This window comes from Pipistrellus hanaki, assembly GCF_964339955.1.
Source record: "Pipistrellus hanaki genome assembly, chromosome: 14".
In the NCBI taxonomy this organism is placed as follows: Eukaryota; Metazoa; Chordata; class Mammalia; order Chiroptera; family Vespertilionidae; genus Pipistrellus; species Pipistrellus hanaki.
Window position 1 is genome coordinate 6,366,026 of NC_140516.1, and position 142,779 is coordinate 6,508,804.

The 142,779-nt window shown below is 52.8% G+C and overlaps 2 protein-coding genes across 4 annotated transcripts in view; both read right to left on the reverse strand.

Moving 5' to 3' along the window:
• The window catches only part of CSGALNACT2 (chondroitin sulfate N-acetylgalactosaminyltransferase 2), a 33,140-nt gene extending 14,185 nt beyond the window's left edge, over positions 1-18,955 (reverse strand). Inside the window, exons 1-3 of one of the 3 annotated variants that reach the window (XR_014796840.1) lie at positions 18,806-18,937; positions 2,810-3,744; positions 276-492 (exon numbers count right to left, since the gene is read on the reverse strand). Coding sequence is in view for 2 of the 3 variants with exons in the window: in XM_084904773.1 (XP_084760899.1) it covers positions 276-492; positions 2,810-3,470 (878 nt within the window). In the remaining variant the exon portion in view is untranslated. Of the gene's footprint in view, positions 1-275; positions 493-2,809; positions 3,745-18,216; positions 18,766-18,805 lie in introns of those variants that run through there. The other 2 variants (XM_084904773.1, XM_084904774.1) reach the window with 2 other exon arrangements.
• Positions 18,956-33,447: 14,492 nt separating this feature from the next.
• RET (ret proto-oncogene) lies at positions 33,448-85,799 on the reverse strand. The gene is given in 21 exon segments (XM_084903930.1): positions 33,448-35,425; positions 35,428-35,541; positions 36,797-36,944; positions 38,277-38,376; positions 39,490-39,627; positions 40,797-40,867; positions 44,575-44,697; positions 44,777-44,991; positions 45,921-46,028; positions 48,043-48,190; positions 50,462-50,718; positions 51,734-51,853; positions 52,394-52,504; positions 53,275-53,400; positions 54,077-54,335; positions 55,658-55,857; positions 57,503-57,698; positions 58,811-59,052; positions 61,371-61,658; positions 63,155-63,418; positions 85,598-85,799. Coding segments are annotated over 21 exon segments (3,333 nt in total). The 5' UTR covers positions 85,665-85,799; the 3' UTR covers positions 33,448-35,387.
• Between the last annotated feature and the right edge of the window lie 56,980 nt (positions 85,800-142,779).

Consider the following 142,779-nt stretch of genomic DNA (forward strand, 5'->3'; position numbering starts at 1 on the left):
TTTGCCCTAAAAAGAATTCACACACATTTATAAGGGTCATCAAATTTAGTTTCTCATAGTTGTCATCCTCAATTTACTTCACAGTTCAAATTCTCAAAAACACAATAAGCTAATCATGTTTAAAAAAAAAAAAAGAATATAAAAAAGTAAAGTTTCCTAAAGCCTATAAAATTATCCTGTAATTCTAAGTAATCATACTCAGTGAAGATAAATAAGTAAAGTGTAATTTTTTTTCAGGCACATTAAGCCAAAAATCATTAAGCCCTGAGAGTTACCTGAAGTTCTGCATAAACTGCACAAATGCTTCAGTTCTTTCAGCAAGTGGCACAATTATGTTAATAATTGATCTAGTAATGTCAATCATTTCACTCTTCACTTTCATGAGAGGTCCAAAAGGGCGGAAGAGGGTCACATGTCTATATTCCATAAGGTCTGCTTTCTTAAAAAAGAGTTCATACTGTGTGCCCTTATCTCTCTCGGTGCGGTAATAACCTAAAGGAAAGAGTAAGGGACAAAGATGTCTCCATGTCAAAGTTTATACATTCAATGTGAATACTGATTTTACTCGAAGATCAAAAGTATGAAACCAGATCTGTAGGGTTTTTATCTGATTGTGAAAATATTTATCCCACTATTTATCCCCACTATTTATATACATAAATAGCTGTGGGGATAACTATATGCCTAATATGCAAAGTGTCCCCTCAGGAGTTCGACTGACCAGGAGTTCAATTGATCGCTATGACGTGCGTTGACCACCAACCAGGGGTGGCGTGTAACCCCTGGTTGCCAGCAGCCGGGGAAGGGAGGCCCTGGCCAGCAGCTGGCAGCCACTAGGGACCCTACCCGTGCATGAACTTTGTGCACTGGACCTCTAGTTTCTTTATAAAAGGAGATGTTAAAAAATGTTCATGGCTCTGTATATTATTATTCAATCTATAACATAGGCTTTATATGACAATTATTCCTTTTTACATATGATTTTTTAAATAGTAAAGCCTATTGACCATCTGATGAAAAGAAGGAAATTATTTCTAGCAATATTAAATTCTAGTCCTGAGAGTTCAAATTTCTATTGCTTGGTTCAACTCAACAAAAATAAATTGAATGCCTTTGTGTCAATCACTGGTGGTATAAAGAGGGCTACATGATCCCAGTTTTGAGTAAAGGTCAATTTAGTGACGGAGTCAGAAAAATAAAGAAGTAATAATATAGTGATACACACATGTACACACACACACACACACACACACACACACACACCCCGAATAAAGTCAGACAAAGAAAACATTAGTATAGATTTAAACATGGTGACTTGAGATGCCTTTGGGAGAAAAACATGGAAGTCTACCGGGCTGATTTTTAAGTGTGACACTGAGGAGAAAGGTTAGACCTACAGATGTGTGAGTCAGTGTCTGGGAATAAAACGGAGGTAGACTGTTCCCACTCTTCCTGAGAATTACAGTCAAGCAGGAACCACAAATCAGGAAATGAGCAATACCATAAGACAAGAACTATGAGAGGAGACACAGGCAGAGGTTACAAGCGCACACAGGAAGCACTGTTATCTTAGACTCGCAGGTTGGAGATGACTTCCCAGAAGTGTCTTCTAAGCTTAAGTCTGGAAAGAGGAATAGGAATTGCTCAGTTGTCAGTAATTATTTTTTGGTGAGGGAGTATCACAGTGGAGGAAAAACGAGGGACAAAATATACTCCACACAGAGAAAAATCTTGTAAGTGACAGAATCCAAGGAAAGTTATAAGCAGAATAGAAAACTGGCACTGGTTCCTTTCTTTTCAGGGAAATGTGAAGACATTTTACACGTTACGTAGTTATCTTTCTCAGCAGCTTTCAATTCTGCTATAAACTACAAGCATAGAGTGAAAAGACAAAACACTGAACTTGCAGAAAAACTGGAAGAATTCTGAGAGAAGCAACCCACTGAAAATGGCAGGAAGTGACAGTAGAAAAAAGAGGTGGCAACAGGGAGAAGACAGTTGAAATTCCAGAAAAGTATAATGCTCTCTCTGATGGCCTCCAAAGGTCTCAAGGCCATACATTACAGTATAGCAAGTGACATCCATGCTGACTCAGGGTCAAAATCACTACACTGTTTAGTCAAGCAAAGAGAAAGATTTATATCTAAAATGGTTTTAAGCCTGTAATTAAATATCCAGCACAGAATATTAAGATGGAGATGAGCGGGAATCTGTAATTATTCCTATTTATATCAATCAACAAATATCTCAAATTCATAGCAGTGTTCCTCAACTTTTGAGTCATGTCCCATCTTGATATATAAAAGTCCCATGCCCTTTCTGTAGTTTGTATCAGGAAAATACTTTTCCAAATGCCAAACATGCATTTTAAATCCATGTATGCCTCCTCAATGTTCTCACAAATTAAGAGAATAACCCACTAATCTACAAAATTAGTTTTTTTCATTACTTTATCAAATGGTTTTTGAATCTTGAGTCTTAGTTCATACATTGTTAAAAAAATATAAGGAATGAACAAAATCAGATAAGAGAGGAATGCAAATACATTCACACGTTAATACAGAAACAGCCCTAAGAGTTTTCAGCTTGGGTAGGAGTGTTCTGTATAAGCTTAGATTTATTCTATTTCTGGTTCTTATTCTCTACTTTATTACAATCATATGATAACTTTTTTCAAAAAGCCACTTCAAACTTTTGGTGGAATGCAGTGAGTAAACACTTAAATGTTTTAATAGAATGGAAAATTACTGATTTACCAGCATACAATAATAGCATTTTGTCATACTAACATAACTACTTTTCACATTACCTTCTATGAAGTCATTCTCATTAAATATCAGTTTCTCTCCAAGGGGACCATCCTCATCTTCCTGTTCATCATCTTCATCAGGATTATTAATGACCTCCAAGCCAGCTTCAATAACTTCCACCAATTCATCCCTCTTGTCTTTTCTAACTGGCTTTTCCTCAGGATGGCGAGTGAGACCCATTTCCAATTGGTATACTTTCATTAAGGTAAAACTTTCAAAGGGAATGACCCCATACTCACTAGGTAGTTTGGCTCCTATGCTAACTTCAGCTTTGTCAATCTGGGAATGAAGAAACTCTAACAGATCACTAGGTGCTTGTTCTTTGTGGCCTTGATAGCCTATGCCATTAGCCCCTCCATTCTTTCTTTCTTGTAATGATCTCATCTTCTCACTCATTTCTTGTAATTCTTGTTTTAGTTGGGCAATTTGGCGTTTCAGACTGGTTGCCCTGGTTTGATAATGTTCTTCTTGCTCCTGTAGTAGGGCTTGATAATACTCTTTACCATAATTTTCTCCAATGACCCCGGGAAGAGATGCATTTCCATCAGTCTGTGGGGCACATTCCAGAAGATACAAAAACAGTACCAAACTGCAGAGTAAAGCAAGACCCAACAGCAACCAGTGGGTCCGGGTCTGAAGAATGGATCCTCGTCTAGGCATTCTTATTAATGTGGACTTGCCCAATGAGATAAGTTCTTTGAGTGTTCATAACTTTAGTAAAAGGTTATCAAAAAATTCAAAACAAAATCAGGATTCCATAAAAGGTACCAAATGAATTCTTCTGTAGCTTAAAAAATTTCTTCCTTCAGCACTCAAGCCTACTTGTAGAAACGAGAAGTTATGCATACTTCCTATATTGTTACCGCAATATCCAGAATGAAGAAATCTGATCTACAGAATCAGATAAAATTCCATTATATGGGTGGTGACCTTTCTGAAAGAAACAGATCAGAATCAATCAGAATTTTGTTTCCTTAAGTATATCAATTGTTGGCAGTCTCAGTAAATTTATGTGACAACTATATGTTGAACACCATGAGAGGTATTAATACAATTTAGAATATTAATAAATTGTAAAAGAAATTATTAAGAAAAATATTTTATAAAACATAAAAATTAGACATGTAATACTCCTAACCAGAGTAATGAATTAAAGAAACATTAAAATTATGTTTAGCATAGTTTGTGTTAATAGATTCTACTTTTCTCTATTTGGACACTAGAGGCCTGGTGCACAAAATTCGTGCACAGAGAGTGGTGGTGGTGGTGATGTCCCTTAGTCCGGCCTGCACCCTCTCACAATCTGGGACCCCTCAGAGGATTAGGTGCAATCTGGGACAGCTGGCTCCTAATCGCTCCCCTGCCTGCCTGCCTGATCACCCCTATCAGCTCACCTGCCTGCCTGATCACCCCTAACTGACTCTGCCTTGGCTCCGGCTGCCACAGCCTCTTCTGGGAGGACATCCGGAAGGTCGTTCAGCTGTCCAGTCTAATTAGCATATAACACTTTTATTATAATAGATTATATTGCATGTAGCTCTATATTAACATAATATTTCAATCAACACACACATTCCCCATCTATTACATATCACAATTTGGGTACTGAGTTTCCAGAAATTGTTTTTTTGCTATATTAATAATGGCTTGCTAGGGAGACTTAGGTTCTTTTGGTTTATTCAATTCAAAAATTTTACTTCATTAATTTTTTTATTCAAATCAGTCAATCTAAGAGCCTTAAAATTAAGTGGAGGGAAAATTTCAAAAGATCAACAGACATCTGAAAAACACATTAAAAAACATTTTTACATCCAAAATCCTCCAGTAGATTATTTGAGCATTAGATCACAAATTCTTTCAGAGTAACAGATTTCCTACACTCCTGGAAAGGCTCAGAGTCTATATAAAGAAAAAACACGAACATTTTAATGTTTGTTTGTGTTGTGTTTTTTTTTGCAGGGAAAAAAAACCCTTTTATAAATTTACAAAATTACATGGTACCATTCATACCACAACCAGCTGTGTGAACTCTCCCATGTTTCTCTCTGAACAAAGGATTCTTAACTCTAGAAGTAGATATGTTAAACAGGGGAGGCCTCTGCCCCAGAGAGAACTTCCATTCTAATGAAGTGTTTGTCAAGAAGGATATGTAACAGTACAGTAGGCTTTTAAGTGATGTTCTCTACTAGTGCAGCAGGACCTATGGAAGAAGATCACCAGGAACATGAGTCCTAGTCACTTTCTTACTGATTAGGAAAGCCTGGATGCTTTCTGTGAAAAATGCTGTATTGTGTGTTTTTTGTGGAACATCCTACCAATAAAGAGGGAATATGCTAATTGACTGCTGCACTCTTACAAATATGGCGGCACCCACAGCCAACAAGGAGGGAATATGCTAATTGAATGCCATGCCCTCAAAGATGGCGGTGCCCACAGCTACAAGATGGTGGTGCCTAGTCTCCCCAGTGGGCCCGGCAGTGCTGTGTGCCTGCCTCTGGAATCCCCCAGTCCACTCAGTCCCCCAGCCACTCAAGGCCGGCCCGAGGCATAGGCAAGCTTTGGATGGTGGCTTCCCAGCTGCCCAGGGCCAGCCCAAGGCTCAGGCAAGCCTCAGATGTCAGCTGCCCAGCAAACGTCTGAGGCACAGGCAAGCCTCAGATGGTGGCTGCACAGCTGCTCAGGACCAGCCTGAGATGCAGGCAAGCTTTGGATGGCAGCTGCCCAGCCACCCAGGGCCACCTGAGGGCTGTGCTGCTGGCAGTGGCAGCAGCAGAGGTATGATGGGGGCATCACCTTCGCCTGATCGTCAGGTCACCTTCTGCCCTTGAGGGCTCCCAGACTGTGAGAAGGGGCAGGCTGGGCTGAGGGACTCACTTCCAGAGCATGAATTTTCATGCACCAGGCCTCTAGTCTTATATAATAAAAGGCTAATATGCAAACGGACTGAATGGCAGAACGACTAATTGCTATGATGTGCACTGACCCCCAGGGGGCAGACACTCAAAGCAGGAGCTGTCCCCTGATAGTCAGTGTGCTCCCACAGGGGGAGAACCACTCAGCCAGAAGCTGGGCTCATGGCTGGCAAGAACAACAGCAGTGGCGGGAGTCTCTCCCACCTCCGCAGCAGCGCTAAGGATGTCCGACTGATGGAAGGCTCCCAGACTGCAAGAGGGTGCAGGCTGGGCTGAGGGCCCCTCCCCCCCCCACCCCCCCGCACACACACACACACACAAGTGCATGATTTCCTGCACCAGGCCTCTAGTATATGTATAAAATGTAGGATAGATTCAAACTTCTTATGGTTAATAGACCACAAACAATGGGTATCCTTAGCCATTTATTGCTTTTGTTAACCAAATGATAATGAAGTAACTTGGAAAATTTAATTCACCACTGAAATAGCAGTATATGTCACATATAGTTTTGTGTTACAATTATATATATTGTATATGTCGAATATTTATAAGATTTCCACATAAAATGTATTTATAAGTGGGCTGAGCTTTACCATGACAGCATCTACTTTACAGATAAATTTTGTTAAATTGTAAATGATGTAGAAAATAGATAGAAAAAATTTTGGTATTAAGAAATTATCTAGGGAGCATATGAGATCTTACTCCCTGGCATATGCCATCAGTTTGGCTCAAATACACTCTTACAAAAATCCTCTACTGGTTTAGACATTTCTTACATTGGTGTTTACTTGGCAAAGTGTGACAGGATTCTGAAGAAGCCCACCCAGGACCATCCTGTGGCCCTGGACCAGTACTAGGTAAAGCAAGGGCTCATTGTACCCCACAGACTCTCCCCTTTGTATCAAGTGAACTTGGGTGAATTCTGGGCCTCCTTGCTTTAAGTAGCAGGCTATGGCTTTATTGAATTGTTTTTAGAAAATCCTTGAGGTGGATAATGATTGATAACTTGGGGAGAGGGGAGAAAAAGTGGGTTGCTGCTTTTACTAGTAATTTCAGCTTTTTGATTGGATTGCTTACTGAGAGTCTGAACAAAATCTCTGCCAATTAAATGAGAGACTGAGCTCTCTTTAGCTCTGAGAAAGAAAAGACACTTGCTCCCCAACCCAATACCAGTTGCTTCAGACCTCCGAATCCAGAGAGGCAGAGAAGGTGCCAGTGAGGTAGTGCAGCCAGTCCCAGAGGAGCCCTGGCAGGACAGAGAGCCTTGAAATGGGTTCACCCTGAAAGAGTGGGATCTGAGAGAGGGGCTCTGTCTTGGAAAGCATCGCTATTCTTGCTGCATTTCATAAACACTTGCTGGCCCTTGTTTGAGTATTCTTAGGTGACGAAGAATCTTTGTGGGGTTTCCAGAGAAAAAAATTTATCTAGGGTATAAAGCAGTCCTATAAAGATATCCACTGCAATTATCTCATCTGGAGACATGCATGTAAGGGTCAGTTTTCCCTAGAATTTGTTCACAGTCTACAAATCTCAAAATTAACTTGGGAAATCATGCCACCCAGGTCAACAAGGCCCATCATGTCAGCCTCCCATTTATAACTAAGATGGCCAAAATGAGGATCATCTGATACTTCTAAATGATTTTCTGCATGTACAGTTAGGAATAGCTGGCTATAAAATTAGGCAGAATGAATAAGAATCATATTTAATTGGTCTCTTGAATCTTCAAAAGGAGGATATAAATAAACAGATCACCTATGATGTTGTTTAGGTGATAAAACAATTTTTTGTGATATTAAAAATGGCTTACAGCCGATCAATGATCCTCTCTCATCATTGCTGTTTCAATCTTTCTTTCCCTCTCTCCTTCTTCTCTGAAATCAATAAAAATGTATTTTACTCAATCAATCAATCAATCAATGGCTGTCCTTATTTTAAAAGGAGAAGGTCATTTGGAATTTGACTTGTCAAGGATTGATATGAATGGTAAATGCTTCCTAAACAGAATTTAGATCCAACTGTTCTCTCTTTGTGTCTGTCTATATGTGTCTACATATATGTATGTTCTAAATGTGAGATCATTTTCTACCTCTGGATGGTATTGTTAAAATTAATTTAAAGCCAACCACTTCCGAGAATTGGGTATTCTAAAATTCTCAGAAACATAGAAACTAACTCAAATGCTTTTCAAGTATATATGACCTAAGGTTAATCCTTAGTAAATAAAAACTTGCTTAAGTTTACTGCTTCAAATAAAACAATGTCTTTATTTTGCCTGGGTTTTACAAAAATAAGTCATTGTTAATAACTGATTTTTATGTCTATGAAAAATGTTTTCAGAGATTTATAAAATGTCCAGTTAAAGAATGCTTTCCATTAGAAATTGATGTTTTCATTAGAAATTGAGGTTTTAAGGGTTAAAAGTCTCAATATAGACAGAAATAACTTGCAGTGTTCCAGAAGGGCCCCTGAAATATATCAAAAGACTTGTCTTTTATATTAAATTGCAAGGGAAAGTCAGAGGGAAAAATATGAAGAGTTAGGGCTATGGAAAACCCAACACAGCTGCTTGGTTTTTCCCTGCTCCCTGGCTCCCCATTTTCCAGTTTTTGCATTCCTTCATGCATCACAAGCACTTAAGCTGAACTTCCCATCTCTGATACTCATTTCCACTTACCATGGTCATCAAAGCCCTCTAGGGTGAGAAACTGCTGACAACAGAAGTAGACAGCTATCCCAAGACATCGACAAACCTGTATACCTAAGGACTGATACTGAACTAAGAATCCATTTTGTTTGACTGTCATAATAAGTTATTTGTTCTTTGGGTTTTTCTACATAGTTCAACTGTTTATGATTACTGAACATGTATAAGATAACTGTTAACACTCTTTTCATGACTTATGTAATTGTTATATTAGATGTCAAATACAGAAAAATGAGACAGCAGGCAAAACTTGGATCATGATCGTCATAAGACAGAAATGATCCAGAGTATTTTTTTTCTAATGAAGACCATAAGACCTGTCTTCCGTTTACCTGCCCTTTCCTTTTTTGGGGAAAATTTGGCCTCAGTTCAGATCATATGGTTCTAGTATTGCCCCATCCCCAGTGGTTCATAAGTCAATACTGAGACTTCCTAGGAGTGAGCCTTCCTAGCACTATGAAAACACATTAGCTGACCAAAAAGTCAGCTATCAATGCATTCATCATGTTTATTTATTACCAAAAGGGGAAACTGTGAATGAAAAAAAAGAGGGGTTCTATAGAAAGTAACCTTACAGTGACCTGATCATAAATTTCTACCTGGGCAGCTTATAGTGGGTTAGTCATGCCCCAGGCTTGGAACTTCTTTAGTGAAAGGTTTTAAGCCAGCCCTGTCCATTGCTCTTGTGCATCTAGGTTAACACATCTTTGAAATACCAGAAGAAGTAATACCCTTTTAAGAATCTTGTTAACTAACCTATCACTCAATCCCCACCTTGCTCTCTCCAATCTTTGGTTAAGTCCTCTCTTTAATTTCTCAAGTGCATAAAAGAAACTGCAGCTCTAGCTGGTTTGGCTGAGTGAATAGAGGATGGACTGAAGGGTCCTAGGTTTGATTCCTTGGTTAAAGGGTCCATCCCAGGCCCTGGTCCAGAGCAGATAGGAGGCAACTAATGGATCTGTCTCTCTCACTTCAATGTTTCAATCTTGCTGTCTCTCCCCATCCCTTCCACTATTTATAATCAAACAAACAAAAAATAAGGATGCAAAGCTATTATTAGTTCTATGACCTGACCATGCCTTAAAACCCTAATTCTTAGCATAAGACATCACTCAAATTTCATTAATTAAAAAATAAAATTCTATGGTATCTCTTTTTAATATTTATAAGTTATTACTAGTCCATTTATTATGGAAAAGACTAAAACTAAAAATATGGAAACAATCTTATATAAATTAATAAAGTTGTATAACTTAAGTATATTATACTCAAACTGTTTTGAAGTGAAACTTGGTAACAGAACTAATGTAAACTAAGTACATCTACCTTTTTTCAATATGATACCTCCTAGATTTTTTTCTTTATATAGACAATGTATTTTAAACTGTGAGATATAACCCATTAATGGGTCATACCAAAGGCTTATTTTTTTCATTGAAACAGAACAGGAAATATCAGTATATATTACACATAGCAGTAAGTTTTGTGTTGTAATTATACATATATATGAACTCTACAGAATGTATTTATACATTTTGCTGTTATGTCTTGATTGCCATCATTCTATGCAATGTGTTGGTATCATAAGGTTCACTCATAGCACAGATTTAATCCCAAGCAAACTTCTAAGCATAAACTGCAGATAGTTAAGTGTTCTGAGGAGAGAATAGGATATACTGTGGAGATAAAAAAAAAAAAAAAGCTATTAAAGATATGGAATACAAAATCAAAAGATCCCAGAGTTGCAAAAATCCTTAGAAGCCATCAATTCTTACTCTCTAAAACAGACTAAACAGACTTTCTCTTATAGCCCAGATGGAGTAACAGGGACCAGATTTACTCTCACACTTGAAATAACCAAAAAACAAACAAACAAACAAACTTCCAAATATGAAACAGTGGTTTTAAGATACTGAATACTGGGAATAAAAGAGAGTGATTCCTGGAGAAACAAGAAACAATTGCCCAACTTGCTGCCTTAGTCTCCAGGCACAGGCAGCAAAACCTAAACAAAGCCAAACAGACTCCGTAAGTTGATGAGATGGAGCTGACAGTCTGCGCAGACCAAGGCAATTAGGTCCAAAGGATATAATCTGAGAGGTGAGATCTGCACAGAGAGAGAACTCCAGAGATCTGAAGAGGACAGTATTTGGGAATTCAGCAGAGCACTGATAAGTGCTCTCATGTGAAGAAACTGATGCTAAGGAAAGAACCACACAAGAAATTAGAAGACATAGAACTCAGCATTCATATAGGGCCAGGAATAGTGTACGTTCCCACCAGACAGACTGGAAAACCTCCCAAATTCATAGGTAAATGGGTAGAGTACTCAAAAGGGTCTTATCTCTAGACTAAACATGGCTCTGGTCCTGCCTAACAAATATTTTTTAAAAAATCATTTTTAATTTTCAATTACAATTGATTCATATTATTGTATTATTTTTAGGTGTACACTCTAGTGATTAAAAACAACTTATTAAATGATCATCCTGATAAATCTCACACGATACACAGTTATTATTAGGTCTAGTAATTATTATAGAATATTACAGACGATATTTCCTATGCTGTACTTTACATCCCCATGACTATTCCATAACAATCAATTTGTACTTCTTAATCCCTTCACCTTTCTTAGCCATCTCCCAAACCCCCTCCTATCTGGCATCCATCAAAAAATTCTCTGTATCTATGAGTTTGTTTCTGTTCTACTTGCTATTTATTTTGGTTTTTAGATTCAATTGTTGATAGATATGTATTTATTGCTGTTTTTTCTCTCTTTTTCTTCCTTTTTCTTTGTAACATTTCATATAATACTGGTTTGGTGTTGATGAACTCATTTAGCTTTTTCTTGTCTGGGAAGCTCTTTAGCTGTTCTTTCATTTTAATTGATGGCTTTGCATTATAGATCCTTGCTTTTCATCACTTTGAGTATTTCTTGTCATTCCCTTTAAAAAAATCTAAAAAAAATATATTTTATTGATTTTTTTTACAGAGAGGAAGGGAGAGGGAAGAGTAGAAACATCAATGAGAGGGAAACATCGATCAACTGCCTCCTGTATACCTCCTACTGGGGATGTGCCTGCAAGCAAGGTACATGTTCTTGACTGGAATCAAACCTGGGACTCTTCAATCCGAAGGCTGACGCTCTATCCACTGGGCCAAACTGGCCAGGGATTGTCACTCCCTTTTGGCTTGAAAGGTTTCTGTTGATAAATCATCTGACTTTCTTATGGGAGCTAGTTTCTAGGTAATTTACTGCTTTTCTCTGCTGCTTTTAAGATTCTCTTCTTTGTGTTTAACCTTTGCCATTTTAATTATGATATGTCTTAATGTGAGCCTCTTTGGGTTCAGCTTGTTTGGGATTCTGAGCTTCCTGAACTTGTATGTCTATTTCCTCCACCAAGTTAGGGAAGTTTTCTGTAATTTTTTCAAATATATTTTAATTTCTTGCTCTCTCTTCCCCTTCTGGCACCTCCACAATGCAAATATTGGTTGAAGTCATCCCAGAGACTCCTTACACTACCTTTATTTATTTGGATTCTTTTTTCTTTTTGCTGTTCTGATTGGGTGTATTTTGCTTCCTTATATTCCCAATCGCCGATTTGATTCTCAGCTTTATCTACTCTACTGTTTTGTTTTTTAGATTTCACAAATAAGTGAAATTGTATGGTATGTCTTTCTCTGTTTGACATATTTCACTTAGCATAATACCCTTTCAGTCTATCCATATTGTCACAAATGGTAAGGTTTCATTCATTTTATGGCTGAGTAATATTCCATTCTATATATATACACCAATTTTTCTTTATCTGATCATCTACTGATGAACACGTAGGTTTGGAGGCTGGGTGAAAAAGGTGAAAGGATTAAGAAGTATAAAAAGGCAGTTATAAAATAATCATGAGGATATAAAGTAGAGCATAAAGAATATAGTCAATAATATTGTAATAGCTATGTAAGGTGCCAGGTGGGTACTATACTTACCAGGGGGAACACTCATAAGTTATATAAATGTCTAATCACTATGCTGTACCCCTGAAACTAATATAATCCTGAATGTAATTTTTAATTAAAGTATGAAAAGACAAGTCACAGACTTGTAGAAAATATGAGCAAAGCATTTATTTCATAAAGGAATTTTATTCTAAATATATTGTAAAAACTACTAAAGTACAATGATAACAAAACAAACACAACTCAGTTTAAAATTGACAAAAGATGTAAACAAAAACTTCAAATAAGTACAGACAAAAAAATGCTCAACATTATTAGTCATTAGGAAAAGGCAAATTTAAACCACAATGAGATACCACTACTCAAAATGGCTAATTTTAGAATGGCTAAAATTAAAGACTGATGTGTTGGTGACAATGTGGAGGAACTAGAAGTTTTTCATAAACTGCTGGCAGGAATGTAAGATGTTTTCACAGTTTCTTAAACAAGTTAAACATAAACCTCCCATATGACCAAGCCATTCCATTCCTAGATATTTATGCAAAATAAATGAAAGCATATGTCCACATAAAGAGTCGTACACAAATGTTCAGAGCAAGTTTATCACTGTTTAGCAATAAAAAGGAATAAACTACTGATATATGCTTCGACATAGGTAAAACTCAATAATTACTCTGAGTGATAGAAGCTAGACAACAAACGAACACATACTGTATAAATCCAATTATATAAAATTCTAAAAAATGTAAGGTAACTTACAGTGAGAGAAAGGAGACTGAGTCAGTGGTAGCCTGGAATGGGGGGAGAGTCAGGGAGTAAGGATGTGGTAAGGCTTAAGAGGTGGTACCAAGAAGGAATTACAAAAGGGCACAAAGAAACTTTTGGTAGTGACTGATAATGTCCATCATTTTTGATTTGGAGATGATTTCATAGATGCCACATATATTCAAATTATCAAATTACATGGTTTAAATATGTGTAGTGCCCTGGCCGGTTTGACTGGGTGGTCAGAGGACTGAAGGGTCTTGGGCTTGATTCCTGGTCAAGGGCTTGATCCAGGCCTGGCCCCAGGTTGGGGCATGTGTGGGAGGCAACCAATTGATGTGCCTCTCTCTGATACCATAATTTTATGGTCCTATTAATACTTATTTCATACAAAATGTCTAATCACTATGCTGTACCCCTGAAACTACAATAATATAGTCCTGAATGTAATTTTTTAATAAAGTATGAAAAGACAAGTCTTTTGTACATATACTGTAGTGTACAAAACTAACTTCTAATATAAGAGTAACCAATGGCCTTCTGCAAAATATAAATAATCCATTTGAATCTAGTTATTTTAAAAATTCTATTCTGTATAATCTTCTTAAACTTTCTGTATAGAATAATAATAATTATTTTAAAAATATATATATTTTATTGAATTTTTATAGAGAGGAAGGGAAAGGGATAGAGAGCCAGAAACATCGATGAGAGAGAAACATCCATCAGCTGCCTCCTACAAACTCCCTACTGGGGATGTGCCCACAACCAGGGTATATGCCCTTGACCAGAATCAAACCCAGATCCTTCAGTCCACAGGCCGATGCTCTACATACTGAGCCAAACTGTTTAGGGCTGTATAGAATAATTATTATTAAAGTTTTAAAAAACTAAATTTATAGTTTTGAGTTTACTTTTTACACAACAAAAACAAAGTCACAAAATTATTTGGAAAAGATGAATACTGTCAGAAAACAAAAACAAAACAAACCAAAACATTATGAGGCATAAATATGTGTGAAGGAGGGAATTATATTTTATTTTTGAGTAATTTATGAATATTAAAAGTGATATATAGGTTATTTAACATGTCCATGAATCAATTGTAAATATTTAGAAATAAAAGTATGATTATCATAAGACAGCACCTCATTCAACAAATATTTTGAGTATCTATTGTGTGTCAAGCACTAAGTGGATATGTAATTTATTATAAGCAAAATTCCTGTATATACAGAGATCCAGTTTCTGTCCTCTGACCAAGGGTTAGCAAACATTTTAGGTAGAGTCAGACAGTAAACATCATACTTAGTTACCTCTGTCTTGTAGCACAAAAGCAGCCATAGATGATGTGTAAATAAATGAGCATAGTTATGGTCCAATGGACACTGAAACTTGTACTTCATATAATTTTCATGTCACTAAGTATTCTTCCTCTTTTTTTTTTTTTTTCTTCAAGCACTTATAATGTAAAAACTACTCATAGGTCACAAGTTATAATAAAATAAGTGGCCAGCTAGGTTTGGCAACCCATGCTCTAAAGTCTTACATTTTTTATACTTCCTCCAATATTTTATAGTTCCCCCAAATACATGTGATTAAAAGGTTACACATGATATAAGGCATACAATGAAACCTCTCCCTTCTAGCCCTGAACAGACAATCCCAGAGGCACAGATCTCCTCTTTCCAGTTTTTGAGTATCATTCCAAATCTATTGCCATGCTTACACATTTCAGTATAAATAGCCTTATATACACACGACTCTCCACACATATTATTCCATCTATAGAATGAATCCCTGGAGATGGAACAGCTGAGTTATATTTCCTTAAAGAGTTTATTCTAATATGTAATTAGTATCTAGAGCTTCTTCCTTGCTCATGATAAGCCTTACAAAATGCCTTTACCTATTTCCACCTTTCCAACCAACTTTAAAAAAATCAGGTTCAAAGGACTTGTATGCATGCATATAAGCACAACAAATGGACGCAAGACACTGGGGGGATGGGATGAGGGCATGTGACAGGGGGTAGAGATGGCTGGGGGAAGGTCAATGGGGGGTAAGAAGAAGATATATGTATTACTACATATAATACTTTAAACAATAAAAAAATATTTTAAAAAATCAGGTTGCGAATTATACTTATTATACCTACTCTATTTTATGAATCCTTCCTTAGTATTGCATTACATTTCTTAGCTATGGTTGTCAATACCTTAGAGATGAGAAATACGTTTTACTGTTTTCTTTGATCACTATTTCTTGAACTCTACCTCTTTTTTCTTAGATTATTTTTTATTTGATGTAAACATCCTGGGGTCTGTATAAAAATGATTTTGTTTCCACTCTGAATGATAATTTAGTTAGGGATAAGATTTAGAGTTCAAAATATGTCCCATGAGCACATTTTAGATAACTGCACCACTGTCATCTAACATTCTATGTCCAGATTAAAAGTCTAATTGCAAGTCTGATTTCCATTCCTTTATAGGAAACCATATGCTTCTCTTTGGAAGCTTATGAGATTGCATATTTATCTATGAAGTCCATAAATTTTATCAGAATGTATCAGTCTTTTCTATTCATAAATACTTCTACTCAGAGAAATTTTCTTGTTTTTTTCCCTTTGTTTCTTTTGACAATATTTTGGTTCCATCTATATATATAAAGGCCTAAGTGACCATTGAAACTGAACAGACAATCGGACAGACTGCGTGGGTGACCAGGCTGGCAGAGGGAGGGGTCAGTGAGGGGTGACCAAATAACCGAGCAGCAGGCTGTGTGGGGTGACCAGGCTGGCAGGGAGGTTAGTGAGGGGCGACCAAACGACTGAGTAGCAGGCTGCATGGGGCGACTAGGCCAGCAGGGCGGGGGGGGGGGGGGGGGGCGGGTAGAGAAGTTGGGGGTGACCAGACTGGCGGGGGGGGGGGGGGGGACATTTGGGGGCAATCAGGCCAGCATGGGGGGCAGTAAGAGGTGACCAGGCCAGCGGGTGTGTGTGTGTGGGGGAAGTTAGGGGCAACCACGCTGGTGGGGTTGGGGTGGGGGCAATTGGGGGTGACCAGGCAGGCAGGCAGGTGAGCAGTTAGAAGCCAGTGGTCCTGGATTGTGAGAGGGATGTCTGACTACTGGGTATAGGCCCAATCCTTGGGGCCTAAACCAGCAGTCGGACATCCCCTGAGAGATCCCGGATTGGAGAGGGTGCAGGCTGGGCTGAGGCCCTCCCTCCTTAGCAATGGCCTCTAGTTCTATTATAAAGTAGGAATGGGAAATCTGGCATTTATTGTGAGTTTCAAGGGGATGAGGTTGGGGGAAAGAAGCTGTTAAAACAGCCAGAAACCCTCAATTTGTGCCACATCTTTCCAAAAGCTTTCTGAAAAGGTATACTTCCCCCACTGCACAGAGGAAGAAATGGAGACTAGAGAAGGAAGGTTGATTTATATTTGTCAGTACTTTGTCTCCTGAATGATAGTGTCTTTCTGCTTGGCTTTGGCTGTCCAAGATTCTGCCTGGATACACCTACTCTCATGATCTCTATTTTCTTTGTGGTTATTTCTCCTCTTCAAATTTCTTTTACCTCCTGGAACTCTTAAGAAATGTAAAATGGCTCTTCTAGATCTCTTTTCTATGTTATGGCTATTTTTTCCTATTTTCTATGTTTTAATATTCAAGAACTGATTGCTTACTTTCAGGGCAGCTTGCATGTGTTCAAATGGCATGATATCCTTCTAAATCTAGCACACGAATATTTCTTTTAAAGTTTCTCTGTTTCTTACATAGACTCCATTGTTTCAGGACTAATTCTTATATTTGTTCAGCCTGAGGCATCTCTTCCATGTTACCGATTTCCCACAAATGCTTAATGATTTTTATTTTTGGTTCCCATGATAAATGTATCAATGTATCTTAGGAGCCTAGAAATCACTGTACTCTTGTGGTAAATTCACATTTCTAACTAACCCTATAATTCAATTATATATATTCTACCCATACTTGTGTAGGATGACAATTACAGTGTAATAAGTTCTTTGATGTGCAATCCCATGATTCTTCAATCCATTTTGAGTCACATCTTTCTGGTGTTTCATTTCCTCTAACAACCACCGATTTGAGCAACATAGTTCTTACCTAAGAGTTATACAACAAGCTTCAGGAACAGAGCATCACCAGCTCTAACAGACTTCTCCAACAGACAGTTACAGAAGCAGTGACAGCCTGGGAGAAGATCATCACAGATATGCAAGCCAAGGATTTAATAAAATAATATGAAGAGTCAATTAAGTTTTGAAATCATAATAGTTATGCTTCTTACCAATCTTTATTATAGAAGTTAAAATAAGAAATTCTACCTTTTTAAATAGGCTTCATGTTAAAGGTAATTTTCTGCCTATCTTATGATTCAGACATTTCACAGCTGACAGAAACACATACAGATGTTCACATTTACAAGAATGTCCACAGTAGTCTTCAAAACACATAATATACAAATATTGGAAACACAAATATAACATCAACAGAAGAGTAATCATATAATCACACAAACAAGTACTGCACAGCAAAAAAGAAAAAAAATGAACCAACGTTACACGAAACATCAGGAGTGAATCTCACAGTGATATATTATACAATTCCATTAACATGAAGCTCAAACTGGACAAAACTAATATATGAAGACAGAAATCCAAATGCTGGTTAGGGGGCAGGGGCATTACTGACTTGGAAGAAGCAGAGGAAAACTCCTGGGGTGATAGAAATGTTCTATATAAATGTAGGTATCACTTCATACAAGTTCATAAACACATAAAAATTCATCGAGCTGTACTATTAAGATGTATGCGCTTGATGACTTCATTTGTGTTTTACCTCAATAAAAAAAAAAAAAAGAGGTAAGAAAAAATGTAATTTCCAAACCGGTTGGAACTAAAACTGTGCTTATGGGTGTCAAAAATTCTCTGAGCCACAAATGCTGGAAATCCAACATCCCTTTTCCGTTGTTTTAGTCACAGGGTCATTTTAAACCAACAGTCTCACAGGGATAACACAAAATGAGCGTTACCTTCTGGGTCATAAAATACCGGGTTTCCCCGCTCCCCGCTCCAAAGCGCTCAGTACCGCACGCAAAGCACCGCCAATCCCCGGAGCGCGGACCAGCCCGGAGCTCCCCCGCAGCTGTCAGGCTCGCACCCAGAGCCCCGGACCCGCCGAAGGACAAAAGCCTGCGCTACACTCAGATTTCCATTCTGCCCGAACATCACCACGAATAACAGCAACGACTGCGCTTACAAATGCCTCCTCAGCAAGCTGCTCCGAACGGTGCGATTTTCAAGACGAGCTGACGCCGGAGGTCCCCTCCGGAGCGGCCCGGCCCCTCGTCCCCACCGCGGCGTGTGCGCCCGGAGGCGGCCGGCCGGAGGGAGCGCGGGCAAGAGGAGGGACAAAAATAAGCCGCTGGCGGCAGCGTTCTCCAAAGAAAAGCAACCGCTCGAGAATCCGCGCTCTTCCTGACGCCGGAGGAGACTTCGGAGGGCTCGTCCGCGACGCGGCCCCGGTGACCCGACCCGGACAGACTCGTAGCCCAGAGCCGCGCCCGGCGGAGCCGCAGGCGGGCCAGGCCGGGGCGGGGGTCGGGGGGACCGGGTACTCACCGCGCTCACCAGCCCCGCGCCGAGCAGCCGCCTCCTCCTTCCCCTCCACTCCTCCTCTCCCTCCTCCTCCTCCAGCTCCTCACAGCAGCCCGGAGGTGTTCTGCCGGCCCAGGGCCGCGCCGTGGCGCCCGCACCGCCACTTCCGGCAGCGCGAGGAAACCCGCCCCCGCCAGGAAGCCCCGCCCCACCATGAAGACCCGCCCACACCCGCGGTGACTCCGCCCCCCGTCGTTGCCCAGTGCCTGCAAACAAAGCTGGAAAACTGGCATACAGTTTAGGTTAATCGATTATCTGTTAAAAATTTGTGTGTGGTGTGTTTGTGCCTGTGTAAACCCAAAAATGATTTGTGGAGGCGAAGGGAGTGCCCGAAGCAGGAAACTGCTGTCGCCCCAGCAACGGTGGGCAGAGACTGGAGCACCCGCTCAGCCCCAGCCGTGGGCTCTGGAGAGAGAGGGACTCGCCCCAGCGGAGCGCTGCCCGGCCGGGAGTCCTGCCTGATGGGCACCGGGCTGACTGACAAGTCGCTGAGGTGTCTGAATGTTCGGGGAGCGGGGCTGTTCCCCAGGGAGGAAGCCCGGGGCTGCCAGTGCCCTTTAGGCTCTTCCCTCCACTTCTCCTCTTCTTCTTCCTCTTCCTCTTCCTCTTCCTCTTCCTCTTCCTCTTCCTCTTCCTCTTCCTCTTCCCCTTCCCCTTCCCCTTCCCCTTCCCCTTCTCCTTCTCCTTTTTTTTCTCCTTCTCCTTCTCCTTCTCCTCCTTCTCTTCTCCTTCTCCTCCTCCTCCTCCTCCTCCTCCTCCTCCTTCTCCTTTTTCTTCATTTTCTACATTAAAAAAATATATATATATTTTATTGATTTTTTTTTTACAGAGAGGAAGGGAGAGAGAGCTAGAAACATCGATGAGAGAGAAACATGGACCAGCTGCCTCCTGCACACACCCCACTGCGGATGTGCCCGCAACCAAGGTACATGCCCTTGACCAGAATCGAACCTGGGACCTTTCAGTCCGCAGGCTGACACTCTATCCACTTAGTCAAACCGGTTTCGGCCCTCCACTTCTTTGAACCAGGCTTTCCTTACATAAAATGAGGGAAACATTCTGGGAAGGCTTCTTGGTCTTACATTGTATGAGTTTAGTGAAGGAAAAAGAAAGGCCCTCCATTCCACTGCTGGTTCCAGGGGCATCCCCGTGGCATGCTTTCTGCCCAGAGCAGGCGAGGGGATGCCGGGCGTCAGCACCTTGCCTGTGTCTGGGTGGGCAGGCTGCTCTGAGAATGGCTCTGGGGTCTGCCTCGCACCACTCTGCTTTTCTTTTTTTAAAATAATTTTTTCTTTATTAAGGTATTACATATGTGTTCTTATTGCCCCATTGGCCCCCCACCCCTCCACTCATGCCCTCCCCCCTCCCCCCACTGGTGTCTGTGTCCATTGGTTAGGCTTATATACATGCCCACCCTCCCCTACCTTCCCTCTGAGGTTTGATAGTCAGATCGATGCTTCTCTGTCTCTGGATCTGTTTTTGTTCATTAGTTTATGTTGTTCATTATATCCTATACATGAGTGCGATCATGTGATATTTATCTTTCTCTGACTGGCTTATTTCACTTAGCATAATGCTCCCCAGGTCCATCTATGCTGTTGCAAATGGTAAGACTTCCTTCTTTTTTACTGCAGCACAGTGTTCCATTGTGTAGATGTACCACAGTTTTTTAACCCACTCATCTGCTGATGGGCACTTAAGCTGTTTCCAAATCTTAGCTATGGTGAATTGTGCCGCTACGAACATAGGGGTGCATATATCCTTTCTGATTGGTGTTTACGCTCTGCTTTTCTTACCAGGTTATCTTGGTAGGTTCTTTGGGCTTAGGCTCTCTAAGCCTATTTCCTCAGCAGTCCCATGAGGACAGAACAGTGGCATGTGCTTCCTAAGGTGGTTGTGAGGATGAAACACAGTTTTGTGTTTGGTGTTGGGTGCTGTGCCTAGCAGGCTGCAGGCTGCGGGAGCTCACTGTCATCATTACACGCCTAAGTCAGAGCAGGAGGCTAAGGTGACTTTGGGTGCATCCAGTAGGAGAGGGTTTGTTCCTAACTACCCTTCCCGCCAGAGAGTAAAGAATTCCTCTAGTCATGGATCCCCTAGGTCAGTGTTTTTCAACCTTTTTTGGGCAAAGGCACACTTGTTTCATGAAAAAAATCACGAGGCACACCACCATTAGAAAATGTTAAAAAATTTAACTCTGTGCCTATATTGACTATATATATAAAGTAATTCTCTTGAATAGGAATCAAATAAACACAAAGAAAGTATTTTATAATTACTTTATTATGAAATATTAAGTAAACAAAATAGTGAAAAATTATAAAATTCTTGTCTTGTCTGCACCTACGGCACACCAGGCAACATCTCGCGGCACACTAGTGTGCCGCGGAACAGCGGTTGAAAAACGCTGCCCTAGGTCTGTAAGCTCCTGAGGAGAAGGGCCATGTCTTTTTCATCTCCTAGGACTTTCTATGCACATGGTACGTGTCTGATACATATGAGTTGAATTGATTAAAATAAGAACATGCCAGAATCCCTCCCTTGTCTAGAATCTTTGCACTTGGCCAGCTACTCAAGCACACAGCATGCCTGATTAAATTGACCACCTGCCATAATGAAGCTTTCAGTCTTGTTTCTGGTTATTTTTCTGTACCAAGTTCAGCCTCGTGTGAGTCCCCGGGCATCTCAGCGGGGTAGTTACGGTCCTCAGTTTACAGTGGAGTTGGAACAGGAACACGGAGAGGCAGCTTCAGAGGCCCTCCCAGCACGGAGCCCGGCATGAAATGGAAACAGCAGGGTTCGTGCTGGTTGTCATTTCTTTCAAATTGTTATTTGAATCCTCCATTAAAGTTGTTTTCAAAATAACTGAGGTTCTATCAATGGATTTTAATTGTTAGCTTATTGTTATTTTGACTGCCAAATCAAATACAATGCATGTAGTTTGAATTTGGAGAGAAGATGATGCATAATTCAAATTTCATGGCAGACAATGAATGATATCCTGGGGCTTATAAATTAGTTCCCTTAGGGAAAATACTAAAGTACTACCCTATTTCCCCGAAAATCAGACAGTGTCTTATATTAATTTTTGCTCCCAAAGATGCGCTAGGTCTTATTTTCAGGGAATGTCTTATTTTTCCATGAAGAAGAATACGGTACACATTTATTGTTAAATGAAAATAAAGGAAATTTATTACCTGTATACAGTACGGTAGTACAGTAGTTGTCAACACAAACCAGAGCAAACTGTGAATCCTACAGTATCAAGAATTTACTCATTTATTCAATGACAATCATGTCATCATCTTCTGGAACATCATTATAACAATCCAATTCCTGAATTTCCTGGTGAATTTCTTGTGACTCCATTTCTTTCAGAATCAGTGGACCAAATCTCTCATGTTTAGCCGGGGGGGTGGGGTGGGGGGGTGGCTTATTTTCGGGGCAATGCCTTAAATTTCACTCAGAAGGAAACCTGTAAGTAGGTCTTATTTTCAGAGGATGTCTTATTTTCGGGGAAACACGGTATTATGGTATGATGAATATCAGAAGAATGTAGATTTTCTAACACACACACACACACACACACACACACACACACGCATTTCCTTTAATCTTAACAAAATAACGAGAGCTGGGACCGGTTTGGCTCAGTGGATAGAGCGTCGGCCTGCGGACTGAAAGGTCCCGGGTTCGATTCCAGTCAAGGGCATGTACCTTGGTTGCGGGCACATCCCCAGTAGGGGGTGTGCAAGAGGCAGCTGGTCGATATTTCTCTTTCATCGACGTTTCTAACTCTCTGTCCCTCTCAATTCCTCTCTGTGTAAAATCAATAAAATATATATTTTTTAAAAAAACAAAAAACAAAAAAAACAACAACAAAATAACGAGAAAGCTTCCCCACTCCCCTGGCCTGCCTTTGTGTCTCTGCCAAAGCAAGTGATGGGGGCTGACTCCATTGCTACAGCAAATCCGCTTTCACTTCAGTGATTTGCCTTCCTTTTCATAGTTTTCCTGGTGACTCCACCAAGACAGGGTCTGTACTACTTGTCAGGTGCAGTATACACACAGACCTCAAGGCCATGGTAAGTCAGAATTGAGTCTGACCTCACTCTCTTTGCATTGAATTGCTTGGCTATTTGTTCTCAGCTTTGTATTCATGTTTTGTTACCGATTCCCATTTGCTTGGCATCTTTGATGGAACCAGGCCATTCATTTCATTTTGCTGCCATTTTTGTTACTGTTTTGTGTGCTGTCTAAAAGTATTGTTTGTTATAAGGAGAATCATAGGATAGTTAGACCACAGGCATGGGCATCAGAACACTGTTGCCAAAGCTAGCCTCACAGACCTGTGAGTTTGGGATTCTCACCAGACCAGGACTGTGGTTGGCAAACTGCAGCTCCCGAGCCACATGGGGCTCTTTGGCCCCTTGAGTGTGGTTCTTCCACAAAATACCACGGCCTGGGCAAGTCTAGAAGAAGCTTAAGTTTAAAAAATTTGGCTCCCAAAAGAAATTTCAATGGTTGTACTGTTGATATTTGGCTCTGCTGACTAATGAGTTTGCCGACCACTGCCCTAGGACAAACTTTGCTGTGGAGTCACTGGTGAAACTGGATGAGGTTCTTCCATCTTGATTTTGTGTCCCGAGAGGTGAATAAGCACTCTGTTCCTACTCAGTTGCCAGTTCTCATGGTATCATCTAAATTTATATCCTCGCCTTCTCCAGGAAAAACTCCTGCTTCTTATATGTACTCTCTTTACCATTCCAATTTTTGTGCCTATTTCTCTAAATGTCATAACTTCACCAAGCATTTTGGGCCTTCAGTAGCCACTCTAAGGCTAAGGGACATTTAATTTGAACAAGTTGTTCATTTGAGAGATACATTAGAAAAGAAAGGGAATAAGATTTCCCAGACCTAATGGCAGCATTTTTGATTGATATTTGAAGGACTCTAAACAATATTCTGATTCAAAAATTGTATCACTAAAAGCTTCTTTGGCCAGCTAATGAGCAATCTGACATACTTAAGCAACAAGAAACTCATGCTCCCAGGAAAACACCCTCAGCTCGTCCTCTTGCCTTCCTATATATCCAGTTCCCCCTCTCTCCCTCATCCTTCTGATCTCTTTCCTATCACACCTCTATCCACTCCTCCCTCCTCTTGTCTACCCATACCTCTCCCCAACAACTGTCTAAGACTGCAATTCCCATTGGTCTCTGAATGCCTCTTCTTATGAACTAGGTAAGTAGGAAACTGTGGAATTTAAACCTTGGATTCAAACGGAATTAAGAGCTATAATTAAGGATTTCCTCAAACCCAGACAAGAATAGCAATTATTCATAGAATATTTAGAACATTGTGGAATGTTATGTGACCCAGTGCTATCTGACCTATATCTACTTGTACACAGATTGATTAAAACCCCAGGTTGCTAAATGGAACAGTTGGCTGGACTCACCTGGAAAGGGATTTACAGAATCCTTTCCACAATAAAGCAGTTTCACAAAAAGGGTCTCCTAAAAGCCATCCCTAAGACATCTCCAATAACAGCAGATGAACCACAGTGGAAACAGAAAAGAGGAATCTACAGGAGACTTTGGGATAGACTAGAAACTGCATTGTGTTCTTGCAGCCAATTCAATGCCAACAATAATCCCCAATTTGGGGTGCAGCGAGGAAGGAAACTTTATTCAGTGCAAAACATCTCAATTGTTATACAGCAAGCACTGCTGTAAAACTGCACAGCTGTGAGGCAGCCCTAGGGCCTGGGCAGTCTTGGGATCAGCTCTGCTCTGCTAAGACACCTTTGGTATTTCAGCTCAACCAGGTTAATGCAGTTGTCAGTCTTCCCTGGAGAGGGAAAGTGTGCTCCCAGAGCAGGACCTGGCTGATATAGACAGAAGTCCCCAGACCTTGCTCCTGATTGGTCTGTCCTCAGTTTGATTAGTCCAAAGGACACTTCCCTAATTGGTCAGAATAGAGCTTCTCAGATTGATCTGTAAAGATGTTGATGGGGTGGGAACTGGTTTGGCTCAGTGGATAGAGCATCGGCCTGCAGACTGAAAGGTCATAGGTTTGATTCCCGGTCAAGGTCATGCACTTTGGTTGTGAGCACATCCCTGGTAGGGTATGTGCAGGAGGCAGATGGTCGATGTTTCTCTCTCATCGATGTTTCTAACTCTCTATCCCTCTCTGTAAAAAAGAAATAAAATATATTAAGAAGAAAAAATAGATGCTGATGAGGTTCAGGGGGGTGGGGGAAGAGGTATAGCTGTGCAGCTCTGATTGGATGGGGAAAGCCTCAGTCCTATTGGTTGAAACGGGATTCCAGGAACTCCTTTGTAAGGGCTGGCTCAGCTGGCAGAAGCGCAGTGCAGGCAGGCTGTCCAGGCAGGCTTTTCTCTGAAGTGCAGTGTGAAAGACTTCTATATAGAAGTGGCTTCTAGGCTCTTGACTAAAATTTGAGACCAGTTAGCCACCAGGGGCCCTTCTTAGTAGGTATCTTCTTTCTCAGGACCCACAACTGCAACAGTATTTTGGAGTCTAAAAAGTTGCCCTTTCACCTCATTTGGTTAATGAAGTTACAACTGAAACTGCAGATCACATTCAAAAATGGAACTTAGAATGGGAATAGTGCCTTGACTGGAACTACAATACCTGGCAGATAATAGAGGCAATCTATTTTAAAGGGTTTTTAAACAAGACAGGACACAAAATAAACCTGTGGTCCTGCAGGCCAGCATACCACCTACTGACAAGGACACTTGAAAAAGAATACTGATGCCGGGACCGGTTTGGCTCAATGGATAGAGCGTCAGCTTGGGGACTGAAGGGCCCCGGGTTCGATTCCGGTCAGGGGCATGTGCCTTGGTTGCGGGCATATCCCCAGTAGGGGGTGTGCAGGAGGCAGCTGATCGATGACTCTCTCATTGATGTTTCGAACTCTCTATCTCCCTTCCACTCTGTACAAAATCAATAAAATATATTTAAAAAAAAAAAAAAAGAAAGAAAAAGAATACTGAGAAAAGGATGGTCTCATCTTATGAGACAAAGAAAAGCTCCTTAATTCAGATTTATGAGGGTGCTCCAAGGAAGAAAAAGTACTTGCTACCGGGCCATACCCTTACATACTCAAGGTGAACTAACTAGAAATGTAGATAGTGTGCTAGCTTCCGAGGGCTGCTGGAACAAATTACCACCAACTGAGCGGCATAAGACTACAGACACGTGTTTTCTCACAGTTCTTGAGGCTTGAAGTCCAACATCAAGGAGTCGGCAGGGCCACCCTCTCTGCAAAGGCCCTGGGGGATCCTGCCTCGCCTCTTCTAGCTTCTGGCGGTAGCCAGCAATCCTTGGTGTTCTCGGCTTGTAGATGCATCGCTCCCATCTCGACCCCCATCTTCACATGGCATTCTCCCCCGTGTTTTGTGTGTCCAGATTTCCCTCTTCTGCTGAGGAAACCACCCTAATCCAATATGACCTCATCTTAACTTGATTGCCTCTACAAAGGCCCTATTTCCAAATAAGGTCAAACTCACAGGTTTTGAGGGTGAGGACTGGAACATATCTTTTGTGGGGACACAGTTCTACCCACTGTATATGGCAACCCCACGCATTTCTGGTGGATACAAGTACTCCTCTTTCTGCATTAAACCCTGTCATCTTTGCTCAGCCTCCTTTTTGGAGTAAACGCAGAACAGACACAGGTGGCAAGCATTTCAGCTAACCCCCAGATACCCTCTATTTTCCTGCCCTTAACTATAAGCCTGGAGCCCTTGATTGCAAAACATTCCTTCCTGCTCTGTGACAGCCTCCTGCAAATTTAATAAGGAGAAACTTACTTTGCAATTTTATTTTTATTTAAAAAATTTTTTTTTAAAGAAGTATCTTATTTTTTATTTTTTTAAATATATTTTATTGATTTTTTACAGAGAGGAAGAGAGAGGGATAGAGAGAAACATCGATGAGAGAGAATCATTGACCAGCTGCCTCTTGCACACCCCTTACTCGGGATGCACCCGCAACCAAAGTACATGCCCTTGACGGGAATCGAACCCGGGACCTTTCAGTCCGCAGGCCGAAGCTCTATCCACTGAGCCAAACTAGTTTCAGCTTACTTTGCAATTTTAAATGAACACCAGAATATTTGGGACTATTTGTGATATTCCAAAGGATTCTTCTATTCACAAGCAAGTTGATTCTGCTCTGAATTTATCTTTGTTTCCTCCATTACATTATATGCATATCCTGGACAAGTATTTGACACTGTACCCGACGCAGAACCTGTTGAAATTCAGAAGGAGCCTACCTACCATTACCCATACTTCCCCAATATCCCTTGAAGCCAGCAGTAAAGGAAGGGATCACACCCATTGTATAAGCCTCAGATCCAATGTCTTGTCACGTACTGCCCTAACCCCTGTAATACACACATCCTGGCAGTAAAGAAACCAAGAGCACAGGGACATCCACTTGTTTAACGCTGAAGGGCCACCAACAAAATTGTTATTCCTCATTTCCTCAAACTCAGATACCATCCTGCAAGCCTCTACTGAAGGCACTTGCTGTAGTGAATCTTTTTTTTTTTTTTCCCAAGTGTGCTTATAGAACTAGGCAGTGTTCGTGTGTGTGTGTGTGTGTGTGTGTGTGTGTGTGGTAAAATACACAGAACATAACATTGATCACTTTAACCATTTTTAAGTTCCCAGTTCAGTGGGATTAGATACATTCACACTGATGTGCAACCAACACCAATATCCATTTTCAGAAAACTGCCAGCATCCCAACAGCAACCTGGTACCCGTGCAAGACTCACTTCCCACTTTCCCTTCCCCCAGGCCCTGGCAACCACCATTCAACTAATGTCTCTATGAATTTACTACTTTACCTACTTATGTAAGTGCACTCATATAGAATCTGACTTTGTGTGTCTGGTTTTTTTCACTCAGCATGTTCTCAAGGTTCTTCAGTGTTGTAGCATATGTCAGAATGTCACTCTTTTTTTTTTAAAAATATATTTTATTGATTTTTTACAGAAAGGGAGAGAGAGAGCTAGAAACGTTGATGAGAGAGAAACACCAACCAGCTGCCTCTTGCACACCCCCTACCGCGGATGTGCCCGCAACCAACGTACATGCCCCAGAGTGGAATCGAACCTGGGACCTTTCAGTCCACAGACCGACGCTCTACCACTGAGCCAAACCGGTTTCGGCAGAATGTCACTCTTTTTTAAGGCTGAATGACTGTTAGTAGCTTTTGGTTTTCATCATGGAGGACAGAAGTTGATTGAAAGTCCCTGATCTTTTCCCCAGGTCTTTAGTCATAACTTAAATAATCACAATTTCCCTTATGACCCAGTTCTGACACAAATTGTAGATTTGCTTTGCTGAGAGAAAAAGGATTCCATTTATTCTCACCATTAACAGAATCTGGACCTAAAGTTTCAAAAGATAAATTACAATTTTGCCATAACACAGTCTTTTTTTTGGGGGGGGGGGGGACACTCTCTTCTGATAGACTAAAAAATCTCCAAATCTATTGTAGCCCCCTCACAAAGCTACACTGGAGAGAAATTTGAGGTTTAACTAGATATTACAGACAATTTCTTCTCTTTATATAATTGTTAGGTCAGAATATACTAACTCATCCTAATGGCATTGTTAGATTATCCCAAACAGTATACATTGCCTTAAATCTTACCAGCCACCAAACCTTCACAATGAAAACCTCTGGGCAATTCCAATCTCACTGAAGATCTATTTGCAGTATCATGAACAAGTTACTTTAAACAAGTTAACCTGTGGCTTTGCTAGCATCCTGCTTTCCCAGAAAAAGAACCAATTTGTTAGAGTCTACCTAAGCTAAATTTAAATTCAACCTTCAGAGGGTGATGAGCCAAATACTTGCTTCCTGTAAGATACCACTATAGGTTCCAAACATGTAACCAGCTGATGTAAGGCCTGGCTCTGGACTTCTGTCACGAACAGATTTCTCCCCTAGATCTCCACGTGTCCCTGCCAGATGTATCTTTGTGGTTAGGATGCCTGGTTCCATTTGCTTCAGACTAACATCTCATGCATGCATGTAGGAATAAAATTTCAAAACTTGTCTGTACATAGAAGTCCTAATTCTATAAATCAAGGCTGAAAATTCTGATTCAGACATTAGCTCCAAAAGGAAGTCACCCTTAATTATTCAGTACTCTTCCTGGGGGAATTACTTGCTCATTGTTTAGCAGATTTCTATTGGTGGGAGTTATACATAATGAAAGACTAATATACAAATCCACCAAATAGTGGAATGACCAGTCGCTATGATGCACACAGACCACCAGGGGGCAGATGCTCAATGCAGGAGCTGCCTCCTGGTGGTCAGTGCGCTCCCACAGGGGGAGTGCTGCTCAGCCAGAAGCTGGGCTCATGGCTGGTGAGCACAGTGGTGGTGGTGGGCGTTTCTCCCACCTCTGAGGCAGTGCTAAGGAGCAGCGAGCCAGAAGCCAGGCTCATGGCTGGTGAGTGCAGCAGTGATGGCGGGAGCCTCGCCTGCTTCTGCTGCAGCACTAAGGACCCCTCTGGGGATGTCTGCCTGCCGGTTTAGGCCTGCTCCCCAGGCTTAAAGCTAAGCCAGCAGGCGGACATCTCCCGGGGGGTCCAGACTAAGAGAGGGCACAGGCTGGTCTGAGGGGTCGTGAATGTAGTCTGGGTCTCTAGTAGAATTATAAGAAACTCATCACTAATTCTGATAAAGTCATTAGTGGTACCATCTCTTCCCTAGATGGAACACAGAGCAATCCCAATTGTTTGGCATGACAATAATGGACATTGCTCTAGATTTCTTGTGTGTTAGTCATGGTCTGTGCCATTCCTAATATAATACTTGGGTCCTCAAAACCAGGAAGATGGACCAGGAGATATGATGCCTTAAGGCAAAAGCTCTCTAAAGTGGCTCTCTGAAGTGGATCTTCTTGGCCTATTTAGGACTTGTTCTTGGCTTGGAGTTCTTGGTTCAAAACACCTTACAGGGATTATTAATTGTTCTTATTGTTGTCATAGTGATCATGATGGTTTATGGCATTCTATCCAGGGTCTAAAATGCTTCTGCACAGTCACTTTCTTGTCAGATGATCATTGTAATGATATAACAGAAAGATAAATATCAAGAAGACTTCATGCTCTGGCAGGTTCGGCTCAGATGATAGAGCATCAGCCTGCAGACTGAAGGGTCCCAGGTTCGATTCCAGTCAAGGGCATATATCTTGGTTGCAGGCACATCCCCAGTAGGGAGTGTGCAGGAGGCAGCTGATTGATGTTTCTAACTTTCTATCCCTCTCTCTTCCTCTCTGTAAAAAATCAATAAAATATATTAAAAAAAAAAAAAAAAGACTTCATGATGTTGTTGACCATGGAGATGACTGAAGGATCAATCTTAAAGTGGTGAAGATCTGGATTTTTCACTTCATTTAATTTTTCTTTTTTAAGTGTTTTGAAAGTATTACAGATGTCATTGTTTTCTCCCCATTGGATTTCCTTGAAAATTTCAACCTACAAGCAAAAGAACCAAAAGAACAACAACAACAAAAAAAACAACCAACCAAAACAAAACAAAACAAAAACACATTTGGGAACTGAGAAACAGAATACGCAAACAGACAATGGCTAGACCACATATAACCGAAGAACTCTAACCCACAACCTTTGCAGTAATAAGCCCAGAATAATCAAGACATGGTCAATGACTGCTAGCTTCTCTACTTTGTGCTCCCTTTTCCAACTCAAAACCAGTCTAAGAAAACCAAGTTTGTTTCCCAGGTGAGGCACTTAACATGCCCTGCTTCTAGGGAAAGCCTCCCTTTGCCATGCCAACCAACTCTGAAGACACCTGAGGCCTCCCCACCTCCTTTTGTTCCCACTATGGAGCCTCGGACTCCTCTGCCTGCCCTGAGTGTCTGCCAAAATAGGAGTGGAGTCCCCTGTATAACAAGTTCAGAATAAGTAGCTTCTGCTTGTTCTCACTTGGGTGGTCTTTATGTCTACAAATGATTATAGATCACTTGGCGTCTTTTTAAAAATACAATTTTCTCCCACAATTGTATTGATGACTATCTTGAGAGAGACCACAATCTTCCCCTCCTCTGTATTATTCCTAGTCTTAAAGATCATTTCCTACAATTATTCTCCCACCCCCAACATTCATGAAGTCTCCCAAACTCTTTGGGTGCTCCTGGCCTTTCAGGCCCTGTGGCCACAGAGCCTTCAGGAAAAATTTAAAGTCTTTGAAACTCTCAGAAGGAAGGCACAATATGGAGCCAGTCATATGGTGAGAAGAGCTCTCAGACCGGGGCTGCGAGGCAGGCTCCCTGCAGCCTCTGGACAAAGTCCCTTCCCTCAGGCGGCTCTTCCTTCTCCTGGGCTAGACCCTTCCCAGCCCACAGCAATGACTTTCCTCCATGGGGAAATGGCAAGTGCAGAAAGGGACTGGAGGTGTGGACAGGTGAGGAACAAGAGCAGCCAGAAAAATACTGTTTACTTTGGTGCTATTTACAAATTAACAAAGATCAATAAAAACATGGACCTATAAAATGGACTATGCACTTTTATTCAAGAACTTGACAGTGTGGTGCATGGTAAATACTGTCTGTATTGAAGCATCAAAATGACTTCCTTCTCAAAAAATGAATCTTTTCCTTTTCCTTTTATATGTTCAGTTTTAGAATGCACTTTCCTTACCTTGCCTGCCCACATTTTGAACTTGAATTGTTCAGTGTCATCGGAAGGGATGCAGGATTACGGTCTTCCCTGGTGTGGGACTGAAGTTGAAGTCACAGTGGTGGGAGCAGTCTCAGGTCATTGCTCCCTCCACGCTGCCTGGCTCGCTCCCCGTGACGGACATGGCTGCAGCCTGCAGCCACATGGCTCTGTCGTGCGGTCTTGCCTGGGCTCCCGCTGAGATCCTGGTTGGCCAGGTCCTGTGTTAACACGTCAGAAACATCTGCAAAGGTATCTTGTCACTTGACATAGCATCGAAACCCGAGTCGCAGAGAACGTGCTTTCTTGTGGGTGTTCAATGTGAGAGTGAAGCCTCTTCTCCCAGCCGTCAGCCGCAGGACAGGGTGGCGTGCCTCAAATCACAAACTTCTCTACCCACGCGTTCCGGTTCCGTACCATCTTGGTAAGATAGCCCTTGGTGGGAGTCCAGCTTCCTAAAGAGGTGGGAGGACTGCACAGTTCTCACGGGCCATCAGGACTGCTGCTTGGAGAAGGGATGAGGACGGGGCAGGCAGGGTCAGTGGAAGGTCATTTCTGCACGTAACGGCCCATGAGCAGAGGGCAAACTCCACACCTGCCTTTATGCCGAGAGGCACCCCATGCTGCACCTTCAGATCCACTCTCACTGCATCTCCCAGGGCCTTAGACTCTCACAGGATTTTTTAGGCATTTCCCAGAACCACCCTAACCACCACCAACTAAATATCCAAATATCCTTTGTGTGAATGTGTTGGAGGAAGGAGAGAAAGCCATTTACTGTGTGTGTGTGTGTGTGGGGGGGGGGGAAGGTTGTACTGCAAGAAATTGTGCTTTTCCTTCCAATTTTCTTTTATATGTAAACTGTTTGTCCAACTCCTTTTCTTAGGCATTATATTCAACAACATTTGTACCCAAATAAGCTGGCCTTGTGGTGGGAAGGGATTGTTGTGGATGCTGGCGGAGAATGTGCTTTTTAAGAAAAATAAACCAGAGACAAATGAAAAGAAAAACCAGACACAAACTCCTATGGTCATGTAAAGGGGGGTTTAGTATGTTAGTACTCGCTTTCCTCGCCGTGGGTTTCTAAACATTCAAAGGCAAAGGCTGTAGCAAATAACTTGAGCCTAGAAATTAGGTGTATTTCCAGTCCCTGTAGCCGACTGAAGGAGGAAACAGAGCAGACTCAGGCTCTGGGGCCAGCAGCTGCAGTGCCCGGGGTGCGGGCAGCCCGTGTGCGCACATGTGTGCGTCCGCCTGACCGAGGAAATGATACAGGCCCTCGGCAACCCGACGTCAGATTTATGGTGGCAACAACTCGTGTTTGCCGACGGACCCACCTGCTCCTTGCCAGCTCATAGAATTCCTGCCCAGTCCAGCGGAAACAGAAGCACTCGGTGTCCTCAACTTCATAGTGCTTCACAGTTTTCCCTCCTACTCCCCTGGGCTTTCAGTCATGACTATGCATTTTACGTCCCCTCCCCCACACCTGTCCAACTCTAGCTTCAAGAACCAAGAGGCAAGCACACTGCCAGGGAAGCATACACACCTGAACTTGGCCTTGGCGGCTGCTCTGTTCTTGAGAGGGGAACCTGAAGGCAGGGGTTCTCTGAATAGCGGGACTGGCTGAATTTTCATTTACTGTGAATTTTCATTTACTGTCAAGGCGCCTGTTCACCTACATATCGTGCAAGACAAGTCCATCCGACCACCGAGAGCCTCCTGACCTTCCACCACTGTTAGTTCCCCGGGGGCTGCCCCCACAGACCCCCTTGTCACATCTTCATCCTCGCACTGAAACTTCAAAATAAAACACCTGATGTTCCCAGTGAGGAAGTTAAGTAGAGGAAAGAAGTTTACACGTTTTGTGATATATGATTTTATTTACATAACTAAAATTATTTCCTTAGTCACCTTGATTTACAAAAACAAATGAACATGGCAAGGTTTTAATAACCTTTCATAAATAGATTTCACAAATTTTCATAACTGACAGATTGCTACTTAATACTCAGCAACACTTAAACACTTAGTAACTTCTGCATATATGCGTGAAAATCGAGAGGACTAGTAGGCATGAGTACTTGTATAACTCAGGACTAGACAGTTAGGTTAACAGTCAAGGGTTAATTCCCCATCACTGGGTCAGCCACTTGGACTCGGAGTCCTCACCCTGCTAACAAACCTGCTATAGCAACTCACTGAGTAGGCATTTTTAATAATTTGAAAGTTTACCCTTATTTAATAAGACCAGCGTTAAGCACATCTGAAACCAGAGACTTCCAACAAGATGTGGGTAAGAGAACTAATAGGGCATCTGACAAATGGCTCCAGCTACAGCCGCCTTGCGCCTCCAAGAAGTGTTTCTCCAGCTCTTTCTCTGGGGTGTTTTGAGTGCGCACACACCACGAGGCTCCAGCACACACTCAGCCGAGCCTTCTTGGCCACAAAAACGCCGTTAGTGTTACTGCTTTTACGTAATGCCTCTGAAACACAGGCTTGTTATAAACCTACAGGCACGTCCTTCCTTGGTGCGCTCCATCCAGGCCAGGCAGCGTCTGGTCACCGATCCTCCCCTGGGAAGTTACGGTGCTGAGACAAGTTACAGAAGAGCCACCAGGACTTTCCAAACGCTCCCCCTCCCCCCAAGCTGGAGGAGCGCAGTGTCTGTGACCACAAACGGGCAGAGGAGAATGACAAGCTTATGAGTCACGGTCAGAATCTGAGAAACAAAAATGTCTTGCTATAGCAGCGTCAAGTCCACACACGGGAAGCGTGGATACACGTGCTTTCCCACACAAGCTCTATGAGAGCCAGAACACCGTCTTTCCCGCGTCAGAGCTGAAATCAGAGCGGGGGAGCTCCTTGGTCACTGTCAATGCTACTTCTAACATAGCTGGCTGAACGGTCCCTTGTACACTGAGCACCAGTCCGCCCACTCCCGAGGTGTGAGATGAGCCACTGCTTTCCGGTGCTGGGCATGCAGTGGGCGGAAGACGGAGGCGGGGGGCGGGGGGCTCCCAGCTGCCACCTCTCTGTCTGGACTGGAGGCCACTCCACAAGCACCCCCTTCCTCCGTGCTGTTCTAGACCAGGAAGTGACCCCTCAGTGATGGGGAACCGTGTTTGTGAGCTCTCTCCCGACACCGCCTGTCTACACAGCAAGTATGGCATCACATCTCTCCATTGTGCTAATCTAAGAATCATGTTAATCGTGATAAAAAAAAAAATCAAATGTCTTCCTAAGAAAAGGTTTTCTTTTAATTAAAGAAAAATAGAAATCTCAGGGTCCCAAATCCTGAGCCCAGGGCTGTGCCAAGACCCCTTCTCCCACGCCAGCCCCAGCAGGTTCTGACACCAAAACTCGGCCTTGCCAGGCTCGGTTCTCCACACCGTCAGTCCTTTGGGCCAGTTTTGTCCTTGCTGCCTTTGTGGGGGGCTTGAAGGGGGGGCATGTGCTTCATGTTTACATCTGGTTGCCTTGTTGGGTGGCAACCAGGAGAATCAAACAGATCAGGTAGTGAGTGAGGGGCCCAACGTGTGAGCACAGAGCACGGTGATCCCTGATGAACACGGGCTGGCACTGGCGCTGCCAAGGGCTGCAGAGGAGGAGGGGGAGGAGGAGGAGGAGGAGGAGGAGGAGGGACCTACACACGGGACCGGCCTCCCATCCCGTGCACGGCGTCTGCTTGGGAGGGAAAAGCCACCAGCCAGCCAGCGGAAAGGGCACCGTGAGGGCTGGCGGACCACCTCGGCCAGCGTCCTCTGCTTGTGAGTCCATTACCTTTCACAAAGAAATGTTAACTACCAAACGAGTCCGTTAATTGTGCCGCTGAGGGTGAAACCATCCAGTTAGCATATACACTATCATTGGCATAGCGTGGACACCCAGTGCTAGTGCCATCGGCTCTCGTGAGTGGTACAGGACTCTCCTCAGGCCAGTTCGGGTCTGACATGCCTAAAAATGAAAACAGATCGTTTGCTCTGCACTGAAGAACCCACGCTCCATGTGCAGACAGTAAGGGCTTGGCAAAACTCCCTGTGAGCTTCCACTCAAACTCGGGGCTCTGTGCCCATTACACAGAGGGGCTCCTGCTCCATTTGTCTGCGAAGCACGTGCTCGGGGGAACTATCACGAGCTCTCGGGGTAACTGACCAGAAATGACCAGCTTTGACGTTGGTCAGTTTCAGACGCTCAGATCTGACATATGTTGTGGACCTCTTTCACTCGCTTCCCAAGGCTCGTCGCTGTACCCAGTGGCTTACGGCAGCGGGAGGCTTGATAAAAAGTGCCCGGGCCTAAAGAAGCCTGTCTCCCCCCCAAGTCTACCCTGGGGAGAGGTTCTTCCAGATCAAGAGTGTGCACAGGGAGCCCACAGCGGCGCCAGGACAGAGGCACGAGCACCAGACCCAAAGCCAGCGAGGCACCGAGTGACCCAGGAGGCATGCAGAGGGAACACGCTCAGCTGGAAAATGCTCGAAACACCAAGATTTCAAAAAAATTAAAAGTAATAAAAATCAACAATGAGGTTAGAAAACAGAAAAATTTCAAGTATTTAATTGAAGACAAAAGAAGGAGTTTTGGCAAGAACCGTCTTTACTGTCCATTGCGAGACCACAGCACCACAGACTATGTTCTTCCAAGAAGCATCTGCTCTAGCTCTCAGCACTGACTTCGTAAGTGACAACTGTCATGACAGTGTGTACCGCAAAGGATGTGAAAACAGCTGCCTGCGTGTGGCCTCCCCGGTGCTGGCCTGTGGCTGGGCACCCGCCCACCCAGACAGGGTCTGGGGCCACTGGCTCCTCCTTTTTAAATCAAATGCCCCCCCCCCCTCCCAGTTTGGGTAAGTGTGTCCCAGTAGTTAAATTACAAGTACTATGACTTGATACCCACCCCAGAAATGACTTATTCATCATAATCTCAACGACCCCTGAGTGTTCTGCCCTGCCCTCTTTCTTTATCGTCTTAAGTTGCTGGGCAGTATAGTAATTACACTTATTTTCACATCCTTTAAAAAAAAAAAAAACATAGCTGCAAAAATGCCTGAATGTAAACGGATGCAAAGTCAGACATTACAAATAAAAAGGTTCAGAGTGGACTTTGGTTTCATTCAGATCAGAAAGACTCTTAAAAAAGCATTCCAGAGAGTAAGGATAGTGCAGAGAGGAACAGAGTCGCTAGAATCTAGTAAATGCATGTGAAATTCTACCATAGAGTTTGTTTTCAATCCACGTGGAGGGGAGGGTGCGAGGGAGGGGAGCATTATTACAGTCCACCAGGGGCATCTCCTCTTCCGAGAGGCCGTCATCGTATAGCAGGGAGTCGGACGGGGTGGACGCGGCCAGATCCAAGTAGTCCTGGAACAGAGAGATGGCTGGTCACCCCTCCCGCGCCCCCCCCCCCCCCCCAATGTGCCTCAAGGACATGCCCCTGGGCAGAAGCCCTGGCCTTGTGCCATCCGATGCCAGTCTACTGGATTCTCCAAGAGACCCGATTTCCTCACCGGATTGCCAGCTTGAGGTCCCCCAGCACCTGTACCACCTGGCCCTGCTCCATAGTCCTCACTGGTCCCCACCCGAAAGCCACCTCCTCGGGGGCAGAAACGTCCCCCGTTATTGTCCTGGTCCTATCTAGGCCGCATGCAGCCCCAGCATTTTCCTGCTTCTCAGCCCTGTCCCAGGAAGGCCGTCCCCTTGTTTAGGGGGACCCTGTGTTAACGGGATTGGAGGCTTTGCTCACGTGATACTCTGATGTTGGGTTTCACAACAAATGGCCTAGACCAGTGGTCAGCAAACTCATTAATCAACAGAGCCAAATATCAACAGGACAACGATTGAAATTTCTTTTGAGAGCCAAATTTTTTAAACTTAAACTTCTTCTAATGCCACTTCTTCAAAATAGACTCACACAGAGTCAAACCGGTTTGGCTCAGTGGATAGAGCTTCGGCCTGGGAACTGAAGGGGGTCCCAGGTTCAATTCCGGTCAAGAGCTTGTACCTTGGTTGCAGGCACATCCCCAGTAGGGGGTGTGCAAGAGGCAGCTGATCAATGATTCTCTCTTCGATGTTTCTATCACTCTCTCTTCCTCTTTGTAAAAAAAATCAATAAAATATATGAAAAAAAAAAAAATAGACTCGCCCAGGCCGTGGTATTTTGTGGAAGAGCCACACTCAAGGGGCTAGAGAGTCGCATGTGGCTCTTGAGCCGCAGTTTGCCGACCACAGGCCTACACCATGCATCTTGCTTTTCCTGTTTGAAGAAATTACAACCGTTGGGAAATGTGTACACGTGAGGATGAAACGCCGATGTAAACGCCACGAGGGCAGGGTCTGTGTGTGTTTACTTGCGTTTCCATGATCTCAGAATAGGGTGCACAGCAACCGCTCCATAAATATTAGCTGAAACTTGGTTGTTTTTCTCATTTTCCTACAGTTTAAACTGAAGACGCACGGCTGACTGAGGCCTCTCAGATCTGTTTTGTTTGGCCTACACTGAGCTTTTGAAAATGTAAATGAGCTGCCAACATTAAAAGCTGGGAAACATGGCCATCTCCCCTGCACAGCCTCACTCTGTCCCTGCACAGGGACCTCCGGGGACCTGGCTGGAACCCCTCCCCCCATCCTTTCACCTCCCACTGCCACGTCCAGCCCGTCGGCGAGCCACCCTGGGGATCTGCTCTAGGTACTCACTCTTCTCTTAACCATCATCTTCTCCAGGTCTTTGCTGATGTCGGCAAACACGGGCCTCTTGTCTGGCTCCTGCTTCCAGCACTGCAGCATCAGGCTGTACCTGTGGGAAGAGCGACGGGTGGCTATGACCCAGCAAGGACCCCTTGTCACAGCCACCACACCCAGCACAGTGCCAGGCATCAGGGGTGGTGGTGGGGTGGGGGCACTCTGGTCCTGAGCCCCAAAGCAGTTACTGCATTATTGATATCCTTCTCTGAGCTGGGCCAGGGGGAGGGGTCATCGGGGCTCAGGGTGCCCAGCACTGTGAGCTTCCCGTCCCTTGAGGGAGATTTGTTTTCAAGTCCCTTTCAAAGACACTGGTAGCTAGCTAACTCTGCCCACTGTGGTGGCTGAGTGGGCAATGCCAGTCCTTCAAACTCGTCTGAAGGTTGAACTAGGTGTGGAGACACACAGCAAGTTCCATGTGTCTTTCAATCGGCCACTCGCACCTCTGCCTTATACCTTTACCACCTCCTCCCTGCTGTGGCGCCTCGCACAGCTGCAAGGCCTGCAGGGCTGCCGTGTGTGGAGAGCTGGGCCAGCTGGCTGCCAGCCCGGGCTGGAGGGAGCTGGTGCCACTCACCCTTTTAGCCTCGGGCTGGGCACGTGGCAAGTGCACGCGGACTTGGTGGAGTAAACATGCCAGCCCGTGTCTGCGTGCGGACAACTCCTTTCTCATGTGCTCTCCACCCGTGCTGTGAGTCACCCGAGGACCTCCGTGCGGGAAGGCTGGCCCCTGGGCTGATGCCTGGGCGCTGCTGGCCTACCCCTTCTTACCTTTGCACCTCCTTTTGGGCACTCCCCAATGTGTACCCCACGGGCTACCTGTCCCGCTCCAGTGACCTGCAGGCACAGGCGTCTGGCCTTGGGCTCAGCTGCTCTTAGTCTGATCGCATCCTTCCCACACCCCGCTCTGGGCTCTGCTCCCCCTCTTCCTTGTAGGTCCCCCCAGGAAGCCCACCCAGCCCCCAGTGGAGTTGGATCCTTTGCATCTGCTGCCATGCCTGGCGAGTTCTGTGGCTTCTGCCCTGTCACGCTCTGCTCGTCACTCCCCTCCCCCAGCTCACCGCAGACTGGTGGCAGGGCTGCCAGGAGAGGAGGGAGCGTGCCCGTGCCCTGCCCTCCCAACCCCGGGTCTGCGTGCGGGGGGCCGGGCCCAAGCAGAGCTGCTCACATCTCCTCGCTGCAGTTGTCCGGCCGCTCCATCCGGTAGCCTGTCTTCAGGAGGTTGAAGAGCCGCTCAGGAGGAATCCCCGGGTACGGGTTGCCCCCCAGGGTCACAATCTCCCACAGCAGGACACCGAAGGACCACCTACGGGGGCACGACAAGCAGTGAGCGGCTGCATGCCTGCCCGGCCCTCTGGGGAGCTGACATCTGTTCCCCTGCAGCTGCTGGCCCTCCAGCCCAGAGCCTACTGCCACCGCAGAGAGCCGGTCTCCGCCTCGGCCCGCTGCTGCCAGGCTTCCCAGCTCAGCCCCACACCTCCAGGGGGCGCTGGGCAGGCCCAGGCAATGGGTCGCTGAGGCACTGGGTGGCACCACCCAGAGCCGCCCAGCAAGTGCAGCAGAATGCAGGCTGGACCCAGGCCATGGGCCCAGGCTCCCGGCACACTTCCTCCACCTGCTCTGTGTGCCTGAGATTTTAATATAAAGTCTGAGGAAGAAAAAAAGCACTGCTATAAGAACACACTTAACTGTGAGGGAGGCGTTACTGTGAAGTGGGGACAGAACCGGATCACCAAGCAGCAGCATCACACGAGCCCACTCATGGGGATGGGCAGCAGACACCTGCGCTCCTGGGAGACCACGAGGCGGCCACGCCCGTGAGCCAGTGGTCACCCGGCTGGTGGGGTCCTTGTGACGCAGTCTCTTCACCAGGCTTTACTTTGAATTCCCCGACTGTCTCAGGGCCAGCTTCCCACGTCAGAGAGCAGTCGTTTAAAACCACAAGACCAGCCCTTTCACAGCCCTCACTGCTCAAGACGCGCACGGCTTAGTGGCCTAGCACTTAAGACAAAAGGCCTGCTGTGTCTTTGGAAAAACCGTCCCATCTGTCATTGGACTGGAAGACTTGAGTTTGGGTCTTGCCTTTGAGCAGTTTGGGGCGCACGGGGCTCACCCGAGGCCGTTCCCCCGTGGCGGGAACCAGTCCTGCGCAGGCCCACGGGAGGGAACTACCTGCTGGGAGGGGCCCGTGTGTCACTGAGACTCCCACCGGAGGGAGGGGAGGGGAGGCCATGGGGATGTGCAGCCACTGCTCACTGCTCTCGTGGAGGCTCCTGGGGCTTTCAGAACCCCCGCCGGGGCCCTGGCGCTGGCTGAGGACACGAAGCTCCCTCAGGCTGGGGGGAGGGAGGAGTCGCTGCTGATGCTTGGCACACGCGGACAGACCCTCAGGGCCCGCGCTGTTCCCAGCTGGCTGCCCAGGCAGGCGGGACAGTCCCCCTGACACGTGACCCAGGAGGGCACACCCACACTTACACATCACTCTGGGTGGTGTAGATGTGATCAAACAGGGACTCGATTGCCATCCATTTGACTGGAATCCGGCCCTAAAGGGGGAGTGAAAGAAGCGCATTAATGGTGCTGGAAACCAGAGGAGGGGAGTGTGCAGGAGGGCATGGCCCTGTCTCAGGCACTTCCAGCTCTGGGGGTGCTGAGTGATGGCACCAGAGTGCTCCCAGGTATAGAAGGGCACACAGCTTCAGAGGGCCTGGGGTCCAGCCTGGCCCTCCTAGGCACAGCTGAGATGCCAGAGGGAGTCAGCTGGCCTGCCCACCGATACACAGGCTTGCTTGTCAAGCACCACATTCCTGCTGAGAAGAAACGAAGGAACTGATACCAAACCCTACCTAGGCCCCCCGCAGCCACATCTGGGGAGCTCTGGGGTGCCCCGAGTGGTGCTGCCCAGCTGGTAGGCCAAGAACACCATCCAGCAAGACCTGCCCTGACTTCTGAGGATGAGTGACTTTGGGGAACCAGCACGTCTATCTTGGGATTCTGATGCAAAGCAGCACACTCACTGCTCTCCTGGGCAGCTCTGAGGAAGCAATCTGTTTATGGGCCTCGAGGCGGGGTTTTGCCTCTTATTTTGTCAGGGCTCTTTGAGCATCCTCTGGAAGAGTACCCCTCACTGCAGAGGTGCTGGGGTGGGTCAGACCTAACAAATCCCTTGAGCTAGGGGATTCTTTTTTTTTTTTTTTTTTTTTTTTTTTTTTGTGCTCTGTTTGGGTGCTTTCCAATGTCTTGTCTTCCAAAGTACTGACTTGATCCTCTGCTTCAGCCAATCTGCTGTTGATTCAATCTAGTGCATTAGTTTCAGTTATTGCGTTCTCCATTTCTAACCAGTTCTCTTTATGATTTCTATCTCCTTTTTTATGTTTCCTCTTTGTTGAAGTTCTGTGATCATCTATTCTTCCCCCAAACTCCCTGGGCATCCCTATGACCCGGGTTTTGAACTCTGCCTCCAGTAGAGTGGGAGTTTTGTTCATTTGGGACGTGTTGCTTTGTCTCCTCATTCTGGCTGTCTCCTGTGCTTGTTCCTATGTATTAGGTGGGTCTGCTATGGCTCCCGGTCTTGGCAGAGTGATCTTATGTAGCAGGTGTCCTGAGGCCCAGTGGCACAGTCCGCCGGTTTACCTGAGCCGGACGCTGTCAGGGTTATGTGCCCTCCTGTTATAGTTAAGTCTTGACTGCTGCTGGCATGTCAGTGCTGGGACTGACCCTCATGCTGACCGGCCGTGAAGACTGGCCATGACTCTAGTGGACGAGCAGTTGTGTGAGGGCGGACCCCAGGAGTGAGATTTGTTGTAGTGGGGCTCAGACATGGGCCAAGTCCGCCTTTTGGGTGTGATGTTTGTAGTGCTGATTGAGGGGTGTTCTGGAGTGGTCTGAAGTCAGCCACCAGGTGTGTTGGTTCTGGACTCTCTTGGGGCTCCAGTGCAGGCCAAGGTCAGCTGCTGCCTGTATCTGGCCTGGACCACCTGGGAGGAAGAAGTGACTTTTGGTTGGTAGCTTCCTGTTCTGGGCTTGGAAGCACCTGGGTTATGCTGTGAACCAAGGCTGGCTACCACCACTGCCGGGCTTGGGGCTGTTTAACCAACAGCACACCAAGGCCAGATGCTTCTCTTTTGGGGTTTGTAGGCCTTCAAGAGATTTTAGAAAATTCCAGAAAGAGCCCAGGCTAACAGCTTGTGGATTAGCCTCTGAAAGAGGTTCGGCCTGGCCGGGAGGAGAATCATCAGGTGGAGTGGTTCACGGAGACTCAGACTTTGAGCCCGGATGCACTTGCAGGCTGGATTGGAGGAGGGCTCAGCTAGGCAACAATGGCGCCTGAAGGCCCTTTGCTCCAGGGGAGAGCTGCCCCTCCAGCCATTACCCAAAGCCAGATACTCCAGTTCCTCCCTGTTTGTCCCTGGCATTTTTTGAGCTGCTGTCCTTTTGCTGGAGCTCTGGAGAGTGTGTGTGAGCAAGTGAGTCTGTGCTCGGGCCCTTTAAGAGGACACGTGGGCCTACAGCAGCCCTTCCTCTCACCTGGACAGAATCCGCGGATTTTCACAGCCAGCAGCTGTGGGGACTGCTCTTCCCGGCACTAATGATCCGGGCTGGGAGCCTGGTGCAGGGCTGGGACCCTCACTCTCCAGGGGGGGCCCTCTGCAGCTGAGATATCTCTCGCAATTCTTAATTGCCGCACGGGGTGTGGGACCAGCCCTTTTCGTGTCTCCACCCCTCCTACCACTCTCATGGCTGCTTCCTCACACCCTTGGCTACAGTTCTGTTCACCAGCGAGTCCTCAGGTGGTCCTGAAGGGTGGCGGTTCTGTAACTTCGCTGTGGTGTAGATGTGGCAGTGGGAGGAGGCGAGCAGGAGGTACCTGCTTTGCCATTTGACCAGAAGTGACCCCGATGCCACTTGATGAAGAGCTTTCAGTGGGTAAGTCTTGAGGCAGAAATCCACTTTAAAATGTGTGCAGTGGGTTTCAATGCAGTATTTGCTGCACCTCCTTTTTCTTTAAAGCATCTTAGGATGCTCGCCCCTGAGGAAGCCGGGCTGTGTCCGGGGCAGGTGCTTGTGACAACGCTGCCTGCGGCCTGCGCTCCTGGGCCTGTGTCTGAACCCCTCCTGCTTCTCTGCTCGGCGGCACCGGGCCTTCTTGGAGGATCAGGGCAACAACAGGAAGGCTCTGTCCACATCCCTCCACAGGGCGGGGATGTCCCCTCCACTTCCCCTTCGGCAGCACCGAGATGAGCTGTCACCACGGAAACCCCAGCAAAAACGAAACAGCGTCCTCACAGCCTGTGACCACAGGGGCCCCACCCTCATAGGGTGACGCCATGTGCTGCTGCTCTGTGTGTTATTCGTCTCTGAGTGGCGCCTGTTGTGCACGTCGGGTCAGCGGTGATTCCTGAATGGCCTGCGAGCTGAGCCCGGCTGGTCGGCTGCGGGGAGGGAGGCTGCAGGAGAGGCTAAGCGGCCACACAACGAAGAAGCCCCCGACCAAAGCCATGGAAGCCACGCCATGCCAGGAGCCAGATCCCCCCGGAGGCTTGGAGGATGCACAGTGGATTCCAACGCAGCATTTACTGTGACCCCCTTTCCTCCAAAGCTTTCTTTAGGATTCACGTCCCTGCTGAAGTTTGTTTTTAGGGCTCATGTTTGTAACAACGCGGCCTGCAGCCTGTGCTCTCGGGGGCCTGAGTTTGCACTTTTTGGCTGTTTCGAGGATGACTCTGTGCTAAGTCTCTGGACCCTCTCCAGGCCCTCCTTGTGCCTCCCATCTCACCCAGGCTCCCAGCTCCCGTCCCAGGACCTCCACCTGTGACATGCCTGTGCCTTTCTACAACGAACGGCCACACCGCTGTCCTCTGCCGAAGAGCTGAGCTACGCAGGACGGAACCAGGGCCGTCATTCGCAGAAGGGAGGGAGGGGGGCCCTGCAAAGAGGAGGGCTGTGTCCACAGCATCAGGCGGCCTTCGGAAGGGACAGTGATGGAGAGCGAGAGGAGCTCTGGCACCCGGCCCTCGGCAGCCAGCCCCCAGGGCAGGTGCGCGTGTGGCCCTCGGGAGAGAGGGACAGACTCCGCGATCGGTCCTGCACTGGGCCTCTGGGGACCCACCGTCAGGGAAGGATTTGGGGATGAGGGCTCGAAGTTTGTACTCAAAAACCCGCTTTATCCTCTCCGCCCTGTGGGCACCCTGACCGCTGCCCCTGCCACACCCGGGGCCTCCGGAAAGCACCCCCCGCCCCCAAGACCGGGTACCTTGCTCCTCTTCACATAGGAGTCCTCTTCATACACATCCCGGGACAGACCGAAATCCGAAATCTTCATCTTCCGCCCCTCGGCCACAAGGACGTTTCTGGCCGCCAAGTCCCGATGGACGAGCTGCAGGGAGGACAGAGCGGGGACCCCTGAGGCCCAGGCCCCGCGAGGCGGCGGGGGCGCGGGCGGGGGCGGTGCCCACCTTCATCTCGGCCAGGTACCGCATGCCCCGGGAGATCTGCCAGGCGAAGGAGATGAGGTCGCCCATGGTCAGTGCCCGCTCGTCGGGGTTGTCCAGGTAGCTGGAGTTGCGGCTGCCTCTGCTGCCCACGTAGCCGGGCCCCACCTTGCGGCTCTCGCGCAAGAAGCCCCGCAGGGAGCCGTACTTGGCGTATTCCACGATGAGGAGCAGCGGGCCTGGGGGCAGAGGGGGCTGTGGGCTGGCTGCCTACCAGGCCCTGGGCGCCCCCCACAGCACGGGAAGGACACGCAGGCCCCCTAGGGGAGCTCTGCCCCTCCCAGCCAGTCTGCAGAAGGACCCCGCCCTGCTCTGGGCGGTAAGTGCCTGGCAGCCAGGCCGCTCCAGGACTTAAGTCCCAGCCCATGCTCACATCACTGGCTCTCGCTCTGAGGCCCGCGCTGAAGCCGCTGCCTGGGCGGTTGAGCGTCACCTTATCCCAGGGTGCCTGAGTTGGAGGCTCCTGCACTCAGTGCTTCCCGGGGGTGCACACCCTCGCGGCCAGGGTGCCAGCCTTCCCGCATCCCCGGCCGTGGCCCAGCACCGTCTGAGTGACCGACAGCGGCAGGGTCTGATCGCACGTGGCCCGCCTGCTTTCTGCTCCTGCCTGCTCTCAGCAGCTCCCAGGCCTGAGTTCTGCTGGCACCGACCGGCATCCCTGCTGCCCTCTCCCTGTTGGCTCCCTGTCCCCTCACACCCCAACACACACATGCACACACGTGTGCACAAGCAGTGAAAGGCCCCTGGCGGCTGGTCTCGGTGTCTTTAGGTGGCAATGCCTTTGTCATGCAGGCTGAGGTCACCTGTGATCACAGCATGCCTAGTCCCCAGGAGGTGCCTAGGAGGCACCATCCACTTCTGGAGCTCCTCACCTGGGGGCGCTCCCTGGAGCAGGGCGCCAACAACCAGAATGCTACCAGAGGCTTCTGGGCAGCCCAGCAGGCCTAGGGCGCTGGCCTCATGCTCCTGGGCAGCCCCTCCCAGCCCTCTCACTGACACCGGGGGGAGGGGGGAAGAGGGAGGAGGGGGGCTCTGGGACAGAGAACAGGGGCCAGAGGGGAGGAGGGGAGGGGAGGGAGAAGAGCTGCTGTCCTATGGCTGGCCTCACCGTCCTGGCTGCAGGCCCCGTACAACTTGATGACGTTGGGGTGGTTGACCTGCTTCAGGAGGTTGAATTCTGACAGGAGGTCCCGCAGCTCATTCGGGGAGGCGTTCTCTGAAACACAGGTAGGCGGGGAGGGCTGCAAACCCATCCCTCTGGAAGCCCGTCTGTGACCACGCAGGTCCCATGGGCCCACAGCAGTAACATCTGCAGATCCCCGTCGCCTGCTCAGATCCCCTCCCCCTACTCCACAGCTTGGAGCCTCCTCTGCCCCCGGGGAATAGGAACCCCAGGAGGCAAGGTTCCATCCCGAACAGGATCCCATGGACAGCCTCTGGGCTGGGTGTTAAGTGGAGTTCCTTCCTTGCAATCACCATCTTTCAAAGACAGCTGTGCACACAGACCCCCTCACTAATCCTCTGGGAAGGAAAGGGGGGCCCCTGATGTCCCCAAACACCGGATGACCAAGCACTGGACACTGGGGCAAAGCCCTGGAGGAAGGTAAAGGCCACAGATCTTACGGAAGTCTCCTGCCAGGAGGAGGGCATGCATCCTGAGAGTGGGAGGGCTGGGTTTGGGGTCCCATCAGGAGTGGGAGCCCCATGCGGAGGTATTCTGAGTCAATGTCCCATAGCCCACTGCTCAATTGTGCCATGCCCCTGCCGTGGTGCAGACTTGTCTGGAAGCGAGAGGAGATGGGGCATCAGGAATCAGGACCCCTGTACCACACATGGCGGGCCCTGGGCAGGCCTCACTGTGCCCACGTGTGGTGTGGGATCTCCCAGGTAAGGGTGACATAGCCTAAGGGCCTGGGGAAGCATCCGGAAGCACGGCATGTGCGCCCGACTGTGCACCAGCCAGGTCTCGCCCAGCACTGCCTCTGGGACCTTGTCAGTCCACTTGGGCCAGAGCCCGGCCATGGCAGAGGGCCCTCTGCCCGGTCTCTGGAGAAACATGAGTTTGTGTGGTTGGGTGTGTGCCCGCTCAGAGCCAAGCTTGTGGCACTGGGGTGTCCGGTCCTCTCAGGAGGCCTTTCCTCCAGGGCCCCAGCAGACACTTGGCTGAGAGGAATGAACGGGGCAGAGTGAGGCGGGAAGAGCTAGCAGTTCAACAAAGGGCTTTACAACTGTTTTAAAACTCAGGTCTTTACCTGAGTATAGAAGGTTGGTATAGAATTGTGGTTCCCAACCTTTTTTTGGCCACGCCCCACCTAAGCATCTCTAAAATCCCGATGACCCCCTGTGACATATAATTATTATTCAAAAAGTGAACTCCTATTCACGTGGAGGAAGCCTAAAAGGCCATTAACCTGGTCTAACCAAGTGTCCAAAGAACATGGCATCCATGAAAGAGACAAATAAAAGAACGAAAAGACAGCTGAAGTACTGAGGAAAAAAATCACTAATTGTTAAAAAAATAATAATAATATTAAGTTATATGAAAAAATAGCAAATAAAGTTTCAAAACATAATGGAGAACTGAAATGCATAAATATGTCACAATATATATTTATATACTAAATATGAGGCCCCTAGAACCATAAGAAATGCAAAAAATTCACTGTTATTAACTCCTTCTTCAATTTTCCCCCTTGAAAATCAAATTGCCCCCTGTGGGGTATGTGCCTCACGCTGGGAACTGGTATAGAAGCTACACCACTCTAGAACCTTCCAAGGGAGGAAAGTCCTCACCCTGCTTCTCCAGGAACCACCGACCCAGGTTGTCTATGATGTGTGGGGTCCCCAGACTGCAGCCACTCAACAGCCCTGGCCCTAGCCGGTGTGGCTCAGTGGATAGAGTGTTGGCCTTTGGACTGAAGGGTCCCAGGTTGATTTTGGTCAAGGGCACATGCCTGAGTTTTGGGCTCGATCCCCAATAAGAGGTGTGCAGGAGGCAGCCGATCAATGATTCTCTCTCATCATTGATGTTTCTTTCTCTCCCCCCGCCCCCTTTTTTGAAATCAATAAAAAATATACATTTTTTTTTTTTTTTAAAAAAGAACAGCCCTGTAGGCCCCTGAGGAGGTGCCAGCACGGTGCCAGCAGGCTGTCGGGTGGTTTCATCCACCCCTGGGGCTCCGTCCCTGTGCATGGCAGAGCCCCCGTGTGCTGCCTGGACAGGTAGGTACCTTTCAGCATCTTCACGGCCACCGTCGTGTACCCGGCTTTGCCTTTCAGCCGGAAGGCTGTTGCCTCGACCACTTTTCCAAACTCGCCTTCTCCCAGAGTTTTTCCAAGAACTAAGTTCTTCCGCGGGAACTCCCACTTGGGGTCCTCCTGCGTCGGGGTGGAAGGAGTGGGGAGAAGAGGGGAGGGAGGAAGATGGTGAGGGTAGGAGAAGAAGAATGAGGCCAGACCCAGGAACAAGTCCCGTGACAGGCCTCCACCAGGACAAGGCAGGTGCTGCCGACTGGCCTGGACTCTCTGGATGCCTGTTCCCTTACTGGTCCCAGTTCACTGAACATGCCATGCCCAGGGCCACCCTGGGCCCGTGTCCTCGTCTCTCTAATGAGGTGTTTCGGGGCTCACTGAGCACGACAGGTGCTCACGTGGGAACAAGGCCTCTTCCCTGGAGCCAGGCCCAGTCCTCTCAGCTGCTTCTGCCCTGGACACCAGGTCCACGAGGCCCTCACTGGGCTGAGCCCTCTCCAGATGCCAGGAACCTGCGATGGCCCAAGTCACTACAGGAGGAAGTGTCCAGGGCAACTTCCCTGCGTGGCAGCCCCTGGCTGGGTGCCACTGTGCTCCCTGGAGCTGGCCATTGCTCTGAGCCTGCACACATCTGCCTGTCACGTTCCCCTCGCACACACCTTGCCCGCATACTCAAAACCTCTCAGGATGCCTCCTCAGACACATCCCCTGGCCTGCGCCCTGAGATTCTGACTGGGATGCCCACGTCGGCCTGGACCCTCCCCTCCCAAATCCCCCTGCAGCCGGGCGTGGACGTGGCTCCTGGGGGCTGCCCGCCCTATGCCACACCGGGCTCTCCCAGCCCACTGAGCTTCCACTCTGGACACTCGCTGCCCCTGCAGCGACCAGACCCAGGCTTTCTGGTTCTGGGTGCAGAGGCAGCCTCCTCTCAGCACCATGGCCAGGGCCTTCCAGCCGCTCCCGGGCGGAGCCCTGGTGCTGTCTCAGGTTCCCCAGGAACCCAGTCAGAGTGGACAGCACTGTCACCGCTGCCCGGAGCCCTCACCTCACACTGCCTGGGAACTGCAGTTACTACAGAGACCGAGTACGCACGGCTGTCACCAGTTTCATCTTCTTAACAATATTAAACGTCACTCTCCCTCGTTTATATGTCAGCAAACGGAGGTGAGCGGTTGAGGTGCCTCAGAGTCGGGCAGTGTGGCCCTGAGGCCTCAGGCCGGGCTCTGGTCACTCTGCATTCTGGGCAGCAGCTGACGTGGGCCGAGGCAGGCGGGTCCACTGGTTTGGGCACCATCAGCCCCCTCCCCCCGCAGCCTCACTGCAAACTCCCGGGGTGGATAGAGGAATCGCGTGGCTCATCCCAGAGGCCTCTGTGGAAGCTGAGACATTGCTGGGCAGGGCTGCAGCCCCCACCTGCTGCGGGGCTGGAAGTAGGAAGGCTGGGAGGGAGGCTGCAGTGGCGGCTACTGCTGGGAACAGCCTCTCTGGCCCAGACCCTCACTCAAGGGCCAGCACCCCCTCTGTGGCTCCTGCTGCAAACCCAGCCACCGCCCCGTCCTGGCTGTGACGGCCAGAACCCTGCGGCCCCTGCGTGCTGAGCTTCCTGCCTGAAGGTCCACACACCGAGCTCCCCTTCCCAGCCTCGAGGCTGACCTTCTGTTCCCACGCCCTCCACCCAGCACTGACCTCAGTGCCCTCAGACCTGCTCCCAGCTCCTCAGGCAGTTCCCAGCCAGAATGTTAGGGGGCACGGCGGGCGGAGAGGAGGCCTGGCCAGCAGGGGCCCTGAGGAGCCCACGGTGACCACAGACCCGGCTCCTCCCACCGAGAAGGGGACTTGGATGCCTACTGGCTCTGCCTGGCACTCTGTCAGCTGGCTGGTCGCAGAGCCGAGGGCTGGCTCCAGCACAGGTGGTCCCTACGCCACAGAGGGCTCCCCGCTCTGCTGCTGCCACCATCTCTCACCTGCACGGGGACAGTGCCTCATCCCCGGCCTCCCACTTCTGCACCCACCCTACAGACGCCTTAGCAGAGCATTCTGTGGAAATGCAGGCAGACCACAGGCCTCCTCTGCTCAACCCCCACCCCCTGGGGTCCCTACCCTGAGGAGCCCCCAAGTCCTTGGGCATTGGCAGGTGTCGCAGGCTGCCCTCACTGTATGCTCGGGGCCACCCCTCAGTCCGTCTGAATCAGCACCCACCAGTCTCGCTCACTAACTGCCTCCTTGCTCCTGCCCCGCCCTCCCTTGGAGTCATTTCGGTGGAGGCAGGACTGCTGGACCCTCACGAGCTGCCTGTGGTTGCAGGACAGCCCCCCCCCCAAGGACAGCCCTCCCCTCCGCAGCCCCCCGAGGCCAGTGCCACCTGCAGGGCCTCGGGAGCCCCACGGGGAGCCTCACCGGGATCTTGAAGGCGTCCACGGAGACCTGGTTCTCCATGGAGTCCACCGAGGGCCGCCGGGCGCTGGACGAGGAGTAGCTGACCGGGAAGGCCTGGGCCGGCCGGTGCACGGTCATCTCGGCCGAGGCGATGGGCGCCTTGTGGGCGTTCTTGTGGTAGCGGTGGATGCAGAAGGTGGACAGCAGCACGGAGACCACAAACGAGAAGAGCACGGCGGCCGCGATCACCGTGCGGCACAGCTCGTCGCACAGCGGGTCTGCGGGCGGGCGGGGCGGCCGTGAGCGACACACTCGAGGGCCCCCCAATCCCGAGGGGAGCCGGCACGCACGGCCTCCGGCCTGGAGAACTGTGGCTGCTGAGACACACTGTGAGCGGCTGGCCGGTGCTGCTGGCGCGGGAAGGAGAATAGAGTACCCGCCAGCGCGCCAGGAGCAGGAGAGGCACAGTGTGTGTCTGCAGCCCGCCTGCGGCCACACAGCAGAGGCAGCGCACACAGGGGCAGAGAGGGGGCGCTGCACTGCAATCAGCTGGCCTGGAGGGCTGAGGGAGGTAACGTCCTGTGTTTCCAACGTCTTTGCGTTTTTAATAAAAAAGTGAGGGCAGGCCGAAACCGGTTTGGCTCAGTGGATAGAGCGTCGGCCTGTGGACTGGAAGGTCCCAGGTTCGATTTCGGTCAAGGGCATGTACCTTGGTTGTGGGGTATATCCCCAGTGGTGGGTGTGCAAGAGGCAACTGATCGATGTTTCTCTCTCATCGATGTTTCTAACTCTCCCTCTCTCTTCCTCTCTCTTCCTCTCTGTAAAAAATCAATAAAATATATTTTTAAAAAAGTGAGGGCAGGCAGTGGCTCAGGACCGGGGGCCGTTCAATAACAACTCGAATGCCAGCAACAGAAACGCATCCCCGGGCCCATGCGCGCAGTGAACCGTGCTGCCCACCACACCGGCTGTCCGGAGGAAGCACCGAGGCTCTGGCCGGGACAGAGGCCCCAGCTGGCCAGCGCTGGGCCCCGCCGAGGCCCTGCACGGGGACAAGCGGAGCAGCCACGGAGTTATTTGGCGGGAGAAGTCATTTTCCGGTCCACCCCTGTCGTGTAATTTGGGGCTACAAGGCACGATACGGAGGCCCTGACCTAGCTCCCTGCCTGCGAAGATGGGGAGCAGCGGCCCAGGGGGAAGAGGAGGGTCTCCGGGGTGACAGCCCCCTGCACTTTCCTTCCTGGCTTGTGGGGAGGTACAGGGAGCCCGGCCTCCCAGGGGTCCCCCACTCACCCTGGCTGTCCTCGGGCTCACAGAAGCACTTCCTCTCCTCAGGGAAGCAGTTGCAGGTCCCAAAGCCGGCTCTGATCCCCCAGCGCTCCCCCGGCTCGTGCCCCCCGATGATGCTGCCCCCTGGTGGCAGAGGAAGCCGCTCAGCCTCCTGGGGCCACCCAGGGGAGTGTGGGAGGGACGCACCTGTCTGATGTGGTGGGTGTGGGTGGGGGTGGGTGTGGGGGGGATGGGAGTCGGGGAGTGAGCTCAGAAGTCCGGTCATCTGGACAGGAGCCTCAGCATGACCTGTCCCCAAGCCAGTTCCCTGGTCCCGCGGGTGAGGGGAGGAGCCCATAGGCTGCCCAGGGACCTTGCCAAGGGCCACCCAGGGCTGCTTTCCAGGAGCGGAGAAGGGGCAGCAGGGGTGACCGGCAGATTGGGGGGCGGGAGCTGCATCCCTGTGAGTTGGCCAGGGTGGCACTGGGTCAGGCACCTAGCTTCCATGTTGTTCCGAGGGGGGCAGAGCCCTTCACTCAAATACAACATGAGACAAAGGCGGGCACATAAACCCAGGATGTGGCTGGTCAGGCGGAGTGCAGGAGGGCATCCAGGCCTCCCCCGCGCCCCCCACCCCCAGGGCCGTCCTGGCGGAGGCTGACGGGGCAGGCCCGCGGTGCTTACGGAGGCAGTCCTGGGGGCAGACATGGGGGTTGCTGCTCTCCACGGCATCACAGTGGCCGTCGGGGCAGGTCTTGATGCTGGGGGAGCAGGTGGAGAAGTTCCTGGAGATCCCTGCAACGCACGGTGGGCGGTCACTGCCTGCGGGGCGCGGCCCTGGCCAGCCTTTCCCGTTCACAGCCAGGAGGGTGGGCGGCACCCAGGGCCTCCAGGGACAGCCCAGCCCCTCCCAGGCTGAGCAGTGAAATCCACCAGGCAGCCCTGAATGGTGGCTCAGCCGGTCGGAGCACCATACTGTACATGGCTGTGGGTCCTATCCCTAGTCTGAATGGAAGGCAACTGATGAATGTTTCTCTCTCTCTCTCTCCCCTCCTCTCTAAAATCATCAAAAACATGTCCTTTGGGTGAGGATTAAAACCTCCACCCATCAGCCCCACCAGCAGGGGCGTCCCTGAGAAATGGCTGGGGTGCTGGATGGGTAAGGACAGGTAGGCGGTGAGGGATGGAGGGGCTGTGCCCAGGGGGACCAGAAGCCCTGCCAGAGGGTCCTTGCAGTGGGGGGTGCAGCTTGGAGTTGGCTGCTGTCCGCAGTGTCGGCCCTCCCTGCCTGGGGACCCACTGCCTGGGTACAGCCTCCCGGTCCCCTCACATCCCGGCTGTGGCCCAGACCCTCCCAAGTCCGAAGAGAATCCAGCCCCAGCCATCTTTGTTCCCTTGGCATGCCCAGCCTGACTGTCCTCATGCCACCCACACCCTGGGCTCATGCCCACCTCCTGGCACAGGAGCCATGGGTGGGACCGGGCTCTGGGGAAGAGATGAGGCATGAGAAGGACCCGCACAGACCCGTCTTCCATTCAGCCCTCACCACTCTGCGTGGGGCCTACCTTTGCCATCTCCCTGTCTCCACTCGCACCTGCCTGTCAGGGAGCCCAGGCCACCGCACTCCTCACACTCCGACCGCCTCTTGCTGACGGCGCAGGACAGGGGGCAGCCTGGCTCCTCGGCCGTGTCTGCGGGGGGAAGGAAGCAGGTCACGGGCCAGCCGGCTCCCAGGGCCAGGGCAGCACGAGCTGAGCTGCCCCCAGGGGCTGAGTCAGGGGGAGGGAGTAACCGGCACCAGGTGCAGGGGAGTGACGGGGCTGTTGGGAAACGGGGGCACCACAGCCAAAGGGGGCACTACTGGGCTGGGAGAGTACGGAGGGAGGATGATGGGGCCAAGGACACAAGGCTAAACCCCGAGTCTCAGATAAACAATGAACACCTGCTTTGTGTAAGTGCGTCCCTAACATTTAGGCTGACACACCTAAAGACTTGTCTTCTGAGAGACTCTGCAGAGGTTGCACGGGACGTACACCAAGAGGTTGTTTTCTTTAACCTAAAATTCACGTTTTATCTGGCAGTCCCGTAGTAGGTGCACGTACGAATGCACCAACAGGGTGATGGGAGCAGTGCTGACTGCTACGCTGTCTCCGGGCAGAGCGGTTTCTCACGCCCCGTCATCCTTCATCCCGCCAGCTCGGCTGTGCGCGCACTGCTATTCTCCTTTTATCTCAGGCTCGGGGAAGGAGACGCAGGCTCAGGGCAGCCACCCACCCCGGGAGGGAGCAGGAGCAGGCCTTCTGTGGGGGGAGCCCGCGGCAGTACCACGTCCCGCCCACCCGCACCCTCCAGGGGCCCGGCACTCACAGGTCCCCTCCATGGTGACGAGCAGCGGGCCCTGGGCCTGCCTGCCGGTGGGCTGGTCGGTGGCCACCACCGTGTACTGGAGCTGGGCGCACTCCGGCCGCCACAGGGCCTCCGTGTCGTTCACGAACAGGGTCCCCGAGGCGTCCTCGGCCGAGGTGACCACCCCCAGGGTGCTGCAGTTGGCGCTGGCGAGCTGCAGCTCATACCGCAGGGGGATGCCCGTGAACTCCTGGCCGTTCTCCACGGAGACCTTCCCCACCTAGGCGCAGGCAGAGGGGGTGTGTGGCTGGGGGGCCGGACAGGCTCGTGGGGGAGGCTGGAGGGACCCCCTGGCGGTCTGAGCCCTGGAACAGTCCCCTGCTCATCTGGGCATGGCAGCGGCCCCTGAACTCCCCGTCCCCCACGTCCCCGAGCACCTGCCCTGCCTGCTCTCCCCAGGCCATCGCACCACCCCCTGCCCTGCTCCCGGGAGCCGGGCACTGAAGTCTGGGTCAGCACTGGCCCTCCAGGCAAGGGCTAAGGTGCCAGCTCTTTCCTCACTGCCCCTCATTGAGGCACAAAGGCCGACGGCTCCCTCCTATGCCCACCCTCCCTGCCCGGCCAGGCGTTTGGCCTTGGGGACCAGCAGTTCCTGTCCCCGGTGCACGTGGCCAGGATGGCCCACCGCCTGGTCAGAGCATCGCGCCCGGCCACACGGGCCTTCCTGGGCTTGGCTGGAACCCTGGGAACGGGGGCTGCCTCGTCACCTCCCCCATCCTCGACGCCCCTCTGTGAAAGGCCCAGGTGGTGGCTCGTCGGGGAGCTGGGACGTGTCGAAGGGAGGAGGGACGCCCTCTCCTTCCTGTGGGGGCCCAGGGGGTGCTGGAGGTGAGGGGCCAGGGAGCCAACCCCAGGAACGACCACCAGGACGGCGACAGAGGGCATTAACCATGACACCCCGGCTGCTCCCCAGGAGGGGGCAGTAAGTGAAACCAATCCTGCTGCCATTTCGGGTCAGCTTAAGAAGTGCTCACACAAAACGTTCTAGAAAGAACTGCACCAACACACTAAGCACTGTCTGATTGGTCTTCTTTCAGGAATACTGCCGACTCTAACCGTTTCCACTTCCCATCGTCCTGTGCCTACGGCAGGTGCACACGTGCTTACAGGAGGCCCGTGGCCGCACCCCCTCCCCCACGCCCCACCCGGGCCCAGTGGAAGGCCCGGTGAGAAAGCCCATCCGCGAAGACGGGCTTTGGACGTGTGGAGCTACGTGACCGACGTTTCTGTAACCACTTCTTCACTTAACAACCCGCCAGGAACGTCTCTCCACGTCAGCTTACACACACCTGCTGGGCACTGCTCTTACCCTCGTACAGAGCCGTCTTACAGACACCAACCACGGAGAGAACGAAACTTAAAGATAACGGACAAGCGAGGCTCTGGCCACTCCACCCCTCAGCTCCTCCTGGGCCACTCCACGTACGCGTTAGCCCGGGGAGGGGTGTCGCCACCGGCCTGGCTTGCCATCTGTTAGACCGAGTGCCCACCGAGGAGCGCCCCCCTGAGGGAGTCCACGCGGGCGGCGGGCGGGAGGCTCACCTGGGCGAAGCGGCGGGCCCGCCTGCTCACGGTGAAGGCGTAGGCGCCGGGCAGGCGCAGGCTGACGGGCAGCACCGACACGTTGAAGTGCAGGAGGAGGGTGCCCTCGCCCGGGCCCTGGAAGCTGGAGTCATTGACCAGCACGGCCAGCTGCAGGGAGTGGCTCTCGGAGATGGGCAGGCTGCGGTTGAGGACCAGCCCTGCGGGAGAGGCACCGCGATGACGGCCCGGTGCTGCAGCCTCCTCCCAGGTGCATACGCTGCCCATACATGCACACGGCTGAAAACATGCACCTTCACACACACACACGGTGGGCAGGTAACAGACCTGGCAGCTGGCAATAGGTTAGAACCCCTATTTAAACGTTAGCTGTTGTACTGAGTGGAAAGTATTGTACAATATGTACATACCGTGTGTGTGTGTGTGCGCGCGTGTGTGTGTGTGTCTGTGCGCACAGGGTATGTATGGAGTAGTGTGTGAGGATATGTATGTGTGCATGTGTGTATGGAGTATGTGTGTGTACTGTGTGGGTGGGTGTGTAGAGTGTGTGTATGGAGTATGTGTATGTACTGTGTGTGTGGGGGGTGTGTAGTGTGTGTGTGTATCGAGTATGTGTGTGTACTGTGTGTGGTGTGTGTGTGGAGGGTGTGTTTGTGTATGGAGTATATGTGTGTACTGTGTGTGGTGTGTGTGTGGAGGGTGTGTTTGTGTATGGAGTATGTGTATGTACTGTGTGTGGTGTGTGTGGAAGGTGTGTTTGTGTATGGAGTATGTGTGTGTACTGTGTGTGTGGGTGTGTAGTGTGTATGGAGTATGTGTATGGAGTACGTGTATGTACTGTGTGTGTGGGTTATGTGTGTGCTGTGTATGTGTGTGTGGTGTGTGTATGAGGTGTGTATGTGTGTGTGTTGGGGCTGTGTGTGATGAGTGGGCACACAAGAGGTCAAGACTGGCACCACTGAGGCCCTGGGCAGGCTGCTGGCCCTCCTGGCCCCTCCCTGAGAACTCTCGGCAGCAGCAGCCTCCGGGGGGCGGGACTCTCACGCCCGGGCCCAGGAGCCAGTCCACTCCGCCCCTGCCGTGGCCGAGGCTGTGGCGTGGACACGGAGGATGGAGGTGGGGCCCGGCACAGAGGCCAGAGTGAGCGGGAGGTCTCCCCGCACACGGCAGGAGCCTTCGAGGGCTCCGTAGGGGAGGGGAGGGTGTGAAAGAACCGTGACCAGGCCAGGCAGAAAGGGGAAAAGGCCCCAGTGTCCCCAGGATCCCCAGAAGCAGATCCCCAAACAAGGACCCAGGTGCAGGGGTGCTTGGAAGGTGAGCCCAGGAAGCGGGCAGGAGGGCTGGGAAGGGGCAGGGAGGCCAGGCAGCTCAGGAGGACGCCCTGTGTGTAGGGGAGCGCTGCCAGCACCCGGGCCCAGCCCTGCAGGCCCCTCCAGAGCCGGACAGCACACGCCTCAGGGTTCCCCAACACCCCCTCCATCCCCCCCCCCCCGCGCCATTGGCGGTATTTCCGGGCACTCGGCCACCTAAAGGGCAGCAAAGTAGGTGCCAGGGCCGGAGGAAAGACTCGGGCGAGGACGGGTGCTTGCAGTGGGCAGGAGCCCGGGCGAGGGCAGCATGGAGAGGCGTGGGCCTGCCGGGGCAGCCGCGGGCAGCTCAGGAAGAGAGGGCGGCCTGTACAAGCCCACCACGGTGGATGCGGCGAGCCCGGCAGAGACGGGGGCTGGGTGGAGGGTTGTCTGGGACTCAGAGGGCCAGGCTCGGCGTCGGTGTGTGCAGGGGGCTTCCCTGACCAGCAGCAGGGGCTGCCGGTTTCCGGGGGCCCAGGCCGCGCCCAGCCCTTACTGTAGTCGTGCACCGTGGCCCGGATGAAGCCGCCGTCGGCCTGGACCAAGGTCTCGTTGGGTGAGTGCTCCACGCGGAAGGTCTGGAGGGCCCAGGCGTCTCCCGGGAGCAGTGTGCCCGTGTACCGCCTCAGCAGCTCCCCGGAAGCCGGCACCACATCCGGATCGAAGACGTGCAGCGTGGCCACCACAGTGCCCTGCAGGAAACGGGGTGCCGGTCAGAGCTCCTGCAGCCCGAGGCGCAGGGAGGGCATGCCCCCTGCAGGGGACTGGGTCTGCACAGAGCTGGCTCTGGGACAGACTGACCGGGGCTCCCGTCCCCACAGGGCCCCTTCCCCCCTGGCCGTCACCCTCCCTGGGCCAGGCGCTTCGCCTCCCCTGTGAACAGGTGGTAGGAACCTACAGGCTGCCTGTGCAGATGGGTGAGAACGGATGCCGGGCTCTGCGGACACGCCCCAGCCGGGCCCCCGCAGAGCACAGCGAATGCTCCTCTCCCGAGCCAGCTGTGCCCGCAGGGAGGAGGGGTCAGCTCAGTGCCACCCAGCGACACACAGCTCAGCGTCACCCAGCGACACACAGCAGGGCGGATCCACGCCCAGGCGCCCACCAGAACGCTCTCCTCCCAGCAGCTGGCCACCAGGCTGGAGAGGCTGTAAGGACGGCTCTGAGCGAAGCCACCGGACACCTTTGCTAACGGGATCCCCGACTGTCACTCCTGCCAGGGCCAGGGGACATTTCCTCACGAGATGTGCTCTCCTCACCAGCACTCTCACCAAGCCCAGGCCTGCGGTGCCCAGAGAGGCAGGCAGACCCCCCACCACCTGCCCGCCCTCCCAGTGCCTTTGCAGGCTGGTTGGCTGCAGGACAGCCTGAAGCCCAGCAGGTGGCAGGTGCGCTCCACCTGTGCACCAGAGAGGGTTGGGGCTAGGATGGACGGGGCAGCCCCTAGAGGGCCCCCATCCACCCCCACCCCTGCTTTTCTCCACCCCTGGCGACCCTCCCAAAGCCTCAGCAATCCCACCCCACCCGGTGAAGACTGAGTGCTGGTGGAAGAGAGTGCCCTCCAGCCAGCTGCTGTCCTCTCCCTCCTGGGGGCACTTGTGTGCCCCTAGATGCAGGCCCTTAGCCTCCCCCGCCTGCTGGGACACAGGCTGGGTCCCCAGGGCTCTGGCCACCCCGTCAGGGGCCAGCTGGGAGCTGGCCGGGTTGCCCCGGAGGCAGGCAGAACGCCCTGACAACCGACCAACGGAAAGCTAGAGGGACTAATGAGAGGGGCCCACAGGCAACGCGCAAGCGCACGGGGACACACCTTCTTCCGCTTGAACTCCACGACGGCGCTGGCGGTGTCCCCGCCGTCCAGGAGGGCGGGCGCCGAGTCGTCCTCGTCGTACACGGTCACGGGGAAGGGCACCAGCACCTCCTCCTCGCGCGCGCCCGCGCGCACCGCGCAGGCGGCCACCAGCTCGTACTTCTCCCGGCGCTCGCGGTCCAGGGCCCGCCGGGTGCTCACCTCCAGGCTGTCGGGGGCGCAGCGGAAGGGCAGGTTCTCACCTGCATAAAGCAGACCAGGGACCCCCGTGTGACGGCCGCGCTGCTTCCTGAGGCCCAGCAGGAGCTGCGGGGGAGCGGCTCTGGCTCAGCAGGGACACCGTGCAGGCCTGGGTGCTCCTGAGCTCTCCTGCGGCCGCAGCCGGCAATGGCGCTGATGGAGGATGGGGACCAGGAGGCCCCGCAGGTCCCATCTCACCACCCAGGGAGGGCCCTGCTCCCTTCGCCTGGGCTGTGGGTGGCATCCGCTCAGCCAGGCTGCAGGCCCAGAGGTCCAGCTGCCAGCACTTGCTGCTTCTTGAAGACAATGTTAGTTTTTTTAAGTGACGGAAGTAATATGTGTTCATTTTAGAGAATGTGAGAAGTCAAGGCACAATCCCACCACCAGAAAACAAACACGGGGACAGCTAGCGAGTGATTTGCTGTGAACACAGATACTTCCTCGGCCGGGTTCGCAGCCTGCTCTGCAGCCCCGGGCTGTGTGGCTCAGGGCTGGTCGCTGTGTGCCTAGTGTGGGCAAAAGGGGCCGCATGCTGACCTGACAGCTCAGGGGAGGCCTGCATGGAGGTCTTGCAAACTCAGAGACCTAAAGTCCCCACAAAGGATGATGGTCTGAAATTAAACTTCAACTAAACGCAGTGATGGTGGGCAGTTACATCCTAGGCCAGTATCTTCACTGACAAGATCAACCTTTACCTTAACTGAGCCTATCTGTCTTTTTGCATCTATGATCACATACCCTTGAAATGTCTGGGTAACTTGTAACGAACCTTTTTCTGGAGCCCCTGGGGCACAACCACATGTGGTGAGCGCCAGGACAGATCCCACAGATTCCTTCATTATCATGTTTATTGTTCCTGCACCCACCTAAGTGTGTGCCCATCATTTCACTTTTTATCCAATCCCAGGGGTTTCCCCAGCTTTGCTTTATCTCACCTCCTTAATCCATCACCAATGAATTTCATGTGACCCACCTACACCCCCTCCTTTGATTGCAATGTATAAATACAGATGTAACCCACCATTCTCCGGAGCGTTACCTCAATTCCTTGAGGTTCTGCTTCCTGGCATATGTCGACAGTTTGGCTCAAATAAACTCACAAACTTCTTTACAGGTTTCAATGGTTTTTTCTGATAACACTCCCCCCGGAGGATGAGTGGATGAGACTAGCATGCCTGCTTCTCCCCGGCACTGCTTTGCATTTAGTGACTCCCCATCCTCCCGAAACCCAGCGAGGGGAGGCCAGCAATGACAACACACTTTTCAACCCAGTCCGTCCAGGAACTTCCTCCTCCAGGAACACCCAGAGGCGGGGAATGCTGGGGGCGGGGGGGTCAGCCCGGAGGGTGACGTCACCGCCACTTGGTGGGAAATCTCAAGTCTCTCCCATCAGAGCCACATAGTAACATGTGGATTACACATGTGGGGAATGCGTGTCGTATACTGTTTCCCTCTACTGATATGGTTACAAAGAACATGCTCAACAAAATTTAACTGTGTCATTCTCAGCCAGCAGGAGCAGCGCGCTAAACCATATGCCTGGGGACAGTCTCCCGGAGATCGTACCCCTGCCCGGGACAGACAAAGGGCGGGCAGTGAGGGACGGGCTTTGCTTTACCCGGAGTCTCTGACATCGGTACCGCGTGTGATAAACCTGGGGTGAGCCCAGGTACCACACACCAGCAGTCCAGCCTCTGTGTCTTTTTTGAGTCCCTGTTCCTTGTCTTTAAATGGTTTCTCACGTGACCACACAGCCGCCTCGCTCACCTGCACGGGGATCACACCCCCTCCCCCACACCGCTGCCCTCACAACTGCTCAGACAGAACCCTGCCGCCGTGTGGGCTCCTCACCCCTAACACAGCAGCCAGACGACCCTTGAACGGTAAGTTAGATCCTGTCACTGCCCCCTCAAAAGCCTTCCGAGACTCCTCAGTCCCTCAGTGGGCAGCCCAGGCCACTCCCCAGAAACTTCTCTGCCCTTGTGCAGTCCTGACCTCCCATCACGCACAGCACGCCCTCCGTGGAGTCCCCCTGAAGACAGCAGCTCGGGCACTCCACTCTCCTGGCTCCCACCTCGCCCCTTTCAGAGCTGCCCCACTTCCTCAGTACACGTTCGCTCTCCGTCCGCCACAGCAATGGCAGCCCCAGGCAGGCTGGGCTTCTGCTGGTTTGTCACCTCCTTAGCCCTGGGCACGGTGCCCGGCCCCGAGGCACACACAGGCCTCCTGGGACGCGAGGTGAATGGACGGCGTGGTGGCTCATGCTCCTGCGCCTGGCCCACTGCTGGCTTCGAGGACCGGCCGCGAGGCCTGCACTCACCTCCCAGCAGCCTGTAGGCCGCGCTGACGTTGGGGCAGAGGAACTGCACGGGCAGCTGGCGGAACTGGTGGAAGGTGCCCGGGGGCCGGTTCTCCCGGATCCGGAAGGAGGGCTCCCTGTCGGGGAAGCAGAGCTCCCGGGGCTGGAGGGAGCCGCACGCCGGGAAGGAGGTGTTGATGAAGGAGAAGTAGATGCGGGCGCAGCCTGGCCACTGGCATTCGCCCTCACGCAGGGGTGCGGGCATCAGGAAGACCTGGAGGTAGACGGTGAGCTGGGGGAAGCCGCCGTCTGCAGAGAGAGAGAGGCCGGCCCAGGGTGTCAGCCACACCTGCCAGGCGGCCGGAGCAGGAGGGGAGGGCAGGAGCTCCGGTGGGTGGGAAGTCCAGTCCTCACTGTGGTCAATGGGCCCGGCCGAGCTCTGACCTGGCCGTCGCCTCCTGCTGGCCCCCACTGCCTGCACCTGGGCTCTGTCTGCTTCCTCTGCCTAGACTCATCACCACCAACCCTTCCAGTCATTCAGGTCTCGGCTCAAACTCTGGCCTCAGCGGGGTGCCCTGGCTCCCCAGGCCGCCACACCCTCCCCAGGCGGCTTCCTCAAGGAGCCCCCGCAGACACACGCTGTGGACAGAGCGCCTTGCACCCCGAGGTGGGATCTCCTGCAAATCCCATGATGGAGGCACCACCGACTCCCTTCCGCTGAGGTCTGGACCTCAGCTGGGTGGGGGACTCCTCCTGAACCCCTTCTCTCGGCTCACATCTCCGTACTCCTGACTCCTCTTTGCCTCTCACTAGCCTGTGTTTTACTGCCAATCCCCGTCACAGCTACTAATTCTCTGTACACATTCCCTGTTGTAATGAGCGTGGGTGTTCGCCCCCTGCTGGCCCCAGCAGTGCACGGGCTGCTCTCCTGGAGAGGCCGCCGATGAGGTGGCCGATGGCCGATGAGACAGTGCCTGCAGCAACTTCCACTCTGGCCTCCACCCAAGCCCTGCTCTGACAGCCCCCTCCCCGCAGGGGCCCGGGATGAAGGTGACGGCAACTGCGTGCATAAACAAGACCCTCTCAGACACCATCTCCTCCAGCTGTCTGGGGTGCCCTCTTTACTCGGGGTCCCTGATTTTCCTTGGCAAATCGGTGCAGTCCTTCTGTCCTACTGGGCAGTGGCATTCACGGGCTGCCTGCCTCTCACCCGTGCACAGCAGCTCAGGGCTGGTGTGAGGGCCCAGCGGGGACCTACTGGGTGTGCAATCACCGTTTTGTGCCACAAGGCACAACCCTGCTTCACATTTTCCTGTGCCTGTACCAGGGTCACGCACGGCCTCCACCGGGCTCTGACCCCAGCTCTGAGGGCCTGGCCAGATCATTCATCTGCTCCACCCGACCCAGGTCCCCAGCAGGTGCCAAGAGCAGCTTGCTGCTGATGGTGAGACAGGCTCTCTGTGCAAAGTGCTGCTTCTCCAGCAAGAGCCAGGTCATTTGCTAAAGAGAAACCTTGGGATTCTCCAGCCCCTCATAACCCCTCTCATAGCCCCAAATCCCTGTTAACCGGTAAAGGCATCTGGGTCCAGTGAGAAAGAGCACCCCATCCTTCACATGGTCCTTCCAAGTCCTGGAAGAGCAGAAGGCCCAGGGCACCAGCTGTCCCCAAACTTATCCTGGACACAGAGTCAGGTCAGTCTCCCTGCTTCTCACACAGCAGAGACCCCGAGCCTCAGCGAGTGTGTGCTGTGGGCGTGCTGTGGGCATGCTGCGGGCAGGGGAAGGAGGCGGGTGGGCAGCCTTACTGCACAGGCTGAGCTGCTCCCAGGAGCTGTGGTTCAGGCTCCGGTGAAGGAAGAGCAGGCCGGTGTCCTCCTCGATGCGGATCCAGTCGTTCTTGTGCAGCCGCCTGCGGTAGGCGCCGTAGAGGTGCTGGCCCAGGCGGAAGCTGGCCACCTCGTTGGGGGCGTCGCGCAGGGCGTGGACATAGAGCAGGGGCATCCCGGCCGGCTGGTCCACGTACAGCTTCTCCCAATACGCGTCCCGGGAGAAGTAGAGTCCCAGCGGGGCTGCGGGGAGCAGGGAATCGAGTGAGGGGCGGGGACAGAGCCAGGAGCAGGCCTCTTGGGCACACAGGCGTTCCCAGCGGCTTCACTTCACCCTAGGATAAAAGATGCTCACGGACAAATGAAACCCGCTCACTTAAGACTCTGAACCGAGTAGGGCTTTCTCATCTGCATCTCCAAGGACACCAACACACAATTATTTGTCACGTTAAACATTAGCTGAAAATGTACTGCTTTCAAACAGAAAGAGGAAGAAAAAGCAGTCTACAGTAGCTGCAAAACCATTCTCCACCCTTGCTCCATGAGCACGTGACCCACGTGGACGGGGCTCCCTCCCGGCTCTGAACAGGTCCCCTGGGGCCGGAGTTTCCCGTGGAGAAGACGCAGCCACACGGGCTGGGCGGGCAAGCATGGCCAGAAATGAAGAAAGTGCCGTATAAGACACACACTTTTATCTGAAGGTAGACGCTCTCCTACCACATGACCCAGAAATCCCACTCCGTTTGTCCAGAGGAGGGGAAGCCTGCTCGTCAATGGCAGGTTGTGCACAGCCTGAGCCAGAGCGGCCTCAGGCCCGTGGGGGAACACATCAGCCAGGGTCTGCACAGGAGGCGTCCTCGGTGGCAATTCAAAGGGGTGGGCGAGCAACACTGGATGACCTGGGGCCGTCCCAGACATCGGGCCACGTGGAAGGGTCAGGCACAAACCAACACCTACGGCACAGCCTAGACTGCTTCTAGGTGATGGAAATCTGACTGGCTGCCTGTTGGGGGCAGCGGGGGTGGGGGCAGCAGACTGGGAGGGACAGGAGAGAACGCTCTGGGGACTCAGAGGCTCCATACCCTGATGGGGTGGCGTCATGTGGGCACATGCACCGGTCAGCAATGCACAGCCACGGTGTGTGCATTTCCACCTACGTTAACGCTGCCGGAAGCCCTGCTTGCCGAGGGCCGTGGGGAGAGCTGGGAATGCCCCGGGAAAGGGAGGGGAGATGCTGACCCCGGCCGGCAGAGGGGCATGCGCCTGAGACCCCAGCTCCCAGGGCTACAGGGAACCCAACTTGGGTGTGGGTCCACAAGACAGCACATAGGTCCCTGGGCAGCCTGGGTCCCCCGGAGGCCCAGCACCCCCACCGCGGTGGCCTCCTTGGAGCACTGCGGCGGCTGGCGACCAGGCGTGTGTGACGAGAGGCAACAGAGCTGCTGCCAGCCTGCTCTGCTGGGACACACCCCGGCCTGGTCACTGGGTGAGAGCCCGCGAGGAGGGCCATGAAGACGGCTCTCATGGGGGAGGAGAGGGGGGGGGGCGGAGGAGGGGACCCGCAGATGCTCTGCCCAGAGGTCCACCTGCCAGGTAGGCAGAGCAGACCAGTGTGGGGTCTGCCCTTCCAGCGGTTCAGGGGCTGGGATGAGCTGAGCTCCTGGGAGCCCCTGCCCCCAAGCCGATGCAGCCCCACACAGAGCACATCTGCAGGGGAGAGAGCAGAATCCGCGTGGGGCCCAGGCCGCTGCTGCCAAAAGGGGTTTGCGGGCCAGGCAATGACTGTGAGCAGAAACAGACCTAAATGCACTTAAAATGCCTTCCAGGTGGCGCCTGGCGCAGGGCACGCTGCCTTCATGCTCCTCCTCGTCACAAACACGTTCAGATGGAAACACATGTGCTCCGGGGCGGGAGGGAGGGGGTGTGGGTGCAGGGCCGGCCTCAGGGGGGTGCAGCCTGGGCAGTCCCAAAGGGCCCACACTTGGGTTTAATGCTCTGTCGTCACAGTCTTGAAATTCTACTCCCGGAAGGGCTTTCTTTACAGGATGTGCACAAGGGCCCCACATCTCAACTCTGTACTGGGCCCCAATCTGGGGGGGGGGGGGGGGGGTGAGGGCCTGGGATGGGCCACTGGTGTCCATTTCCGTGGCCTGCAGAGTGCTGACCTCTTCCCAGCCTCAGTTTCTCCAACTGCACCAGGGGAGGAAGTGCTGGAGAGAAGAGCAGCCAGTGGAGGTGCGGACAGGCCTCACTTTGGCACAGGCTCACACTGTGTAAACCTCCCACTTCAGAACCAAAACCCCGGTGAGCAGACCCCTTTACTGCCCCATTTCACAGCTACAACACTGATCCTGGGAGGGGAGGGGCGTCACCCAGTCCGACTGCTGGAGGTTCTACATCTTGGGGTTCAGCACAACAGCTAACAAAGTGGTGGTGGGAGTCGGGATGAAGGCAGATGCTGAGATTGCTGGAGGCCGAGGGCCGGTCTGGCTGGCGCCCCACAGCAGGCACCTTCCTGCTGGAGGGCTGCCCGACCCCTGCCCGGGGAACTCTGGGCAGCCAACAGCAGGACCTGCAAAGCCTCTCCCACCCTCGCCTTCCACCTGTGAGGCCCCGTGGTGACAGAATCCTCCAACCCTCGCCCATTTTGCCGACAGGCTTGGCCAGCGTCACCCTCCGTGCACCTCGTGGCTCTGCTTCCCCGGCTGCCTCTGGGCCGGGCACCATGCCGAGGGACGAGGAGCGAGGAGCTGGCTCTTCTCACATGGGACAGGCAGGTCCTGCCCGCCTGCCAAAACGACGCCGGGAGACTCCAAGGCCTGTGTGTGCGCCCACACACGTGTATCACATTTTGTGCACACGGGTGTGAGGATGCGGGAACAGACACAGAGACCCACAGACCCCAGACCCTGTCTGTTCCGATCCTGGCCCAGCCCGGCGGAAAAGACGCAGAACGAACGTTCAGTGGGGTGAAGTGCTGTCCAGTTACAGAAAACCGGAGAAGAACCAAGCGACACTTAGAGGGATGGAGTTAACGTTTATTACGCGTGGGTCCAGAGGAAAATTTTCTCTCCAATTCTGGGCCCCAACATGGAGGAACTTTCCTCTACTTATATGTTTTTACCTTCTTTGTCTCCCAAATATGGGGTGTTCCCAGCCCCCTTTGCAAGTTCTTAAAGAGCCCCTCTGTGCTGGGGCCTGGTGCCAGCACTGATAACTTCATCCGGGGAAGGTTTAATGGCCTTTCCGAAGTGGGAGTCGTCTTATTTTCCTTATTACTTAAGGAAGGAAGGAAGCATTTACAGAAGCCAAATAGCAGGGTTAAAATGTCAAACAGCAGTTTTTATGTAAGATGGATGCTTCAGTCTGACTCCAGAGGGTTTTCTTTACAAGCAAACCCCCCGCGTCTGCCACGCAGGCATGGAAGGCTCTGGTCACCCAGCCGGGGTTCTGCTTCTGCCTTGACCTTATTGCAGCCAGGCCAGGCAGGTTTCAATGCTCCGTGCTTGGTGGGGATGTTTAACTTATTCATATTTGATGCAGATGGAACAGGCCCAAGTCCTCTCCTCCCTCTGGTTTATTCAACCCTTCACGAGAGCACACTAGTGCACACATGCACGCCCACACCGCCCACATACATGCACATATATTCTCATGGCAACCCGGGACCCTCTGAGTGCCCCCTCTGTGAGGATGCTGAGCCTCATCAGCGGAGGCCACCGCAGGCACACAGTGTCTCCCTCCGGCCGCACGCAGTCCCAGCACCGTCGCAGCCCAGCCTGAGCCCGCACCCGCCTTCCTGAAGCTCCCGACTCACGCACTGCCGCGTGCCTGCCCCCCCCCATTCCCCGGGCCTCCGGGTCTCCGCTGCTGGCCTCACGGCTGCACACCAGCCCTGGCCCTGCTTGCCCCCCGCAACTTCTCCACGGGCAGTGGGCTGACCCCAGCCTGGGGTGGGGCTTCTTCCCTGGGTTCCCTCCCTCTGGGAGCCTGAGGGTGCCCAGAGCTCCCAGATCCTCACCGTAGGTCTCTCATCACAGCTTAACAATCATGCGTATGTGAACTTCTCCACTTTTCACCGCTCCGTGGGTGCTATTTCCTGACTGGACCCAGACTGATACACCTCTCTCTCTTCTCTCTCTCTCTCCCTCTCTCCACACACACACCCCACACGGACAGGCTGCATAGTCTCACACACACATTGGTGCACGGTTTCCCCACCCCATTCTCAGTGCAGACACACGGAGCCCTGCCAGGCCCTGACTACGGCTCACCTTCCTCAGCTCTCCGTGGTCCTGGCCAGTCCTGGCCATTAGGGGCCACTCAGCTCACCTGAGGTTCCACTGACCTCCTCTCCACCTCCTGTGGTGAGTGTACGGCCCTCTGACCACGCAGGCACCTCTGGCCAGATGCCCCCGCTTTGGGCCTGCCCTTCAGGCTGTTCTGAGCATCGGTGAGCCACACTCACCATGGTCCCCTGCCATGGAGACCCAGACAACTAAACATGGCAACAGGAGAGCCAGATTTGGGGCTCTTATGAAAAAGAATTTGTGAAACGGTGTGGCCCAAGAAGTGTGTGTGGTCACATGCGTGTGAGGGCAGGGCCTTCCTGCAGGCCCATTCATCAGGCGGCCCACCCCTGCCCTCACTGAGGCCGGGATGGTGCAGGTCACAGCTTTATTCAGGCCCAGCCGTCTCTCTACAAGGCGATTTTCTAATGCTATCATCTGTGCTGGATAAGTCTCAAGGTCCCAGCATTGTTGTAAATTCTTTCCTTGCTGAACGTTACAATGTAGCAGAGATTTTTGCAGACACAGCTGTCAACAGGATGAGCTTGCCAGGAACCCAACCAGGTAAGTGGAGCCAATTTCAAAGAAGAAAGTAACATGCAATTAACCAAATGGCATCGCTAAGCAGTGGCTAAGCCTCTCTTGTGGGAGACAGAGTTTGGATGTGGATTACCCGTCTCCTTTGTGTACTTGCTGCAAGGAAATAAAACACCCAGCAACACCCGGTGTCAACATCCCAAGCAGGATTGTTGGTGACATCTTCACTGGGAATGCAGGCAGCTCGCATGGGCTCCTCCCCAGATGCCCCTCCCCTCCCTGCAGACCAGCTGTCCCCGTGGAGGGTCCCTCAAGCCTCAAGCCAGGACCCAGGCACAAGTGCTTGGCACCATCAGCCTCTCAGGATTTGGCTTGTCCACCCACGGTCCCTCCTCCTATATCCCATTCACTAGTCTCTTTATTCTGGTTGAATATTGGATACATAGAAGCAATACATTTTACATAACATTTACCCTGAAAGTAGACCCTACAGCAAACACCATGAACCCATGGCCAGCCTTACTGGACACCAAGCTAAACTGCTGCCCCCACCACCCTCCCGTCCACTCCATCCCACTCACAGCAAACATGGACCCGTGTCTTGCCTGTCTCTTGCCTTTACCAACTCTAGACTTACAGGGGTGATCGCTAAAACCAGGCCTGGCAGGGCTCAGGGCTCCGCACTAAGTGAGCAGGAGAATGGGGTGGGACGTGTCTACCTGAAACTCAGATAATACCATATGTCAACTGTACTTGGGAAACTAAAAATACTTCCACCTCACTCTTGGAAGGCACTTCAGCTGGGCCGGGTTGCCGGTCCTGTGGAGGCCGACTCCTAGTATGTCTTTGGTTTCTGTTGCTGCTGCGAACTCCACCCTCATCCCAATGGCCACTCCCTGCCTCTCTCCTCTCCAGGTGCCCTGGGACCTCCCGCCTGGAGTTCTCCGTTTCCCCACCACCACCAGCGTGCTCACCTCCCATGCTCGTCTCCCCCTCTGGTGACGGAAGCCCCTGTTCTTTCTCCAGATTCTCCTCTAGCAAACGGCGACCAGCCCCCAGTTCTAACTGCCACCATTGCAGACACCGCAGCGCCTGCCAGTTCACCAGCCCGGACACCTCGACCCCAACTGCCAGATGCGCCTCTCCATCAACCGTTCCACTGCCATGTCCTGTCTGGCTTAGCGGACCCCCACCCCTGCTCCTCCCACTCCTCCCACCCCAGTCAAGGCCCCTCCCCTTCCGCCCCATTTAGGCCAAACAGCGCAGAGTCCCCCGGAGCCCTTTCTTCTTCCACCCCTTGGACCGGCCCACAGACTGCCCCGGCCACACCCCAGGCAAGCTGCCATGCACCCTCACCTGACACCACAGGCTCACCCAGCCTCCGCCCGCCACTCGGGTCCCCACAGGCCACTTGCCAAGGAGCAGCCAGGCTCAGCTGAGTCAGGCTGCCCGTCTGCAGCGCAGCATGCTCTGCCCGTGGTTGCAGAGTAAGACCCAGCTTCTCATCGGGGCGGGGGGTCCACTACTCCCCCCCACTCACCCCTCCCAACTCTCCCAGGTGCCCACCTTCCGGCCACAGTGGCCAAGTCACTGCTGAAAGAATCAGTGGATGAATCGATGAAGAACAAACCGACCAATAAATGGTTTCACGAACAGGTGGGAAGGGCTGCACACTTTTGAGGAACGGTAGAATGTGGGATGGAAGGGGCGGCACCGGGGAGGTGGGGAGAGCACACGCAGTTAAGAGGCCCTGGCATGGTCTGATGGGTGGTCAGTAGCAGGGTGAGGCACACAGAGCCACGTGGGTGGATGCCCCTTCTGCTCACGAGACTCTTATGGGCATAACGCCCTCCAGTGCACTGGCTGCCCCAGGGAGGCCAATGGCTGGTGCTGAGCCAACCGCCATCAGGCTGAGAACAAAACCACTGACCCAGCTCAGGAAGCACCTAAGTGGTGATGTCAGTTAGCCAGAACATGTGTGCTCACACATGTACACGTGTGTTCGTGCACAGGCAGGCTCGCTTTGCTTTACCCCCCCCCCCCCCCAATCACTGTGCTTTGTCCCAGCTGGAGGCTGCTTTTGCAAGGGAGTGTAATGTCTTATGCTTTTAGGAAGAAAGGGGAAGCTCTGTGGCAAATAGAAATTTGGGGAGTATTTAAAAGGAATATCAGCTTTTAAAACTAATCAGGGTATCCTAGGAAACCCAAAACACCAATCAGAAAGAATGCATGCACCCCTATGTTTATAGCAGCACAATTTACAATAAGTAAGATCCGGAAACAGCCCAAGTGCCCATCAGTAGATGAGTGGACAGAAAAGCTGTGGTACATTTATACCAGGGAATACTAGGCAGCAGTAAAAAGAATGTCTTACCCCTTGAGACGGCATGGAGGGACCTGGAGAGTATTACGCTAAGTGAAATAAGCCAGTCAGAGAAAGAGAGGTATCACATGATCTCACTCATATGAGGAATCTAATAAGTAACAAAACAAACTGATGAATGGAGTGGATCAGAGACATGAAAGCCTGGAACAGAGTGCGGAATCTCAGAGGGAAGGTGGGGGAGGGGGATGGGAGGTGATCAACCAAAGACCTTGAATGCATAAGTGCCTAATACTTGGACACAGCCAGTGCGGTGGTGAGGGCCTGGGGTGGTGGGCTGGAGGGGGTTGATTAAAAAAATCAAATTAATCGTAAAATACACATAACATCAAATTTACCATCTTTTTTTTTTTTAAAGTCCTCCCCCCCCCACTGATTTTTAGAGACTAGAAGGGCCAGGTGTGTGGGGCGGGAAGAGGGAGAGGAAGAGAGAGTGGGGAAGAGACAGACAAATAGAAAGAAATATCGATGTGGTAGAGACACATCAATTGGTTGCCTATTGGTGATTAAACCTGCAACCGAGGTACATGCCCTTGACCAGGAATCGAACCTGAGACCCTTTGGTCTGCGGGGCCAACGTTCTAACCACTGAGAAACCCAGCCAGGACAAACTCATCATCTTAATTAAGTGCAAAGTTCAGTTGCATTAAGTGTACAGTTCGTGCCTGTGGACGAACATGTGTGTACATGTGTGAGCACACATGCTCTGCAACCATCACCATCATTCATCTCCAGAACTCTTTCATCTTGTAAAACTGAAACTCTGCACCCACTAAACAATAACTCCACACCCCCCACTCCCTCCAGCCCCTGGGAACCACCATGTGACTCTGTCTCTGAGTCTGATGACTCTAGGTGCCTCATGAATAGAATCATATATTTGCCTTTCTGTCACTGGCTTAATTTCACTTACCATAAGGTTCTCAAGATTCATCCATGTTGTAGCATGTATCATAATTTCCTTCCTTCTTAAGGTTGAATAATACTCTATTGTTGATGTAGTATAATTTATCTACTCTTGCTGCCTGTGCTTTTGTTGTCAGCTATGGGCATCTCAGTTTTAAAGTGTGCCCACAGCTCTATCTTCAGCCAGAACCAGGGCCCATCAGAACCGGCAAGTTCCTGGCCCCATCTGGCAACCCCCCAGGGCTGCCCTGGCTGCCTGCCATGGCCCAGGTAAGTACCTGGCACGTCTGCTTTCTGCTGAGGTTCCTGCCTCACCGCCGGTCACTCGCAGGAACACAGCGCCCAGCACAGGAGAAGCTCACCATCCCACGGGGAGGACACGCACAGGCCTGGCCACGTGGCCAGCCCTCGGTGCCAGGGGCCCGCTATTCCAGACAGGCAGCTACACGGCAGCTGCTGCTGCCCAGCGGGCAGTGCCTGGGGTCCACAGATATTGTAGTTTTAATTTACTTTAAGATCAGAAGAAAGAGATATAAGAAGAAGATATAAGACAGTGGCATGGATTACATTTGTCTGTAAGCCAACACAGTCATAAAACGTAAAGTCATAAAACTTTCCTTTTTTTTTTATGGGAAACAGGCCCACGGAGGTCACAGGGCCTGAAGCCAGTGTCCTTGTGTGGGCGTCGGTGCAAAGTCGCTCGATCCCCAGAGAAGGCAGAGGGCAGACCAGTCCGGATTGATGTAACTCCCCTCTGCCGGTGTGGCCAGCCTCCTCCCTGTGTGCGCTGAGGTGCCAACCCCGGGATCTTGGGTGACCACTCCTTGCACCCTGCCAGGTTCCCATTGAACTTTCCAGCTTCTTGCTGCCTTCCCTGTCCCCAGGGTTCAGTGGCCTCTGGCCTCCCACCTGCCCTGGGCAGCCAGCACACACACCTTTTCCAGGTGCCACTCTGACCCCTTCGCTGGCCTCTGTGTCCGGCCCAATGCCCGCAGCCACGGCCTGCCGCTCCGGCAGTTAGACCCCGGCTCTGGGCCTGGCGCTCGGTCTGCTCAGCCCTGCTCACGGCGCCCGGGTGCCTGGTCCTCCCCGTCCTCTCTCCTGTGAGCCCGTGTCCATGGTCCTCCCCACCTGCTCTCCTGGATGAGCCCGGGTCCAGCTCAGGCCTTTCCCCAAGCCCCTGGCCATACTGGCCTTTGCTCCCTCACCTCTCAGAGCAATTCCCCAGCTAGTGGGAGCGGAGGCTGCCGCTCCCCCATACCAGGCCCCAGTCCCAGTGTAGTGCCTGCTCCCTTCACTGCACCATCACCACCTCAGGGCTGCTCTCATCAGCCCAATTCCGGGTGAGCAAGCTGAGATCAGAGAGCTCACGGACCAGGCCAGACCCAACTCCCATCCCACCACCCACACCATCACCACTATAACCCCCCCTCACCATAACCGCCATCACCACCACCATCACCATCACTTCACCCTCATAATCACTTTCACACTCCATCATCACTTCACCATCTCCACCATCATCCCACCATTCCCCAGCTCCCATCACCACCACCCAACACCACCACCACCATAACCCCACCCTCACCATCACCTTCACTTCACACCCATCATCTCTTTCACACCCCATCACTACTTCATCACCACCACCACCACCACCATCACCTTCAACTCTCTCCATGACTACTTCATCACCACCAGCACCAACCCTCCCCGTGACTGCTTCATCAGCACCACCACCACCACTACCTTCAACCCTCCCCATGACTGCTTCATCACCACCGCTCTCACTTTGCCAGCCATCCTGAGGTTTCCAAATGAAAGCAGCGTTTCCAGGTTTGGCCCACAGAAGTTGTGGGAGAAAAGCTGGGCTGTAAGGACCTTCAGGGTCGTGTACCCAGAACGGTGCCTGATGCCTGGCACAGTGTGGGTGTGAAGGGAAGGCTTGGGCAGGCTCTAGTAACTTGGTGGCTCAGCACCTCACTCTCAGAGCTAGCGGCCTCTGCCCATGGCCCCTGGCTTAGCTCAGCTGTACCCACTCACCTGCCAGTGCGCCCTGAGGAAACCTCATAGCTTGTCCCAACCCCGCTGCTCTGAATGTAAGCCTCTGTTTGCAAAACCACTGAGAAAACAACACACCTCTGGCCTCTGTAGGAATATGCCCCACAGCGTGGTGCATACTCTGGGCACTAAATAAACGCCTGGAGCAGCTACTTCCCTGGTGCCCATTGGGCACCCTAGTCAACACTATTGCCATCTCAGTCCCAGCCTTACACTCCTTCTGCCCCAAAGGCTGCCAGCAGCCTCCAGTGGGCAGCCGGTGCCACCGTGGCCACAAGGCTGAGGGGCCTTCCGGGGCTGGGCTGAGCACACAGCAAAGGCAAGCCCGATGGGGCCAGCACGTGGGAAGGAGCAGCAGCCACCCTGGCACACCCTGGGTGCCGGGCTCTCCCTGCCCCGCGGCCAGCACGGAGCCCGGGGCTCCTGCCCGCCTGCCTGGCTGGCGGCTTGCAGCACAGCGCTCTGGGCCCTTCCCACTGTCAGCCTCCAGCCTGGACCCCGTGGTGTGGTCCATGGTGCGGGCGGGCAGGGTCCAATGTGGGGGTGCCGTGGCTTCCCAGGCCCTGTCCTCTGGGGCCCTGGCTGGGCAGAGTGGCTGAAATCCAGAGGAGCAGCTGGTGGAGGAGGAGAGACCTGCGGCCAGCCCTTGCCACAAGGCCTCGTGGTCTCTGCGCGCACAGGGGCCCTTCCATACTTATGGAGGCTCTTCCCCGCACACCTCATCGAGCTTTCCGTGCAGCTTAGGGACGGCACTCTATCCATCCAACACGGGCAGCAAGCCCGGCCTCCGCCGCTCACACTCCTGGCGGAACTGCAAACAGCCGGCTTCCCAGGACCCCCATGGCCTCCATGTACCCTCTGCCCACGGTGGGGGAGAGGCCGGGCTTGGCTAAGGTTTGGCGATGGAGACCTGCAGGCCAGCAGCACAGGAGCCAACTGCCCAGACTCCTCCTCCGCCCGCAGGCCCTGCCTTCCCCTTCCCCGGACCGGGGCCCAGGCTGCACCCCGCGTGCACCTGCAGCTGCCACCCACTCCCGCCCCCCAGGCCAGCTGCAGCGGCCTGGCCGCCCCGAGATGACGGACGCGCCTGCCCAAATGCCATTTCCCAGCTGCCGCGCTAGTCACCGGCCTCCCCGGCAGTTCCTTCCGGCTTCTGTGCAAAGGAAACGAACAATTAGGCTACGATTAATCTCTCGCTCAGGGCGAGGCCTGCCCGGAAAAACAATGGCCACTCAAGTGGCCTGTGATGACCGTGTGCGGTCACCAGGCCCCTTCGGCTCCAGGGCGCTGGTGTCCCACAGCCCCAGCAGCCTGGGCACAGCAGCCCCGGCCTGCCCGTATGTGCCCCGTCCCCGCACCCTCCTCACTGGTGTTCACTGTTAACCAGTGAGGCTCCTACAGAGCATTCCTGCCGAGAGGGCCTCACATGTACTGTCCACTCAATCAACACAGCTGCCAGAGGGAGGGGCCACATGACCCTTGTCTTCCAGAGGGAAACCAAAGCAGAGAGAGGCTCAGTCCTTGTACAAGGCCACACAGGCCGAGAGCCAGGGTCCCCACAGGCCAGCGTGCAAAGCCACGGGGCTCCGGGCTCAGGGACAGACACGCACACATCTGCACAGAAGCCAGGGCGCCGTGACCTGGGGACCTGGCCACCGGCCCGCGGACCAGGCAGGAAATGGCACCATCAATAGCCATGCGTGACCTCCCTCAGCCCCTCCTAAAAGGCAGGCGCCCCTAACCGTTTCCCGCATAGTTTGCTCTTTAACATTCCTGTGACATAGGGCGAAGGCCCAGGAAGGGGTGACAGGGCAGGAGCTTGCCCAGGCTGTGCCCACCCAACAGGGACACACACAGCGATGGCTGCTGTGTGCGCAGGGAGCACCTGCCAGGGGCACTGATGCTGCACACCTGCCACGCCCGTCCGTGGGGCACGGAAGTGAGCCATGAGGGGTTCCGTCCTCCGGCCCTATCGAGTCCTAGTAGCACCCATTGAGAAGGTGGGTCCAGTGGATCTGCTTCTGCCTATGGATGGTGACTCATGCTCATACCTTCTTGTGGGGGTGGGGGTGTGGGGGGGTGTTTGGTCAGGGCAGTCTCTGGGAGAGCAGCACCTGCACAGGGTCACCCACAGGGGCCACGGTGTCTCCATGAGCCCTCACCAGCCTGTTAGGCAGAGCTGGGCCTCGCTGGGACCACTGCAGCTCACGGGGGAGCGGAAGGCCACGCTGCAGTCTGACCGTGCTTCCTTGTCATGTCTGAGAGCCGCCCCCTCAAAGGAAGCCGTCTCCTGCCATCAGCCCGCAGCACACAAGGAGGGCAGGCTGGGAGGTCATGTGCTCCTGCAGGCGCCTCCCGCCTCCAGCCCCTCCTGCGGCTCTGGGCCTCTGTCCTCGCCCTTCTCCACTCCTGGGCGAGGAGGAGCACTGGGCATGCAGCCAGGTGGGCTGCAGGCCGGAGCCCAGGGGCGGCCACTACAGTCTCTGGAGCAGAAGCTGGGCTCTCCTGAGGATGTGGGGGTCCCCAAAGAAGGCCTGAGGGTCTGCTCTGCTGGAGGAGAGCACGGAGCTGGGGAAGCCTCTGAGAGAGGCAGGTGCTGGCAGAGCGTGGACCTGGGACCAGGGAGGTCAGCCAGTCCGCAGGCCCCAGTGCACGCCCAGCAGGCCAGCGCTGGGCACAGGCCACCTCATCTGGACACTGTCATCCAGCCTCTTGGGGCACCAGACCTCAACTTCAGGAGCGAATCAGGAGCCTCTACCCTGGCTGGTGTTCTCTGTGGTCAGAGCATCGGAGTCTCGGGTTTGATTCCCAGTCAAGGAAGGGCATGGACCTGGGCTGCAGGTCTGGTCCCCGGCCCTGGTTGAGGCATGTGCAGGAGGCAACCAAGCGATGTGTGTCTCACACCGATGTTTCTCTCTCTCTCTCCCCACCCTCCCTTCCTTCCACTCTCTCTGGACAAAAAGAAAAAAGAAAAATACCTCAGATGAGAATTAACAGGGGACAGGGGAAGAAGAGGTGAGGAGAGAAAGCAAGCCAGCTCCAGAGCTGGGGGGACTGTGTAGTTTATGGCAACCAAGTCCTCAGACGATGCCTCCCCCACATGTGACAGCTCACACCTCCGTCTGGGCCTCAGTCTTCCCATCTGAGAAATGGGAGGCTTTCACCTGACGCTGAGCTTCCTGACCGGCAGGATGGGGGCAGGATGGAACTTGGGGGTGGGCTCCGGCCTAGGTGGCCCCTATGGGATGAGGGATGTGGGGCTGGAATAGGATCAGAGCCACACATGTGGTCCTAGGCCATCTTGACAGGGCAAGAAGCCAGGAGCCTAGATCTGAAGGAGGTGACAGGAGGAAGCAGAAAGAACAGGGCGGAACGCCCCATGCTCCTTCCCAGTGGACTTGTGCCCTGATGGGCACCGGGCCTTTCCGGTCTGTTCCGGCTGTGAGCTGCTCCCTGGAAGTGCTACCCAGGCAGCCCGGGTGCCGGGCACCTGCCGGGAGAGCCAGTTCTCCTTTCTCCCTCCCGGCTGTGGGATGGGCCTGCCCGGCCTGTGCAGGCTTCCTGCTCCTCCTCGGTCCAGGCCTCCACACTGGGCTCCTGCACTGTGCAAGGTGGGGGCACTGCTTCCCTAAAGCACCACTGTCCCCCCAAACTCCCCCAACAGACTGGCAGCTGCTTTCATACGGCGGCAACGCATCTGCCTGGTTATTGGAGAGTCTGGATTGAGGTTCAGTCAGACAAGGTGGCCCTGGACCTGGGTGAGCCAGGCCAGGCGGGACACTGGCCCCCCGCCCCCCGCCTCCTCCCTGTCCTCCAGGCCAGTCGCCAGGCATCAGGGTCCAGCACAAGCTGTGCACATTGCTCCTGGGATGTCTGACCTCCATGTGGCTTAGGTCCAGGGCTTCTGAGAATGTCCTCAGGGCCCCAGTGGGGTCATGGGGACTCAGCCCCACAGGAGGACATCGGAGACACTCATATCCTCCCCCAAAGGGACCTGGGCCTCAGACACTGGGTGACAGGAACGCCACGAGACGAAAACACTTCTCAGAAATACCTGGAGATTTGATAAAGCAAAGTAAACCCCAGAACAAAAAGGACAAATCACCCATTAAATTAGCGGCACAGGACCTGAATATATATTTCTCCAAAGAAGACATAAATGGGCAAGAAGCGAGTGAAAAGATGCTCAACATGACTAATCATTAGGAAGAAGCGAATCAAAACCATGAGACGCCACTTTGTACGCACTAGGATGATTGTCATTAAAACAGACAAACGCAGAGATAGTAAGCGCTGGCGAGGACGTGGGGGACGGGAATCCTCACACAGTTGGTGGGAATGTGAAATGGGAAAGAGCTTGGCGGTTCCTCAAAAAACAGGACGCAGAACCACGCTGTGAACCAGCAGTTCCGCTCCCAGGTTTACCCTTAAGAGACCTGTAAGCAGGGATTCGGACAGACGACTGTCCACGCATCACTATCCACCACGGCCAAGGGGGACACAACCCAATGTCCACGACCGGTGGAAGGGCAAACAGGTGTGGTTACACGTGCCACGGAGCACGGCCCTCGGCAGCAAGGCGATGCCAGTGTGAGCGGCACCCTGGGTCCCTCAGGAACATCCAGGCCAGTGAAGGGCCGCTGATGAGAAACGTCCAGAACGGACATCCCCGTGGAGCCAGAACGCCGAGGGCAGCTGCGGGGCCGGGCTGGGGAAGGGCAGCGCTGCCTGTGGGTGCGGGTTTCCTTCTGGAAGCACGAGAGGCGGTGCCTGTGCCGCACTGTGCCCAGCGCCGCTGCCCGGCTCCTTCCAGAACGTTACCACGTGACTCTCGTCTCCAAAGCACTGTGAGTTATTTCCCACACCACCCTGCCCTCCCCCTGCCCCCCTGCCCTCCCCCTGCCCCCCCTTCCTTCCCCCTTCCCTCCCCCTGCCCTCCCTCTGCCCCCCCGCCCCTGCTGCTTGGCCAATACAGGCCTGCTGTGTGGCCCAGGAGGGGGGCCTGGAGCAGGTGTGCAGGGCACAGGTCCCACGGTGCCGGAGGGAGGCGGGACTCCAGCCCCTGGATGCGGGCAGCTTGCCGTGGGCCCACGAGGCCTGGCTGCTCAGGCTCCGTGCCCCTCACCATGTGCCTCCGGGTGTGGATGGCTGATGAGCGTCAGGAGCAGGAGACAGACTGTTGAGTCAGTGAGACAGTGGGGCGGGAGGGGGGGCGTTGGAGGTGTCTGTTACCAATCACAGTTCCGCCTGCCCTGACAGACACAAGTGGGGGAGGCTAGGGAAGCGAAGGAAGTCCCAGTGGATCCTGGCCAAGGCTTTTCAAGGCTCCGTGGACCATGTCTGTGGTCCAGCAGGGGCCCCCTGCAGGCCGCCCCCCTGACAGGCTCTACCCTCCAGGCAGGCACTGCACCCAGAGCCCTGCTCCGGACCCCCCCCGCCCGAAAGGCGGGCAGGGGCAGCCGTGGGCGGATGCACAGCCCGTGCTGGAGGCAGGATGGGGAGCCGCAGAGAAGCTGGCGCCTGGGACCAGCCCGGCTCTCGCCTTTGCCTGTGTCACTGGCCAAAAAACGTTGAGAAGAAACTCATAAACTCTCTCCTTCTGCTCTGAGGCCCCATCACTCTGTGTACCCCCAGATCAGTCCCCACCCCTGCCCCACCCCCAGATCCTGGCACACGGAGCACACACCTCCCCCAGCATTTTTCGGCTATTAGTTAAGTGTGAGGAAATTAACTTTCTTTCCCCTTTCTGGAAGAGAGAGCCATGAGAGCTTCCTGGCAGGCACACAGGTAGGTGTGGGAGGGCGGCCTGGGGCCAGGCTGGATGACAGAGCCACGCCAGGGCCGCGTGCGTTCAGCGAGCCCTTCTCCAGGCAGAGCGGGTCAGACTGTGCTCTGGGCAGGGCGGGAGCTCCGCCCGCTGCCTCCTCCTCCGGGGCCAGGGTCCCCCTGGAGCCCTGGCCCTGCAGAACCAGATGTCTGCACCCGTGCACAAAGCGGCCGGGGCCCACGATGGCGATGGGTGCAGCTGCCGGCACCCGGATGGGGGAGGGGAGACGGACCCCCAGGACAGGGGCCTGCAGGGACACAGGCTCCTCCCCGGAGCAGGTGTGAGCGAACGCCTGATGTCAGGGAGAGCAGGCATCGCCCCCCTCCGCCCCCCTCCGGTCAGGGCACCTGGCTGTGGGGGCCCTGTCTGCTGTGCTTGGTGGAGCCACCCACAGGGCAAAAGCAAACAGAGGTGTTTGCTCGAGCCCAGCCACCTGCTTCCCTGAGGGCCAGGTGTGCCCTCACTGCCCCCCTCTATGTCCCTCTGGTATCACCTACTCCTCAGCCACATTTCCTAGGGGCATCGGCTCCCGCGGGCAGGGGCTAAGGGAGCAGGCACCTTGCTGCTGCCTCAGGCCCCTCTGCCTTCCCAGGTCCTCACAGAGGATGCTCGAGGTCCATGGCTTCTCCGCCTCCAGCGGGGGCAGAGAGGGTCCCAGAGGCTCCCCTGAGGCACCGCTGCGAGGCCGGAGCTCTGTGGAAGCCAAGGCCTTGTGGCCCCAGAGCTCAGGGACAGCGGGAGGTGGGAGAACCAGGTGGGGAGGGAGGGCAGGAGGGGGCTCAGTCCACAGGGGTCCCCCAGTGTCTGGGAGGGGCAGGTCCTCAGGTCCCAGCCTCCCCAAGACCCCCAGCACGGGCCCCGGCTGCCTCTCTGCCACTTGGGCCGGGAGGGGAGAGGTAGGTGGGCTGGGGAGCCCTCCCCAGGCCTGCAGAGGGACAGGATGGGCCTGACCACTCTGAGTGCAACTGCCCTCTCCCCCTCACCCTCAGCCAGCCTCCTGCCTCTCTACCTGCACACACACACACACACACACCCTCCTGCCTTACCTGTGTCTGAACACACACACACACACACACACACACACACCTGCCTCACCTGTGTCTGAACACACACACACACACACACACACACCTGCCTCACCTGTGTCTGAACACACACACACACCCTCCTGCCTCACCTCTATCTGAACACACACACACACACACACACCCTCCTGCCTCACCTGTGTCTGAACACACACACACACACACACACCCTCCTGCCTCACCTGTGTCTGAACACACACACACACACACACACACACACACCTGCCTCACCTGTGTCTGAACACACACACACACACACACACACACCTGCCTCACCTGTGTCTGAACACACACACACACACACACACACACACACCTGCCTCACCTGTGTCTGAACACACACACACACACACACACACACACACACCTGCCTCACCTGTGTCTGAACACACACACACACACACACACACACCCTCCTGCCTCACCTGTGTCTGAACACACACACACACACACACACACACCTGCCTCACCTGTGTCTGAACACACACACACACACACACACACCTGCCTCACCTGTGTCTGAACACACACACACACCCTCCTGCCTCACCTCTATCTGAACACACACACAAACACACACCTTCCTGCCTCACCTCTATCTGAACACACACACACACACACACACACCCTCCTGCCTCACCTCTATCTGAACACACACACACACACACCCTCCTGCCTCACCTCTATCTGAACACACACACACACACCTGCCTCACCTCTATCTGAACACACACACACACACACACACCCTCCTGCCTCACCTCTATCTGAACACACACACACACACACACACACACACCTGCCTCACCTCTATCTGAACACACACACACACACACACACCCTCCTGCCTCACCTCTATCTGAACACACACACACACACACCCCCTCCTGCCTCACCTCTATCTGAATACACACACACACACACACCCCCTCCTGCCTCACCTCTATCTGAATACACACACACACACACACACACACACACACTTTATTGCCCGCCTCTCCCTGCAGGTAACAACAGCTCTGTGTCCCCCGCTGTGTATCCCAGCCCCCAGCCCTGGGAAGTGTCCCCTGACCCCCACCCCCTCTCCTCAGCACCGCAGCTTTTCTGCGCGGGGTCCCTGGGCAGAGGGTGTGTGCAGGGGACACGCTCCAGGCTGGTGCCACCAGCACAGAGACCTCTTCCTGCTGCACCAGAGCACACTCTGCCCTCCCCTGGGGCCGAGATCACAGAGCCACAGCCGGTGGCGGTCCCCGGGCCCCAGGACTCCCAGGCCTCAGCCACGGCAGCAGCCCAGCCACCCAGGACCCAGAGGGGCCGCTTCAGACAACTTGGCACAGGGCTGCCCTCCCTCCCCCGCCTGGGCCAGTGTCCCCGGAGGCCCTGCAGGTGGGTCACTGTGGGGAGCAGGCACAGGGCCACCTTCCCTCCCAGAACACCCTTCGGCCCTGCCCTGGTCCCCACCACCGCTGGCCCGGACAGGGGGCTTGCTGAGAGACAGAGGGCCTGGGCTGGGGAGTCAGTAAATCCTCTCCTTGGGCTCAAGGTCACAGGCTCTGGGCACCTCAGTTTCCTCACCTGTGCAATGGGAACAAGGCACCTGGCTCAGGGTCTGGGGAGGGTACAGTGAGCTAGCAGACAAGCAGTCCCTGGCACAGACCCACAGCGGTGAGCCCCCGGGGTGTGGCTGCTGTGGCACCGGCCTCACTCAGGTCAAGGCCGGCAGACCAGGGTCCTCTCAGCTGCAGAGGGGGTGGGCCTCAGGGGAGGGCAGCGCCAGGGCCCTCCCTTCACCCTGGCACCTCAGGCTCGGTTTTAACAGATACCACAATTTTTAATTAGTTCTCTCCTTCCCTGGCTAAAAGGCCATTAGCTCCCCATTAGGTGATGCATCCCATTTTCTCCACATCGCCAGAAAAACAGCGACTTCCTCAGCCATCGCCGGAGCGATTCTGCAGGAGAAAGGCAATTTAGCAACTGGCTCACTACGTGTCCCTGTTTGTGCTCTGTGCTCCGGCCCCACCCTCAGGAGCCCACCCGCTGGCTCCACCCCTTGTCCTGGGGTAGGCCGGCCTGGCAGGGCCTAGGGCAGCCGGTGTGGGCACAGGCAGCTCCGAGAGACCGGGGGCCTTAGCAGGTGGAGGAGGAGGGCAGGTGAGCCTGGCAGAGCAGGAGCCGTTTTCCACTAGTCCCCGGCCACTGAGAGGGGCGGGGCCGACAGAGACATGCAGACCGGATGGAGCAGCCTTTCTGGCCAAGGGCTGCTCTGGTCCCTGCTGGTCCGGCAGGAGCACCTGCCCAGGCCCCACTGCAGAGGGGTGGGCCCAGCGGCCTGGAGAGGGGCCTGCCGAGACATGGAAAGTCTCCCCTTCTTTGGTGCCTGGGAGTCAAAGGCCTGGGGGTCCCCAGGCAGAGGGGGGAAGTCCTTCCTTGTAGCAAGAGGTGACGGGACCCAAGAAGCCAGGTGGGAAGACGAGAGATGCAGGAGGAGCTGAGGGTCAGGGAGATGGTCAGCCTGGGACCGGTGGGGAGCCCCAGAAGCCGGGATTCTGATTCCTCGGCTACATAACAGGGCGGCTGCACCTGCGCTGAGCAGCAAACGGCCAGAAACTCTTCAGAGAACAGCCTTGGATGGAGGTTCCTTAGCTCTGGCTCCAGGACACTGGGGGCGGATGGGTGTGGGGGTGAAGGGTGCGTTCCTGTGTGCACACGCAGAACCGCAGTGTGCGCGCGTGGCAGGGAGAGGGTCTGGGTCCGCTGGGCGAGGGTGCAGTGGGAAAGGCCAGGCCACGCTGTGGGAGTGGTGTCCACAGGGGTCACGCACACAGCCTTGAGGAGGGGCAGGGTGTATCTTGTGGTGACTGAGTGTGAGTGTGAGCGTGGATGCAAGGGTGTGAGTGGGGGGTCTGCCTGCTGTGTGTGTGGGTCGGCACCTTTTTGTGAAGGTGTGTGTGGTTACAAATGATGGAAGTGTGTGCACGTGGCGTGGAGGCAGGGGGCGGGGTGGGGGTGGGGGGTGGTGAGCACGGGGGTTGTCCTGTGTTCCATGACCTTGCTCTGGGCCCTCCAGCCCACGCCTGCCAGCCCGAGGCAGCGCTGCTCCTTTCCCTGAGCTCTGATCTTAGCTGCTGCCTCTTTATCTGATCGCCTCCGAGCCCCCTCCTGCCAGTCCCCCAGCACAGAGCGGGCTTCCAGTCAGTCTCTGGGAGTGTCTGACCAGCAGAGGCTGGCCTTCATCCTCTACTCAGCTCATCCTCCAGGCAGCAGGCCAGGCCACTGCACCCCGCACCCACAAGAGGGCGCGCCAGGCCCAGCGGCTCCAGCCTGGGTGGGTCCCTGCGGCGCTAGACACAGGAGTGGCAGCCGGAGCAGCTCGCTGAGAGTCAGGCTCTGCCGCCCCAAGGGGCACCCTCCACCCTCTCCAGAGGCCCCAGGTGTCTCCTCCAGGGTGCTGTGGGCCACTTCTCCACTCTCAGTGCCACCAGGCATGGTTTCTTGGGCATCCCAAGGGAAGGTGGGCGGCTCCCTTTCCCTGGATTGAAGAGCCTGTCTTGGGCCACCCAACTCCACAGCCCAGGGCTGTGGACAAGCCACCTGTTCCTGCCAAGTGCCTCCGGCCAGCCCTCACAGCCCAGACCCCAGTCCAGCCACCCGCAGCCTCCCCGGGCCCGCTGGTTAAGCAGAAGGCAGTGGAAGGGCACCGGGGAAGCCTGTGGCAGGCAACCCTTTGCTGGCCAGGAGGCTGCCCTGCGCACTGCCTCAGGCCTCAGCCCACAATTACAAAGCTGCAGCCTAAGAGCTAGGGGAGGTCTTCCCTTCACCACTGCCCTGCCTGTGTTCACAGCCTCTGCCAGTCTTTCTCTGGGACCCGGGACTCAGGGGCCTATCCTGGAAATGGACCTGCCCCACTCTTTCCCAGGGCGAGGAGAGGGAGTCTCACTCCGGGGACCATTCTGGCTTCCTATCTGCTCCTGAGACTGGGACCCAGTCACACAGACTCAGCCTGGAGAGAGCCTGCGAACCCAGAGTTTGTGCGGACCCGGGACTAGCATTAGGGGGCCACTCCCTCTTCTGTACCCAAAGACGAGAGAGAGAGAGAGAGAGAGAGAGAGAGAGAGAGAGAGAGAGAGAGAGAGAGACAGAGAGAGAAAGAGACAGAGAGAGAGAGAGAGAGAGAGAGAGAGAGAGAGAGAGAGAGGGCGCCTGCTCTGTGTAAGTAGCCGGGAAGGTGGCTGGAGCGCCTTCCCTCTCAGAGGGAAACGGGGTGCAGACAGGGGGTGCAGACAGGGTGCAGGCACTGCCGAGGGGAAGTAAAACACACGCAGGGTAAGAGTCTACAGCCTTGGGGTTTGTCCTGCTGGGTGTGGGGTGGGGGCAGAGGCCAGCCTTTCCGCCCACTCTAGGATGGCCAAAAGCTCTTGGAAAAGGCTGGCCAGAGCCGCCATGTGGACCCACCGGCCGCACCCGCAGGTGCCCTGACCACGGCAGGCCGCTGCCCCCGCGCCGGGCGGTCTGAGCCGGCCATCCAGGGCAGCCTGCCAACAAACGCCAGGCTTTTAGGCTTTTAGAGACTTGGGAGGCGAAAACGCAGGAGGGAAGGGCAACCTCCCGTAAAGAGCGGCCGTTCTCCGCGCCCCGGGCGGCCGGGTCGGAGCCAGCGGCGGGCTGTGCCTGTGGAGCGCGGGGTGCGCACCGGGACGCGATCTCCTGCAGGAACCGAACTCCGCGCGCAGGTGGCCGGCTTCTGGGCTCCCCCTCCCGCCCCCCACCTGCGCCGGAGTCGCAACCAGCTCCACCGCTTCGCTCCGAGCATCACCAGGCTCGGACCCCGGCACCAGCCCCAGCCTCCAGGCTTGGCCCACGTCCCGCTCCCCCAGACCCGCCCAGCCCCGGCGGAGGGACCCTGCCCACTGCGCCACGCCGCTCCCCGCCGGTCCCTCCGGCCCGCAAACGCGCGCCGCTCGCAGAAAGGCGTTCTGAGTGTGTCCAACCGCGGCTCCGCGCGGCGCCAACTTCGCCCCGGGCACCGACCCCCCGGGCACCGACCCCCGGCACCGGACCCCGGGCACTCGCCTCCTGGGCACCGGCCCCCCAGCACCGGCACCGGTACCGGCCCCTGCCCTACCCCCTGGGCACCGGCCCCCCAGCACCGGCACCGGTACCGGCCCCTGCCCCCCCCCCCGGCCCCTGCCCCCGGGCACCGCCCCCCCCACCCCGACACCGGCCCCCGGGCACCGGCCCCCGGGCACCCGTCCCCTGGGCACCGCCCCCCGGACACTCGCCCCCCCGGCCCCCGCCCCCCCGGGCCCCGGCCTCCAGCCCCGGCCGCGGACTCACCCTCGCCGAGCAGCGGCAGCAGCAGCAGCCATCGCAGCCCCGCGGAGCCGGCGGTCGCCTTCGCCATCGCCGTACGCGCTGGGGCCCCGGCAGGAGGGTGGTGGGTCGGCCGGGGGGTGTCGGGGACAAGTGTCGGGGACAAGTGGGGGCCCTCAGCCGGGCCGTCCCATCCCGCCGGGAGCGTCGGGAGGACTCGGAGCGACCTGCGTGCTGCGCGGGGCTCCGGCCGCGGACTCCGGTGAGCGGCGCGGGTGCGAGGGAGGTGCCGCGGGGCGGGGCGGCGGGGCGGGGCCTGCGGGGCGGGGAGGCCTGGGACCGGCTGGGCACGCCTAGTGCGTACCCGGCAGGAGCCAGTAGGGTCCGGCACCCGGCGCCGGTGCAGGCGTGGGCTGGGCTGGGCTGGGCTGGGCAGGAGCGAGGGGCGCGGGGCGCGGGGCGCGGGGCGCGGGGCGCGGGGCGCGGGGCGCGGGGCGCGGGGCGCGAGCCCAGCCCGCGCCCTTTGCACGCACAGCCTGTGCCCCAGCTCAGGGTTCCATCGCCTAGCCCTCCCCCACCGCCTCCCCCCCCAGGGCAGGGAAGCTGGCCGGGATGCGGGGTGCGGGAGGAGGCAGAGAGGCGCCGGAACGGACGCGGGGACCAGCGGGTGCCCCGCCTCCAGGCTCCTGGCACGGAGCGCATCCTCCGCCATTTCCTTGGAGCCGGGGCGTGTGTGTTGGGGTCGGGGGTGGAGGGTGGGGCTGGAGCTCGGCCTCCTTGGGGGCACCATTCGAGCTGGGGGGCTGAGGAGAAGGGCCAGGGCAGGGGCAGGGGAGCCGGAGTGCTCTTTGCACCTTCTGAGCTCTCCAGGAGCCAGCTGGAGTCCAGCTTATCACGTCCAGGTTTTGGTGAAGGAGAGGGGAGGGGTCTCCTAGGACAGTTTGTGACACCCCCTCTTCAGGATGGTCCTACCAGAGGGAGCAGGAACCGGCCCTGGGCGCACCTTTCAAAGACACCGGGTGCGGGCGGGATAGTGGGGTGCCTGGAGGCTGGACCCGCCCCCCAACAGAACTCTGTATGTGGGACTGACTGGGTAGGAGAGCGAGTAGCAGGGAGGAACTGGTCCAAAGAAACGATGCCCACAAAGACAGAGAATCCTAAAGGGAACATTTGGGGCCCTTAACATGGAGGGGGCTCCCGGGGTGAGGGTGGAGGTGAGGTCTGTGCTTCTGTGGGAAAAGCTCGCTGTTTCCTCCACCCCAGCAGCCTGTGCGGCCTGGCTCTGTCTGGGCCAGAGGAATGGGAGCCTTGGGGTGGGTGGGTCTGAGGTGCCTAAGCTGGGGCGGCCCTATGCAGGGTCTTTTCTGCCTGCAGTGCTCAGAGCCCCGCCCTCTCCCTGGCTGAGCTCATGGCTGCATCAGAGATCTGCACATCACTCTGCAGATATGAAGTCAAATGAAGTCACCCGCGCAGGCGGGAGGAGGAGCTGCCAAGACCGGCTGGCTGGGGGCTCTGCCAGCAGGAAGTCCGGAGTGGGCCTGCTGGCAGGAGGCCCGTGCACAGTGCTGCCAGCTCAGGAGGGCTGCCCTGCAGCCACCAGAACTGGTGTCGCCTGCCACACGTGCCCAGGGCCCCGGGCACTCAGGTTTATGGGGCTGGCGTTGGCCAGGGGGGCCCCCTTGGGTATAGACAGGCCCTCTCTCTGGTGCTAATGGCCACCAGGCTGCACACTCAGGGCTATGTCCAGGGAAGGGAGGGACCGAGGGGGATTTCTCTGCTACAAACAGGCTCCGGTGGCAGGAGAATGCGGACGGAAGAGGCATGGCTTGGCCTATTCTTCCAACCAGCCCCTCCCCCAAGCCTCCTAGGGAGCACCTGGGCCAGGCCCGGGCTGACCCTGGGCAGGCGCTGTGTGTCCCATCTGAGGCCATGCCCTTGCCTGGGCCCCCTCCCCCTTCCCTCCCTCTCTGTACCTCCACCCTTGGGGGTCCTGAGTGGACACCTGACGCTATGTGAGGGCATTGCCTTCATAAATCAGTGTCCGGTGGGGCCTCTCACATGTGTGCCACACACATGAACATGGTTACATACCTTCCCCCTCACGCATGCCCAGGACCCTGACCGGAGGAGCACCCAGTAGAGGGCAGGGGTGAGTCCCTGGGCTTGCTGGCGTCAGACTGCAGGTGGGAGGGACTCATTGCCAGGGACTGTGCATGGGCTCAGGGCGAGGACCTCAGAGCAGCAGGGAGGGCTTCCTCCCCAGCGGGGAGGGGGCAGTGCTGCCTCCCTGAGTCCCCCGGGGTGAGGCCGGAAGCCCAGCAGGGGCAGAACCCAAAGATGCTGGTCTGATTCCCCCCAAAATCTCTCCCTCTCCCCACCCCGTCCCAGGGGCCCCAGGAGGTTCCTGTTCCCTGTCCTGGGTCCCCGCCATCTCCCCTGTGTCTGTTTCCAGCTGTAAACACCGCCTCTTAGGAGGTTTGAGGATAAGAAGAGGGAGCGTGTGTGAGCGTGGCACTCCGGGGTGGGCACACAGTAAGTGTCCCATCAATCACACCCCGATCGTGCCCAGGCTTAGAGCTTGGCTCTAGCCCTCTTGCCTCCGCCACATTGTTGGGGCCTGGGCTCCCACAGGCACTGAAGCGCTCTCGGAGGTGGGGGGGAGGGGGTCACAGTGTCACCAGTGCTCCCACCACTATCTCACAGCCCCCAGGGCAGCTTTTATCTGTGGGTTCCTGGGCCCTGCCTCCACAGAAATGCATGCCCCCCAAAAACAGTTCCACAAGAGGTTCTGGTGCCGGATTCCGCTGTGGAGTGAGTCAGACCTGAGTTTGAATTTTGCTACTGACAGTCACGTGTCACTGCTCAAGCCACTTTATTTCTCTGTGCCTCGGTTTTGCCATCTTTCAAAAGGGGGCTGAAATAGTGTGCCCCGCTCAGGGTGGCCGGGAGGAGAGACTCAAATAGTGTGTATGAGGCCCTGCCCCCGACGCAGGAGAAGGCGCTCTGTGGGCGGGTGGCTCATACGTGACTCCTGCAGATGAGGCCTACCTGGAGCCTCCTTGGGTCTGGCTCCAAACACAGCGCAGGGAAGGGAGGGCGGAGGTCAAGGGCAGCGGACAGCATCCCATCCTGTGCAGGCTCTGGTGGGGGGAGGAGGCAGGAAAGGATGCTTCGGGCCTTGGATCCAGGTGGCTGAGGAGACTCAGGGGAAGGACTGCTCTTAGGAGTGGAGGCTGGGTACAGGGACAGGGACCCCGGTCCTGGGGGCTTTACAAGGTGGGGAAACAAAGGCAGGGGCACAGCCCAGTCCTGGGAGCACGGGATGCCAGACAGAATCCCAGGGACTGCTGACCGAGGGCTCCCAGGCCCCACTGGGGCCAGAGGTGGTCAGAGTGGGTGTGTGAGGGGTCCCGGTTCCTTGGGCAGGCACTGTGAGGTAGGGGCTGGCAGCATGGACTCTGAGGATGACTGTGAGTGCTGTAGCCAACTGCTGGGTGCCTCAGTTTCCCCTCTGCAAGTAGAAGTAGTGATAGGACTTACCGCTGCATTGCTACCCAGTGGGTGTGAGGTGCAGGCCGTTCTGAAGGCCTTCCTCCAGGTGCAGCTTGAAGGACAGCCAGTGCCCACAGCTGGCTCTGAGGGCCACGGCCAGGCTCACCGCCGCCCAGTCAGATAGGCGGTCCCCATCACACTCACAGCGCGCCAGGCGGGGGCTCCCATGGTGTGGCCATTCTGCCCCTGGCTCTGGAGGCCCCGCCTGCCTGTCTCAGGCCCACAGCTGGCCAGTGAGAGGACCCCGGGCTCTGGAGCACACGTGACCAGGTCCTCACATCTGTCAGATCCCGTGCGGCTCAGACAAGGCCCGCCTCCCCCAGAAGGCCTGGCCTCAACTCTTCGCCCCGACTCACCCTTCCAAGGCCCCCACCGCAGATTGTCTCTCTCCTCTGAATCTCCTTCCCCTCCTCCTCCCTTCTCTCCTCTGCTGCGCTCCCCTTCTTCTCCCTTCCCCTTCTCTAGAGAAAACGGTCTCCATGTCTGCTTCCTAACCCAAGAGCCAGCCAGCTGCATGCCTGGCCTCGGTTCCTCCTCTGACGTGGGAATGGCACAGAAACCGCCCTGCCGTGCTGTGAGGCCAAACCCCAACGAAGCATCGACAGGGTCAGCACAGTCCCTGGGTCAGCAGAAATTTGGTGTTTTCCTCATTCCTCTTCCAAGTCCTGCCTGGGTGTGAAGGCTGCAGGAGGGCTCTGGGTGTGTCCTGGCTGCGTCTCTTCTCTGAGCGACCCAGCATGTTCCCAGGCCTCTGGGCCTCAGTGGGAAAGCAGGTCCCTTCCCCCAGGTGTCCGACAGGTGGGCCCCAGGCAGCCAGTGTGAACCGTTACCACTGACTCCCATCAGCAGCAGGAGTGAGGCCCACAGGTCAGTGGACAGTGCTGAGTCAGCACAGAGAGCAGGTGACCCCTAAATCCAAATGACTGCTTTCCTGGCATTGGCGCCCCACTGCACAGGTACGAGGCACACCCGTGTGGGGTGGCAGCCACACACCGCCTCACCCCTCCTCTCCCCTCCCCACATGACCCGCTGCCTTCTCAGGAGAGAGAGCGAGCCCTGGAACCAGAGTCCTCGCTGCTTATCCAGCGCTGTCACTGCACATTGGGGAGCCCCACCTGGCTCCGGGGGGCTTTGTCACCCTGAGTAGAGTGCCAGCCTGAGGGCACGGCTAGCTCAAGGCAGCTGGCACCGGATGGAGCTCAGGCCTGAAGGTGCCTCCCTCTGGCCTCGTCTGGGCTGAGGAGAAGGCCAGGCCTGGCTCCCAGGCAAGCTGTGCAGACCGGAGCTCGAATTGGCAAGTCCAGCAAATACGGCCTGGACGCTCTTTGGAAAAAAAACACACATCTCCCCAGGCGGCTTCATAATCTGCCTTGTAATGCAGATTTAGACAAGTTTTTACGAATGCACTTTTTAAAATAGGTCTTAATGGATCCTTTGCAGTAGTTACAGTCCATCGCGTAAATGCAAACAGAGGCTTTTTGAAAACATGTATTATTGATCAGAAGGGCAGCAGCAATTAGAAGCCAGTGTGTCATATCATTCAATACACACTTCCTATACAGCCTGCTCGCATCCACTCATAACTTTCTGACAAATGGCCCTGTCACTGGGAAGCCGTTCTTTCCCCTTTCGCTTCTGGAGTCCGAGGAGGACGGCTTGGTAAGTAGCTGGAGGCAGATGAAAAATTAAACTCACTATTACCATGTCAGAGCCTACTTAGGACTTCTCGGTTCCAGACTGAAATGGCACAACCTTCAGGTACGATGGGTGATGCGCCTCCATTTGGTCCACGGCCCACAATAAAAACAAACATTCAAAGCCCGTGACGGGGCGGCCGGAGGTCAGAGCCCGAGGCCCCGCAGGGCAGCGGCTTTTCGAGAAGGATGCTGAGGCCGAGGGAGGAGGGCCTCAGGGTCCACTGGGAGAGGTGCCACCCAGTCCCCCACGTGCCCAATATTGTTGCTTTTCCCTCCCCAGTCGTGGAACCTAGAATGGTCAACTAGCATAAAGCTGAGGCTTCTTTTTGCTCAAAAACTCACGTGTGGGTCTATATTCTACCCGATCTGCACATTCCCGCTTGCCCTCCTTGAAGAGTTCATTTAACGGACATTTGCTTGGCGCTGACCCTACGCCAGGTGCCACTTTCTCCGATGGAGATACGACAGTCACCAAAACAAAGACGCTCCCCTGTGCCTCTCACAGACCATCACCAGCACACTGCCCGCAGGTGCTGGGCCCCTGTAGGCGACCAGTGGTGAGGGATGTGGGCAGAGAGTCCCTCTGGGCTGGGTGCCCTGGGGAGATGATTGGGGCAGAGAGGCTGGAGCTCAGGGACAGCACTGCCCTCGCTGGACATCCGGGATGCAGGAAGGAGGGGGAGGGGGCTTTAGGGCTCCCCGAGCTGCCCCTGCAGGGACAGGAGCCCAGCTCTTCTCGTGACAGCAGCTCCTCAGCAGCCTCACGCACCCTGGAAGCTGCAGCTCTGACTGAGGGTCGGGGCCACAGGATCTGTGGGCGAACACTCTCTAGGACCTAGAGGCCAGGTGGTCTTTGGAGCCCGCAGAACCTGCTGTGCAGTCCGAGTGCTGACAGATAGGAAGGCATTGCCTTAATGCCCAGTAATGGCTTCTGAAGGCGCCTTGCCCAAGATGGCATGGGCTGCAGCTTCAGATACGATGTGCAACTTCCAGACCCGTCTCAGGCGGGGGTGCTGAGGCCGTGCACATGAAGTGGAGCTGGGGATGGGGTGGGGGAAAGTGGGACCCACAGCTTGCCAGGGCCAGGTGTAAAGTGTAGGGTAGGGGCACAGTCGGGTGGCTCCCCCAGGCCCCTGTGTCCGTAGGCAGGGTCAGCAGCATGGTACTGACCTGTCCCCAGCCCGGTTAGCCCCTGCACACCTAGTCCAGCCACTTCAGAATCCCCAGGGAGCTGGTCTCAGGTGGGTCCCAGGTGCCCGCACTGCTTCCTCCCAGCACCTCTGGAGGTGGTACCTGAGCCTGTTACCCCCCCCCCCCAGGCCTTCCACCCCTGCTGCAGGCCCCTCACAGATGGGGCCCTCCCTGCTTGCTGAGAAGCTGGCCAGTCTGGCCTTTCTCCCCTAGAACAGTGCTCTCTGAGAGAACGTTCTCGATGATGGAACATCCCGCTCTGTGCTGTCCAATGTGATGGCCACTACCCACGTGCGGCTAGTGAACACTTGAAAGGTGGACACTGAAGTGCGAGCGAGGAACTGAATTTGTAATTTTACTGAGTTCATAATGATGTAAAATTAAGTAGCCACATGTGGCTAGTGTACTTACTGGGCAGCGGGGTTTAAGAGGCAGCCCCCAGCCTCTCCCTGGAGCCCCTGAAGAGGTGAGAGCAGAGACCCCGGAGGTGCCCAGCCCCAGGCATGGCCATGCTGGCCCCAGTGGGCTCTGGCCCAGCAGCTTTCACCCTGTGCCTCACTCCCCGGTGGTCTGAGGACCCACGGCCCCAGGGAGAAGGGTGGCATCGCTGGGGTATACCCCGGGCACTCCACTTGGCCTCGGGACCCTCTGTTCCTCTGCTGGCCCAGCCCCAGGCCTGGCCCTGCCTCCTGAAGTGCCTGCCCCCTGCAGGCGGAGGGAGTGCAGCTTGGCAGGCCAGGGCCCTCTCTCAGGGGCCTCTTTGGAGGGGCTGACGAGTTCTGCATATTAAGATGCGGTGATGAAAGGCCGTCAGGGGACTCTGTGCAGCGGCCCGAGACCCAAGGGCCTAATTGCTGATGCTGGGAGCTCAGCCTGGGCCCCAGCCCCTCTCCACAACCCTCATCCCTCTCTCCTGAGGCTCCCCCTGCCCCCCCTCACCCTCCCTTCCCCGTCCTCCAATGGCCCCAGACTTCCCACCTGCTCCCCGGCCACTGGCTTCCAGCAGCTGTTCCCGCTGCCCAGAAAGCTCTCTCCGCCTCCGCCTTCCCCTTTCTGCTGTTCAGCTCCCATTCATCACTCAGAAATGTCCGCTCCGAGGCACCCTCTTCCCAATCCACGTCCAAGGCTCCGAGAGACACTCCACGGGCGCGTGTGCCTCCTGGCCTGGCAGCTGGGTTTCTGTCCGAGTCTCTGAATGGGGACCCGGTGAGGATGCCAAGTACGGTCCAACGCCTGGCAGCGAGAAAGGGCCCTCCGGGGAGAGAGCATTGCCCGGGCCAAGGCAAAGCCGGGTGCCCAGGGCCGCACCAGGGCAGTGCACGGCCGCCAGGCGAGACCCGTGTGCACGCCCTCATGCCCTCTGTGTCCCTCCTTGGGCCGCCTCTCTCCGAGGACAGGATGCCCAAATACATCACGTGAGGCCTGACATTTGGAGCCTCTGCGTTTGAGAACAAACACAGATGCCCTTCAGATAAATTCCTCTCTGAGAAGTGTTGGGCAGAAGTTTATGACTTTAATAGGTTTTTAGTGTAAGACAAGCATCAGGAAGTGTTTTGTTGAGAGGCTTTCTCTTAAAAGCTCAGACTCCTTTTCCCCTCTGGCCTTTTAAACATGAGGATGCAAGGATCTCTGCCGGAACATTCTCCGGCGGGTTCCCTGGGGATCTGCCCTGGGCTGGGGTTGCTCCAATGCAGGATGTTCCAGAAGGTTCTGGAGCCTCAGTCCTGAGGCCAGCCGAGGTCGGGGGTGGGTGGGAGGGGGGTCTCTCAGAAAGCTGATATGGAAGCTTAGAGGGGTCCTCTGCACTCCGAGCAGCTCCCCGCCCTCCCGGTCCCCCTGAGCGGAGCTGCTGGCTGCTCGGGGCTGAGAAGGGCTCGGGGAGGATGCGGTGCTTCCAGAGGCGGGACCTTCGCCCAGTCCCCGCGCTGAAGGCCAGGAGCGCAGCAGCTGAGCTCACTGCGGGCCCCGCGCCAGAGCGAGGAGACACGAGGAGAAGGTCAGATGCAATCATGTCTGGAAGCTTCTCCTTCCAGCCTCCAGGCGGGCTCCCACCTGCTTATCTTGGGCTCTGTCTGCCCAGGTCCTCCCGCAGCCCTGGGTCCTGCCGCCAGCTCTGCCCAGCTCTGGCCTGGTCACCAACGGCCACATGTCCCGCTGGCCCTGTGCGCTGCTCTGCTCTTAGCTCCCCTTCCTCCCTCCCCAGACCTGGGCTTCGCTGTGAGGGGAGAGAGGTCCCTTCGAATGGCAGCTTATCTTCCAGTGAGGCCAGCACCAAAGAGCTACCTGTGCTGTGGCTCTGGGCCACGTGGGAGTAGAGGTCCCTGGCCAAGCTTGTCTTCCCGGCCCAGTGGGTGTGGGGGGGGAGTGCCGAGAGCCCAGGGAGGAGCAGGAGGGCCACGTGGAGACCCAGGACCCGGGTCACAGAGAGCGTGCAGGAGGGATGGGAGGAAGCGCTGGGGGCTCATGGTGGGGTGGTCCAAGGTCACAGCTGGCCTCTCCTCGCACAGCTGTGATGAGCACTGAGTGCGGGGATCCGGAGAGAAGGGATCTAGAACATTAGACAGGAATATCTAATCAATCAGGACACCCAGACTCAATGACAGAGACTTCCCTGAGGTTCCTGCTTGCAAGAGAGAGAGAAAAGCTCTCAAGACATAGGACATGGGCCGTGAGCATGCTCCCCCCAGAGCATCTCCTCCCCGCTCCCGCCTTCTTCTCCCACAGGCACACGCTCCTAAACTCTAGGGGGCGCCACAAGACCTGCAACCAGGGCAGCACTGGGCAGTGGCAGCTCATCCGGGCTAACTCCCTTTGCCTGACCCCGCGCCCCCCCCCCCCGCCCCCACCCCCCAGCTCAAGCAGCCGGCCCAGCCTCCCCTGTCGCTTCCACTACGGGAAGCCCCTCCTTGTTTCACTGTCCCCAGCTTCAATAAAAGTCCTTGCTGGACTGGTGTGACTCAGCGGTTGAGTGTTGGCCCATGAACCAGAAGATTATGGTTCGATTCCTGGTCAGGCACATGCCCAAGTTGCTGTCTCATCCCCAGTAGGGGGCATGCAGGAGGCAGCCAATCAACAATTCTCTCATCATCACCTGTCACAGCTCCTTGGCACCTGCCATCTGGGAGGCCAGGACTCACCAACGTATGACAGGAACCGCTGGAGCAGGCTCCTGCAGGACACAGTCCCCACGAAGGGCAATCTGTTATGCCTGGTGCGTTTTATAAGTCGTGTTATATAAAGGACTTGCTTTATACACCTGCCAAGCTGTGGCCCCGCTAATAACAGCACAGCCAGCATGAGATGATGCCAGGACCTGTGGCCTGTGCGTGGATCGCCTCCTCCCCTCGTGGTCCTCAGAAGCCACCTGCCCCAGAGAGGACCCGGATGGTCGGCCCCCCCAGCCACATGATTGGCTGGGGTGGGGCCCACATACTCACCATGCTTGAACTTCTGTACTTGTGACACTTATTTGAGTGTCAGAACCCTGAGCCGGGGTTCCCAGCCCCAACGAGAGGGAGGAGCCGGTGGGAGGAGTGGGGGGCTGCTCACCACACAGGGGCCCAGGCCCACCCCTTTCTCCCATTGCCAGATGTGGGGCATGGCTCACGGGCCCACCTGAGGCCTCCTCCCCTACCGTCGCCATGGCGATGGCCACCTTGCAGAAACGTGCATCCAAGGGTGCAGGCATCTGAGGGCCAGGGCGCTTCCTCCTCTCCTCTCCCCAGGAGGCCTCGCACAGAGCCGGGCACACAAGGGTTCTAGGTCATCACCTCGGGTCACAGGACCTGACGCCTTGCTGCCTCCTGGTTATTCTCTGAATGGGGAGCAAGCTGTGGTGTGGCCACAAACTAGGGCTGCCGGGACTCGGGGAGGGCCTGGCCCCTCAGGGTTTCTGAGATGGGGTGAGGCGAGTGTTGGCACGGTGCTGGCAGGCCACTGCCAAGACTTGGCAGAGGGGCCGAAACTGATTTGGCTCAGTGGATAGAGTGTCGGTCTGTGGACTGAAAGGTCCCAGGTTCGATTCCGGTCAAGGGCATGTACCTTAGTTGCAGGCACATCCCCAGTAGGGGGTGTGCAGGAGGCAGCTGATTGATGTTTCTCTCTCATCGATGTTTCTATCCTAGTTCTCTATCCCTCTCCCTTCTTCTCAATCAATAAAATTTTTTTAAAAAATGTAAATAAATAAATAAATAAATAACAAAAAACTTTCTTTCTCAATAATAATTTTAAAAAAAATAGACTTGGCAGAGGGGGAGGAGGGGAGCAGGGCTGCTCTCCTGCATCTGCCTGGAGTTCCCTTCCAGTTCACATTCGGGTCAGAGCCATTGGCTTTGAGCCTCAGCAGGGACTCCGGCAGTCTCCAAGGTGTACAGCAGAAGTGAGAAGACCCATCATTCATTCGCACAATCAATGCTTCTCTGAGCCCCGCTGTGGAGCAGCTCAGGATGTGTGGGCCTGAGTCCTCAGAGCACCTCTCACCCCTGTCCCTCTCCAGGTCAGCCAGTCTCTGTGTCCCCTCCCCTGCCCGTTTACTGAACTTGGCTGCACCTGCTGAGCTCCAGCTTCTGTAACTCAGCTGCAAACCTCGGGTCCCCCGGGGCAGAGCAGGTTCAACCCGGTCCATCCCTCAGCGCAGGGGGAGGGCCCTGGGGGTGACCGGGACAAGGCCACTCCGCCCCACACATGGTATTTGCTGCTCCTCACCTGGCAAAACCCAGACCCTAGTGGCTCAGCTGTCTGCCTCCCCTGCCCGGCCCCAGGCTGCCTGTGTTAGGACACCTCCAGGCTCAGACCACCCTGACCACTGTGCCCCCAGCCCCGATGCCCCCAACCCACACCTCTTTCTCCCTTTAGAGGAGCCACCGGCCTGTCGCACTAATCCATCGGCACCTCGTACTCACCAGGGCCGCCGAACGCCCATCCACGTGGTGCAGCCTCCCTGTGGCCCCAGACCTCCTGGGACACAGGCACGTGAGCGCTCCTCCCTCAAACCGCACTCCTGGGCCCTGCCGTTTCTCGGCTCGATGGCGGTATCTGTTCCCTCAGCCAGCGGCCTCCTCCCCGGATGGGCCTCCTCTCAGCCTGAGGGCTGGAGGCCTCCACCTGCTGGCCGGTGACCCTGCTCACCCACCTCTCACCCGGGCAGTGCTGGACCCGCTCCCGCTTCCCCCCTCCCCATCCTCGCTCTCTTCACTTGGCTTCCTGGACCCTCCCCCCACCCCTTCTCTCTTCCTCATCTATAAGCCTTCCTCGTCTTCTTTTATAAACGTGGTTGTGACAGCAAAGGGTCCCCGTCCTGGGCCCTCAGCTGACCCCACCCTCACTCCTCAGCAACCTCATCCCTCCAGATGGCAGGGCTTAAACCAGCCAGCCCCTCCCAACAACCCCACATCCCAGGCCCCTCACCTGCCTGCCCCCCCCCCCCCCACACACACACACACATACACACAGGCACTCAGCAGGCATCTCGGGTTATGTGTCCAGACAATCTCTTGCATCCACTCTTCCACCCCCACATCTGGCTCCTCTCTCTGTCTCCCCATCTTACTCAGTTTCTCCAGACAAGAACCAAAGAGGCCCCACGACTCCTTTTTCTCGCACAGTGTCTGGTCCAATGGCACATTCTGCTGAGTCTCTCCGGAACTTACTCAAAATCCCACCCCGCCCCACCTGCTGCTCGGGTCACCTGGGTCCAAGCTGCCACCTCTCCAGAGGGTTTAAATGGCCTTTGCTGGGGCTCCTGCCCTTTCCCCCAGCCCCAGGTGGTGCTGGGAAGTTCCAAGGCCAGGTCCCATGGAGGAGGCAGCCAAGGCCCCAGCGTGCACCAGTGTCTGCCCTGGAGGTGCCTCCTGCAGGTTGGAGGGCAGGAGCTGCTCTGTCTGTGCAGGATCTCCCCTCCGGCACCCCCTCCGCCAGGCCTCCCCTCCCCCTCTGACTACAGGGATGAGACTCCAGGCTCAGGGATAGTGAGTGTCCCAAGCTTTGCGGAGGGCTCAAGAGTGTGAGGGCAAAGGGGACAAGGGGACACAGTTTGACCCTGTTTATTGTCAAGAGGAGCAAAGAAATGGGGCAGCAGCTCAAGGGCAAAGCGAGTCCAACATGGTGTCCTGGGTGGGAGTAACTGTAGTCGGACCAAAGGGACTGTCTGGCGGGGGGTTGGGGGGGCAGATGGAGGGGAGGGAGACTGGCCTGGGCCTGGGGAACCAGGTCTGGTCCTCAGGAAGCGGGAGGTGCGGGGCCTGGCAGCATGTGCTGCTCCCTGACTTTCCACCTCGCTGGTGAGCAGGTGACCCCGGGGTGACCGAGGGCGAGGAGCCGAGCTGGAACACTGCACTCGGAACTTCCTGGCCTGGACGAGCTCCAGCCTTTAATGTCACGTTGTAGTTAGAGCCTTGTTTCATGTGGTTTGTGAGAAGCAAGGGGGGTGGGGATGGGGATGGTGGTGGTGGTGGTGGTGGGGGGGGGATAAGCCTTATAGAGAAGAGGAGAGGAGAGGCAACCCGGAGCACCCTGACTGACCAGGGGCTTCGGGGACGCTGTCAGTCCCGCTGAGGGTGCGGCTGGGCTGGGTGGCGGAGCACCCTGAGCTGCAAGACAGGCTCAGGCCCAGGCTCCGCTGCGGTCTCAGGCCAGGCCTGGCCTTCCCAAGCCCGCGATCTTCTTCTGGCTGATGGAGCAGACAGGAGCAGACAGGAGCAGACAGGAGCAGACAGGAGCAGCCTCCTGGGCTGTGGGAGGGAGAGAGGGGGGCCCGCAGGAGGGAAAGGGCTCTCTAGAGCTGCGTCCTTGCATCAGGTGGGGGATAAGGTGGGGTTCCCAGGACGGGAGAGTCTCCTCGACAGTAAGCATAGCTGTGTTGGGGCCAAATCCCTAGGAAGGTGGCCCCTGGCCCCTGAACTGGAAAACCCCTCGTGTGACGCACCGTCTGCTTCCTTCCTCCGCGCCTGGGCCCTGGAGGACGTGCCGCCTCTCAGTGGCCAAGAACGCGGGTTGTAAGAATTTTTCTTCTTTTCTGGCCTCTTGGGACTCAGACAAGAACCAAAGAGGCCCCGCGACTTCTTTTTCTCGCACTGATCTCCTACTATTTCCTTCCCTGATGCAAATGTGTTCAAAGTGCACTTCTCCCCACTCAGAAGTAACGAGCCGCCTGTCCTCCGAGGCCGGGGCTGGGCCGAGGCCCTCCTGCCAGAGGTGGCGTGGCTGCCGCGGAGCCGGCCCTGGCGCTGGCGCGGGGTGGACCCCAGCACTCTTGAGTGAGCCAGAGGAGCCCGCCCATTGGACACACCCACTGAACCATCCGACCCGCCCTTCGCCTCGCTGGTGGGGAGCTGGGCCCGGAGGAGGCCCCCTGCTGCCTGGGCATGCGGGGAGCCCTGTCCCCATCCCGCCTCCTCCCCCACGGGGTCTCAGACCAGCCTCACTTCTGGGAAGCGGCAGGAGTGTGGGTTTCAGCCAGGAGTTGGTATTTGTTAAAGGACAGGAAAAAGGCGAAACCGTTATCAGGAGAGTGGATCTGGGGTCTGAGTTCACCGAGGGGCCTCAGGAACCAGATACCATCAGCCCCGCGGACATGGAGCGGGCGCGGCTCACACATGGGGCCGCCTGCCCCCACGCTCCTGAATCCAGAAGATGGAGACGCAGTTAAGAGCCCGGGAGGAAATGAGCAGAGGAGCCCTGCCCACCTGAGGCTGGCAGCCACCCCCTCCTGCAGGAGTCTGGCGGAGTCTGGAAGGTGGGTTTGGCGCCTGGAGGCCCTGGGTCGGTCTGCACAGCTGTCAGTCTCGCTAAGTCCCCGAGAGAACATGAGATTTCTGCTGAGAGAACGTTGTTTGGCGAACTCCGTCACCCACACCCATTCACTAAGACAGGGTCCCACAGATTTCTCTTTTATGGGATAAAAAGAAAACAAAACAGCGGTGGGCTCTGCGAAGTTATTCTCAAACTCCTTCCGCTTGCGATCTGCACTTTTACATATATAAAAAAAAAATTTTTTTTTTTAATTGACTTCAGAGAGGAAGGGAGAGGCAGAGAGTGATAGAAACGTCAATAATGAGAGAGAATCATTGATCGGCTGTTCCAGACTGGGGATCGAGCCCGCAACCTGGACATGTGCCCTTGACTGGAATTGAACCAGAGACCTTCCATCCACAGCCTTACACTCTATCCACTAAGCTAATGGGCTAGGGCATGATCTGTACTTTTGATGTCAAAAAGGGGACTATATTTCCAGCCTGCCTTGAAGTAAGCGTGGTCAGATGGCACAGCTCTGGAGAATGAGACACAATTGACAGTCATGTAAGGGGTTCTGGCAAGGTTTCTTTTTCTCAACAAAAGAGCCAAGTGTGGCCAGTGCTTCCAGTTTCCTTTCCGTTTCCCTCTTCCTGCCTTGAAGGTGCATGTGATGCTGGCGTTGGGGCAGCCATGTTGCAGAACCGAGGCAGCATGCATGGAAGGGAGGCTGAGCATGTGCTGAGACAAGGCCCCGTGTGGCTGTGTGCTGAACCTGTGCCAGCGGCTGTATCCTGTGGGCATCTGTGAACGGAGGCAAAACAAAGCCTACCGGGGTTTAAGCTGCTGTGTTTAGAGTGTTTGCAGCCAAAAGCATTCCTAGCTGGTGCACACCACTATGGCAGCCCACCAGCCCACCGCGCCCCTAGTGGTGAGGCCCCAGCAGCATCCCCGTCACACTGGAGACAGGAAAGGACACTGTCACTGCTGGGAAGGAGAACAATGCAATGTTTTTTGAGTGTTCACTACATGCCAGCTCCTGTCCTGAGCATTTGACATGTTCACTCATTTGATCTTCCAATAACCCTATGGAGGGCGTTGTACAGGGTTGGCGAGGTGAGGGGAACCTGCTGAAGTTGGAAGGCAGTGAGCCACCTGGATTTAGAAGGCCTGGCCCCAGAATCGGTCCTCCCGATCTATTTTCAAAGCTGCTTTAGTACTCAGCAATATGGTGAGTCTCATAGGCTGGGGAGCTGGCTGAATCATCTTTACCTACGTATTTTCCAGCGTATAAGATGACCTTTGAAACGAAAAAAGTCAACCGAAAATCTGGGGCAAAAGACCAAAATTGCACAAAAATTACCTGCAGATCTTGACTGCAAAGTAAGTCTTTTCTTTGAAGTGGGGGTTAGTCTTATACAGCGAATATAGGCCTAAACCTATGTTTTAACTGTAAAATTAGGGGGTTATCTTATACGCCGGAAAATACAGTACTATCTCTGCATGCTCTTTTTTTTTTTTTTTTTAAATTACAAAAGAAACACATGGGTGCTATAAAATCTCAAATAGTTCAGAAATGTATGAAATCAAAATTATAACTGTATGCTCTCATATTTTCAGCATCTCCCCCCCCCCCCCCCCCCACACACACACACACACTCCCTCTACAGTTCTAAGGGATAGCATTGCCTAGGAGGCTGGGGTGTGTGTCCCACACAAACACTCACCTATGAAAGAGGCACACATTTGAAATGAAACAAGTCAGCCTAGAAATAGCATTCTGGTTGTGTCTTCTCCAATAACAATTTATAGACTTAACAAAATCTGGCTCATTGTTTTCAACATATGCCGAGTGTTCTTTCGGAAGGAAGCACTCGATGTCTTTAGCTCACCTTGTGTTAATGGGCACGTGCCCACGTAACTGCCTGACAGGTGTAGCCACATGTCACTTCTCTACTGCTGCACCAGCCACTCCGCCACTGACAGAGAACAAGCGTGGACTCTACCCACCCACCCTTACTCTCGGCTACTTCCATCTTTAACAAAATTGCAAACACCTCAGTGACCTCTAATGCCCCAATCTTGGTTTCTAAATACTGTATGGGCCTCTTTGGGTTCATCTTTTTGGGACTCTCTGTACTTTTTGGATGTGTGTGTGTGTGTGTGTGTGTGTGTGTGTCTTTTTTCTTCTCCAGGTTAGAAAAGTTCTCAGCCATTACTAGTATTTCTCCCAATAAGTTCTCTATCCTTGCCCTATCTCTTCTGCTTTTGGTATTCCTAATGAGGACAAACTCAGGGAGAAGTCAGAGACTAAGTTGTGTGGCTTTGGGTGGGAGCCATTGTCCCTCTGGTGTGCTACTGCACCAGAACACACCCTGAAAGCCATCACAGCTCTGTGAACACCCTATGCCAGAATAACAGCACCTTCACCCCCAGCACACCACAGCAGTGGTGCCCACCATCGTGTGCCAGAGCAGTGGCACACTGGTGCCCCACATGCTAAGGCAGTAGTGCCCTGTTATCAGAGTTGGAGAGCAGGGACCCCCCACACCCCTCTATGCTACAGCAGCAGTGCCCCAACCTGGTGTGCCAGGGTAGTGGAGCCTGTCCTCCCATGAGAGACCCACCAACCCCACCTCAGAGAATGATTAGCTCCACCCTTCCAACTCCTAGTGGCCCTGTCCTGTCAACTCTGTTCTCTGCAATATTGTCAGCAGGCTGTAGCCAGGTCCCACGTATAGAAGACTCTCCAGAAGGTCTCAGCAGGCAGCAGGCCTTGTTACGGTCAATTCTACTTTGTAGGATTAGCCCCCAGACACAACTTAGTCTCTGACTACTCCCTGAGTTTGTCCTCAAGCCCCTTTTAATTAATTAATTAGTCAATTAATTTTAGATCCTCACCCAAGGATATTTTTTCCATTGAGTTGATTTTTTTTTTTTTTTTTTTTTGAGAGAGTTGAAGGGCAGTAGGGATGGGGAAAAGAGAAGGAGAGAGAGAGAGAGAATGAGACACACACATTGACGTGAGAGCGATACCTTGATTAATTGCCTCCTGCACAAGTCCTGACTGGTCAGGAGTCTGCAACTGAGGTACATGCCCTTGACCAAGAATTGAACATGTGACCCTTTGGTGCATGGGCCAACACTCTAACCACTGAGCAACACCAACCAGGACACAAGACCCCTTTTTAAAAGTCTACACCAGAGGCTCTGGCAGCAGACTCCACTGCAGGGTGGGAGTGGGGTGGGGGGGTGGTGGGCAGGTGAAACAGAATCGGGAATGCGGGAATACTGCACTCCTCCAGGCTGATGCAGTATGGAGGGAGTGCTGACCCAGGAAGGATGGTGTCTGTGGGTGGTGCGGAAGAGGGACTCACCCCAGAGACCCTGGTGGCTGTTTCTTCAGCACTCTCCCCAGAGCCACACTGTCTTTCCAGAACTCCAGCTCACTCTGATTCACATTCCCTCTGCTAAAGGCCAGGGTTAGTGGCTGCAAATGAGGTTTTGTGTGCTGGCCCTTTCACAGGGCGTCTGAGTTTCTAGCAGACTCCGGTCTCTCCCTGGAAGACAGGCTGATTATCAGGTTCTGGTACTTCAGACTGGGGAGCCCAGTGTGGGGTTGAGATCCCTTGCTCCTCAGGGGGGACCTTTGCAGCTCATATCTCTCCCTATTCTCAGCTGCTGCATGTGGATGTGGGGCCTGTCTTATTTGCATCTCTGCCTTTCTTACCACTCTGGATGTGGCTTCCTCTGTAAATCCTTATGTTCAGCTAGCATTCAGTTGGTTATTCAGGTTGATTGTTGTATAATTTAGTGATAATTCCGGCGTGGTCCTTAGGAGGAGATGAGTGTAGCTGCTACCTACCCTAGTCACTCTCTTCTTCCCTCCTCTAATTTCACCGTTTTAATATTGAAATATTTATTTTGAGATAATTGTAGGTTCACATGTGGTTTTAAGAAATAATACAGAGAGATCTTTATCCAGTTTCCTCAAGTGGTAATATTTTGCAAAACTCTAGTGCAATATCACGACCAGGTATTTACACTGCATCAGTCAAGATACAAAATATTCCCGTTACAGGGCTCCCTCATGTTGTCCTGTATAGCTACACCCACTTTCCTCCCCCCCCCTCCCGAATTCCTTCTTGACCCCTGGCAATCACCAATCGGTTCTCCGTGTCTAAAATTTTGTCACTTCAAGAATGTTATATAAATGAAACCACACAGCGTGTAACTTTTTGGGGTCAATTTTTGTCACTCAGCATAATTCCCTGGAGAGCTATTCAGGTTGTTGCCTGTATTAATAGTTTGTTCCTTTCAATCACCAAATGGTATTCCTGGATACAGATGTCCGGAAGTGTGCTTAACCATTCATGCAATGGACTTTAGGATTCTTTCAAGAAATAAAAATGCTATAAATTTTTACATACAGGTTTTTACATTAACTAAGTCTTCATTTTTCTGGGATAAGTACCCTTGAGTGCAACTGCTGAGTTGTACGGTAGTTGCATGTTTAGTGTTTTGATGTTTTGTTCTTTTTTTAAAGAAATGTCAGATCACTTTTCAGAGTGACTGTATTATTTTACATTTCTACCAACTATTTATGAATATTTTAATTTCCACATAGTCTTATCAGCTTTTGGTATTTTCACTATTTCTTAAGACTTTTTGATAACGTCATAATTATTTTAAATTTATGATGTTGAATATCTTTTCAAATGCTTATTTGATAAATCAATATCATATTTGGTGAAATGTCTATTCATGTTTTTTGTCCAATTTTTTTAATCCTCACCTAATATTTTCCCATTGATTTTTAGAGAGAGTGGAAGAGAGAGGGAAAGACAGAGAGAAATATCTATGTGAGAGAAATACATCAATTGGTTGCTTCCTGACCAGGGCCCAGGCTCAGGAGGGAACTACAACTGAAGGGCATGCCCTTGACCAGAATCAAACCCAGGATCCTTCGGTGCTCAGGCTGACTCTCTGTCAACTGAGCCAAACCAGCCAGTGCTCTTTTGCCCATTTTTTAATGGGATTCTTTTTGTTTTCTTGTTGAGTTTTTTTAAGAATGAAAATGTCCTACAAAATGGCACATTTTAAAATGATATATTTTAGTTATCAGTCCTTTATTGGATATGTGATTTACAAATATTTTCTTTTACTCTGTGGCTTGTCTTTTATCTTTATAACAAGGTCTTTTGCAAAGCAAACGTTTTAAATTTTGATGAAATGCAACTTACTAGTTTTTTCTTTTAAGAATTATGTTGTGTTTTTTTTAATTTCAAGTTTATAAATTTATTGCCTAGCCTTAGCTCTCAAAGATTTTCTCTTATATTTTTTTTCTAAAATTTATAAACTCTAAGTTTTACATCTAACTCCGTGATCCTTTTTAAATTAATTTTTGTCTAAGCTATGAAAGGTCAAAGCTCAGCTTTATGACTGGGTTTCCAATTGCCACAGCATTATTTGTTGAAAAATTCATCTTTCCGTCATTGAATTGTTTTTGTACCTTTGTCAAAAATAATTGAACATATTTTTGTAGATATATTTCTGGGTTTTCTGTTCTATTCCATAGATATATGTGTCTTTCTCTTTGCCAGTATCACACAATGTTGATTATTGTAGCAATCTCTCTATATAAAAACCTAAGTGACTGGCTGACCATTCGACCATTCGACTGTGATGCACACTGACCACCAGGGGGTAGACGCTCAATGCAGAAACATGGAAACATGGAGCAGGCTGATGAATCTCAAAGGGAAGGGGGAGTGGGGAGAGTGGGAAGAGATTAACCAAAGATCTTATATGTATACTAGAGGCCCAGTGCACGGATTTGTGCTCCAGTGGGGTCCCTCGGCCTGGCCTGGGAGGATCAGGCCAAAACTGGTAGTTTGATATCCCCTGATGGGTCCTGAATTGCAAGAGGGTGCAGGCCAGGCTGAGGGACCCACTGATGCACAAATCCATGCACTGGGCCTCTAGTATAATATATTTTGAAATTGGGTACACTGACTTCTTTCACTTTATTTTTCTTTTTCAAAATTGTTTCAACTATTCTAGTTCTTTTACCTTTCTATATGCATTTTAGAATATATATATATATATATATATATATATATATGCAAAATTCATGTTCAGAGTTTTATAGGAGTTGTGTTAGACATATATGCCAATTTAGGGAAATTGAAATCTTTAGTATATTGGGTCTTCTATTACATGAACATGGTATGTCTCTCCATTTATTTAGATCTTTGATCTTTCTCATTAGTATGGTATAGGTTTTAGCATAACAAATTTTATTAGATTTATACTTAAGTATTTCATTTTTTGAGTGATGTTAATTTTGATGTATTTCTTACATTTTTCAGTTTATCTCTTTGTGTAGTTCTTTAAATGGTTGCTCTAGATATTAAATTATAGTGTACTAGTAGCCCTGTGCATGATGAATCCATGTGCCAGTAGCTCACTAGTAACTCACTGCTGCCCTCCTGCAGCTTTCCTCCCGCTGCCCCGCCCTCCTGTAGCATCCGCTATGCCCAGGCCTCCCCCTCATACTTGCTGCCCTGCCCCCTCCTTTAGCTCTCTGCGGCCCATTTGTAGATTGGTGCCCCACCCTCCTGCCCCGCCCATTTGTAGATTGCTGCCCCACCCTCCTGCTGATCCCTAATCTGGCTGTTATGTGGTCAGTCCTTACGCTTCACTATTTGCATATTACATCTTTATTATATAGGATACATAATTTATCACAGTCTCCTGGTGTCATTGTTTTGCCATTTGATTGAAGTATAAAAATCTCACCTTTGTTTGTCCTTTACCCTTTCTCACATATATCATAATTGTTTTTACTGTTTCCTCCTCCTACATTTAGAACCAGATCAGACAGTGATAGAATTTTTGCTTCAACCATCAAACATCATTTAGAAAACTCAGGAGAAGAAGGAAATTCTGGCGTATTTACTTATATTTTTGTTTGCCACAGTGCTTGTCCTTCCTGATGTTTCAAGCTTTCTTCTGTTGTTACTTATTTTCTCCTTAGAGGAATTCCTCTCGCCATTTGTTTAGGGTAGGTCAGCTACTGACAAATTCTCTCAGTTTTCCTTTATTTGAGAATGAGAATGATATTTTCACTGGGAGAGTCTGGGTTATAGTTGTTTTTTTTTTTTTTCTTTTAACATTTGAAAAATACTATGCCATTTCCTGCTAACCTTCATGGTTTAAAAAAACTCCACTATTATTCAAATGGGTCATTTCTCTCTAACAGCTTCACAATTTCTTTCTTTTTCTGTAGACAGGAGTCATTTGTATTATTATCAATCTCAAGATTTATTTCTTTACCTTTATGTTTCAGAAATTGAATTTATCATCTGTCTTGGCATGGGTTTCTATAGTTTTATTACTTAGCTTCTTATATCTGCAGGTTTATGACTTTTGCCAAATTTGGAAAGTTCTCAGCACTTATTTCTTTGAGTATTTGTCAGCCCACCTTCTTTTTCTTTCCTTTCTCAGACTAGACTGACGGGAATGTTAGAGTTTTTGTTATATTCCCTCAGGTCCCTGAGGTTCTGTTCTATTTTATTTTGGTTTTGTTCATTCTATTTCCCTGTGCTGTTCAGTTGACTGATTTCTATTTTAGATTTCAATTCACTGACTCTATCCACTTATTTCAGTTATTGTATTTTTCTGTTCTGAAATTTCATTTTGGTTCCTTATTATGTTTTCTATTTTTTTTTCTGACACATTCTATTTTTCTATTTGTCTCAAGCATATTTGTAATTTCTTAGTGGTAATTCCAGGTTGGTCCTAGGAGGAGATGAGTGTAATTCCTATTAATTTTTTTGATGGCTGCTATGACATTTTCGTCATATAATTCTAATATCTCTGTCATCTCCATGTCAGCATTTACTGAATGTCCATTTATATTTCCTTTGCGATTCCCCTGATTCTTAGTATGGCTGGTAATTCTCTGAAGAAAACTGGATATTTCCATATTATGTGATGAGTCTGGATTTTATTTAAGTCCTCAGACTGGCTGGGCCTTGGCGACCCTGATCTGGCAGGGAAAGTGGGGCAGCCCTTCCTCACAACCAGGCTGAATTAGAAGCTCAGGCTCCTCACTGAGCCGCTGCTGATAGCTGAGGTGGGTGGGGGATCCTCATTCCTGCTGGGGGCGGGGAGTTCAGTCTCTACATGGTACTCACAACACAGATGGTGGGGACAGAAGTCCCAGCTCCACACTGGCCTTGTCTGACACCCCCTGGGCAGGGTGCGTGGCACTTTGTCAAGGCCTTGCAAAGGCAGGAGTCTAGGACTTGGCTGGCATGGGTGTGGCTGGAGCCACAGTTTTTTTCCTGTGATTCTTGGTTGGAGTAGAAATATTATTATTATTTTTAAAAAATATTTTTTATTGATTTTTTACAGAGAGGGAGAGGGATAGAGTTAGAAACATCAATCAGCTGCCTCCTACACACTCTTTACTGGGGATGTGCCTGGAACCGGAATCGAACCTGGGACCTTTCAGTTCGCAGGCTGACGCTCTATCCACTGAGCCAAACCGGTTCCGGCCAGATGTCACTTCTGCAGAAGAAAGTACTCAGTGCATTTGCTTTACTTAATAGTAGACTTGATTTCCAGCGATGCTGCAGATCCATAAGCACAGTGGTGGGCTGATGGCAGCCTCCTGGCCCCCATATTGGTCTGGAGGCTTCACTCCCGCTGAGGGCCGGTCACCTGGGCACTGATTCGTGGGACTGGACATCATGTGGTTCTGAGAAGTGTCACCCGTGGAGAACCAGACAGCTCTTTCCGACAGGCTGTGTGGCCACAGGAGCTTCTTGGCCATTCCCCTCTCTGTCCACGTTGCCGTGGCCTCGGAGCACAGACTCCCTGAGGTGCCAGGGGCCTGCCACCAGTCACCTTGTACATCTGCTGTGACCGGCCTCAGGGAGGGTCCTTGTCTCATGGCTCCGTGGCTGGCTCAGGACAGTTAGGCAGCCGCCAAAGTGCTCATGATCAGCATGGGTTTACTAAGCAGTCACCTGTGAGGTCGCCACTTGAGTACCAGCATGTGCCACCCCATTCTAGGTGCTGGATTCTGGGTGCATAGCCGTTAACAGAAGATGAGGTCGGAGTGGAATCAGGGACAGTGGGCTGGCCATGACGTGGATGTGAGCAGGGATGGTGGGATGGCCATGACCGTGGGTGTGAGCAGGAACAGAGGGATGGCCATGACCGTGGGTGTGAGCAGGGACAGAGGGATGACCATGACCATGGATGGGAGCAGGGACAGTGGATGGCCAGGACTGTGGGTGTGAGCAGGAACAGAGGGATGGCCATGACCGTGGGTGTGAGCAGGGACAGAGGGCTGGCCATGACCGTGGGTGTGAGCAGGGCCAGTGGGATGGCTATGACTGTGGGTGTGAGCAGGGACAGTGGGCTGGCCATGACCGTGAATATGAGCAGGGCCAGTGGGATGGCCATGACCATGGATGTGAGCAGGGCCAGTGGGATGGCCATGACTGTGGGTGTGAGCAGAAACAGTAGGATGGCCATGACCGTGGATGTGAGCAGGGCCAGTGGGATGGCCATGACTGTGAATATGAGCAGGGACAGTGGGATGGCCATGACCATGGATGTGAGCAGGGCCAGTGGGATGGCCATGACTGTGGGTATGAGCAGGGACAGTGGGATGGCCATGACCGTGGGTGTGAGCAGGGCCAGTGGATGGCCACGACCGTGGGTGTGAGCAGGGCCAGTGGATGGCCATGACCGTGGGTGTGAGCAGGGACAGAGGGATGGCCATGACCATGGATGTGAGCAGGGCCAGTGGGCTGGCCATGACTGTGGATGTGAGCAGGGACAGTGAATGGCCATGACCATGGGTGTGAGCAGGGACAGTGGGATGGCCAGGACCGTGGGTGTGAGCAGGGACAGTGGGATGGCCATGACCGTGGGGGTGAGCAGGGACAGTGGGAAGGCCATGATTGTGGGTGTGAGCAGGGCCAGTGGGATGGCCATGACCATGGATGTGAGCAGGGCCAGTGGGATGGCCATGACTGTGGGTGTGAGCAGGGACAGTGGATGGCTATGACCGTGGATGGGAGCAGGGACAGTGGGAAGGCCATGACCTTGGATGTGAGCAGGGACAGAGGGATGGCCATGACTGTGGATGGGAGCAGGAATAGTGGGATGGCTATGACCGTGGATGTGAGCAGGGACAGAGGGATGGCCATGACCATGGATGTGAGCAGGGACAGTGGGATGGCTATGACCGTGGGTGTGAGCAGGGACAGTGAATGGCCATGACCATGGATGTGAGCAGGGACAGAGGGATGACCATGACCATGGATGTGAGCAGGGCCAGTGGGCTGGCCATGACCGTGGATGTGAGCAGGGCCAGTGGGATGGCCATGACCGTGAATATGAGCAGGGACAGTGGGATGGCCATGACCATGGATGTGAGCAGGGCCAGTGGGATGGCCATGACTGTGGGTGTGAGCAGGGACAGTGGGATGGCTATGACCGTGGGTGTGAGCAGGGCCAGTGGATGGCCATGACCATGGGTGTGAGCAGGGCCAGTGGATGGCCATGACCGTGGGTGTGAGCAGGGCCAGTGGATGGCCATGACCGTGGATGTGAGCAGGGCCAGTGGATGGCCATGACTGTGGGTGTGAGCAGGGACAGACGGATGGCCATGACCGTGGATGTGAGCAGGGACAGAGGGATGGCTATGACCATGGGTGTGAGCAGGGACAGTGGGATGGCCAGGACCGTGGGTGTGAGTAGGGACAGTGGGATGGCCATGACCGTGGATGTGAGCAGGGACAGTGGGATGGCCATGACCGTGGGTGTGAGCAGGGACAGTAGGATGGCCATGACCGTGGATGGCCATTACCATGGGTGTGAAGGGCAGAGGCAGGCGGGGCCCAAGCTGAGCTGGTGCTACCCCTATCCACCGTGCTTCGGTGCCTGGGAACTGAACGTGGCCCTACAGACTCACAGCAGCATGGAGGTCGGGGGAGGAGGGGAAGCAGGAGGGAGAAGTGGCAGCCCATGCCACTCCCTATTCTTCCTCACTAACACCCCCCTCACTGTCCACACCAAGCCCCCTGCCCTACGGACTGCCCCTGCCTGGGACGACAGGGACAGGCCACAGGCGTGGCTCCTCTGCAGGTCATGTGTCAGGAGCAACGTGCACACACAGCTCTAAAAGTTAGTGGAGTCAGGATCCTGCCAAACAGGCCAGATGCCACTTTGGCAAAGCAAACCCAACAGTAAGGCCAGCTTCTGTGGCAGCAGGAGCAGCCTTCAGGGGCCACGGCCTCGGCTGGTTTCTATGGCAATGGTTCTCTGGGCCTCGGACCCCTGGGAAAGTTTCCCCTCACGGCATTTCCACCATCTCTGCCGCTCAGGCCCAGGCTAAGAGCTCCCTTAGCATTTCGTTAGATTTGCCTGCCTTTTCCAGGTTGTGCATGAAGAATGAGTCACTTTCACAACTTAAAAACCAATACGTTTATTAAAATGCAAAGGAAGGTTTATGGTTCATTGTAAAACAACAGAAGTGGCTCTGGGCCAGCCTGGGTTGGGCCGTGGGTGCTGCCAGGCCTGCCCGCCCGCCTGGCCGTGAGCCCCTCTGGCTGAGCCTGAGCCAGGGCGGAGCTGCCGGCCGCGGGCAGGGCAGCTGGTGAGGGGACTGCGTTCACTCACTGCAGGGCCTGTTGGTTTGGGCCTTCGTGCTCCTGGCCTCTGGGTCTCCCCGTCCTTGTCCCTTCCTGTTTTTATTCTTCTAAAGTGACCAAAAGAAATACAACCTCTGGTTTCAGTGGGGAAAGAAGACCATCTAAGTAGGCTTTTAATAAAAACAGGGGCTCTTGTTAGATTAAAAAATCAATTAGCCGGCAGAGGATTTTATTGGCCAATCATGTAAGTAATTAAAAATATTGATCGATGGGGCGCTGAACAATGTGGGGCAGTGGCCGGCGCGGGGCCGCTGTGCCGGGACCTGGGGGAGGAGCCCTCAATCACTCCCTGACTGGCCTCCCGCAGGGTCAGGCCAGGACACATCGGACCAGGGACGTGGCTGACCGAGCCTCGGCTTTCTCTCTGACAAACAGCGGTGCGGAGGGCACAGTGCTCTGTGGTGACAGAGACACAGTCTGAGCAGTGAGGCGCAGCTTCTGGCTTGTGGCAGGGGACCATTGCTCAGGGCGAAGAAATCCTGGCCTCCAAGTGTAGTCTTGTCCCGGGTCATGGGCCGGGAGGGTGGCAGTGGTCACGGGGGCCTGTCTGCAGAGACAGGACTCAGCGGGCAGCGCTCCCCAGGTTCCTCTGTGAGAGGGGGCGGTGTGGTGCTGGGCTCGGCCTGCCCCGCTCATCAGGGACCCAGGGCGCCCGGGAAGAAAGGCAGCTCCAGAGCACTAGGCTCCGTCGTTTTCTCGCTGCACATTGAACCGCATGCCAGGGGCTGAAAGGACAGTGTAGCTACCACGCTTCCAATCGCCGGGTGCTGCGGGGACCTGGGTCTCATCGCTGGGACTGTCAGGCTGAGCCCGGGCTTCCTCAGGGGCGGTGGCTCCCAGTGCACCTCCTGAGAGAGGCCCGGGCAGAACACACATCGCCTGTCTCACCTCGTCTCTGACCTCACTCTGTGTCCCTTCCGCTGAGCTCCATCCAGGCGGCCAGGAGGCCCCGCCGCCCGCCGCCCCCGACCTGCGACCGCTCCCTGCGTCTCAGTCTCAGTGCGTCTGGGTGTCCAGGGCAGAGGAAACAGAACCCCTCTTGGTGTGTGAGTAGGGGGGCTGTTAAAGGTCCGAGAGAGCGTGTGGGACAGGAATACTGTTGTGGCCATTTGGGGAGAATCCCATCAGCCACCGTGTCCCTCTCCCAGAGGCCTGAGGGCGGAGTCATCTGCAGCGAGGAGGGACTCCCTGATACCCCTCAGAGGGAGCGGTGCCCCACGGGCATGGCACCCAAGTACATCTCCTTTTCCCCCGTTTTCTCTTCCAAACAGCACACGGGGCAGAACAGCTCACGTCCCACTTCACGGGGGAGGAAACGGGATCTGGAGGCTCCAGACGTACCTGTCCAAGGCCCCCGAGGCACAGCAGGGCAGAGCAGAGAGTCCAGCCTGGCCCGTAGGTCTTCAGAGCCCTCGCCCTGCTCCCCATGAGTGGCCCCCACGGCCTGCCTTTGCTGGGGAGCTGACCGCTGGCTTGGGTAGCCCTGCTTCCTGAGGGGAAGCGTGGTGAGGGCTGCGAGGTCCCAGGGCAGGGCCCGCCTCCTGCTGCCTGCACAGTCCACACAGCAGTCCGCGAGCAGCCGTGTGCAGAGCCCGGCCTCACTCTGCTGAGCTGCCACCGACCGTGTCTCTCCCCACGTGTGCCTCTCCCTGGACACAATCCACAGAGGCCATCTGCACCCACACAGGGCCCAGCGCCCTGGAAACCTTTCTGGATTGTGGCAGCAGCCAGGGCCCTGCCCATCCCTCCCTTCATGTAGCTCAGAGAACCTGCCCTTCAAGAAGTGTGGGTGCCCATAGCTTGCTGTGGGAGGTGGGATCTTGGGGGTATCCTGAATGGATTCAGCTCCCTGGACGCTGAGTCATTAGCGGCCCCCGCCAACCTGGCCAGGCACAGGCCCCAATTGTCAGGCCTGGGTGTGTGTTCCCCCCTCCTGCAGCTCCTTCTTCCCGCATAGGGATGCACCGGGGCAGGCCCTGGGGTCAGACACCCCCTCCCCGCCCCCCCCTCCCCCCGTGTCTCCGGTAACCAAGGACCAGGAGGGCATGGGCTCCAGGCAGACCCGTGCAGGGAGGCCTGAGGGCACCTGAGGTTGGCCTCCCCTCCCCCCCACCCTTGCCCTCGGGGCTCCTTTCGGTGTTCAGGAGGCAGTCCCTGTCTCCTGGGAACCTGGCACAGTCACCCCACACCCGGTCCAGGCCCCACCGGCCCCTTCCCCCGGAACCCCGAAAACCCTCCCTCATCCTGACCTAAGTACTCGCCCCACCGGGAAGAATTCTGAGCACCCCATTTCCCAAAGCCCCAGAGAGCACGCGGGAGGTGCTTGTGCTCAGGCTGCTCACCTCCTAAGACTGGCTATTTGCTTAGATTAGCTGACATTTCCGTGGTCTTTTATTAAAGAGAAGGTTCTAGGGGAAGGCAGGATGTTTGCACAGAGCTTGTGCTCTCGCCTCTGGCCCCGCGTCCCAGAGCCGCAGGGTGGGAGCCTGGATGGGTGAGCAGGAGGGCCTGGCACCACCGGCTTCCGTCTTTCTTTCTTTTTTTTTTTTTTTAATAATATATTTTATTGATTTTTTACAGAGAGGAAGAGAGAGGGATAGAGAGTTAGAAACATCGATGAGAGAGAATCATCGATCAGCTGCCTCTTGCACACCCCCTACTGGGGATGTGCCCGCAACCAAGGTACATGCCCTTGACCTGAATCGAACCCGGGACCTTTCAGTCTGTAGGACAACGCTCTATCCACTGAGCCAAACCGGTTTTGGCCCGTCTTCCTTTCTTGAGGAGGGGTAGCAGGCAGCCCTGCAGGCAGCCCTGTGCTGGGCTCTGCAGGCAGGATGGAGGGCAGGGAGCCCTCTGCCCTTCTCTGCAGCGGGGCTGTGGCCTCCGGCCCCATAGGCCGTCTGTCCATCCATTGGCGGTGCCTGTTAGTCTGTCTTGGGCACTGGGGCCGGGTGCCCTTTCCTCTCCTCTGTGCTTTTAGCCAGCATCTGCCTGGAGTGAGTGGCTGCCGGTGGGCACCATTTTGAACTAATACTCATGATTTCTCTTTAGGATCTACCTCAAAGGTTACTCCTCCCCCCGCCTCCCCAGCACGGCCCGCTGGAGCCCGGAGGAATGTTCTCCCAGGGCTCGGAACTGGCCCCCTCCTCAGCGTCAGGCCGCGTGTCAGTCCCTGCCTGGCCGAGGGTCCCAGCTCTGCGGGTCACTGGCCCCGTGGCTTCTCAAGCCCTCTGCGCGGCCCCGGCCCGGGGTGCCCGGGCGTGATGAGTGCAAGAAGAGCCCTAGTGCTGTCCATGCTGCACCCCTCCCCCCTCCTGCCCCGCCCAGCCAGTACAGGGAACCCCCTCTCCCCCACTGTGCCTGAATGCAGCCCAGGTACCAGGTCCTGGGGCCCCACCTGGCAAGCAGAGGGAGCAGCAAATTCTCAGGGTGTCAGACCTCCGTGGTCGGGGGAGAGGAAGGCAGGGCCTGCTCACTTTTCCATCTGCTAGAGAGCCAACGATTGGGGCTGACTTGGCCTCAGTTAAATCACTCCACAGGCCAGACTGGCCTGATGTACTTTCAATCCCGAGGACCCTCTTCAGGCAATACCCTCTATGTGTGCACATCCCACACCCTCCCCTCCAGCCCCGCCTGCAAATCACGGGCAGCATTTCCATTTTAATCGGGCAAGGCTCCAGCTGAGACCAGCTGCGGTGAAACTCGTCATTGTCACACTCAGTCTCCACGACAGGGCTGAGCGTGTGAGGGTAGGAGAGCTCCACGGCCTCTCCCGGTCCTGGGTGGGCTAAATGGGGTGAGGGGTGTCCTGGGACCCCAGCTAAGAGTCCTCCTGCAGCTGTGAGCCTGCCTGAGTGGCCTGGCCAGAACACTGACGATGCTTCTCTGTGAAGATAGATGCAAGCATCCTAAGTGAATCGTTAACACACAGCATACACCAGACATGAAGGCATGATGCCCGCGTCCCTCTGATGGGCACGGGTGAGTAAGGAAGCAGATGTGGGCGTGGCTGCAGGGGGCAGGGCTCCGCCCCGGTGGCCACATGGACCTGTGCACAGCAGAACGCCACGGAGCTGCGCGCCCAGGAGATGTATTGTGTTAACTTCAGCGCCATCGAAAGAAAAACCACCAGTGCGGAGAAGCTGTTGGCTGCACATAGAGTACACTGAGGGTTCGCAGCTTAACAATCAGCAAGAAGAAAACAAACAACCATGAGGAAAGTGGCCAAAGGGTGAAAAAGGACAATTCACTGAAGAGGGAGCATGAATGGCCCATAGCAACATGAAATCTGATGTTCAACATCACTGATTAACAAGACAATACAAATAAGAAAAGACACCTCCTTTCATGTTCACCACTTTGGAAAGATCTTGTCTGATAATTCGAAGAGTGGATAAAAGAACGAGAGGTGGGAAATTTCACGCCCAGGGACAGGGGTGTGAATTAAGCCAGTCACTCAGAGGAGCAGAGCACCAAACCTGTGAATTGAAAAGTGCGTTCCTGTCCCAGCCGGCCTGGCTCAGTGGATAGGACCTTGCAGATGAAAGGTCCTGGGCTCAGTTCCGGTTGGGGGCGGTTGGGGGCAGGTACCTCGGTTGCAGGCTACTCCCTGGCCCCGGGGCTCATGCAGGTGGCAGCCAATAGATGTGTTTCTCTCACATCAGTACTTCTCTCTGTCTTTCCCTCTCTCTTCCATTCTCTATAAAAATCAATGGAAAGATTTTAAAATAAATAAACAAAACAAAGGAAAAGTACATTTCTGAAGATGCTGACATTCCACTCTGGGTTCACACCCGTGGGTACCACTAGGAGGCTGAATAAGAACGTCCATTGCGGTATAGTTTGTGATAGCACAAACGTGCAATAGCTTAACTCATTAGGGAAGTAGATGAATGAGTGAGATATATATATATATATATATATATATATATATATATATATATATATGAGGTAGAATCCTTATGGAGAAGTTAAAAGGAATGAAGTAGACTTATTGGTATCAATGTGGATAATCTCAAGCATAGATCTCAAACATTGAAGTACTTGCTCTGTGACAGGGCCGCACTGCCTATCACTCAGAGCTCAGCAGAGCACCAACCGTGGGAATTGAAAAGTGAATTCCTGAAGATGCTGACATTCCACTCTGGGTTCACACCCTTGGGTACCCCTGGGAGGCTGGGTGCCCCTGGATGACTAATGTGGGCACTGTGAATGTCCTGGGTATCACCTGCTGATACCCTCACCTGCCAGCTTGTCTCTCTTCCCAGCCCCATGGCACAGGCACTGGGCAGTTCTGCCTGACCTGGCCCCCGGCTGGCACACTCAGACCTCGAGCCAGGGCGAGCGGTGTGCCACCACAGCAGCGATCAGGAGCTACACTCTTGGCTTCTGTGAGTCCCCAGTAAGTTCCAGGGACCCAGCATCGTGACGTGCTCGCCACAGGCTGTGACGCTGTCGGCATCCGGAGAATCCTGTGGTGGGGTCTGCTTGTCCTGCCAGAGCCCTTCCTGGTGGCATGGCGGATGCAGCAGTGACGGAGCTGGGGCTGCATTTCCCACCCTGCGAAGCTGGCGTGGTGTCTGCTCACAGGGACCCTGGGGAGGGAGGCTCAGAGCCGCTGTGCCCGCTGGGAGAGCCTGAGAGGACAGTAATGCAATCACCACCTCAGAGCTGTGTGCCGGGAGCTTTCGCCGAGGTATCATGTTCATGCCTTGTGACCCCAGCACATGGCCAGGCCTGGGCCCCCAGTGGCCGAGGTCCTTCCGGGGCTGCCTCCATCCGTCTGTCCAGCAGTCCTCCCACCCAGCCCTCTTACAATACTTCTTGGGCAACCCATGCTTATTCCTGCCTCTCACTCTGCTCCTGCAGGTCACCCTTCCCGACGGCCCTGCTCCCAGGCCGCCTTCGCCAGGATGTCTGCTTGGTGGACGGCACTTGCGAGAAGCAAACTTGGGTCTCAAATGGCATCTTACCCACATGCCTGCGATCTCAGCCAAGTCACAAGAAGTAGAGCTGACAAATACACGTTCGTATGCTCCAGGTCCAATAGCATATTAGAAATAGTCCTGGTCGTCTTTGGGAAAAGGCGTTGTACTGAAGAGGAAGCCTCGGGACCGGAAACACAGGGCCGTGAACAGCTGCGGATGCTCTGCGGTTAGATGCCCACCCTGTGCAAAACCCGCTGACGTCCTACGTCCGGTCTGAGCAGCCTTGGAGCAAACCAGTGGCCTTCTGGCTTATTACCCAGTGTGTGGAGCCACACAAGGTGGCCCTGGGGGCCCCGAGGATGCACCTGATGCACCTGAGCCTGGGTGGGGCACAGGCCTGCCCGATGGGGAAGGTGGCAAGTGGGGCTTCCCCGCCATGAGTGGCGGGGCTGGTCTTGGTCTTGTGTAAACCGTGTGCCCATGTGAGACCTCCGGAAGCACTGAGGCCTGGCCACGCTGGTTGGCCCAGCGCTCACCTGTGATTGGACCTGCTCCCGTGGACCCCAGGGAGGGAGCACATCGCCACAAAGGGACTGGTGCTCCTCAGGGTCCTTGCAGCCGGAATGCGGCCCGAAGAGCTTTGGCCGGACCTGGGCGTGTCACTGTGCTGGGCTGTGCTTTCCCCGCCCTTCCCGCTGCCAAGAAGGGAAAGGCCTCCTCCTCCAGGGATGCCGAGAGAGGGCGGGCCTGGCCCTTCACAGCCCAGGCGGGATTCATGCAGCTGTTCCACAGGCTGGACTCTGAGGCTCGAGGCTGCAGAGCACATGGGTCTGGGCCCTGGCCTGCACGGGGCCCTGCCTGTGTGGGTGAGTGCAGAGGAGGTGAGATCTTCAGAGACAGGCGTGTGCTCACAGGGCCTGGGACCTCCCTGAAGCCCTTCGTCAGGGCCTCAGAGGGCCCCAAGGAGGAAGGAAGGCAGACGCTCTGAGTGCCTGTGTGCCTTGGGCCGCATGCCCATGCTGGGCTCCGGCTTCCCTTCAGCAAGGAAACAGGGGTAAGGATAAGGGTAGCCAAGGGTTACTGAGCACCCAGTACATTCCCAAAATGATGGGAAGAGTTCTGTTCTTCCCTCCTCTTTTCTTTTCTGTTTCACTCTTATGAATAAAGCTGCTATGAACAATGATGTGCAGGTTTTTCTCATGGGCATATATTTTCCTTTCTCTTGGTTAAATACAAAGGGGTGTGATAACTTTATACTTAAATTTACCAGAAACTGCTGTTTTTCAAAGTCATTGCAGCCTATTACATTCCTATCAGTATCATACAAACATTACATACTTGCTAATATACAGTGTTCTGTCTCTTAAATGTTATTCTTCTAATCAATATATTGGGTAAAATGCATTCTGGTTTTAAGATGCATTTTAATTGTGACTATTTTCATGTACTTTCTGGCCATTTACATATTTTCTTTTGACTATTCTTATTTGAGTTATTTATATTCTAATTATTGTGTTGCAATTGTTATTAATATAGCCTATTGCACAAACCCATGTTGTCTATATGTATTGGGAATACTTTCAGCCTGTGGCTGCCTCCTTGTTCAGTGCTTCTCAAACAGCCAAAGTTTTTAATTTTGCTGAAGTCTGATTTATTGATATTTTATTTCATAGTCCTAGTTTTCTAGAGCTTATCTAAAACTATAGGATGTAGCTCAAGGTTACAGATGTTGTCTCCTATGTTTAATTGTAGAAGTTTTAGAACTTTAGCTCCTTTGTTTAGGGATAAGAACTACAGGAGTTAATTTAGGTGCATCGTGGGAGCTCAAGTCTCAGGAAATGAGATTTATGTTTTTTGTATGACTATTCAGTTCATCTTACACCCTCTGTTGAAAATACTATCCTTCCCCTAATGAATTGGGTTCTTTGTCCAAGTCAATTGGCCATTAATTGGATCTCTTTCTGCACTCTATTTTTTCTCTTAATCTATGTCTATCTTTGTGCCACATCATACTGTTTTGATCACCGTGGTTTCATAAGTCTTAAAATCAGACAATGTAACTCACTAAATTTGTTCTTTTTCAAGCTATTGACCACTCTATGTTCTTTGTATTTCTATATAATTTTAGAATCAATTTAACAATATCTACCAAAGAAAGCTTTTTGGGATTTTGACGGAAAATACATTGAAGTTATATATCAGTTTGGGAGCAATAGCTATCTTAATAGTATTGATTTTCTAATCCATAAAATAAATTCTTCCATTTATTTAAGTTTAGTTTAACTTCTCAACAATGTTTTATAGTTTTCAGTGTATAGTTTCAAACCATTTCATTGTTTTGAAATGTTATTGTAAAGGGTATTTTTTAAATGGGAAGAATTTTTTTGAGCCTGGTCCTGTTCTAGCTTCACATAACAGACAATATTATTCCCATTTTCCAGATAGGGAAAGTTGAGACTTCCAGACACCAGGGCACCTGCCCACATGGCACTCACACAGCTTAGCCGCAGGTCACTGGGCTCTGCTATTTTCTCTGAGTATGCCTCCCAATGAGTCCGGGTAACACCGCTGCCCCAGGCTCTTCCTCCGTCATGGAGATGTCCCTGGAGCTGGGCTGGGCAGGGCAGGCCAGCTGACACTGAACAAGGCTGGCCTGGATGGGCACACCCCTGGCAGGATGACTGGGCCCTAACCCCAGGAGCTACTCAGAGAGACCCCCTCACAGACCCGGCTGGAATCCTGGGAGGCAGTTATTCCCTCCTTCTTTCGACACAGATAAAGCACGGCACATCTACCATGGGGACCGCCATGTGCCACCAGGGCAGAGTTAGGATCGTGGCTGCCCCATTGGGTAACGTGCAGAGTCGTCGGTGGCTTCAGGACCCCTCCCTGGGCAGGTGTGTGTGTGTGTGTGTGTGTGTGTGTGTGTGTACGCATGTGTGAGAAGCTTGGCCATGAGAACAGGGGAAGGGGACCATCAGGGTGGCAGGGCTGTGACTACTCTTTATTCTCTTAAAATGTCCTTAATGAAGGGACGTGATAAGTAATTTGAATGCGCCACCTGGAGTTGGATCCTAAAGGAGGAAAACCCCTGCGCTGTCAAGGACGATGTTGGGACACTGGCAAATATTGGGAAATGCTGCTGCGCCATCGCTCCATTTCCTGGCTTTGGTCACGCTGCTGTGTGCAAGAGAACGCCCTTATCTTGTTGATGGTTATGGAATTTAAGGGCGAACAGAAATCTACTGTCCTTTTCTCACAACTTCTCTGTAGGTTTGTGATTATTTTCAAAATAAAAGGTTAAAAAAAAAAAGCAAAGTGCCCTTTATAGTCATTGTTATTTGTGCAATTAACAAAGGGGAGAAGGGAAAGAAGTCCCATCTGGTGTTGACAGCTGAAGGTCTGAGGACCCTGGGGAGGTGAGGGTGGTGTCCAGGGAAGGCTCCTGCACTCCTGCAGGGAGGTGGAGGCCGCACAGCCTTTGAAGTGTAAAGTGGAAGGTGTGGGTCAACTGGAAATCGATGCACAGGACAAGCAAGCCATCTCCAAGTCAGAGAGGCCTCCTTTGTGCCTGGGACAGGCTGTGTGTGTGTGTGTGTGTGTGTGTGTATGGGGAGGGAGGGGAACAGGGTTCAGGTGAGTGGAGTCTGGCTAAGCGAAGGGCCTCCCCAGCCCTTCTCTTTCCTGTGGGCCTGGCTCTTGGACAGCCATCACGTGTCCTTGGTGTGGTGTGCTCCTGGCAAGTAGGCATCTGCAATCAAGTCTCACCTTGGCCTTAGGTTGTACATCAGCAACCTGACAGGGTGGCTCAGTGGATTAGAACACCGTTTTACACACACACACACACACACACACACACACACACACGTTGTGGGTTCAAAGTCACATACCTAGGTTGCAAGTTCGATCCTCAGTTGAGAGGCAATCGATCCACGTTTCTCTCACACAATGATGCTTCTCTCTTTCTCTAAAAACCAATAAAAACATATCCTTGGATGAGGATTGAAAAAAAAGAAAGATGAAGTTAGAAGGTGTCCGTTGGGAAGGAGGCTGGAAAGCCCTGCGGGCAGAAGCTATCTGCATCTGGGTCCTAGAGGTGCCTGTCCCATCGTAGGTGCTCCCCCAAACTCAGGGGGTGGTCGATGTGTTTATTCAGCAAATTTGTACGCAGTGGCTGTGCCAGGATTGGACCCGGGGCCAGTGACCAGTGGGACATACACAGCCCTGCCCCCCGAGGTCCCAGTGGTGAGCACACCGTGTCAACCAAGGGAGGAAGCAGGGGGACAGGACAGCCTCACGGGGGCGGGGCGGGGCGGGGGGCAGCCACACAGGCACACAGGCCCCCGTCAGCAGGGCCCATGCTAGGTGAGTGCTCCTCTGTAGCCATCTTGGGATTCTGGACGATTTTAGTTTTGAACTTGTGTCCTCTAAATGAAGTTCGGGGAAAGTGGAGCAGACAGAGTCGGAGCTGATACGTGCATATGTGTGCAGCCCATTCATGTACCTGCATGAAGTTTCATGAGCACACGGTGTTGGAGGACTCTGGGGGCAGCGACTCGGGGAGGACGAGGGGAGTTTGTTACGTTGACAGTTGGTAAGGTCGGTTGGACCGCCCTGCGAGGTCACACTGCTATGAGGACCAGGATGTGCTGGCAGTGGCGTTCTAAGAAACACAAACCAGAAGCCCTACTACATCGTTTCTCACTCATGTCACCAAGCACTTACGATGGAAATGATGGAGAGGAAAAGGGGGAGAGGGGCCTTCCTTCCTTCCTGGGCGATCAGCTGAGCTCAGCAGCGCCATAGAATGATCCCTGGTGTCAGGAGTGAGAAAGGCAGCTGAGCTGGTGACGCGTTTGCACTGCTCCGACGAGAAAAAGTGCACCTGCATGTTCAAGTTACCGTAACTGCAGCGATTCACATATGAGTTCAATGCTCTTGCGTTTTCACTTAAAACTGGCCTTGAACAATATAAAGGTAAACGATAAAATCCATGCTGAAATTTCAATTTTTTTTTCTCCTTAGATTGACATTAAATAGCAAGTGAAACCCTAGGACAAAAGGAAGACCGAGGAGAAAAGGAAGAAACTTCACGTTTCAGCACCTGGAACCTCCCGCTTGGCCTGCACCCTGACTGTGGGGCCACTGCAGTGCAAAGAGCAGGGGGAGGTTGTCGGGGAGGCAGGTGGTCAGAGAGGAGGCTGAGAGAAGGGGCCATGAGGTCTGGAAAGCGGGGGCTCCCTTGCAGGTGGGGTGACTGTAAGGAGGAGAACCAAGGTGGAAGTGGACCCCTCAAGAGTGCTTGCTACTTGGTACTCTCTGAGGGGCAGCCAGGGAGAGGGGGTGCAGGGCAGAAATAGAACAGCCCCTTGCTGGGTGTCCCACTTGAACAAGGTTCTGAGGTCAGGATGTGTCTGGCACCTGTGAGGAGGTGGCCTCGGGGCCTAGTTCTGGACTGGCCTTGAGCCTTGCCAGCCTGTGCCCAGAGCTAGCGGAGGTGGGGCAGCCCCCTCCCGGCAGCGGGCTGTGGGAAAGCCTTTGATCTCCCTGCCTCTGGCTGTTGTCACCACCTCACCCCACCCCCAGCCTGGAAGCAATCTTGGTCCCCATGGGATCCGTGGGATCCGCCTGCAAGGAGGGTCCAATGACTTTCCTTTCACTCAGCGGCCCTGCCTGCAGCCAGCTGGAGGATGCTGGCCTGCTGGTGTCTGGGGAGCGCTGCCCTCCCCGGGAAAGGGGATGATTAAAGCCGAGGCTGGTGGTGATGGAAGCGGGTCCATTAGCTCTGGGGTCGTTGGCACATGGCTTCCTGTCTGTGCGCTTGCTCAGTCCTCGGCTGGGGTCCTGGGCGGGCTCCTGGGAGAGGCGGTCATCCCACACACATATATACACACTCTCTCTCTCTCTCTCTCTCTCTCTCTCTCTCTCTCTCTCAATCTCTCTCTCTCTCTCTCTCTCTCACACACACACACACACACACACACACAATCACACACACACAATCACACACACACACAATTACACACACACACACACACACACACACACACACACACGCTCCAGGACCCCCTGTGCGACTAACAGCAGCTCTGTGAGGCCGCAAGGTGCACGGGCAGGAGGTTGGGAGGAGGAGATCCTGTGGACTCAGGCTCCTGTGTGGTCACGCGGGACTGGGCTCTGAATGTGTTGCCTCGTGCATATAACCCTCACATGCATTCTCATCACCGTCATCTCAGCACTGCTCTTCCCAGCGAATTAACTCTGTGTCAGGGGTTTTCCATGTTTCATCTCAGACTTCCGTGTGAGTGAAACTAACCAAGGGGTGGGGCACAGCCTCATGCACACCGGCTCTGCAGCCAGACTTCGACGCTGGTCCCGAGGACCCTCCGGGGCCTGAGCTTTCCTCCCCGCCTCGCTGCACTCCTTCCTGCCTCTCACTCACTGCTTCCTGAAGACACCTCCCAAATAAGTGCCTTGAGCCAAACCCTCATCTCAGGGTCTGGGGTGGGGGTCTGAGCTCAGACCCCCTTTGGATATACAGAGGAAACAGGCCCCGTGAGGGCGGCAGGGCGCCAGGTCTCCTCCAGAGTCCTCAGCAGAGCTGGCCAGACGCCAGGCCCCAGACCCCAAGCCCAGGTCCACCCTCCAGGAGCAGAGTGGCCCTGGGTGTCCACTTACCTGCGGCCCCAATGCTGTGGTCAGAGCAGAGTTGGCAAATGGTTCTTTCCACGACTTGGCCCATTCCCTGACCAGGGCTTGCCTCTCGGGGCCACGGGCAGGTGCCACAACCATTTATTAGGGGGAAATGAGGATTTTTGAGGAGGATTTCTGAGACATGTAGGCTTAGATCCTATGGTGTTGGCGCTGGGAGGTGGTGGGGTTAGCCACTCAGAGTGCCCAGCTCACAGGAGGGGGAGGGGGAGCCGGGTTGGGCCCCGACCCCCTGCGGAGGCTGACCCTGGTGTGGGCCTGGGGGTCAGGCACTGCTCAGGGACCAGGCAGAGGCTCTCGGAGGCGGCGGAACAGAGAGCTTGGTTGGGCATGTCCAAACTCGTAGGCTTTTGAAGGATTTTTTGTTTGTTTGTTTTCGAAGGTCTCCAGTGGCCTGGCCGGGAGAAGCGAAGGGAAGAAGAGAATAACGGATTGGGGTGTAGCAACTCCCCCTGGCTCCAGCCAGAAGCCAAGGAGAACTTCTTTAAACAAAGCACCGTGGAACGTTTAACTAATGGCTGAAACACACGGCGTTGTTAAAACAGCACAATGGAACCTTGGTTCTCAACTTAATTTGTTCTGGAAGACTGTTCAAGAAGAAATTTATTCGAAAACCAAATCATTCCCCCACCCCACATTAAAAATAATGTAAATTGAATTAATTTGTTCTCCCAAATGATTTTGTTTTAACCTTTCTCAATTGCCTGTGGTCATTATTTTGTGAGCACTTCCACACCCTTAGCAGTGTCAGCACTCTTGATGGCCTCTTTATGTTTTAAAATTGTGCTAGTCATGCCATACTCAGTAGCCAGATCAGACAAGCAAACGCCTCTGTCATACTTTGCAATTATTTCTTTTTAAAGTTTTATTGTTATTCTCACAATTTTCCTTTTCACTTTGCTGTTGCCACTAACCTTAGGGCCCAGGGAGACTTACTGTACATATTTAGTAATAATAAGCAGCAACAAAAGAAAAAAAAACCCACAAAATTATTCATAGCACCATTTCTTAAGATGTTAACAATGTGAGGTTTAGCAGAAACTGACTCATACTCGGCATTCTCTCTTTTGTTTGTTGCCTGAGAGACACGTGACTGATCATACAGGTGTCAGCATAAAAGGGTTGTCAGGTTGAGGACCAAGTTTTGTTCGACAACCAAGACATTTCCATGAACAACTTGGTAGAGAACTGAATTGTTTAAGACACAAGACTTTTAAGAACTGAAGTTTCACATGTATTTATTGATATACTAAAGGCCCGATGCATGAGGATTCATGCAAAAATGGGCCTTTCCCCCCCTGGCTGCCAGCAGCACCTTTGCTCTGGTCGGAGCTGCCTTCCCACTCTGGGCAGGAGCCACCTTTCAGCCTTCCCACACTGCGCAGTGGCCCAGGTGTGGAGTGCCTGTGTTGTTGTCATCACAATGATGCATGCATACTGCTCTGCCCCAGGCCCTCAGCGCCTATGAAAACAAATTAATCTGCCAGCTTTATTGGGTTAATTTGCATACTCACTCCTGATTGGCTGGTGGGCATTGTGAAGGTACGGTCAATTAGCATGTTACTCTTTTATTAGGTAGATAACACATATACCACACAATTAGTTTTTAGTATATTCACAGTTGTACAAGCAGCACCACTAACTTCAGAACATTTTCATCAATCCAAAAATGAGCACCAAACCTATTAGCAGTCGTTCTTCATTCTCTCCTCCTCCAGCCGCTTCCAAATATTGCCTATTGTGAATAACACTGCAGTGAGCGTAGGATTGCATATATTCTTTTGAATTTGTGTTTCAGATTTATATAGATATATTCCCAGAAGTGGAATGTCTGGGTCAAAAGGCAGTTTCATTTTTTATTTTTTGAGGTAATGCTGTATTGTCTTCCACAGTGGTGGTACCAATTTGCAATCCCACCAACAGTGCCCAAGGGTTCACTTTTCTTTATATCCTCAGCAGCACTGTTGTTGGTTGATTTATTGATAACTAGAAGCCAGGTGCACAAATTTGTGCAGGAGTGGTGGGGGGGAGGAGAGGGAAGGGACCACAGGAGGTTGACTATAGGCTTCTGGAGGAGGGAGCTGACCCTCAGCCTCCCTGGGGAAGGTGCCATGTCTACTGCCACCCACCTCGGTTTCCTGTCCCAGCCTGGGGTCCAAAGGCCCCAGTGGGGTGGGAAGAGGAGGCAATGGTCTCTGGGCTGGGCTGGGCTGGGCTGGTCTCCCTCCCTCCCCACTCCTCCTTCCCTCACTGACTCTCTACCACAGGGGGAGGGTAGCACCAGGGGAAGAGAGAAGGTGGGAGCAAGACAAACTCTTGTGTTGAGGACTAACTTTCAATAGATCTGTGCTGCTACATAAAAACCCCTACCCAGAAGCAGGTCATCTACGCATGGTTTAGTACCAGCGGCCAATGGGGGCTGGCCAGCTCAGGGGAGGGGCTATGGGAGGTTGTCTGTGAGAGCCTGCTGAGCATCTGCCCCGTCGTGGTCAGTGCGCATCATAGTAACTGGTTGACCGGTTGTTCCAGTCCTAATGGTCGCTTAGGCTTTTATACATATAGATAGCCATGCTGGCAGGTATAAAGTGATATCTCATTGTGGTTTTAATTTGCATTTCTCTAATGATTAGTGAAGTTGAGCATGTTTAATATGTCTATTGGTCATTTATGCATACTCTTTGGAGACGTCTCTATTCAGGTCCCTTTGCCCATTTTTAAAAATTAGATTGTTTATTGTTTTGGTATTGTATAAGCTTTTTCTAACTTGGATATTAACTCCTTATCAGATGTATCTTTGGCCAATAATTTCTCCCATTCACTAGGTTGTCTTATCCTTTTGTTGATGGTTTCCTATGCTATGCAAAACTTTTGACTTTGATGTATTCCCATTTGCTTATTTTTTCTTTTGTTTCCCTTACCAATAAGACATATCAGAAAAAACACTGCTAAGAGAAATGTCTGATATTATACTGCCTATGTTTACTTCTAGGATTTTTATGGTTTTGAGTCTTATATCAAATCTTTAATCTATTTTATTTCTTCATTTTGTCTGATTGCTGTGGCTAAAACTTCTAGTACTAAGCTGAATAAGAGTGGTGAAAGCAGACATCTCTGTCTTGTTCCCAATCTTAAGGGAAATGCATTTAATTTTTGCCCATGGAGTGTGACATTGGCTGCGAGCTTGTCAAATATAGCTTTTATCATATTGAGGTATGATTCTTTGGTTCCCACTTTGCTGTGTTTTATCAAATGCTTTTTTTGCATCTATTGTTATGAACATGTGATTTTTATCATTTGCTTTGTTTATGTAATGCATCACATTAATGAATTTGTGGATTTTGTATCGACCTTATAAACCTGGAATAAATTCCACTTAATCATGGTGTATGATCTTCTTAATGTATTGCTGGATCCAGTCTGTTAATATATTGTGGAGGATTTTAGCATCTATATTCATCAGGGATAATGGGCTATAATTTGCTTTCTTTGTAGTGTCTTTATCTGGCTTTGAAATTAGGATAATTCTGGCCTTGTGAAATGAGTTTGGAAATCTTTACTCTTCTTGAATATTTGGAATAGTTTAAGAAGAATAGATGTTATTTCCTCTTTGAATATTTGGTAAAAGTCACCTGTGAAGCAATCTGGTCCAGGACTTCTGTTTGTTGGGAGTTTTTGTTATTGTTTTGTTTTTGTGTTGTGTGTTTTTTTTTTAATTTTTTATTACTGCCTCAATTTCATTAGCTATATTTGGTTTATTCAGGTTTTCTGATTCATTTTCATTTTTTAGAAGATTGTATTTTTCTAGGAATTTATGCATATTTTCAAATTGTCTATTTTGTTGACATTTAGTTGTTCACAATATTTTTCTTATGAGGTTACAACTGTGGTATCAATTGTTAAATCTCCTTTTTCCATTTTTTATTTTATTTATTTTCTTGAGAAGTCTGGTTAAAGGTTCGTCAATCTTGGTTATATTTTCAAGGAACCAACCCTTGATTTCATTGACCCTTTGTATTGTTTTTTAGTCTCTATGTTATTTATTTCGGCTCTAATCTTTATTATTTCTTTTATTCTACTCACTTCGGGCTTCATTTGTTGTTGTTTTGTGATTTCCCTTAAGTGTAAATTTAGATTGTTTATTTGAGATTTTTCTTGCTTCTTGAGGTAGGCCTGTTTTGTTATGAATTTCCCACTAAGGATTGCCTTTGCTCTGTCCCATAGATTTTGGGTTGTTGTGTGTTCATTTTTATTTATTTCACAGTAACTTTAGATTTTTCTTTTGATCATTGTTAACCCAGTTATTGTTTACTAACATGTTTTTAGCCTCTATGTGTGTTTTTCAGCCTCTTTCTTGTAATTGCCTTCTAATTTCATATTGTGGTCAGAGAAGATGCTTATATGATTTCAATCTGCTTAAATTTATTGTTTTCTTTACTAACACGTGACTTATCTTAGAAAATGTTCTATGTGCACTTGGAAAAAAATGTATATTCTGCTGCTGTGAGGTGAAATGCTCTGAAGACCATAATTAAATTAATCTGATCTAGCGTGTAATTCAAGGCCACTGTTTTCTTGTTGACTTTTTGTCTGAAAAATCTTTCTATCAATGTTAATGGGTTTTTAAATCTCCTACTATGACTGTATTACTGTTTGTCTGTCCATTAAAATTTGTTCTATATATGTAGGTGCTCTTATGTTGGGTGCATAAATGTTTACAAGTGTTATATCCTTTTGTTGGATTGCTCTCTTTATCATTATGTAGTGTCTGTCTTTGTCTCTTATTATAGCCTTTCTTCTAATATCGTGCGTGTTTTTTAAATATGATATAAATATTGCTAGGCCAATATTTTTCTTTCCATTTGCATGAAATATTTTTTTTTTCATCCCTTTACTTTAATCTGTATGTATCTGTCATTCTATATAGGGGTCTTGTTTCTTACCCATGCAGCTGTCCTATGTCTTTTGAGTGGAGCATTTAAGGCATTTACAGTTAAAGTGATTATTGATAGGTACATACTTGTTGCCATTTAATTATTTACAATTGTGTTCCTTTGTTCTCCTTCCTCAAGCAGATCCTTTAACATTTCTTGTTTTTGCTGATTTTATTGTGTGTTTTCTGCTTCCTTATCTTGAAATTGTTGATTTAATCCTTTTCTCCTTTGCTTTATCCAATTTAATCTTTATTCATTTTAGTATATTATCATTTCAGATATTGTACTCTTCATTTCTGCCTGGTTCTTTTTTTTTTTTTTTTTTTAATGTTTCTATGTCATTTTTCATGCTGTTGTAGTTCTAATTTCCTTGTAGTTATCAATAAGTCCCTTACCGCCCTTATAACCATTTTTAAAAACTCTATCTGGTGCAGAAACCGGTTTGGCTCAGTGGTAGAGCGTTGGTCTGTGGACTGAAAGGTCCCAGGTTTGATTCCACTCTGGGGCATGTACCTTGGTTGTGGGCACATCCCCAGTAGGAGGCGTGCAAGAGGCAAGAGGCAACCGATCGATGATTCTCTCTCATCGATATTTATAACTCTTTATCCCTCTCTCTTCCTTTCTGTAAAAAAATCAATAAAATATATTTAAAAACACACACACAAACAAACAAACAAACAAACAACTCTATCTGGTAAATTGCTTGCCTCCAAAAAATTTCTGCTATGTATGTGTGTGTGTGTGTGTGTGTGTTTGTGTGTGTGTGTGTTTTCTTTTTTCTTTTTTTTCTGTTGTTGTTTGTTTGTTTTTTGTTTTTATTTTTGTTTTACTTTGGGTGTGTGTTTGTGTGTGTGTGTGTTTTCTTTTTTCTTTTTTTTCTGTTGTTGTTTGTTTGTTTTTTGTTTTTATTTTTGTTTTACTTTGGGCATTTTTTTTGTTTCCTCTTTTTGTTTTTGTTCCTGAGGATTAAGCAGATCTGCTATGTCTCCCAGTATTGGGAGGGTGGCCTTATACAGTGGATGTCCTGTGGGAACCAGTGGCATTGTCTCGGGATTTGGGGAGAGAGTGAATTACACTATCGGCCAAGTTATCTGAAGTTTCACTGATCCTTCTACCATGCTCAAACATTCTGTAGGAAATCCGGGCACAGTCTTTCCTGCCCTCAAATCCCGCCTCTCAGCACTGGCCCTGAGGCTCCTGTCAGACGAAATCAAATCAGAAGTTGTGTAGACAAATACTGGAGCTTAAAGATCAACATCAGAACCCCAGTCTCTCTAGTACCCCAGATTCTCCGGACCCCTGACCCCATTACCTTAAAAAAGGTGGCAGCTGCCCCCTATGGTTGGGGAATTCTGAGGCAGCTCCAGGCTCTAAGGGCCCAGGGGTGCTTCTCAGCAGAGCCCGACTCCCCGACAAGAAGCCAGCCAGCATCCTGTTCCTCCCCAAACAGCCCTGGAGGGCGCAGAGCTGCGTGCTCCCATTGCTCTGATGGATAACCCTGAGAGGGTGACCCGGAAAGCCGGGGCCTCATTGTCCTGGTGTTCTCACATTTAAGGGATAGGCTGTACCCCGAGTGGAATATAAAAAGGAAGTCCATTCCATGGTTTTCCTCACAAAAAGGAGGCGAAATGCTCTCACTCGGGCCAAAGTGGCCTGAACACGGGCTGTGAAGCTTGAGGAAAAGCTGAAGTGACTGGTTCAGGAGCCTTGCTGCTCCTTCGTGGAGCCAGGAGGATGCTCCCAGCTGCCTACACAGCCAGTGCCATCACCTCATCTTACTCAGGGCGACAGCCATGGGAGGAGCCTGCCTGCGACTTGCACCCCGGCAGCCTGTTTGAGGTGGAGTGTCCCCTGTCCCCTCCCTCCGGGGTCCAGGCTGGAAGGCCTTCGCCTCCCATGCAATTCTATAATACATCATCTGGATATTGGGATGCCAACTATCTCATAGTGTGGGAAACACAGAAAACCAGGCCCTCCACAGCCTTGCAGCCAGATTGTGTCACTGTCTCCTCCAGGCCTCACGGGGGCCTGGGAGGTGAGCATGTCCTTGGGGTGGAGGTGAGTACCTTGTCCCAGGCCCAACCTGGCTGTGGGGAGTGGCCATGCTTCTCTGCCAGACCCTACTCCTGGTGGGTGACCCCCCCCTCCCCGACTCACTGTGTGTCTGACCCCACCTGCCCTCCGAGGGCCCATCTCACCCCAGCCTCACCCTCTGCAGTGTTCCTGCTTCTGCAGCCCCAGCGCGCACACACTAATACGCCCCCTTCTCACTCGGTTCCAGCACTGACATCATCTCTACTCTGTCAACCTGTCAGGTACTGCTCAGACTGGGAAGGAGCTCCCAGAGGACAGAGCAGCTGGCTGGGGAGACTCCCAGGGAGGAAGGTGATATCACCAGAGGAAGTCATGGCCAGGGGGGGGCCTACAGTGCTGGGACACTGTCTCCCCCACACAGAGCCCAGACCCAGGCAGCCATCAGAGAGATGCACCTCAAGGCATCTGACAGCCCTGCTCCCTCCAGGAAACAGGCTCTGCCCATCTTTATCCCATATAATAAAAGCCTAATATGCTAAGTGTCTGTTCAAACATTCGACCAGTTGCTATGAGGCACACTGATCACCAGGGGGCAGACGCTCCAACTTGTAGGTTAGCTTGCTATTGGGGTCTGGCCCACTGGGTGAGATAGGCCAGACATGCCCTGGAGCCCTCCTGTGGTCCCTCCCCAGCCCTGATCGTGCATCAGTGGGGGTCCCTCAGCCTGGCCTGCGCCCTCTCACAATCTGGGACCCTTCAGGGGATGTTGGAGAGCCAGTTTTGGCCCAATCTCTGCAGGCCAGGCTGAGGGACCCCACTGGTGCATGAATCCGTGCACCGGGCCTCTGGTGTATTTATTATAGCCCTTCTTCTTCTTCTTCTTCTTCTTCTTCTTCTTCTTCTTCTTCTTCTTCTTTTTCTTCTTCTTCTTCTTTTTTTTTTTTTTTTTTTTTTTTTTTTTTTTTTTTTACAAGCTATGTTCTCTGTTTATCACAAAATCAATGACAGAAATCCCAGACCAGGGGCTGATTTGAAATCTCTGCTGGGAAACCCTTCCTTCTAAGTCCCTCTCTCTTTAAAGAGCTCTAAGAGGCAGCAGTGGTCTCTGCTCACACAGGACTCTTGGGGACCCAGCGGGCCTTGGCTCTTCCCTGGCCTCACGTGGTGCCTTCTTATTGTTTGCACCTGTAGGCGATTTGATGGGGGTTTGGCTGAGAAGAGCATCCTCACTCAAAGGGATCCTTGGCAGACTGCTGTGCCCTGGCACACTGCAGTGCTCTCCTCCTATCCACACCTCAGCCTGAAGCTGTAAGCTGGCCCACAATTGAGGGGTGTCCATACTGGGCCAGGCAGCCTGGAGGCCAGTCCAAGGAGGGCTGGGTACTGAGCACTACTGCTGGGGCCATGCAGAGCCTCTGTGTGAGGTCCCAGGGCTGGAGAACACAGGCGGAAACGCTCCAGAGAGGGCTGCGGCCCGGGGCTGGCCGTGGGTTCCATGGAGCCCCTGGCCTGGCTTAGGAGCATCGAAGGTGGGAGGCAGGTTCCCACGCCCCTGCTCTCCCACAGCCCAGCCCTGCCCAGGACCATGGTGAGTCCTATAGGTCTCACGGAAACACCAGCTCCTGTTTGAGTTACTGGTGGGCTCACGGCACAGGTCAGCAAGTAGAAGTAAGGTCAGGGGCAGAGGAGAACTGGGTACTATGACTTTCAGTGACTGAGGATCTTCATCCTCTGAAGGGAGCCTGGCCCAGGGCTTCCGGACTCCAGTGAGGGCAGGCAGGATCCCTGGGCCTGTCCCGGGCCTGCCCCCCGCCTGTCTGGGGACTTGGGATCTCCCAGGGGTCACCAGCACACAGTTGGGCAGAGGAGACACCATGCTGACGATCTGAACTAAATTGTGACCCTCCTTCTCCCAAGCCACATGTTGAAATCCTAACCTCCGATATGACTGCGTATGGAGAAAAGGCCTCAAGGGAGGTCATTAAAGTTAAAAGGGTGAAGTCTTAATCCCATAGGTCTGGTGTCTCTGCCCCTCTCCTCTCCCTCTTGCCATGTGCACGGAGGAAAGACCACGTGAGGACATGGAAAACAGTGGCCGTGTGCAATCTAGGAAGAGATGTATCACCAAAACCAACCCACGGGCACCTTGACCTTAGCTCTTGAACTTCCAAACCTGTGAGAAATAAGTTCCTGTCGTGTAAGTGCTGATATTTTGTATGGTAGCCTTCGCTGACATAAGGCAGCCACAGTGGGGATGTTCTAGAGAGAGAGACGCTCTGGGTTGTGAAGAGGGCGCAGGAGGGTTGTGGTGAGCGGGAGGTATGAATAACACAGGTGCCCGGAAGTGGACGTGTGGACTGGGGCTTGGGGATCCCCCTCCCCCTGGAAGACGCCTCTGAAGGGGACATCCTGAGCCAGAGCCACGGAGGTGAAGCAGAGCAGTCCTCAAAGGTGACTGGGAACACTGCTGACCAGCCTGGTGCTGGGACTGACAATGCAGAGGACCAGCCATACCATTGGAGCTCAGCTCTTGGGCAGTTACCATGGGGCACCCTCTGTGTCTCCTGGGGCCCCCACTTTCAAGAGACACGGCTGCTGGACAGTTGGTGTTCTGGGCCAGGGGTCTCTGGGCACTGCAGTGGTCCTGGGTGCTGGGCTCTTATGCCACAGGGCTCAACCCTTTGTCCATGACCAGTCATGGGCAAGTCTGCCTTGTGTGGACAGCAGATGTCTGTTCTTTGTTTTTTGTTTTTGTTTTTTGCCATCAGCTAACACTGAATGTCAGCTGTGTGCTCAGCACTGGGTATTTAAACAGCGGTGGGCTAAGCACTCTCAAACCCCTGCTTCACAGAGGCTCCCCCAGGGAAAGCATCTTGCTGCAGGTCACAGCTGGTTCAGTGTCGGGGCCAGGTGTAAACCAGCCCATTCAACTGTACAGCCAGGCTGCCTCCTTCATGGCAGCACAGAGGTTGGAGTGGGTTCCTCAGCCGTGGCTGCTGAGCTTACGGCCTGGGCAGCAGCACCGCCTGCTCTAAGCCAGGGTCCCACCTGGAAGCACAGGAAGGGTGAGTCCTTCAGGGTGCAGGGGCCCCAGGGCCACCCCCACACGTGTGCTCAGTGTTAGTCAGGGTTCTCTGGAGAAACAGAGCCAACAGGACATGTGTGTGTATATAATATACCTCCTATGTCTCTATCTCTATCTGTTTATCTACATCTCTATCATTTACATCTATCTATCTTCCTCCTTACCTACCTCTCGCCTGTCAGTCAGGAGATTTATTATAAGGAATCAGCTCGTATAATTATGGAGGCTGAAGAGTCCCACCATCCGCAGTCAGCAAGCTGAAGGCCCAGGAGAGCTGACGTGCAAGCTCTAGCCTGCCAGTTGCCGGCTGAAGATCGATTCTTTCAGTTTGAGTTTAAAGGCCAGGAAAGGCCCAGGCCAGCTCCCGGCAGGCCGGCAACAAGAGCGGCCCTCGCTCCCGAGGGTCAGTCTTCGCTCTACTCAGGCCTTCAACTGCCCGGAGGAGGCTGGCCCAGCTAGAGGGCAATCTGCTTTGCTGTCCACTGACTCAGTGCCAATGGCATCCAGAAAGCCCCTCATTGACAACCTCAGAACACAGATTGCACGGTCTGGGCCCTGTTGGCTCGGTCAAGCTGACACAAAAGATTAGCTATCACGGGCTCCATGACTCCAGGGACGGGCGTCCTGAGTATCCTCGGCTCCCACCTGTGTGCCCACCCGGGACGGGCATTGGCTGCGTGGCCTGGATGTGGCTGAGGCCACTGATCAGTGTTTCCTCTGGGCATGTCCTTCCCATCCTGAGCCTCCGCCTCCATCATGGCGTACTGGTAATCAGTGACCAGGCAGTGTGCTCTCCCACTGGCACCTGTAATGGCGGTGACACTCAGCACCACGGAGGCACATCCATGCACTCGCTTGGACCAGAACCTCAATTACAGGCGAGGATGCTGGGGCTCCCAGAGCACCCATGGGATCTGAGCCCCGTGGTCTGGCTTCTGGCCCGGACCATCCTGCCTCCTGCCCCCACGGAGGGGTGGGGGGAGGGGCGAGTCAGGTGCATTCCCCACTCTTGCTGGCTCTTGGCTGTTTCTGCACTGACTTCCCACCCGGGGTTCCTGGAGCCACCTAGGGTGTGCAGCAGGAAGCTGAGGCAGAGCGGGAGCTTGAGGGAGAAGAGGAAAGGCCATGTCTCTGCCCAGAGCCCACAGGCGCTGGCTTGGGGTGGGGGCTGACCAGGACAGGCAGTCACAGGGAGGCTGGACATTCTCTAGGGGGCGAGATGTGACGCCCCCACATGGAGACCTGAGACTGGGTGTGAGAGCTCAGACAGGGTGGCCTTCATGTGCAGTTTAAAAAGACTTCTTCTAAAAATCAACGTGGATTCTTAGAGTGTGGCAATAGTTCTGGAACATGCTGAGATTCGCAGAACTGAGTCGTGTGTGTGTGTGTGTGTGTGTGTGTGTGTGTGTGTGTGTGTTGGGGGTAAGATGCTGGCAAGCTGGGAAAGAGGATTTAGTCTAAAAGGGGGCACTGACCCCGGGAAGCCTGTGGAGCACAGAGGTCAGGGAGGGCAGGTGCTGGATTCCTGCCCAAGGCTGGCGCACCCTCAACAGGGTCCCTGAGGGTTCGGGGCCGGGAGATGGAGGTGCTGGGATCAGGAAGGAGATGGCTGACAGGAAGACACTGGCCTATGGCTGCTCCGCAGGGCTCACCCCCAAGAGGTCTGAGTGGCCATGTTGGCCTGCCCTCCTCATGAGGCCTGAGGGGCAGAAGCAGGGTCCCATCCGCTTGGGATGCCAAGAAGTGCCAGGCTCCGGTCACTGCTCCGCACAGACCCCCTCTCCATTCCTGCCTGTGCTAACGTCCCTGCAGCTTCCCCACCTGCGCCTGCGAATCAGCTCACCTTTCCCCCGTCTCATGCTCAGGAATGAGCCTTCACTGTGCTTGGGTTTCTTTTCCCCTCGATGCACGGTCTCCACGAAGGTGATCTGGGCAGAGCCTGACTTCAACAGACAGGGCATGAATCAGCCGCTCGCTGGGCGTCGGCCCCACCCCGGAGGACAGGGTGTTCTCCAGGAGCCCTATAACCCTCAGGGACACCCCCCCCCTTTATTTTTTTTTTTACAAAGTCAGGTCACATACTCTGACTCACCTTTTTTTGTTTTTTAAGTTTTATTGAATTTATTGGAATAACATTGGTTAATAAAATAGGTCTCAGGAGTACAATTCTATAACACATCATCTGCATATTGTGTTGTGTGTTCACCATCCAAAGTCGGTCTCCTTCCATCACCATTTCCCCCCCTTCCCCTCTTCTACCTCTTCCCACCCCCTTTCCCTCCGGTAATCACCATGCTGTTGTCTGTGTCTATGTGTTGTTTTTTGCTTAATGCCGTCACTTTTTTAAAAAAACAAACCAACCCCAGAATCCCCCTATTGCTCTCAGTCTGTTCTCTGAACCAGTGAGTTTGTTTATTTTGTTCATTAGAGTCCATACACAAATGAGATGATATGGTACTTGTCTTTCTCTGACTGGCTCATTTCACTTAGCATAATGCTCTCCAGGTCCCTCTATGTTGTCTCAAAGGGTAAGATGTCCTTTTTCATGGCTGAGTAGTGTTCCATTGTGTAAATGTACTGCAGCTCCTTTACCCACTCATCCATTCATGGGCACTTGGGCTGCTTTCAAATCCTGGCTATTGGAAATAATGCTGCAATGAGCATTGGGGAGCATATATTCTTTCAATTAGTGTTTTGGGTTTCTTCAAATATATTACCAGAAGTGGGATCACTGGGTCAAATGGGATTTCCAATTTCAAATTCTTGAGGAAACTCCATACTGTTTTTCACAGTGGCTGCACCAGTCTGCATTCCCACCAACAGTGCATGAGGGTTCCCTTTTCTTCACATCCTCACCAACTCTTGTTGTTTGATGATCAGAGAAATGCAAATTAAAACCACAAATAGATGTCACCTCACACCTTACTCCCCTCTTGAGAGTGAGAGCTCAGTGGAGTAAAGCAGGCTCCAGGAATGGCCATCTCCACCCCTGTGACACTTGGTGTCTAAAAGTCCACGTTGTCTGGGGATGAACACAGCCCAGTTAACATCCATGCGGCGTTATTTCCCATCCTCTTGCCGTCCACCTTTCTGTGCTTCAGTGTGACCTTTGTAAGCAACACATGGCCAGATTTTGCTTTTGTGGTCAATCTGGCATTCTCCATTCAGTACATCTGTTGCTATTGTTTTTATTGACCTATAAGAATTTATTGCCACCACTTAAGTCCTGTCCTGGATTTTCCTGAACTTCTGTTTTCCCTCACTTTTCCTAACTTCTGTTAGAGTGACTGACTGTTTTTTCTTTTCCTCCTCCTAAGGGTTTGGAAGCTGTGGAAGGCTAATGGCTCCCAAAGGTATGAGCACATCCTAATTTCCAGAACCTGTGAATAGCACCTTATATGGCAAAGGATGCAATTAAATTAACATCTTGAGAGGAGGGCTTTATTCTGGGCCTTATTCAAACTAAATGCAACCACATGTGCCCTTTATAAGAAAGAAGCAGAGGGAGTTTTGACACAGACCTACCCAGACACGGAGGTCCTGTGAAGATGGTAGCAGACTGGAGTGATGTGGCCACAAGCCTAGAAATGCTAGGGCAGCCACCAGAGCAGGAAGAGGGCAGGAAGGATTCTTCCCTGGAATCTCAAGATGGAGCAGGACCCAGCCTTCCTGACACCTTAATTTCTGTCATCTGCACCCAGAACTGTAGGAGAATAAATGTATGTTGTTGTGAACCATCAAGTTTGTGGTAGCTGTTCCAGCAGCCACAGGAAGCTAATAAGAGGCTATAGCTTCTATTTCTATTACTTTAACAAGTTGCCCTGAAAGCTTTCACCTGCATTCTAGACCACACGCACCCTGTCTAGCCATAATCAGCACCTCTGCCTGCTCCTCAGGAGTGTGCTGGACTTTGCTCTTCAGTGTGTCTACCTTGTTTTGCTGGTATGACCACAAATTAATTATTATTTTTCTTTATACTGTCAGTGCTTTATTGGAGCTACCCACAGATTTACCAGCTTCTTTGCTCACCATTGTGCCTTTAAAACACATTTTTATTGTAATAAAATATGTAAAATAGCCGAAACCGGTTTGGCTCAGTGGATAGAGCGTTGGCCTGTGGACTGAACGGTCCCAGGTTCGATTCTGGTCAAGGGCATGTACCCTGGTTGCTGGCACATCCCCAGGAGGGGGTGTACAAGAGGCAGCTGATCGATGATATTTCTGTCTCATCGATGTTTCTAACGCTCTGTCCCCCTCTCTTCCACTCTGTAAAAAAAATCAATAAAATATATTTTTTAAAAATATGTAACCTAAAAATGACCTTTTAACCATTTTGAAGTGTACGATTTTGTGGCATTGATTACATTCACAATGTTGTTCAACAATCACCACTATTTTTCCCAAACCTCTTTCACTGCCCAACAGAAACTCTACCCATTAAGCGATAATTCACCATGCCCTGCCTCCAACCTTTGATAAACTCTTATCTACTTTGTCCCTATAAGTTTTAGACATTTCATATAATGAAATCACACCATATTTGCCCTTTTATGTCTGGCTTATTTTACTTAGCATAATGTTTTCAAGGTTAATCCATTGTAACATGTGCCAGAACGTGATTCCTTTGAAAGGCCGAGCACTATTTCATCACACGGACACACCACCTTTTGTGTATACATTGATCTGTTGATGGACATTTGGCTTGTTTTCACCTTTTGACTCTGTGAATAATGCTGCTATGAACATTAGCATGCATTTGTTTGAGCTCCTGCTTTTAATTCTTGTGAGTACATGCCTAAGATGGAATTGCTGGGTCAGATGGTAATTCTATGCTTAGCTTTTTGAGGAATGGCTGAACCACAGAAGTTGTACCATTTTATATTCCCACCGGAAATGTACAAGGTTTTCAACTTTTCCACATTCTCACCAACCGTGTTATTTTCTGCCCTTGTTTGTTTGTTTTTAATTATAGGCGTCCTAATAGGTGTGAGATAGCATCTCTCTGAAGTTCTGGTTTGCGTTTCCCTAATGATTATTAGTGCTGAGCATCTTTTCATGTGTTTATTAGAATTTGTATCTCTTCCTCAGCGGAATGTCTATTCAAGTCCTTTGTTCATTTTCACATTGAGTTGTTTTGTCTTTTTGTTGTTAAGTTTAAATATGTTTTATATGTTCTGGATATAAGTTTGAAGATATAATTGGCAAATATTTTCCCCATTCTGTAAGCTATATTTTCACTTTCTTCACGATGTCCTTTGATGCTCAAAAGTTTTGACTTTGAGAAAGTACAACTTATGTTTTAGTTGTTGCTTGCTCTTTTAATGCCATGCCAAAGAATCCATTGCCACATCCAAAGTCAGGAAGATTTACTTTTCATATTTCTTCTAAAAGTTTTAAAGTTTTAGCTCTTATATTTAGTTTGTTGACTCATTTTGAGTTAATTTTTGCATATAATGTGTGGTAAGAATCCAACTTCATTCTTCTGCGTATGGAAACCCAGTTGTCCAGCACCATTTGTTGAAAAGACTTTTCCCCCCCTCATTGAATGGGCTTGGCACCTCTGCCAAACATCTACTGAGCATAGACTGGACTCTCAATTTTATGCCACTGATGTACGGGTATCCTAGTGGTCGGCAAACTGTGGCTCACGAGCCTCATGTGGCTCTTTGGCCCCTTAACTCTGGCCCTTCCACAAAATACCACAGCCTAGGCGAGTCTATTTTGACGAAGTGGAGTTTGAAGAAGTTTAAGTTTAAAAAACTTGCCTCTCAAAAGAAATTTCAATCGTTGTACTGTTGATGTTTGGCTCATGTTGACTAATGAGTTTGCCGACCACTGGTCTATCCTAATGCCAGTTTCACACGGTTTTTATTGTTGAAGCTTTGCAGTAGCTTTTGAAATCAGGAAGTATGCTATCTCTTTGTTTTTCTTTCTCAAGATTGTTTTGATTATTGGGGGTCCCTTGCAATTTCAGGGGAATGTGAGAATGTGCCTTTTCATTTCTTCAGAAAGGCTGTTGGAGTTCTGACAGGGTGTGGGCTGCATCTGTGGATCGCTTTGAGTAGTATTGACACCCCTCCTGCGAGGACCTTTAAAGCTGGAGAGAAGGCCAAGATGCTACCAATTAAAAGTCGATTTGCCAAGCCAATATTTCAAAAAATCAATTTGCCAAAGACAGAAATGCCAGATGACCAATTTTTTGACTTTACTAATTTAAGAAGCACTTGTTTCTTTGACTATAACAAAGTTTGCAGCTCTTGGATGATATAGTTCTGAGACTTCTGGTAAGTTTCCGCTGGCTGGCTATTTTTTTTTTTTTTTTTTTTTTTTTTTTTTTATGGCCGCCCTGAGGAAGGTCCAGCTAGCTGGATGCCTAGGCCCAGGGCCCGTCGGCTTCTGGGAGCTGGAGCCCCAGTCCTGGGCTGGTGGCCGCCCCCCTGCCTTCCTCCTGGTCCCGCAGCGCAGGGTATATGCGTGGGCTTACGCTTTGTGATTTCTCACTCTTTATTTGTCCCTGGAATTGCCCCTTACTTTCTCAAAAGCTCAGACATGCATTTACATGTTGTTATATTTTGCCGTTTTTCTCAGTTGTGTGTGTGTGTGGGCCGGGGTAGGGGGCAGGAGAGGTGGTGTTCATGAGAGGGTTCTCAGGGTCTCCAGGACACAGCATTGCTGAATCTGAGCCCTCTTGTGCCCATTTTGTAGATAAGTAAGCAGAGGCTGAAGCAGGAAGCCCACCCATGACTGTCAAGCCGAGCCTGGGGTGGAGCTGAGGTCTGAACCTGGGTCTGCCCCTCTGCTGCCTCCTGAGCTGGTGGTAAGGAGTCTTCCTTTAAATATTTGAGTCCTTTGTGGCCCACAGAGTGGCTGTGAGGAGGAGGGGATGTGACTCATCATGAGGCTCGTGAGCCACAGTTTGCCGACCACTAGGATAGACACATACATCCAGAGTGGCTGTGAGGAGGAGGGGTTGGGCCCGAGAGCTCGAGGTGTCTGATTCTATTCATTGCCGGCCCCCAGGCACCTGCACATGCACTTCCCATGCCATCTCCCAGCAGCTGTGACCCCACACACCCGTGCCATTTGCTGATGCGGTAACTGAGGCCCAACGTGACAGACTGGCCCCACCTTCCCCTCGTTGGCAGTCAGCAGAGCTGGACTGCTCTCTCCTCCTCCGAACTCCTCGTCAGGTGCCCCTCATGGGGCATGTTTTCACATCTCACACTCTGACGATAGCTGCCATGGGGCACAGCGCAGGATTTCCCAGGCCTGAGGAGTCACAGCTGGGGCTCGGCTCACGGGGCCACCTCCATCCCTGAGGGCAGAAGCCGCGGAGCGCCTCCTGCAGGCCGGGGGAAGTGGGTGCGGGGACCTGGATGGGGAAAGTCAAAGCCGAGTCAGGAAGATGCTCAGCCCTGGACTCCCCCTGGGGGTGTGCAAAGCGGCACAGCACTGGGCTCTCCCTGGGCCTGTCTCCTGGCATAGACCCTACCGCCTGCCCTGTGCCTCCTCTGAGTCCACATTCCCTGGTGCTGGGGTCAGTGCAGACACGGGGACTGTCAGGAGAGGGAAGCCGGAAGCAGATGCCAGGGCAGTAGCTCTCAGAACTGTGCTGGGAGTGGCCGGTCGTGTTGGTCTTGCTCGCCCACTCAGCTGGCGTGGTGGTGGCTGCCCGGAGACGGTGTTGAGAAAACTCCTGACACCCCCCTGGCCTAGTGGGAGGGGTCCCCGCGGACTGCAGGTGTTCCTAAGTGCTGGCTGTGCTGCCCACCTGGTCCACGATGGCGCTCAGCGATGGAGGTGCAGCAGGGACAGGGCCTGGGATCTGCCCTGGGACCCTGACTCCCGCCCCAGACGGGTGTGCGGCGGCCGCTCCGGGCTGATTCCGGGCCTTTTCTCCCAGGTCAGCAGATTCTGCGCCGCCGGCCCACCTGGGAGTCAGGTTAATGTGCTGCTGCATATTGCATGAGGCAGCCTGCTGAGGAAGCACCGCGTTCTGCTGGCAGGCAGCTGCCCGGGAGCGCAGCGCCCAGAGGGTCCCATCACTCAGCGGGGCCGGTCGATCGCCCCCGGGAAGGCCTGCCCCGGCCAGGGCGTTGTGCGGGGAGGAGCTCTGGGCTCAGCCTTCGCTGAGACCACTGAGCAGCCGGGGCCAGGTGAACGTGGAACTTGGCTCAGAGCCCCTGTCCTCCAGGAGTGGAGGCCCCAGCTCTGATCCGCCTTACCTCTCCCTCCCCTGCCAAGGGCCGCACCCCTGCTACGCTGCCCCTCCAGCCTGGCTGCTTTGATCAGTTGTTTTTGCCACTGAACCTCCTTCAGCGAGGTCCATGACAAGCACCACAGACTGTCCTCTGTGTGGCCAGCAGGCCAGGCACCTCACCCGACCCGGAGGCAGCTCATGCAGGTGCTCTGCAGGCTTCATCCACCCGGAACTATGGATGGCACATCTCTGGGCCTGCAGAGCCACACGAGCTCCTGAGGCTTCCCGGCCACGCTTCCCTCAGTGGAGGCGGCCTTTTGCTTGAACCGGTTTGGATAAAATGACAAGGGAGGGGCCTGCTTGCTGGTGGTGACAAAGGCACTTCTGGGGCCTCCTGCCCACCTCCTGC